General features: G+C 38.1%; 13 protein-coding genes, 1 non-coding gene and 1 pseudogene across 27 annotated transcripts in view; 8 read left to right on the forward strand and 7 right to left on the reverse strand.

The window, feature by feature from the left end:
- The first annotated feature begins 702 nt into the window (after window positions 1–702).
- On the forward strand, window positions 703–3954 carry LOC122656270 (glycosyl hydrolase 5 family protein-like). Its single transcript, XM_043850750.1, has 4 exons — window positions 703–1153; window positions 1270–1517; window positions 2462–2982; window positions 3479–3954. Exons 1-4 carry the CDS (start codon window positions 740–742, stop codon window positions 3952–3954), a joined length of 1659 nt encoding a protein of 552 aa, XP_043706685.1. The 5' UTR covers window positions 703–739.
- A 9277-nt stretch (window positions 3955–13231) lies between these two features.
- Window positions 13232–13305, reverse strand: TRNAT-AGU. Its single transcript has one exon. It is a non-coding gene; the product is annotated as a tRNA-Thr (tRNA).
- Window positions 13306–13354: 49 nt separating this feature from the next.
- Window positions 13355–15185, reverse strand: LOC122654033 (annotated as a pseudogene).
- A 1123-nt stretch (window positions 15186–16308) lies between these two features.
- Window positions 16309–24144, reverse strand: LOC122656040 (E3 ubiquitin-protein ligase RGLG2-like). 3 transcript variants are annotated; one of them, XM_043850468.1, is made up of 12 exons: window positions 23995–24144; window positions 23523–23859; window positions 20773–20857; window positions 20548–20688; window positions 20341–20454; window positions 20163–20260; window positions 18032–18111; window positions 17836–17941; window positions 17528–17655; window positions 17158–17380; window positions 16677–16733; window positions 16309–16584 (listed from the first exon to the last, which is right to left on the reverse strand). In XM_043850468.1, exons 2-12 carry the CDS (start codon window positions 23781–23783, stop codon window positions 16504–16506), a joined length of 1374 nt encoding a protein of 457 aa, XP_043706403.1. In that variant the 5' UTR covers window positions 23784–23859; window positions 23995–24144; the 3' UTR covers window positions 16309–16503. The 3 variants fall into 3 exon arrangements, with proteins under 3 accessions (XP_043706403.1, XP_043706402.1, XP_043706401.1); XM_043850467.1 differs by having other exon boundaries at window positions 23523–23877; XM_043850466.1 differs by having other exon boundaries at window positions 23523–24144.
- A 13913-nt stretch (window positions 24145–38057) lies between these two features.
- LOC122655893 (paramyosin-like) lies at window positions 38058–44551 on the forward strand. Of its 2 annotated transcripts, none has more exons than XM_043850271.1 (5): window positions 38058–39524; window positions 39631–39707; window positions 39920–40031; window positions 40181–40297; window positions 44130–44551. In XM_043850271.1, the coding sequence occupies exons 1-5, from the start codon at window positions 38115–38117 to the stop codon at window positions 44478–44480; spliced, it is 2067 nt and encodes a 688-aa protein (XP_043706206.1). In that variant the 5' UTR covers window positions 38058–38114; the 3' UTR covers window positions 44481–44551. The 2 variants fall into 2 exon arrangements, with proteins under 2 accessions (XP_043706206.1, XP_043706207.1); XM_043850272.1 differs by having other exon boundaries at window positions 40181–40292; window positions 44125–44551.
- A 12558-nt stretch (window positions 44552–57109) lies between these two features.
- LOC122655852 (ultraviolet-B receptor UVR8-like) lies at window positions 57110–59815 on the forward strand. Its single transcript, XM_043850221.1, has 6 exons — window positions 57110–57276; window positions 57377–57824; window positions 57918–58267; window positions 58397–58798; window positions 58911–59295; window positions 59466–59815. Exons 2-6 carry the CDS (start codon window positions 57600–57602, stop codon window positions 59700–59702), a joined length of 1599 nt encoding a protein of 532 aa, XP_043706156.1. The 5' UTR covers window positions 57110–57276; window positions 57377–57599; the 3' UTR covers window positions 59703–59815.
- Window positions 59816–66581: 6766 nt separating this feature from the next.
- On the forward strand, window positions 66582–71072 carry LOC122655819 (serine/threonine-protein kinase AFC2-like). 4 transcript variants are annotated; one of them, XM_043850169.1, is made up of 12 exons: window positions 66582–66874; window positions 67933–68122; window positions 68762–68788; window positions 68951–69104; window positions 69226–69274; window positions 69372–69486; window positions 69746–69837; window positions 70042–70198; window positions 70327–70391; window positions 70488–70585; window positions 70709–70811; window positions 70916–71072. In XM_043850169.1, exons 1-12 carry the CDS (start codon window positions 66776–66778, stop codon window positions 71063–71065), a joined length of 1299 nt encoding a protein of 432 aa, XP_043706104.1. In that variant the 5' UTR covers window positions 66582–66775; the 3' UTR covers window positions 71066–71072. The 4 variants fall into 4 exon arrangements, with proteins under 4 accessions (XP_043706104.1, XP_043706105.1, XP_043706106.1 ...); XM_043850170.1 differs by lacking the exon at window positions 67933–68122 and having other exon boundaries at window positions 66583–66874; XM_043850172.1 differs by lacking the exons at window positions 66582–66874; window positions 67933–68122; window positions 68762–68788; window positions 69372–69486 and having other exon boundaries at window positions 69039–69104.
- A 1864-nt stretch (window positions 71073–72936) lies between these two features.
- Window positions 72937–74498, reverse strand: LOC122654034 (protein SIEVE ELEMENT OCCLUSION A-like). Its single transcript, XM_043848005.1, has 2 exons — window positions 73869–74498; window positions 72937–73716 (listed from the first exon to the last, which is right to left on the reverse strand). Exons 1-2 carry the CDS (start codon window positions 74496–74498, stop codon window positions 72937–72939), a joined length of 1410 nt encoding a protein of 469 aa, XP_043703940.1.
- A 1548-nt stretch (window positions 74499–76046) lies between these two features.
- LOC122654036 (protein SIEVE ELEMENT OCCLUSION B-like) lies at window positions 76047–77209 on the reverse strand. The gene is made up of 3 exons (XM_043848007.1): window positions 77009–77209; window positions 76780–76890; window positions 76047–76640 (listed from the first exon to the last, which is right to left on the reverse strand). Exons 1-3 carry the CDS (start codon window positions 77207–77209, stop codon window positions 76047–76049), a joined length of 906 nt encoding a protein of 301 aa, XP_043703942.1.
- A 4147-nt stretch (window positions 77210–81356) lies between these two features.
- LOC122654037 (uncharacterized protein At1g08160-like) lies at window positions 81357–82341 on the reverse strand. Its single transcript, XM_043848008.1, has one exon. The coding sequence runs from the start codon at window positions 82339–82341 to the stop codon at window positions 81568–81570; it is 774 nt and encodes a 257-aa protein (XP_043703943.1). The 3' UTR covers window positions 81357–81567.
- Window positions 82342–90923: 8582 nt separating this feature from the next.
- LOC122654642 (protein-tyrosine-phosphatase MKP1-like) lies at window positions 90924–96627 on the forward strand. 6 transcript variants are annotated; one of them, XR_006331944.1, is made up of 3 exons: window positions 90924–93251; window positions 93361–93500; window positions 96234–96627. XR_006331944.1 is itself a non-coding variant. In XM_043848834.1 (3 exons), exons 1-3 carry the CDS (start codon window positions 91056–91058, stop codon window positions 96316–96318), a joined length of 2454 nt encoding a protein of 817 aa, XP_043704769.1. In that variant the 5' UTR covers window positions 90924–91055; the 3' UTR covers window positions 96319–96627. The 6 variants fall into 6 exon arrangements, 4 of the variants coding, with proteins under 4 accessions (XP_043704769.1, XP_043704770.1, XP_043704768.1 ...); XR_006331943.1 differs by having other exon boundaries at window positions 96241–96627; XM_043848834.1 differs by having other exon boundaries at window positions 90924–92451; window positions 92521–93500; window positions 96241–96627.
- Window positions 93858–117693, forward strand: LOC122654645 (alpha-galactosidase 6-like). Of its 2 annotated transcripts, XM_043848839.1 has the most exons (15): window positions 93858–93862; window positions 111604–111658; window positions 112589–112748; window positions 112913–113170; window positions 113441–113615; window positions 113831–113892; window positions 114027–114190; window positions 114331–114428; window positions 114765–114823; window positions 114904–115038; window positions 115202–115455; window positions 115564–115723; window positions 116712–116787; window positions 117168–117218; window positions 117421–117693. In XM_043848839.1, exons 2-15 carry the CDS (start codon window positions 111609–111611, stop codon window positions 117648–117650), a joined length of 1932 nt encoding a protein of 643 aa, XP_043704774.1. In that variant the 5' UTR covers window positions 93858–93862; window positions 111604–111608; the 3' UTR covers window positions 117651–117693. The 2 variants fall into 2 exon arrangements, with proteins under 2 accessions (XP_043704774.1, XP_043704773.1); XM_043848838.1 differs by lacking the exon at window positions 93858–93862 and having other exon boundaries at window positions 111533–111658.
- Window positions 98211–106943, reverse strand: LOC122654646 (probable methyltransferase PMT9). 2 transcript variants are annotated; one of them, XM_043848841.1, is made up of 7 exons: window positions 106537–106943; window positions 106274–106438; window positions 105994–106176; window positions 105287–105881; window positions 102428–102540; window positions 102098–102318; window positions 98211–98607 (listed from the first exon to the last, which is right to left on the reverse strand). In XM_043848841.1, exons 1-7 carry the CDS (start codon window positions 106792–106794, stop codon window positions 98292–98294), a joined length of 1851 nt encoding a protein of 616 aa, XP_043704776.1. In that variant the 5' UTR covers window positions 106795–106943; the 3' UTR covers window positions 98211–98291. The 2 variants fall into 2 exon arrangements, with proteins under 2 accessions (XP_043704776.1, XP_043704777.1); XM_043848842.1 differs by lacking the exon at window positions 105994–106176.
- A 2436-nt stretch (window positions 117694–120129) lies between the features above and the next one.
- On the forward strand, window positions 120130–134738 carry LOC122654647 (uridine kinase-like protein 5). The gene is made up of 14 exons (XM_043848843.1): window positions 120130–120254; window positions 121536–121627; window positions 123764–123833; window positions 124667–124785; window positions 125283–125379; window positions 128482–128561; window positions 130418–130612; window positions 130816–130899; window positions 131000–131060; window positions 131718–131778; window positions 133843–133936; window positions 134055–134127; window positions 134193–134275; window positions 134373–134738. Exons 1-14 carry the CDS (start codon window positions 120167–120169, stop codon window positions 134514–134516), a joined length of 1341 nt encoding a protein of 446 aa, XP_043704778.1. The 5' UTR covers window positions 120130–120166; the 3' UTR covers window positions 134517–134738.
- A 5467-nt stretch (window positions 134739–140205) lies between these two features.
- LOC122654644 (quinolinate synthase, chloroplastic-like) overlaps window positions 140206–141644 on the forward strand; it is a 10306-nt gene continuing 8867 nt past the window's right edge. Inside the window, exon 1 of the mRNA XM_043848837.1 lies at window positions 140206–141051. Within this exon, the coding sequence (XP_043704772.1) occupies window positions 140254–141051 (798 nt within the window). The 5' untranslated portion in view covers window positions 140206–140253. The remainder of the gene's footprint in view (window positions 141052–141644) is intronic.

A 141644-nucleotide genomic window follows, 5' to 3' on the forward strand; every position in this document is an offset into this window, starting at 1 on the left:
TTTCCTTTCTCTCTTCTTCATATCCGATTACATATCGGCCTCGGGGATTCGATAAATATCAATATGATCCAAAACTCCAATGTTGATATGCTACTCTCTCTGTACAATATTGATACCAATCCAATGCAATATCGATCAACGTACTAATTTTGATAGTTTGATATCGAAACCAATACCATGACTAATATCGATTTGTGCATATCCAAAAAAGAAGAAAAAAAAAAATCCTCAATAAAATCACAATAGTATCAAATCATCGTCATGATATCATATCGCTAAATTGAAGTTATGATTTTATATCACCAAAGTAATAATTCATTGCATCACCAAATCGTCTTTATAACATCATATCGTGAAATGATACTTATCGGCTTTGGATCGGTATCAACCCCCTCCCCCTCACTTTTTTTAATAAATGTATTATCCCAAACAAAGAACGGTTGAAAGGGTTCTTCCGGTAGTCGATTATATATAGGGCGGCTATTGAAAATCCACGCGTCCTTATAGAGATACAAGGATTTGATCCGGAACTCATCAAGGTACCACCAATACCATGCGTGTCTTGCAACCACAAAAAGTTTTTGAACTTGTCTTCTAAGTAAACGATGCTTCCATATATTATGTCTTTTAAATTAATTAGCTTCTAAAATGTAAAACTTCTTAGTCCAAACTTTTATATATGCCAAGCAAGCTTACATCTTCCAAGTTCACAACCAAAAAAAAGTTCTAATATTTCAACATGGATAAGCCATTTTCCTTACTAATTTTGGTGTTTCTGGTACTCTCTCCTAATCTTCTCTTTCTACTGCAACGGCCTGTGACGGCCCTGCCTCTCTCCACCAACTCTCGTTGGATTGTCGATGAAAGTGGGCGAAGAGTGAAACTGGCATGTGTGAACTGGGCTTCACACCTTGAGCCCATGGTGGCCGAGGGTCTCAATAAGCAGCCTTTGGATGTGATTTCAAAGCAAATCATATCGATGGGATTTAATTGTGTTCGGCTTACCTGGCCACTCTTTATGCTCACCAACCATTCCTTAGCTTCCGTCACCGTCCGGCAGTCTTTCCAAAGCCTTGGCCTCCTCGAGTCCATCGCCGGCATCCAAGTAAACAACCCATCTCTGCTTGATCTTACCCTCATCCAAGCTTATCAGGTAAACTGTCATCTTTCATTAGTTGGTTGGTGCCAAAGAATCTATACCTAGCTTGCTGAGTGTCTTGTCTCTTTTGTTTCAAGTGTGTATAATTTAATTTGTGAATGAAAACTTAGGTGGTGGTATCTAATCTTGCGGACAACAACGTGATGGTGATACTGGACAACCATATTAGCAAGCCTGGTTGGTGTTGTAGTAACTTCGACGACAATGGCTTCTTTGGTGATCGATACTTCAACCCTGACCTATGGCTTCAGGGGTTAAGAGCAATTGCAACCATGTTCAATGGCACCGCCAATGTTGTTGCCCTGAGTCTAAGGAATGAGCTCCGGGGATCCAAGCAAAACGCAACAGCTTGGTACAGGTAACACACACATATTTAACAAAAGTTCCACCGTGCAGTATTAGAGTGAGTTTGAGATTGTCTGACTGAATGACACCTCTATAAATGCTTTTAGAACTTAACACGTCCTTGTCTTATTTCTAAAAATATTTACTTTTAGTTTTTTAAAAAAATAAATAAAAATAGTCAAACCCGGGTGTCAAAACCTAATCAAACAGATCAAATTGGTCTGATTGACCCGAACCGATCCCTTATTGACTCAGCTTCAGTTTATGTTACTATTCGGTTTAGACTTGATTTGGGCTAAATCGATAACCCCCGATTAACCCAATCGATAGGACCAAACCTGAAACTGAAACCGACACCGAACCTTGAGAACACTACCTCCATATCCAAAACAGGCCATACCCGATTTTCAAACTGAACCATAAACCGTTTTGAAGCCAATAACACAAACCAAAATCGACACGAATCCAACCCCAACCGAAGCCAAAATCGAAAAGTCCTTTACCTGATTGACACACATATATATCTTATCTCAACTAAATGGGATCAACTACGTGGATCCTTGCTTTCAAATCAGCTTTTTGATACAAGGTCTAAGCCTAAACGTGTCTTTTCTCACCACTTGTTTTATGATTATTTTAAGCCTATCCCAGTCTCTTTTGGTTCCTTAATTTGAATCAAGTCACTTATTCATACCGGGACATCCCAAGGTCTCTGTTAGACATGATCATGTCATCTCAAACAACTCTTTCTTTCATCTAATGTTGTATTTTCAATGAGGGTAATCTGTCATTTCACATAGGAACTATGTTAAATATTGCTATTTTTAATTTTTTGAAAACTCCTTTAGTACTGAATTAAATATCTTTTAGATAAAATAAGAGATAAAAAAAATAAGATTACAAATCTATTGAATACGAAAATTCCATTAGAGTTATTGATTCTTCAACCCTTAATAGGTACATGCAAAAAGGAGCTGAGACTGTGCACGCTGCAAACCCTAATGTTCTTGTTATACTCTCTGGGTTAAATTATGACAAGGATTTTACATTCCTTCTCAAGCAACCAGTGAACTTAACCTTTACTGGGAAGCTAGTATTTGAGGTGCATTGGTATTCATTCTCGGATGGCGAGGCTTGGAAGAATGGAAACTCGAATCAGGTCTGTGGAAGTGTGGTGAATAATTTGATGCGAAAGGCTGGGTTTCTGCTGGATCAAGGGTGGCCACTATTTGTGAGCGAGTTTGGGTTGGATCAAAGGGGTACCAACGTGAATGACAATAGGTTCTTGAATTGCTTCTTTGGTGTTTCAGCGGAATTGGATTGGGACTGGGCTTTGTGGACACTAGCTGGGAGTTACTATCTCAGGGAAGGGGTGATGGGGATGGAAGAGACTTATGGTTTGTTAAATTATGGTTGGTCTGACATTCGGAATTCAAGCTTCTTACAAAGACTTTCTTCTCTTCAAACTCCTTTTCAAGGTATGCCAAACCTCCACCTTCTTGTCTAGATTCCATGCATGTTGAGCATTCTAAGATGTTGGGAGCATGGTTCAAGAACTGGGTCGAAACTAGATATCTCGGTTTTTCAAGAAATAAAGATGAAACTTTGTATAAGTTAGGTTTCGATCATATTTTGCATATTTCGGTAGTTTCGATCAGCTTCAATCAATTTTGACCAGCATAGTTTTGACCAGTTTCAGCAGTTTTGATGGTACATGACATGTCGAGATTGATTTACCCAGAAAATACTAGCTAGTTTTCAACCGAAACTTGATCGAAACCTAGGAAATCTCAGTTTCTTGGCTGATCGAAACCGGCCTCTACACTGAGATTTAGAACTTTAATTGAAAATTTTAGATATATGGTCTCATATCGGTTATTTGGGACTTTGGATGTGTCTTCATATATCATTAGACTACAGTTTTTAATAAAGTTGTGACTCCTAGTGATCAGAGTTTTGATTTGTCGAATGCAGGACCAGAAATATCTAATGTTAGGCCACACAAAATAATTGTCCATCCATCAACGGGACTTTGTGTTCAGAGAAACTCACTAGGAGAGCCACTAAGTTTAGGTTCTTGCGAGGAGTCTGAAGCTTGGAGTTATACACCACAGAAGACTATAGTAGTGAAAGGTACATATTTATGCTTACAAGCTGATGGATGGGGTAAGTCAGCAAAGCTTGGAATCTTTTGCAACGATGGTAACTCCAAATGGGAGGCAATATCGGACTCTAAAATGCACTTGTCATCGAATCTACGCAACGGAAGCACAGTGTGTTTGGATATTGACTCTAACAATGCTGTTGTCACTAATCCATGCAAATGCTTAAGTAGAGACCACATGTGTGATCCTGGAGGCCAATGGTTCAAGATCGTTAATAGCACGAGGACAATGACATCAACCACTACTACCAGACTGTCTCTTCCAAATTTATATGTGAAGGATTAACTTCATATATATTCTAAAATGCACTTCTCATAGCAAGCTAGGCAAGATTGTTCCCTTTACTTCAGATGCTTGAAAAGGGCTAATCGGGGGAGAAAAATTGATGGTATCAAGCTGGCACGTACTGGCATCCACTATCTTAGCCCATTCATAGGCTTGTGGTTTTCTATAATTTCTGCATTGTTTTTTTTTTTTTTTTTTTTTTGTTTTTTAATTATTTTGATTTATTAAGGATTATGTATACTAATTGTATTTTTACCAAAAAAAAAAATGTATACTAATTGTATTTAAAACTTATCGATTTAATCCCAAAAACTCTAGAATCGATTGATCCCAAACTCTTGAAGTCTAGATTAATCACGACTGATTCCAATAATCCAATTTTGGCCAAGATCCGATTTTTTTTAAAACAATGAGTCACATTAGGGGTGTCAACGGGCCGTTTTCGGTTCGGGCTTTTCGGTTTCGGTGTGACTTTTATAGAAACCGAAACCAAACCATTAAGAAATGTTCGGTTTCGGTGCGGTTTGGTTTCGTGTCGGTTTTGGTGCGGTTTAACGGGTTGATATCGGTTTGGATTCGGTTTGGTACCGGTTTTATATAACTAGTAAGGTCCGGTTAGTGTTAATTTTTCTTCTCTTTCTCTTATAAGTACATAAAATATTTCAAATACAATGCATTTTTGTATCCTATGTCCTATGACCTATGGATACAATTGGTCGGGTAATCACTAACAAAGGATATGAGATAAAGTGAGAAACTATCACAACACATTTAGGGGGCAATGGGGCATTAGGCATTTACTAATTTACTCATTTATCGGGTTAGGTCGGTTCGGGCCTAACGGTGCACCGTCGGGCTAACCCAAACCAAACCAAACCATTTGCCTCACTGGATCCACAAACCGAACCGAACCATTAAGAGTTCGGTCCGGTGTGGTCCGGGCTCGTTCGGGCTGGTTCGGGCCGGTTTCATCAGTTCGGATTGGGTATTGACACCCCTAAGCCACACCCTTAAAAATTCCTCAGTTTCAACTCATGCCCCCAAGAGGATAGAGACTACAACCGAGATCTTCTACGGTGCGTTGCCTGGAGCGGCCTGTGCGGTGTAGATTGGGCCGTACGTGCAATGACCATTTTACCCCCTACCTAGCGCCTTGCCCGAGCGGGGTAAGATGGTCATTGCACGCACAACTCAGTCTACGCCGCACAGGCCGCTGCTACGGGCAGGTGCACCGTAGAAGATCTGGATCCTAGAGACTACCCTCAGTGGAATATGGTTGAGTTATGTTCTACACCGTAAGACTACCCCTTGCCCAAACCTTAATTGTACTAATTAACGATGGACATTTGGGATTTGTTAAAAGCAAATTAAGGTTGGTCGTCTGCAAATGAAAACCAAAATTACGATGACTTCTGTTCGCAACATTGTTAATGGATTATTTTTTCAAACAGTTTTTGTGAATTATTTCCTCAGCTCCCAGGAATAAGGCTTCTACCACTATGAACTTGGTGCTTGGCAAGTGTGCAGTGTTAATGGCTAAAACCCATCTGCTGGTTCACACCTTCCCTTCCCCAAGACCTGAAAAAAAAACAAAAAAAAAAAAAAAACAACAACAACAACAACGCCATGGATGATCTAAATTATTGTCCTTTAATTTAGAATTTTGGTTTAGATATTTGAAGAAACAGGGGAATTTATGAACCACAGACCAAAATCGATTATCCTTTATAATCCTCAGTTCCTCATAATCAACAACCAAACGAATTGTTGTATACCAAGATGAATTCTTCTCTCTGGCTTCTTCTTCATCTCCTTCTCATCATTTTCTCTGCAACAGCAGCAGATGTCGGTGACATAATGATGAAATTTTACACACTGATGGTCAATCCGTGAACTTCAATGGCTACTTTCCCTTTCCCTCTTCTTCAATCCTATCTCTGCTCCTCCCTAATCAAACTCTCACACTAGATCCAACTCTTTCACCTCCTGTGCAACTTCTCCTCTATGTCACAGAGAGACTTGGCTCCTCCAACATCTATCTTTTTTTTTAATGAAACTCCAACATCTATCTTGATGGCTATTACAAGGATGACTCCATCGACTTCAACCCAACAACAAGAAGATCAACTATTGAAAGCCCATCTCGAATTCAAATTCCTCTGTAATACCCAAAACAAAGTGATGGCAAGATCTAGATGAAGGATCGACCTTCTGTTGCAGGGGAGCTTATTATCTATGTATCTACCCATGAAAATCCTGGAGTTCCCTAAAAATCTGGGCTGCTGTGTACTCAAACAATTTAATAACAGGTGAGACTCGCCGATTTCAGCCCTTCTGTGTCTCCTTCTAGGGTTTGGACGGCTGTGGCGTCATATGGTGAGAAGGCTTGGGACGGGGAAGTTGAAGAACTCAACACGGATATTTATATTTTCAGGACTCGACATGGATCTGAGAGGATTAAATTGGTTGATCATGGAGGTTGGCCTTGTTGGGCAGATGATTTCACTCTGTATTTCCATCGCAGAAACGAAGATGGATGATGGAGCGTTTACAAGGCGAGTCTGCCTCGGATGACGGAAGAAGAAGAACGCAGAGGGGTTTCGGCGGTGGTGGTGGTGCTAGCGGTGGAAGAGGATCGGAGGCGGAAGTGGTGGCGATGATGGTGGTGCTGGCCGAAGAAAAGAAGAAGAAGAAAGAAACGCAGAGGAAGAGGAAGAAGAGGAAATAGGAGAAGAAAACGCAAAAGGAAAATCAGGGGAGGGCAAAACTGAAATATAATAATATTAAGGATATTTTGGGGTTTTGTAAATTTTATACATACCTTGTAATTTTGTGAAGGGCATTTGGCGTCAACTAGGCCTATTCCACCTCTTTACATCCCCTGATGTTGTGTCCGGTATTCTTGCAGCGCTGAACATCCCTCATCAGTGTAACCGGGACAATCGACTTCAAGTTTCACTCTTCTGTGGTCTTTTATGGCACATTTGGCTGGCGTATTGGGATCTGTTATATAGAAATATTCAGTTCAACCCGGCGGCTGTAATTCTCAGAGTTATAGCATCGTCCAAAGATCAAGTTCAGGCCTTCTCACCACCTTGTTCGACAGAAGCAAGATTAGTACGTTGGATTCCTCCCCACTATCCCTTCTTAAAATTCAACGTCGATGGAGCTAATCGAGGAAACCCAACCTTGGCGGGCATTGGTGGAGTGTGCAGGTCTTCCACTGCTCCTTTATCTATGGATTCTTGATCGGGGTTGGATGGAATTTTGCTCTTGTTGCTGAAGCTCTCGCAGTTAGAGAAGCCCTTCACTTGACCCTCTCCAAGGGTGTTTCCCACCTCATAGTTGAAAGCGATAATTTACTTATGGTTAATTCTCTCACATATCACAACTTGGAAACTCCTTCGAAGGTGTCTGCTATTATACAAGACTGCAAACTTCTAGCAACTAACTTTGGTCACATCAACTTTGTGCATGCTTTCCGCATGTTTTCCGCGAAGCCAATTCTGTCGTAGATCAATTAGCCTCCCTAGGCGCCACGTCCCAGTCTTGTACTTTTTGGTTAAACCCCCCTCCCCCTGATTGTATTATCCTTCAACTGTTCTCTGGCTCTTCTGGAACGTTGTTCCAGCGCTAAGAAACTATCTTTATCAAAAAAAAAAAAAAAAATTCCCCTTATTAAAAATAATTGTTTCGTTTTCTTATGCATATGGTTTTATGGCGAATGCGGTCCCACATGGGCCAGGTAGACAAGTTAGTCAAGGCGCGTGTTTGACGGGAAACAAAAGACTATAAATCCATATGGTTTTATGAAATCTCAAAATCTCTCTTTTTAATATTCATGTAATTTAATTAATTAAGATGGGTTTACCAAAAAAATTAATTAATTAAGAAGGAGTTCAATATTATTTCATCTAGTGGTCTTGGTCTCCAATTTCATTTATTTTTATTTTAAGATGAAAAACAAATTTGTCATCAATTTCATAAAAGACAACCTCTTCTCGGCAAAGAGAACATTAATAAATAAATAGGAGAATGTTCTTTGTGCCAAAGTGTAGGGAGCGTCCAGGCACATGGGTAATCTGTGTAGTGGGCAGGGGGTCATTGCACTCACCCCCATGTGCCTGGGCGCAGTCTGCACTGCGGTACAGAGAACAACACCCCTAAATAAATATGGGTGCGTTTCTCTTTCTTTCTCCTTAGCATTGACGAGGAAGAGGAACCATTCATTCTTTCAGTATATGTTTGAAATTTTAAATTTGAAAGAGTCTTCGATGGTGCACATCAGCATTGAGGAAAAGTCACTTCCCAACGAAATTTTGTTGAAAATTGTTTATGTCATTTATGTCAAAATTGGACTACAACGTACCAACATCTGCCTAGCACAGTTCGTGAGCTATGGTGTGCTTCATGCCCATGCTCTCTAGGAGATCTCGAGTTCGAATCTCTTGACTGACCGATACCATGAACTAAAACCTACTATTACTACAATAGTTTTTCATTAATATAAAACTAGAAAGTAAATAATTACCCTATATGAATGTATAAATTACTTAAATTTTATACCATATTTAATAATGATACATTTTACATGTAATTTTATTCTATTTTTTAAATCAAAGTGAAATTTAATAACCAAATATGAAATGATTTAGAGTAAATGATATAGTCACATGGGATAACGATTATAAAAATTTCATATTTAAATTTAAAAATTTTATTTCTTTTTTCTTTAATTTCCCTTGCAACCAAACGGACCCTAAGTGGTGTCTCTCTTCATAACATTTAAATTTGATTGGTTGGTGAAATGTCAAATTCAAAGGTTGGATGGGATCACCGTGCAATATCATTCGCTCAACTAATTACTCCATCGATTTCTTTGTCTTAATTGGACACATTATATGTGAAGTCATTGGTCTATTGACTTTTATATTGATTTTAATTAATAATTACTCTTCAATTCCTCTGAACGTACGTACAGGTGAACCGTACCCCTGAGAGGTTACCACATGTTATATTTTTACCATTTAAAGGGAAAGAGGGGTATTTATGAAAACAAAAGGGACACGTGGTTATCTCTCAGGTGTACATTCACCTATACATACATGCAGATGATCCATTCTCGGAATATTTAAGGGTGTGGATCACTATTTCATCTCGTGATTAATTTCGATTTCAATAGTTTTAGATCAATTGATTCTAGAATTTTTAGGACTAGATCGTTGGATTTTCAAATATGACGAATCAATTTTAACATTTCAAATCTTTAGAAACCAATTTGACCCCGATTCCAAATTAAAAATCCTTGATGTGGGTCTTCTATGAGTTCGGTTCCTCTGCACGCACCAATAGGTGAACGTACATGTGAGAGCCAACCATCTATCCTATTTTTGCCATTTACAAGGGGAGGAGGGGTTTTTATAGAAATAAAATTAAAATGTGATTGGCTCTCACATGTACATTCACCTGTTGATACGTGCAGTTGATCCATTCTCGTCTTCTATACCTCGTTCCTTTAGAAAGAGAGAGGAGGGGGGGTTAACGTTCAAACTAGTCTACTACCAATTCTTATCCACACCTTCCTTCCAAATATTCTCTTAAACAAATTTGGATATAGATCTATGCATAATTAAAGTAAAGATCATATAACATCCCTAAGGAAAGATAATATGGTAGTTGAGTGTTTAAGCATTTCTTTGGCAAATGGTTTTTTTTTTTTTGGGGGGTGGGGGGTGGGGGGTGGGGGGAGAGGATGGTGGAGGGAATTTAGCTCGTCTCCAGGGAGCCCAGCATGCCCAGGGTGCTGCCAGTCGTTGGGTTGTGCCGTACACATCCCTAGGTGTGCATCGAGATGTGTGCAGCACAGCTCAACCGTTGGATGCCCCCTGACAGCACCCTGGGCGCTGAGCTCCCTAGAGACAACCCTGATCTAGGTGGAGGACGTAGGAAGACCAAAGCAACACGTGACACAAATGATGGCATCGCACAATCCATTGTTTGAAAAAAAAAAAAAAACATTAACATGGTTCATATGCGTGGCATTGGAAAATGGTTTTAATTGACCGGGACGATTCTGACCGACCCCAATTCCTTGTAAGTGTGTCAATTGGTTCAATTCCTATTTTTATGGTTCAGTTCAGGATATAATATATACACATTGAAATCGAATAATTTTCATCCCCTTAAAAACCGAAATGGAACTGATTTGATTCAATTTTATTCCGTTTCATTTGATTCGTCATTCATACACAATCTTGATAATTCGGTTCAAATTCTGTTTAAATGGAAATAACCTGCTAAAACAAATAAAGTTGGTAAAAAAAATTACAATTTCATGAAGATGCAATCCCAGTATCCCACCATGCCAAATTCTTACTAAAACTTTGGTTAAAACCCTCCAAAAAAATATAGAGGAAAAATCCAAATGGTATTCTTTTTGGTCCAACCAAATCAATTGGCATAAATAGGTCAACAGCTAGTCTACGAGGATTGATTATATAACCAGAATGTCAACAATCGAGAATATCAAATCGTCCTAGAATGCGTTCTAAGAATATATATCAAACACAACCTTAGTCTTATTCAATTAAAGAAGAATACAATACCTCCACATCAAACAGAACCACTCTTCACCTAAATCAATTCTCAGTGATCAATGTTGCTTATGAGCTCCAATTGTTAGTTAGTTATAAGAAATAAATAGCATTTCATCCAGGGTCAATATATGACATCCCATAGTCTTTAGGTATATTTAATGATTCAATTTATCAATTGTACTAATATTCGAAATGACAAATTTGGATTAGGAAGGAAATTTATATTAATTAAGAGACCTTCGTAGAAGACTAAGGAGACCTACCAATATCTTATCCAAACCTTCCTTCTAAACATGAAATTTATACTCTTTTAAGAGACCGGTCTTCTTTATACCACAAAAACCAAATACCCACATAGGACTTCATTGATACTCCGCATAAACTAAAATTATTAAGAATTAATCAGTTCTTAGCACTTCTCATCACATGGCATATCACTAACATGATAGAACAAATTAGAATGATAACTATGCTTATGAAATTAAACAAATGGCATTTACAATTGTTAATGCAAAAGACAAATGCCAGCTCTAGGCAGGGCTAATCAAGTGAGATCAGATCTGTAATCCATTTTATACTAGTTGCATTTAGATCTGTAATGGATATTAGATTCCTTGTACTTGTATACCAATTATCCTAATTAGTTCCTTTACATTAACCAAAAGACAGCATCAAAGAATAGTGAGAATTGAGAAAACATTTGATCATATAATAACCTTCCATAGAATTACAAATTATCTAAAAACATAGACCAAAGGAAGGAAGAGAAAAAAAAACATAGTATATCAACAGAGGACTTCATTGACAACTAAGCAATCTTCCCAAGAGAGGTCTTTGAAGTATAGCCATGAAGGCCAAGACCCATGTAGGACTTATCAGTACACTTCAAAGGAGATGGAGTGACCTGCATGAACAAATAATTCCCAGCAAAGAGATCACCCATATAGGGTCTACCCTCCTTCAATCTCCTAAAAAACTTACTCCATGAAACCCTAACAGCAGAGATCACCGTAGCTTTTCTCCTCAAGAACCTTCTTAATCCTGGAATTCGAATCTTTGGCCTCTTCTTACCAGCACCCTTTCTGATCCTGGACCATTTCTTCACCCTCCAATTAACACTCCCCTCCTCTGCTTTTTCTTCTTTCTCTTCATCATCATCATCATCACAAACAGGGCCACCTTCATTTTTCAATCTCTTATAAGAAAGCTTGATGGTTGAAGCCATTTCAATTCCAGACATAATAATTGCTTTATGGAGGAAAAGGAAGGAGAACCCAAATGAGATTTAGAATAGGAAAGTGGATAGAAAAGGAGAGAACAAGAGAAAGAGAATAGTTGCAGAAGCTGTTGTGGTTGGCTATAAAATGCACTTAGTAAAAGAGAAGTTAATAGAGGAGCTGGAATGAGTTGGTAATGGTAGTTGGTTCAGTGGTCACTGTTTGATGGGTCGAGCCATATTTAATGATTTTTCAGAAACAACAAGAACTTATGTAACTCTTACAGAGCCACGATTGTACAAGAATTGCAATCAACGTCATATTTATTGCTTCAGTTTTACTTGCTGAGTTGCTATGGAAAGTAGAAACAGAGGCTCAATGCGAGCCCTTGATTTGTGGGCCATAGGTTAGTGATGTTGGAAAATGAGATAAATCTTGATTCTTTGATGCCCATCTAAGACATGTCTCACCAACTCTCTCTTATGTCACTTGTTATTCACCTCTCAATGTGTGTTAATGGTGTTGTGGGACGAACTGAAGTGGATCAGGATGAGCTGCTGAAGTGCTTTAGTTACTTGTGGGCCACAAAGTGATGGTATAATATTAATTTTCTTGGGCAAGAGTCATGAATCGTTATCCTCTCTTGTTATAATACGGTGCTGTAACGCATCGTGTGGCATTACAGAGGCTATGTGGCACAGTAGACCCCATATGGTGCACATGGCCTTTGCAGCCGCCACACAATGCGTACCAGCACCATGCTGTAACAGGAGGGTCATAATCCATTTGGTGAATCCCTCCTAGTTTTTATAAATATGATCAGATGATTCCAACCCTTTGATCATCTGACTGTAAGCTAGATGGGTCAGATCATACAACCACTTAGGTGGAACTGTGGTCTGATCAGGTGTAGAGCTTTTATAATGATTTTCTTCTCTTGGGCAGGAATCATACCCCTTTTTTCTTCTTTTTTACTTTTTAGGGTGGGTTGGAGGAATGTAAATAGAATCATAACTCATATGGTGAATCCCTCACAGATGGATATATAATTTGGGGAGAATGTTCTCTCTGCCGGGTGCGTAGGCTGCACCTACACACATGGGGTGGGTGCAATGATCACTCTGCCCCCCTGAGTGGTAGGTCCATGTGTCTGGGCATAGCCTGCACTACGGCATAGAGAAAATGATCCCTATAATTTGAAATAAATATGGTGCAACATGTCACCAAAGTGATGAATTAAGAAGTTATAACTTTCTATTAATTTCTCCTTGTCTTGATCCTAAATGTTATTTAATACAAGGACAAAAAAAAGTTTTCAAAAAATTGAAATTTATTTAATGTGGTATATGAAATAATAAGATTTACCTTCAAAAATAAAAATGTAAGATATAGGATCTAGTTTATTCAATGAAAAGGCAAAATAAAAATGTAATAATGACAAATCTCCACAATTTAAAAAAGCTTTGCTTTCATTGAGAGTTGAACTCAAGACCTCCCGCTTACTAAACGGGTGCTCTAACCAACTGAGCTATGAAAGCTGTTGGGATTTATATACTGTATTAAATAATCTGTCAAATCTGTAAGTTTCTAGTCCTTACTTTGTTCACCATGTACAAATCTAACCCACTCTGATATACTTGGGATTCCGCCATTAACGACAGTGAGAAGGTAGTAACCAGATGGCGCAACGTTAGGCGATGGGGGAGCTTCAACAATCGCTCTCACCCAACCATCTTTCTCTCTCTCCATCCTCTCACACCACAGCCTCAGCATCCTCTGATTCATCGCGAACGCATGGGTCGCAAATGGTGGCGCATACACACTAAACTTCAAATCCCTTCCGTTCTCCCAGGGAACCTGAACTGTACCCTAAACTCTTCCCCGTACCTCACACCCTCCTGGCCATGACCGTAGCTTATCGACACGTTGCTCGGCCGTCTATGGTGGAAGGAATGATCCATGTAATAAGGCACGAAAGCCTGCAACCTCAACTCAGTAGGGAAAGCCACGTCCCTAAAGCTGTATCTCTCGTTAGGGTTTCCACCGGCGACTAATACCCTACCGTCGGGGAAAAGAACTGCCGACGAGTGATACATTCTGGCAATCTTGGTAGAGTGGAGGACTGTGAACCTTCTTCCCAGAGGTCTCTTTGGATTGTAGAGGTAAGGCTTTAAAGCTGGCCGTGTAGCTCTGTGCCATCCTGCACAACCATGTGTGGCACCGTTGATGATTAGGATCTGACCGGTGGGGAGTAAGATCATGTCATTCAAGAGACGTGGGCCCGGCATCTCCTCCATGACCTACTTGTGTTTCCTCCCTGTTACCACAGAGTGTCCTTCCTTTGCAGCACAATAGGCTCCTGATGCAGCACCGCCACACACCATGACTTCCACCTTGGAGGGAGAACATGTTTTCATGGTCTAAAGGAAGCAGTACCAAAGAATCAGAGCTTGGGTAGTTCCTGGACCCACCACCGGGCATCCTAGGGTAGGCCTTGATCACTCTGTTCCTATTGTAATTAAAGAGAATGGAATCTCTGTTGGCGAAGATGAAAAGATTCCCATCTGACGATAAGTACAGGAAAGGATACAGATTGTTCCCTCCTTCGTCCTTGTCATTAGTGTGGTGCAGGAAAGGAAGATCGAAAGACTTGTGAGACGATTTGGATTTGGGAACGATCTCTGACCCTCCATGGGGCGTGGGTCCCACACCCTAAAGGAGGGCCTCACACCTCATGGAGGATTCAGATCTATCCCCACCCGTTCCCATGTGGGTAGCAGATCTGAACTCGGTGATGAAGACCCCTTTGCCTCCCACCACAATGGTTTGATCCTTATGATAGAGTATCTGATCCGAAGAATACCACCTGTCATCCCATAACAAAACCCTAGACTCCCTCCACCCGCAGCTTCTGTGATCGTCAACATCGGCGGAGCAAGACTTGAAGTATCGGATTCTCTGGTAACCATCGCCGTGGCCGCCGGTTTGGAGAAGGGATCCATTGCTTAAAAAGGCACCGGAGGAGCACCAGGTGTCGGTTTGGAGGTCCAGAGGTCGAAGTGAATTGTGGGCAATGTGGTACTCAACGGAATGAGCCCAGCAGGAAGAGTCTTGGGGAAGGGGTTTTGGGTCGTTGGAGATGGTAGAGGATAGGCGGCATCGTCGCCTATGGAGGAGGTAATTGGAGGGACCAGCTTGGGTTTGGTCGAAGATGAGGACTGCGTTGTGATGGGTTAATTAAGACCATGTGCATGGCTACTACTCCTGTGTTGTTTGAGAGTAGCTGCCATGTTCCTTTCCTCTCTATGATGGCACTGCCAACAAGTTGAAGTAATACTAGCGGTAGAAGCATAAGGAAGGGTTTAAATTTGGGTTTGAAGCTAAGAGCAGGAAAGAAGAATTTATTGATCACTTCCATAGCTAGGGAGGGCTGTGCATGAAAAGAGAGAGGGAGTAAAGTAGCACAGATCCGTCTTTTATATTGGATTTACTTTGGTGGGACTTCCCTCTTTATTAGGCGTTCATGCGTTTGGAACTGTGGGGGAAAGCTTTGGATGTTCTTACCATCTTGGTGAGAGAGTATTTGCGATATTTGTATGTTGGAGTTCATGCAAACGCATCCCTAATCAAATAGAAAACAATCCCTTGAAACCATTCAAATGAAGAAGGTATCCAAAATTCTACAAATATGACGTACTTATTTGTAAGATATATTAAATTTTTTTTTGGTAGATACGTATTATACAAAATGATGAGAGCGATCTATGAGCAACTGCATCAATAAGCTTGAACTGTGGTGAACTATTTCATTAGAGGGCAGCAAGGTCATTTCATGTAAAGAGAGAGAACGTGCGAATCATACTCTCTCCCAGTGGCTTAGAGAACCTCTTCCTATAAAATGATAAAAAAAATGGACTTAACTCCTCTCAGGTTCCTGTCCGATCAGGTTCATAGGTTCCTCTCATAGGAGACCGGAAATGACAACCTCACCCCCTGCCCAAACACACTACCCGAGTGGGATGAGGTCGTCATTTCCGCCCTCCCTATTTGAGGAACCTACGAACCTGACCGGGCAGGAAACTTGAGAGGAGAAAAATTCATAAAAAAATAGGAAAAACTAATACTACTTGGTCGTGCGGTTCTTGCAATCAAACACAAAAACATTGCAAAAATACCACCCTACCCTTATGAAATCAAAATCACACCATGTGGATGCCCTTGGATACACTCTAATTGGCCCTCATGCTGATGCAAACGCGAAAGGATCAAACTTCTCTTATTTCTTTTACTGTCATAGCCTCTATCAAATCCATGTAACCGACCTCATTTAGTTGGGATAAAATTACGATTGTTGTTGTATAAAGTATAAACACCCACCAATGCCAATATAAAGGGATAGGGTGTCGATCCCTCTCCTAAAAATAAAATAAAATAAACAAAAATATAAAACCGATACAAAGCTCACATGAAAGAGTTAATAACTCTGTAACCATCTTTAATAAAAGGGAATTAAACAAACAGATTTCAAACCAACTAGAGTAATGTACAAGAGGGACAATCAGATCTCCTTAGATTCATGCCGTCCACCCAAGCTATGGACATCATCCTGCCATGAAATTCAACTAACACATAAAGGTCATTCCCCTGAGTCAAAAGAATTTACAAAAAAGTTGCCAATACTAATTGCAGGTGGTGCACAAATCATGCATAGGGGAGGAACTGTTCGTTGAAGTCATTCAGTAGAGCTTAATTCTAGTATGTATGGAACTCCGGCAGATAGGGCAGAACTCAAGGTCTTGTCCACACTCACAGCAGGTCTGCACAAGACAATTAAGACATGTCAACCTTCGCTCATGCCCTCAAATCTCACCAAGCAAGTAAACAAGTACATTTATGGAATTGGAATTACCTGATGTCCGCAACCAAAAGCCATATCTTTAGGATTAGTAAGGCAGATAGGGCAGACCTGTCCAAGGTCCCAAAAAAAATAATAACTAATGCTATTTAAAGGATTCAGGTCAAACGACACCAATATGTTAAATTTACCAGATAGCTATATAAAAAGTTCAAAAAAAAATTGTCTAAACTATTGCCAAAGTTTTTCTTCACTCATTGTGAAAAGATTCCCTCCCTCCCTTTCCCCCTCCCCCCACACTAATTTAGGGAAATCCAAAATACCCTTTCCACTACCAGGGGTCTCATCCATACGTCAAAACCCTTGAGTTGAGAGATCTCTCTTCACCGTGGGTGAAGAAAAACTCGGTCCTAATCAAAGCATGTTCCAAAGAAAATGGAGGACCCTTTTCCATCAGAATTTTCATGAGAAATGGGCCTCTTCTGGGGAAAAAAATACTCAGTTCCAGAATCCAAATGGATGACCATGAGAATACCTGGTTATCATAAGCAGAACTTGCAGGTGGAGCAGTACTGTAAGTCTTCTCATTTTCATAATAAGGAGGTTCTCTTTGCTGGAAACTACTTTGTCTCTGCTGGAAACTACTTTGCCTCTGCTGGAAACTACTTGAACGAGAAGAAGGTTTTGAGTTGCCAGAAGCTTGACCATATACAGGCGTGGGGAGAGGAACCCTGTCTGGAGCCTCCCCTCTACGGCGACTGCTTGAACACATGAGAAAATCAGAGCAGTTATATTGAGTTTTAAGCACCAGATACATGTTTTCATGCCAAAGAATGAGAGATGAAAAAGTGAATAAGAGGTGAACATAAGAGCTTCAAAATCCAACAGGTAGAATGCAGCATTACCCCAGTATGTTGAGCTCTATTGTCGCCTTATACTGAGAAGGTATTTCCATCAAGGCTGCAAGAGCAAACTCTGTTTCTTTCCTGGAAACTGGTACATTCTTCAACAGAATCTCTGTAAAATTCACAAACTGAAAAGCACAGGATAGCCATTTCCTATTCAGCATTTACTGACAATACCAAACAACCAAAGAACTAAAGGAAGATAGAACTTCAGTGTCCCCTATTTACAACAACATCCAAGCCTTATCCCAACTTAATGGGGTCGGCTACATGGATCCAATAGAATTTCAGTGTCACCTATTTGTTACCTGAAAATTATCAAAGGCTCGAGCAGGTATATTGTCATCAAATTCCCTCATCATATCCCAAGGTCCATCTCCAACTCCGACTAAAATAATTGACAAAGGGTACGCACTGCAGGAGAAATGAGCATATTAAAATAAGAATGTGGGTTTCTTTAATTTTATTTTTTGCTCAAGGGCCATGAATGAAACAATGTACCACCTTGCTTTCACGATTGATTCAACAGTTTTTTGCTCCTGTGGACTTAGCTGGCCATTCTCCGTATCGACACTTCTTGTTACCTGTGTAACCCATGGTTTGTGTGTTAAAACAAACACCCAAGAAACACGAATAGAAAACAAAACAGAGCAACATGACAGAGATTTAACGTGGTTCATACACCAATATGGTGTGCTACGTCCACGAGCGAAGCTGAAGATGATTCACTATGTAATGGAAGAAGATACAATGTGGAGATCTCTCAAGAACACCCAAAACAATAGCAAGAACTCTCACCCAAAACCCTAGCTCAAAAAATCCCCCTTTCTCGCGCCTTTCACTTACTTACACAACAAGACACGCGAACATAAATATTCATATTAACCTGAAGATGATTCACTATGTAATGGAAGAAGCTACAATGTGGAGATCTCTCAAGAACACCCAAAACAACAGCAAGAACTCTCACCCAAAACCCTAGCTCAAAAAATCCACCTTTCTAGGGCCTTTCACTTACACAACAAGACACGAAAACATAAATACTCCTATCGACCCAAACCCTCTGCTACCATCACAAACCTCAGAAAAAATCCCATTCGGAACGCCACCAAAATATGTCGGAGCGGGTCAATCTTCGAAACAGGTACAAGAATTCGAGACACACATAACAAAATGAGATAACCCTTGCACCAGCTGGAAAGTACAATAGCCTAGTACATCACGGATAGGCAATCCACCCATACTTAAGCGTTTTTCTATTGAAAATTAAAAATTCATTGTTACATTTATTTGATGTTCCCTACATTTTTAGTGGACATTCACATTTTTCCACTACCAACCATAGTTGTCAAGGCATCACCTAGGTAGGCAACTAGGTGCCCACACTATTTTTTTTTTTTAAGTCTAAAAAAGAACAAATTAAGGGGGGGGGGGAATTGTTTTTTAAACAAGAATCAGAATATAAAATGGCACGTCCTCAAATAAGGTGTTGCCTTAGCCTTGCCTAGGCATTGCTAGGTACCCAGGCGCCTCACAACCATCATGCCATGCCTAGCGCTATGAAACCTATGCTATCAACTGATAATAATTGAAACAAGTTATGACCTGATCTGAGCACATATATGAAAAAGCTACCCCCAAGATACACTACATTGTACATGCTACATATGAAAGAAGTAATCCATCTTATTCTCTCACAAAAACAGAGCATATGGTGAGTAAATTTAGTAACAATAGAACTGAAAGTGGGGTAATAAAAATTTGATGATGGAGATCTACTGTAAAGTGATAATTTAAGTACCCAGTTTCAATCATAAATAAAGAACAAGAAATAGAGGATGGCACTGCACACAAAAAAATAGAACAAGATGGATGAAATGGAGAGGTGCATTCAAAGTGTTGTGTGAATGAAAATTTTATAGGACAACTATACGACCAACAAGGATGTATGGAGTTGAATATTGGACAGTAAGAAACAACATATAAACAAATTAGTGTAGCTATGAGGATGTTTAGATGGACGAGTAATAAAACTACAAAAGATAACATAAGGAATTAGAAAATTAGGGTTAATTTTGGGAGTAGCTCTGATACATGACAAGTTGGGAGAATGTTGTTTACGGAGGCACAGACATAAACAATGGAGGTCTTCGAATGCTCCAATAAGAAGCAGTGATATGATGCAGATTAGGGGAGCTAAAAGAACCCAAGGAGAAGTGGTGAGGAAAAACATGCATAACTTAAGGTTAATAGCAAGTATGTCTTTGAATAGAGCCAATCGGAGGAAGAAGACCCATGTAGCCAACCCCATTTAGTTAGGAGAAGGCTGAGTTGAATCGAGTTACAGAGGAAACAAATTCAAACTCAAATTTGAACTACTAAAACTAACCAATATATCAAGTGACAAACCCATGGCTTGCCCAATAACTGAAACGTGGAAAAATAAAGGGAAGTAAAATCCAGTATCTCATCAAACAACCTTACAATGTAGTGTCACAACCAACATATGGCATGGTAGCTTACGACCACCATGCAATATACTTGCTGTCAAAGTTGAAGCTAAAATAAGCATTCTACAAAAGAACGGTTGTTCATTAAACTAAAAATAGAAACTTGAACCCAAAAAAAAGGGTACCTGCCCATCAGCTATTATCAATAAAACATGGTACTGGCCACCACTTTGCTCGACAATAGTCATAGCCATTTCAATAATAGGGGCAAATGATGTTGGTCCTGTCATAAGGAAACAGAAAAAAATGAATCAGATTGCTCATTTCTCCAAAACAATAACAATGCAATGGAGAAAGTCAAACCTGCCAATCGTAAATTCGGGACTATTTCTTTGTATCGAGCCAATGCTTCCTCAAACCCATCACAAGGTCTCTCATCAGGATAGAAACTAAAGACATCTTGATCATGTGTTGATGCTGAGAAAATGTAGAAGAGAGTACATCACTAATCTACAATCAATATAAAGTTAGCTACAAAATCCATCAAAGCATGTGATCATAAGAAACTACCATCTCCAAATCCAAAACAGGGTATCAAATTATCCTCATCAAAAGCAGTTAATGTTCTTCCAATGATAGATATTGCTTGCTCGTAGGGATTTAGAGTGTCTCCAATGTGATGCAAGCTTCGTCGATTGAATGACCTAGCACCTAATATAAAAGCAATGTCAAACTTGTTGCAATACCACTCATCAAAGAACTGAAGAGGTTTTAAAGCAGATAAATGAGTCAAACCTGTCCACTCATTGCTTTTAGTGAAGTCAATACCAACAATGAGATTAGAAGATTCGAGACCAGCATGTGCAAGAGCCTCCGTAACCTGTTTGGCAGATGAATTGTTGATCATGATTAGTTTTAGAATAATCATAATTAAACTGTGTCATACCAATGGCATTCAAAGTGAGAACTTCATATAATAAATTTAAGCTATATGTTAAATTACACCCCCTCCCCCATGAAAAATCCATATAACAATTGCACCAACAAACCAGAAAGATAAATTATAGATGAAATCAAAAAGAAGAAAATAGTATCAGTTTACTACAATGTTTCCAATCTCAGACCAACCAGGATGGCCAAACTGGTTGACCTGGGATCTAGATGCTTCCTTGCATTGGCCTTGAGAATTACCTCAAAGTGACATAACTCATAAGACTGAAGAGTGGTAGGACAAGGAAAATCACTTCAAACCACCATCCATGAGTTCAAGAACCAAAAATTAATCTAGTGTAAATAACTCCTACAAAAGGAATTATTTAAATTTTTTTAAAATAAAATTGGATGTGTCCATGGGTGTTGGGTGGGGGGTATGTGTGTGTGTGTGTGTGTGGGAGAGAGAGGGAGACAGCACAGAGAGCCAGAACAGACAATTAACATCACTGCTATCATTCAATTACCAAAACGGACAATTAACATCACTGCTATCATTCAATTACCAAAAATTTTAGCTAATAATTTATTTATTAGCCCATCCAACAAAAATAATTCATGCTGGCCACATTTTAAAGGAATTCCACGGCAGGAGACCTAAATGGTTCAAAACCAATCATTAGAGATAGTATTACTTGCTATTTTTTTATAAATGATCAAAGAATACGAAGATAGTACAAAACAACTCAAGTACTCAACCCAACACAACTACGCATTATCCCACTTAAATGGGTTTGGAACACTGAACCTGTTTCACCATTCAACTCCACTCAAACTCATTAAAAAAAAAAAAAAAAAAAATTTAAAATTTGCTCGACCAAATTTAAAACCTATAAAATAATAGTATCCTAACACATAATGTTTTTATTGTTCATAACCACAGAATTATAAAGTGTGGATAATCAACGCTGCAGTTTCAGCCATAGGCACAACCGAGAGATTACCGTCTTAGTCAACCAAAACAAGAGGCATATAGCTACACAAGCAGTTAATAGAAGTGAGGCAAAACTTCTTCCTTATTATATAGAAAAATAATAATAAAATACTTAATAAAGTATTAAAAAAACATAATATAACACTTAAATATCTAACCATATATATCGAATATACTCCAAACCCTTATTTTTCTTGAGCAAACCAAAATCCACATTTCTTTTCACTAAATTCATGATTCATTTCTAAGGTCTCTTCACAAATACATTTGATATATATATATAAAAGAGGCCTCAAAAACTCCTTATGGCAAGTGCACTGCAACCTTAGTTGCCAAATTGAGAACTGAAAAGAAGAAACAAGAAGTGAGAAGTAATAGCTTCTCTCCTAGTACAAAGATTATTTTCTACTCCAATATTGCATGTAAGCGAATTATAGCGCTTGACAAATAAAGATTTTTTAACCATAGTAAGCTGTTTTTCGTATACATGTTCTTTTTTGTCAAAAAGAACCAAAGAATGGATCATCATCATCATCGCCACCTTAGTTTATGAATGGCATCCAATCATTAGCTCTATGTTTTCATTCAGTCATTTCCTCTAGTAAGCAATAGTATGAAAAGATTATATTACCCATTCAACCCCTTCCTAATGTAGAAAATCATGTAGTTAATTATTGCATTGGCTGTCATCAAAATGTCCCCAACTTGAAATTCTAAGTTGGGCCTTAATTTGTGGAACATCAATTGTTCAGATTTTCAGTAATTCCACTGTTAGAACTCAGAGAGCTTGCAGAAGATCAGGACTTTGATGACATTGTCTGGACATCAAAAATCCCTTATGTCTATCTCTGAATCTTATCTATTGTATGTGCTTGATTGTTGTGGTATAGCAATTTCTTCCAGAAAGCATGCCTTGTAACATTATCAGGGAAAGCCCATGAGATGTAAACTCAACTCATATGGGCAATGTTCTCCCTCATTCCAACAACTCCACTTTAACTTCAAATGTCGTATTAAAAAGAATATCCAGTCAGGCAATAATGACCCACCGAAATAGTCACATGTAGTTATACAAGCCTGATTCCAAAACTTTGCCATGGTAAGGTGAAAACTAGCACCAAAATTCTCCACAAGCAATGCATCCTTAGCCAACATGACTGTCAAACTCTAAAATCCCTTAGCCTAATCACCGAGAGGGAACCCTGTCAGATTCCAAAGAACTACAACAGAAGATACAGACTTGAGGATCAGGAACAGCAGAATATTATGCCCCAGAATACACAGGTCCTCCTAACTTCCCCCCTTTTCATTTGGTAGAAAGGATCCTAATAACACTTGCCCAATGAAAAAAAGCTCCTAGGTCATCACAAGAAGAGGCTGGTTATAGTTCTCAATGCAAGTAGCCATAACAGCATTAGCAAGTCTTATGTATCTGAATACTTCAGCTGTACACGAGTCCCTCGATTCTGTTATAATCCCTTTCATTTAAGTAATTTTTGCATGATCTAGTACCATAGTTAGACATCAGATGAAACACAATAAAGGAAACAATTGAGATCCTACACAGGGCACCCGAAGAAAAAAGAAAGAACTGTGTACCATACAGAGTACATGGCCTAACCTGTTCCAAGGAATTGTAGTTATCAGCTATCCTGGAATACTTCCTCTCCAACTTCTTTCTTGGATTGCCCCGATTACCATATGGTGAAGGTGAAGAAGGCGCATACTGCGGCTGAGGCGCATACTGATGCTGGGGCGCATAGGATGGGGGTTGTTGAGTATATGGCGATTGCGGATAGCCATGATGATTAAAGGAAGAACTCGACCCATACGACGAATTGTATCTCGAACTGGAACTCTCCCTTGAACTTTTACCCCCCATCAAACTCTGTAATCTACTGAAACAGTCTGATATGCTAAAAATCTGACCTCTCACCTCCGCAACAAAAGCCCTAAAACTGGCAGAAGTAATCAAACCCACCACCAACAAAGCAACCAGCCACCATAAGGAACCTAACAAAAGCTGGAAGAGGAACATGCAACTTCGAACTTGTAAGTTGCAACAGCATAAAACTAATTCTTATTCAAATTACCAGCTAACAAGAAAGTGGAAAAGGTAATGCAGAAATTTCCACCGATGAGATACAAAAGAACGAATCTCTATACAGAAGACTCAGCGGCTTTCTTCCCCTCCCTCAGGCTATGTACACAATTTGCTCAAGCAAAAGCAAGTTCCAGGAAAGAACAGCATTATCCTTCGAAATCTGAAACAAATACCAAAAAGGCCGCTATCGACAAACATTAGAACGGAGAACCGACATTAGGAAAATATTTTCTCAACTCTTCCGTCCAAATTCTTCCCAACCTAATAAATCAAAAGAAAAATAAAGCCTAATGGATTCTGAATCAACACGCTTACTCTTACAAGAAAACAAAATTAAAAGAAAAAATAAAAACCTGCAACTGTAACTAAATTTATTTAAACAGATTGCATTCCTTCAGAAAGTAGGAAAATAAAAGACCGTAGAGTCCAAAACGCAACTTCATCTTTAAGGAAACAGTAAAAGTGGGTCAACTAATGACTCTTCCCAATTTGACTTTAATTCTATGTGGAATCAAATACGAATCTTTAAAACAAGGCTTAAATCCTGCCGTAATTAATTCCAAATCTAAAATGTAGCCATAAGAAAACCTTAATCCCCCGAATTCGGCATTAGAAATCACGACTTAGCGGCAAAATTTTCGAGAGATAACAGATCCTTACGTCGATAAAAGCAATTCAGCCTCTGCAGATTCAGCACTTCCATGGCTGTCATCCACATGACCACATACCTGCTACTTTTCGCTCGTGAAGTCGTGAGGGAGAGAGACGCAGTGAGAGAAAGAGAGAGAGAATAAACAATGGGAAATTGGGAACAGGTTATATGGATAGACGCCCTATCGACAGACATGCCACGTGGCAGGTGAGATATGAAAAAATTTAGGAACATGCGAACGTGTAAGTTTCAGTAAAAAGGAATTTGACACGTGGAAAAAACAAAACAATGTATATAATAGAGACGTACTTTAGGAAGAAGCCAAGAAGGTATGCGAGGATTAATAGTGGTATTTAAATTTAAAAGTTGACATGTAGCGAACCACAATCATTTCCTACTTGAATTTACCATACCACCCTTCTATAGAGGCGATCCCGGGAGAAGGGCTTTTTCGTAAATGTATAAAAAGCGGAGTTGCTTTATCTGATCGAAAAGCTTTAACAGCTTTGGACCTTTGGTGGTTATAAATCAAACCGGTGGAAGTTTCCTAGAAGGTCCAATTTCCATCCACATTTACCCGGCAAAAAGCATTTGCACTGAGATTTGCTGACTGCGCCAATCAATTTCAAGGAGCGACGATTCCTTGTTTCTAGAGTACGATAAAATTGTAAGACACGCCACGTCCACTTGTATTTTGTCAAAAAAATTTGTAGTTTGGTTGCAAGTTCTCAGCCGTTTGTTTGGCTTTGTTCAACGTTGATTACGAATCCATGACCTCGTAAAGACGATGACGACTAGAATGGACTTTTTTATTACTCTCCAAATCAACGATCGTCTTGTAATTTTGACTTCTGACTTTTTTATTTTGATATCGTTCATTCTGTACAATTGTTGCGAAACTCGCCGTTGGATTTCGAAGCTGTATTCGTCAATCGGACGGTGCAGGTTCGTAGGAATAATTTTTAAGGTTTCCCTTGTAATTGCGGCTTGTGCCAAATTGTCATCTCGGACTCTTCGCCCCAACAACATACACCGACCGAGTCGGTGAGTCAGAGTCATTGACGGCTTTTTACCGACGGTGACAACTAATTCTGACCGACACGGTGAGGGGGCTACCGGGTCTGGCGATAACCGGCCAGGCTCGGAAGTAAGACTGAAGTCTCTAGGGCACATACCTGCCACGCGGCAGTACATCTGGAATATATATTTTTGAGAAAAATATCTAACAATCAACGCTTTTTTATCAGTCTTCTCTCTGTTTTGTAAAGAAAACAGAATATCATATTGTAACCAAAATCGTGTCGCCTTTTTTCAAATCCTGGTGTTTCAGACGAATCATTTTTTAATTTATTCTTTTTCGGATTGGAGCAATGACCGTCTTATGATGAGAAAAATAAAAGGGGACTAATAGACCAACAATTGCTTAGCTCAATTGGTGAGCCGTGGTGCGCTTCATGACCATGCTCATCAAGAGGTATCAAGTTTGAGTCTCTTGGTTGGTATCGTATCCCCTCCCTGTTTGATCTCCCCTTCCCCCTTCTATCAACTAGATATGTAAAAGCTCCCAATTAATTTTGCCCAAGTTTCATGTATTTTTAGTAGGATGACTTGCCCTAGTTTGCTAATTATGCTTTTAAGATAATTTACTTTTTTTCTACAATAGTAAAATCTTATCATTTTACATTATTTAATTTTTTAAAAAAAACATCTTTTTTTATTCCTACATTAAATAAGGACTAAGCAAGAGGCCACTAACCTTGTAAAGCTTCAAACCGCTACTAAGAAAAATTGATCAAACTTAAGCTGAAAGATGCAATATATTGAACGAAATACCAATATGGACTATGGATTCGTTCTTAGTGTAGCAAAGAGAGTGCGAAGTAGAGAATGAAATAGTTATAGTGAAAGAGATAAATAGAGAGTCGGTAGAGGAAGTTAACGTATCAAATTATTCATAGTATGGGTTTGTGGGAGATATGTTACAAGTAGGAGATAAGATTTGGAGTTAAAATTAAATTAGGAAACTATTTAGGAAATTTCTTCCTTAAAAATTAAAACCCTTCCTCTATCTTGACCTTTCTCTTCTTTACTCGCCACATCTTTTTTTTTTAATCCCTATTGTATGTCTTCTAAGGTTTTACGGAAGTACAATTATATTATTAGTAACGTGGAAGAAGAGGCTTTGAGAGAAATTTTAGAGATGGTAAATACGGGGGAAAATATATTCTAATTGGGGATAAGATTTGAAAAGCCCTTAAAAATTAACTTAAGAAATAATTATTAAAATTTTTCCTTAAACCCCTCATTTTTCTCCACGTTTCACTACCTATTCTTGAATCTTGATCTTTTTTTTAAGATTATATTTAATGCTCTCTCTCCTTCTGGGTTTGTTTGTTGTTGTTACCTAAATTCAATATATGGCTCCATTTGTTTTGGGTGTAAAATTTACCTGAAAATTTTCATTTCAAAAATTTTAGATGTCAAATTTTAAATGTTGGAAAGTGTTCAAATGTTTGTTTATTTATGAAAACAAACATTAGAAAATTTTTCAATACGTAAAATTTTACATTTATGAAGTAAAATTTGCCGCGTATTTTACCTGAAAAATTTTACGCCTAAACAAATGGAGCCTATAATGGGAAAAAGAACTTTGTATGGGAGTGTGGCTTACGTCAGCACTTCCATGAGTCTATCTCTCTCCTCTCCATATGAAAAGACACATTTACCCCTTGTTTTGAAGAGAAGAAAGATAAATACTTGGGAGTACTAACGTAGTCCACACTCCCACAGGTAAAATTACTACGCATTCAATATATATATATATTACCAAATTTTTTTTTCTTTTTTTTTTTGCCTTTTTTGAATCACTGTCAACTTCTACCTACCTAAAACTAAACTATAACGTAAATGTTTGCGTGAAAGAGTAGATGAGATTTTGATTATGATGTATTCAATGATGTACTCTATAGACAAATATATCTCTAAGGAATGAAGATGAGATGAATATTGTATTTACGTCCTTTTTCTTACTTAGAAATTGATAGAAAAGAAAATTGAATTTTTCATATGGTTAAGAATATTTGTGAGGATAGAAGGTTGACTAAGAAAATTAGACAAAACGATTGTAAAGTTGTCAAGAACATCTTTTTTTTCCCCACACCTCAATATTTAAAAGACCTCTTCAACAAATCTATATGTAAATATATATATATATATATATAAAGGAGCTCAAAATTTTACGGACAAATTGTTCTTATAATCATCTAATTAATCATGTGTTGGTTTTCACTCCAGTCTATCATTATCATTCACAAAATTCTGTAAAACCTCGTGCAATTTTATTTTCAACATGTCTTTCTCTATCCTATAAAAAATGACAATATCTTGATGAATCATACAATTAAAAGTCTTTCTCCCTCTTTCATTTATATCCAGTTATGCTCATATGACACATATTAGTCCATTTAAAAAGAGAGAGGGAGAGAGAGAGAGAGATAAGAATGGCAAAAAAAGTTTTAATTTGATACATGAAATAGATAGAGCCTATAGTTTCCATCCATTGTTCTTCTACCCAAAGAAATGGCTGACTAGTTTATTAGAATTTGGTGATGAAAACTTTCATTTTTGGGATGTAAGGGTTGGTTAAGTTGGTTTTACTCTAAGAAAACTCTTGACACTGGACACAAAGTTTCAAGAATTGAAATCAGATTAGTCGAATTAACCGAACCCAATCTTGATTCTAACCGATTCAAAGTAACGATCAATACCAAGTTTCTAGGGTTTAAATCGATTCCAACTGAATTGAAACTGAAATCGAAATTGACTAGCCCCGATCTAGTCCCAATTCTAAATTTAATAATCTTAATTGGACACGAAATATTGCACATTGGGTGGTAGGCTATTGCGTGCTTTTCACTTTGTATAAATAAAAGGATCACATGGGAGGATTCCATGTGAACACGATTGAAAATGAGAAGAAAAGTCAGGATAATGTCTCAAGTGATTGGTCAGGAGTCAATTCACATATTATTGTCGTGTAAACAAAGTCTCAATCAATCACTCTGGTGGAACTTCTTTTATTTACTTATTAAGGTTGCTTTGGTAAGTGGAGATTCATTTTTAGTCATAAATATATAAAACACCCTCAGAAGTGACCCATACTGGTTGATACTAATGTGTGATGTTGTTATCATAAGAAAGCTAAAACAGAGGACACAATTAAGTCTCAGATACCACCTTCCAAATAACACACACAAACCCACCCTAGTTTTAAAACCAGGCCGAACGGGAAACTGCTTTCTTTTTTTTATTTTTATTTTTTTATTGTCAGATATACCTACTAAGGATTGTTATTTCCAAGAATCGAATAAAATATTCTTTGTGCAGTAGTACAGACTGCGTCCAAACACATGGGCTGCTTAATCAAAAGGGTAAGGTGATCATTTCACCCTCTCATGTGTTTGGGTACAATCTACACCACAGCACAGAGAACATTTGACCAAAATATTATTTTCATAAAGATCTATTATTTTTTAAAATATTAAAAAATATTATTCTATCACATAGATAACTGATGTATCCATTTCAATCATTAGATAGAGAGACCGTGATACAGATTAACCATGAAAATGGACGGTTTGGATCTATCTTGTGATTTCCAAAAATATTATAGGCCCTTTTAACACCAATAACTACCCTTTAAAAAAAATCATCTGTTTTTTTTTGGTCATCCGATTTGATTGAGCAGTTTTCATTATTATTATCCCTATAAATTTTAGAACCTGACGGTTTTCGATTCCTCTTCAATCCATTTGAATTTTCAAAGCAACGCACAACGCCAGCAGATGCTTTGCTCCTCTCTTCTTTTTATTTTCTTTTCTCTTATTGGTTCGTAGGTAAAATATTTGATCCCTGCCTTTATGGATAAGATTCCACCTTCAATCTTTGACTATTAAAATCAAAGCAACTCACTCATCTTCATTCTTTCTACCTAAGAATCTCAATGATTTAAGAAGCATGTCGGAAATGAGATTATTTTTTGAATTTGAATGATCCATATAAAAAGGGCGAGGGTTCCTTATGTTGCTAGAGTGGGAAGACATCTACTTACCAGTTTCCACATCAATGAGTGTCCTAAAAAAGGTATCATTCTAAACAGGTGAGAAAAAATAAAATATATATATATGTGAAAGGAAAACTACACACTGACGGTGTGACAATCTCTTTCCAACAACAAATAATCAACCAATCTTCTGAGAAATTAAGAATACAACAAAATTTGCTTACTTGTTACAATCTAACTAGTTCCATTGTCGATCAAGGGCTTGCCCTGTTGGTTCGTTGCTCCTTTGGAGAAATAGCGTCAGGAGCTTGATCAATGGTTCAAGTCTCCTCAGCGACACCTAGTCCACATTTAATTGTTTTCCAAGAAGTGGAACCTGTTGGTACCATATTTGACCCCCCTTGTGGGTCCCCTCTTTGCCTCCTCTCAAAGTAGGAATGGCAAGGAATCATGCTTAGTGCTTATATGGCTGTCTACATATTACTTAGGGTTTAAAATTTTATTTGACAAACCCATGCCTTGTTTAAAAAAAAATGGTATCTCCACCCAATAGTGGCACCAACCTTTATGAACTCCTACTGAAATTATACCTCATTAAATCTAAAGAAGCCCATTGTAGTTCATTTTTATTTTCTTTGGACCCAGTTTCTCTTTTTTTTGTGGGGGACAAAGCAAACTTATTTATTGATAAAATGTGTCCAATACAAGGAGTCTGAATTACAACGGTCAGAAATCCAAAGAGTGGGAATGGGCCAGGAAGTCTCACACGTTAGAGACAACGCCCTCCGACCCAGTTTCTCTTAACCCATGGTGAAGAAAGAGACTAAAAATTTGGTGCCAAATGTGGGCTCACATTATCATAACCTCTTATTTTATTTGTAATCAAAGATTATGTCTATATTTTTTAAAAATTGGATCAAAACAAACTTTTCTGCCTAGTACATCTGACTTAATTTGGAAGTTAAGATCCATACGTTACCTTGATTCCAAAAGAAAGGAAGAACTCTCTTTATAGGTGCCTGGTGCATTCACATTACAAATGCCAAATGGGGTGGTTTATTAAGCGTACGGACCACTCTCACCATTAAATTGACACTTTATTTTTTTTAAATGTGAAAGTAAAATAAATAAATTTTAAAGCTCACCTAATGTGGGGGCTATGATCGTTGGATGGAATGGATAGGCCATGTTTGGATTGTCTATTTGTCAGAGTTTAGAACTAATGAATACAATCAGATATTCTTCTGGGTATTAACATTTTCTCTTGTATTTTTAGTAGTTGTTTGTTATCAATCATTTCACAAAATATTCATTTCTTAGTTGATTTCTAAAGCTTTGTTTCGAGACATAGTTAATTTTATTTGGGTGAAAATTTGATATATGAATAAGGGACATTGTGCCCTACCTACTAACAAAATTTGGTTATCATTTCCTTATGTTTTATAATTTTGTAATCTATAAAAGATAGAGATGAAATAGGTATAAGAGAAGTACCCTTTATTTACTGTATCATTTATCATTTTGTTCTTAGATCCCTTTTATAGTTTTTAGCTTTTTAAATTATCATAGATTTCTTTTTGCATTTATATTTTAAAGGTATATATATATATATACTTATTGAACCTGCATAAGAAACAGAAACCCATAAGCAAGGGAGGAGGCAGCTTTTCAGCAAGAGAGATTCTAAATGCATGCTTCTTATTAGATCTACTTTTGGAGCTCCTAAGGTGATGAGAAGGAGAAGGACTACAAGCTTAGTCAAACATGCAATAAGAGTAAGTATATTCAATAAAAATATTTTTATTGAGATTAGGTGGGAGTGATTTCACTTGTTTATTTCCTTAACACTGGGCTAATAGGGATGACCCAAACTATGAAACTATTTTTGTACTAAAATATTAGTTTCGAACAATTAGTAGATCCGGCACTATCAATCTGCAAAAAATTCGGGTTTTTTAGATTGGGTAAATTACACTTCACCACTGGTTTTCAAACGAAACTCAAATCAGCCCATAGTTTTTGAAAATACTCAGTTGTCCCCCTCTACAGTAACGATGTTAGTCAATCGTTAGTTATTAGTGTGAAATGACTATTTTACCTTTGTACTAAAACATTAGAATTAAATTTACAGTACTACCCTTCAAGACCTATGTTTGAATGTCAAGGGTAGTTTAAGGATTTAAATTTATTTAACTGGCTGACATCATCACTTAACAACATAAAACTAACAGTAGGGATTAATTTGTCATATTAGGATCTAATACAGGGGGTGATTTGAGTTTCATTTCAAGACCAGAGGGTGACGTGTAGTTTACCCTTTTAGATTTGCTAAAACATGGATATCCATTAGCATCCGAATTGAGCTGGATAAAGAGATGAAAGGCTCATTTCACTCGTCACGAAAATGATAAAGATTATTATAGCGTAAAAAAAATTAGAGGTGAATGATAGATCATTTTTTTCTACTTTGGACCAGTTTTTCTTAACCCATGGTGGAGAAGATTATGAAAATTTGGTCTCTTCGTGGGTTCATACTAGCGGAAACCCTTATTTTATTTGAACTCAAAGATGATGTTGTTGTTGTCTATATTGTTCTGCAATTGGATCAAAACAAATTCGTTTGGCTAGTTCAATCTAACATTGAGATTGTGTTAAAGTTAGGATCCATACGTAACCTTGATTACAAAAGAAAGTAGGACCTCTTTATAAATAAGGTAGTTTACGGAGCATATGAACAACCCTTTGACCCTAGCTTTTAAAAATGGGAAAAAATGAATAAAAATTACAAATCCCACTATTGTGGCGGCTATGGTCGTTGGATTTATTATATATTCTTTCATGTATTGACATTTTCTCTTGTAATTTTAGTTATTGTTTGTTATCAATCATTTCATAAAATATTAATTTTTTTAATGGATTTACAAAGCTTTATTTTGCCAAATAACCAAATTTATTTGAGTGGAAAATTGACCTTGTATAAGGAAACATTGGGCCTTACCTACCAACAGAGTTTGGTTCTCTTTTTCCTTATGTTTTATAATTTTGCAATCTTTTAAAGTTGGAGATGAAGATGGTACAAGAGTAATACCAACTTCGATGTATTAGTATTATTATTATTATTGTTTCTCATAATGTTTTGGTGAATGAAAATTCATTCATTGTGGAGTTTCAGATATGCACGAGAGGGTATTTTGAAAAACATATTAAAAATCCAATAGAAATTTGTAACCCTAGGATGATATGATGAATTTTTACGACGTGATAAAGAAAAACTTTCTCCATATTTCTTTACACATTAATATGCGTGATATTTCGTTTTCTTTTATAGGTAGATACTCTAAAGCTAATGAAACTTTCGGCTAGAGATTTATTTGAAAACTTTAAGAGTATGTTTGGCTAAGTTTATGGCAACCTGCATAAGAAGCAAAAATCCATAAACTTTTAAGTAAAAGAGATTCTAAATGCATGCTTCTTATTAGATCCGCTTTTTGAAGCTCCTAAGATGATGAGAAACAGATTACCTACAAGCTTAGTCAAACATGCAATGAGAGTAATGATATACTATAGATATTTAACCGATTATTAGGTGATAGTGATTTAAATTGTTTATTTTCTTTATATTGGGGTAATAAGGATGAGCCAAACTATGAAACTATTTTTTATAAAATATTAATTTTGAAACAATTAGGAGATCCGAGTGTTACGGTGAAGTTTCCTTTCAAAATATCATCCACTCCCACGTCACTTCCTGATGTAATATTAACATTGTTGTTTAAACATTTTTAGTGTCACGATATTCTGTGATGCATAGGCTTCATGATAGTATTGATTGATTATAGAGGAAGTGTTTCCTGTATGGGGACTAGACATGTGCATGGTTAATGAGAGCGTGTGTGGAAGCATTAGATAGATAGTTATTTCGTCTCTCTCCCTTTGTGTTTGGGTGTGGGCGATATATTCTCTCTCAAAAAACATTTCTCCTTTGTTATATAACTTTAGGGGTGCTGTTCTCTATGCCGCAGCACAGCCTGTACCCAAGCACATGGGGATCCTGCACAGGCTGCCCATGTGCTTGGGCGCAGACTATGCTGCGGCGGCATAGAGTACATTCTCCCATAACTTTAGGGCTAACGTTTTTCTTCATTATGGGTGAAGAGAATCTAGCCATTAAGTATCATTATTCCCTTTGTCGCCTAAAGTACAAAGCCTAAAGCTTGAATTGGTTGAACAGTCTTTAGGCATACAATACGGAGTCCAAGAGTCAAGACCCAGCTTTTAAGTTAAATATGCCTAGTCACAAATACGTAAGCCCATTAACGAGCGTAAAAAAGGAGCCCAATTTTGACTCACTATGGGATGGATTGCAAGCCCAATAGGGGTGTGAGAGAGAGAGAGAGAGAGTATTAATAGAGGAAAATTCACATTTTCTTTTACTGTAACTTTACTTCATAGATATAGAGATATCCTATGGTTGTATTCTAATGTGAGGTCCAAGGGTCATAATCTCATTATGAAAGCTACATGGTAGTGCAAGAATTTGGGGGTTCATACTCTATACGCTTGATTGGTAAGCTTGCTTTCTGTTCTACTATTAATCATTTATGGATGAAAAGAAATTCCAGGATGTTTCATATCGAAACTAGAAGAACCAAACCATTGATTGTGCGAGACAATAATTAAAGTCGACACTATACTTTTATTTGGTGTGGAAAATGGGCAGAACAAATTTCTTGTGGAGAAATGGGAAGTGCCGGTCTTGTGGATTCATCAAATTCCAAGAACTTAAGAACTTGTTCATGGGTAAATTCCATTGGATGGTATTGTTGCCCTTCATTGTGATGGTTCCCTTAACGAAGATACAGTATTTTATGGTGGAATTATGAGATATGGTGATGATTCTTCAATTTTCGCTTTTGTGGGAGAAGTAGAAGATATGTTCGTTCATTCTATGGAACTTCTTGCTATTTCTTGAGGATTGCTTCTTTGTGCAAAGCGGGGTCTCAAGAAAAGGACAAAGTTTTTCTCCACCCATGGAGGATGGTTCACCCACCATCCTAGGGTTCACAAAATACCCTCCCGATATCCATTCCTGCCCTCTCCTGCCCCTCAGTGAATGGGACCATGGGTCGGGGGAAACTTGATCTTCAAGAAAATTTCAATTCTATCTAATTCAAAGGAGGCGATTGATATTCTCTTCTTCCTACGCGGTTTGGTGCTACCTTCTATCAAAATAATTGGTTGCGAAGGTCTCCCCACGAGCTAGTAAACAACAAGTTTTGAATTAAATCTCCCTACATGGCTCAATATATTATGATTTTTATCCTTGGTTTTTAAGTGAATCCAAAGCTACTAAAGTGGGAACATAATCAATTTTTATACCTTCCTCTCTATAGTGTTTAGTAACTTTCAAAATTAATAGATGATAATGTGAACAATATGTCTATAAAAATTATACATCATGAAACTGCCACGTGGCATATATTTGTTCTGTGTTGCTCTTTTCACACGGGACCATGTGAGTGATTTTTTTTCTACAAATTTAAAATGGGTCCTGAACATCGACCAAAAATACTTGAAAATGAATTCACAAAATACTAAGAAAAAAAATCCGGGAAGCTATTTGTTCAGGTTATTTGTATGGGCCTCAGTTGGGCCATATTAATCTAATCAGATAATCGTCACCATCACTAATTATGGAGGCCCAAACATTAAAAGGCTAGTCCACTAGGAGAGCTCTTTGGACGTTCTAAATGGGCCGCAGCCCAGCCTTTGGCACAATGCCGTCTATAATTCTCTACATGGAGGTTCACGAGGGTTTTTTTTCTATTTGGAGAGGGGGGTTATAATGGAGAGCTTCAGCCACTCTTATTTTCTTGGATAGACCGGATAAACCCGTGTTATATAAAATGGAATAGCCCATGAAATACAACTTGAAGGTTCAACCCAAAAACTTAAACTATTAGGTAGAGATAGTCCAATGGTATATGAAGTACATCAATGGTACCAAATAACAATGTGGGATTACAATTTTATAAGGCTGAACATCCTCAACACCTCGGATTAAGGGTGCAACTGGATTGGGATGAGTCATGTTTTTTAAAACATATCCCAACCTGACCCTGTCCCAGCCAGTGAGCTCCAAACTTGCTCTCCTACCTTGGATCCATGTAAGACCTCGCTGCAACCACGTGAATTAAGAAAAACTGAGACCCATGAGAATCATGAAGCCATTTTCATGGGGGTGGGGCGGGTGCCCCTGAGGGGGATGATGTAGGGTAGTTGAACTCATGACCTCTGGCTTTCTTAGGCATGATGATCCTTTACCAACAGAGTGACCCGTTTGGTTGGGGTCCACAAGAGTGCATGTGCATGTTTCACGACACTGGAGGTCACGGAGTGGAAGCTTTGCCGACTAATTTAGATATTTTTTTTTTTTTAAACAGGCGGTAATTCGTCATGAATTACTTCATTGAGATCAGGAAGGTTGCGAATCGTGTGTTAGAGAAAAGGGTCTGTTTGGCATATTTCATGTCCATCTCCAAGCATGAAATATGCTTCTGATAAAATCTGAATTACAAACCAGAATTAGATAGAAAATGATGAAGGCCCACATTACTTTGTTTTTAGTTAAAGAAGCCAAGTGAAAGCGCCTCCCCTGCATTAAAATTAGGATTTTGCTTCATTTGGAAAAACTTTTATTCCTTTCCTTTGAATAGACATTGGACAACAAACATTATCATATGGAAACAAGAAATGATTTATGGTAAAATGTCAATTTGTATTCCATTTAAAAGTTATTTAAACAAAGAGATATTATTTCAGGATCCTTTAAGATATATATCTTTATGTTAATTTCACTTTAAGAAATTTCCTTTTCTATGATTTTTATCAGGAAAGAAACTAAAACGAAAGAATCATTAGTATACTGGAAAATGATTTAAAGGATCGATCCATAAATGTATCTTAATATTTTCTCAAAAATAGCCAGATGAGTGGTGTCAAGTGTCAACAATTAATTCTTCTAAAATTTACTTGAGTTTGGAGTCAAAGCAAGGTGGCCTAGCTTAGCCCATTTAAGTTATCACCATAAATAAGTACATGGGGGTAGATGGTGAGCCCATCCCAACATTGGGCATCTGTCATCCTTGAAGGAATCGGTACCAGAATCGGAAACGGCTGATCTGGATTCAGATTCTTAGTAATTCGAATTATTTATACCATATTTTTAGGGTTTAGGCCGACCAATTTCAGATCAGTTCTAGTTGAATCAGAATCAAAATTGACAGGGGCAATCCCTTTACTGATTCTGATAGAATCAGATCGGAATCGATTAGTTCTGATTCAAATTTTAGCTAATTCAAATCGTTTGTACTAGTTTTCTAGGGTTCAGACCAATCCCAATAGTGATTCTTGTAAAATCAGATCAATTGGCTGATTCTGATTCTGATTCTAACTAACTCATATTGGGTTTCGGGGGTTTTGACTGGCTTCAAGCTAATTCTAAGTAAGTAGGAATCAAAATTGAGATTGGAATTGATCGATATCGATGCTGTTACCGATTTTGATGGAATCAGATCAGAATCGGATAATCCTACTTCAGATTCTAACTAACCCGTAACAGCTTATTCGTATTGGACTTTTAGGGTTCAGGGCAGAAACAGAATCGACATAGGCTGATTCGTTATCGATTCCACTTGGTTGAACCATGACTGGATCTGAACCAGTGAATCGGACCGAATTGACACACTTTCGGCTTCTTGGCTGCAAATGTATGTGTACAGCCGTACATAGTGTAGTGATCCCGTGATTTCGTCTGAGACCCGCACAAATTAGAATTCAGATAATCCAAGAAGGAAGGCAGGAAGCGGGAGGTTGACAGTTGACTGTGAAAGAAAAAAAAAAAGGAAATTATTAAATTAAAATATGGAGAAAATTAAAAATAAATTTATAAGGAAGAAGAAGAAGAAGAAACTCTAACTAGCAGGGAAGAGAGAGAGGAAGACTGGTTGGTAGCTGTTGTTCATCTTCAGCTTTCGCTCTCTTCCGCTGGAAGCGGAGAATTTGCGTAAGGCAAGCGTTCATCCCACATTATTGTCAATTCAAATTTTGCTCTTATTTTCATTCTTCGGTTTGTGACTTGCAATTGGTGTATAGCTGATCGAATTTGTCTCATTCCGATTACCTTCTGTTGATGATTTCTCTATTGGAATTACAAATTATTGTCAATTCAAATTTTGCTCTTATTTTCGTTCTGACTGTTTCGACGAAGAAATTGATACGGAGATAAGCGAATTACCGGATATTTCGATCCTTTGTTAATCAAAAAGTTGTTTATCCCCTTAACGGAATGGTGGATGGTTTGATCGATCCAGAAATAGTGATCATTTAATCCAAAATGGCGAGCGCTGGCGATGAAGATGCCGATGTTGTTCTCAGCGATGTGGAGGGGGAGGATTCCGTCCCCGAAGTCCTCAAAATTCCGTCTCAAGAAGATATTTCTGTGGAGAAATTTAGAGAGATTCTTGCAGAGCTTGAACGTGAGCGACAAGCTAGGGAGGCTGCGGAGAGTGCCAAATCCGAGATGCAGGTGTCTTTTAATCGCTTGAAAGTGCTTGCTCATGAGGCGATAAAGAAGCGTGACGAGATCACGAAGCTGAGGAATGAGGCATTACGGGAAAAGGAAGAAGCGTTGAGATCGAATGAGAAGTTATCAGGGGAACTAGCGGAGGCTCTGAAGCTGAAAGATGAAATTTCGAAACACCAGGAGGATAGGGCTCGGCAGCTTGATGAAGCTGTGAAAGCAAGGGACTTCTCGCGTTCGGAAATTGAAGGCACTGCCCATATGCTTGTGAGTGGTATCGAGAAGATCTCTGGAAAGATTAGTAACTTCAAGAATTTTTCTGGGTCTGGGCTTCCTAGATCTCAGAAGTACAGCGGATTACGGGCTGTTGCTTATGGAATTATCAAGAGAACAAACGAAATTGTTGAAGAACTTATTAGGCAGATTGACGTGGCAACTAAGTCCAGAAATGAAGCTCGTGAGCAGATGGAACAAAGAAATTATGAAATAGCTATTGAAGTTTCTCAACTTGAAGCCACGATTAGTGGGTTGAGGGAGGAGGTGGTGAAGAAAGCATCTAAAGCTGAGAATCTGGAGAAGTCAATTGCTGATAAAGATGTGAAGATATCTGAGATAGATAGACAGATGTCAGAGAAGCTGGACGCGGTGGAGAAGGAGGCAACGGGGTTAAGGGAGCTGGTTAATGATTATGATCATAAATTGAAGAATTTGGAATTAAACCTCGAATCACAAAGGCCCTTACTTGTTGAGCAGTTAAATTATATATCAAAAATACATGACCGAGTATATCACGTAATTAGGGTGGTTGATGTTAATAAATCAGATCAGTCGGACTTTTCCGAGTCCTTGTTCCTTCCACAAGGTATGGACATGGATGAGAACCTACGCGCTTCTCTGGCCGGTATGGAATCTATCTATTCACTGGTCAATATTGCTGCGCAGAAGGTAAGCGATGCAATGGAAGAGAGGACCAGTGAAACGAAAGGTCTAAATGAGACTCTTGCTCAATTGGTGAAGGATAAACAACAGATTGGATCCCTACTTAGAAGTGCTTTGTCAAGAAGGATGTCATCAGATTCATTATCCAAAACAAATGAGGTCCTACATTCCGCCGAAAATGGTTTCAGAGAGGCAGGGATATACTTCAGATTCAGTAATCTGCAGCATGGTGACAATGATAAATCAGGTGCTGTGGATATAGAGAAGGATGAAGTCTTTACTCTGGTAAGTGTTTCTGTCAGCAGCCGTGCCTTACTATTTCTTAAGGAATTTACTTTAAACTGATCAGGTGTTTCTGAAAGCTGAAGTATGCTTTATGTATCATATGTAGGCTGGCGCTCTGGAGAACAGTGTTAAGGAATATCAGCTGGAGATCATTGATCTTCAAAATTCTGTGGGAGAACTTAGGTACCTTGCATACTGTTTTTTATTTGATTTTAGAATTACATTTTCAGATGTTACAAACTCAATGGAAAATAAAGGAACTGGTCTGTGAGAATTGAGTACCATTACGTAATGATTTTGCAATTATGGTTAAATATATAAGTCATTGATTGAAAATGCTACTTCGCCTCAATTGACCATTTTTGTTGTTTTATATATTGTGTTACTGGATTAAGGGCAGAGTTGTGTATACTTAAGGCCAATGTGGAGGCTCAAGCCACGGAACTAAGTCAAAGAAAGCATCGGATAGAGGAACTTGAAGAGAAGGAAAGAGTAGCCAATGAAAATGTAATCAGCCTATTCAACTGGTTTTTATATATAGAATATATAAACTTTTTTCTTCCCCTCCTCCCATTGTCCTATTGATTATGGTTGGTTCATCAATGCATATGACTTTATTGATGTCAAGTACTGAGTGCAGTTATGAACTTTTAAAGGTTGAAGGGCTTATGATGGACATAGCAGCTGCTGAAGAAGAAATTTCAAGATGGAAAGTGGCAGCAGAACAAGAGGCTGCAGCAGGCAGAGCCATTGAACAAGAGTATTTGGCACAGGTACACTTAAAAGTTAAAAGTTGTCTTGTGACTGTTTTACACATTATTTTTCTCAGCGTATTTGGTTGTTTATGATTTATTATCCTTTAATGTCAAAGATATGTTTCACATTTTTTTTATATTGAATTTGTTGGATAATGAGACCATACATGTCAATATCATCAGTTGATTATTTTATTTCTGTTGCCATGTTTAATTACAAGCCATAGAGCATGTATGGTTTGAAGAAATATAAGTCGTTGGAGAAATTTAAAAATACCAACATGCTTTGGAATTGACACGTACAGTGTCGGTATTGAAATAATTCAAAATTTACAACTGAAATATGGAATCCTTTACGTATTACACATAAATTATGTTTTTCTTTTTGCTGGCTACTATTACTTCATATTTCTGCAAAATTTTAAGTGATTGTATTCTAAACTTAAACAACTAGGTTTGATAAGATTTATTTTGTGTGGGTTCTTCTAAATGGATGAAGTTCCCATTTTGTGCTTGTGTCAGATTCCAATGCTTTACAGATTATGGTGCAATAGCTGTGGGGATATATCTAAATTTCCTCCCCCTGCACCCTGTACTCCTTATTTGCATGGCAAATTGTTATTGACCAGAGTTCATGAATGCTTTTAGGTGGCCCCTCATGAAGAAATTTATTTTATTATTTATGACAACATTGGGCAGATGTAACTTGTACATTGTTTTCGCCTTTTTATTGGGGCTCCAAATCCCCTCTTTGTTTTTTATTTTAAACAAGTAAAAAAGATTTTGTAGATAAGAAGAAAAGGAACAAAATATAGTATATAAGCTACAAGAAGGAAGGCCAAGGTCTACACATAAAAGAAAGAAGAAAAGAGCTGTGTCATGTCAAAGGTAGCTGCCCCAAGTAAAGGACTCCCTTAGAGCACCCCCCAGGTGATGTATCTGCTGTAGAATTAGCTGATCTCTTTCTCCACGGTAAAGAAAATTTTCATTGAGGCAGTAAGAGATCTAGCTTTCTGGATCTGTTAATATGTACTTAATACAATTCATAAGAGATCCATTCATTCAATGCCATATAGATCTTAATACTCTAGTAAACCCAGATACCATGTAGCAGAATTGTTTTGAACCAGCATTTCTTGTCCTTCTGTCATAAAAGGACTATCAATGCAACTTAAGTTTGACTTAATGTGATATTACTATTTATGGTTGTGATTAATCTCAACAGAGGGCGGACCTCGGCGTATCGGTAAGGTTGCTCCATTGCGACCTAGTGGTCGCGGGTTCAAGTTAGGAAACAACCTCTCTACAAAGCGGGGGTAAGGCTGCATATATTATGACTTTCCCCAGACCCCGTAGTGGCAGGAGCCTAGTGCACTGTGTTCGCCTTTTTTATTAATCTCCATATCAAAGTGGGATATGTTGGCGAGCAAACACTTTGGCATTCTTGGCAATAGGATGCTTGGGCATCCCTTGCTTGGCTTGGTTTTGGCCTTCAAGGATTCAATTGGACCCAAAAAACCGGGGCACAAGCTTGGCTCACCCTTTTTTTCAGGCTTGGGATGAGATTTCAGCCCATTGGCCAGACTAGGGTTGAGAAATCCTAGACCAAGGTTGGGCCTGGCTAGGTTAGGATTGAGGCCTTGACCTCAGCACAGACTAGCCTGAGCCTGTCTTACGTGCATGTATAATGTAGTTATCTGCATGTATAAGGTTAAAAATGCTCATAAAATGCTTGTGTGTTGTGATGGTTACTTCTACAGGTTCCTTCCATAGGTTTGAGTTTGAATCCCACTTTGAGATCAGGCCGGACCAGGCTTGGGCTGGGCTTAAGCGATATCGAGCAGGGCATGGGTTTTCAATAACCAGGCTCAGCATGCCCAAGTCACATCCCTAGCTTGTTCCAGAATACCAAAAGGATGAGTGATAGCAAATCCTAAGGTAAGGGATCCACATCCCTTATAGATTAGGGTCTGTTTCGCAAAACACACACACTTTAAAAATAAGGGAGAGGGCACAGAGCTCCTTCACCATTCTCTATAGGATCCAAGGGCTTGGAGAGACCCCCCCCCCCCCCCCCCCCCCAATATATATATATATATATATATCTCCTACCATGTGTGAGTAAGGGGGGGATTGTGTCACGTATTTGCAGCGTCGAACTCCCTTTTTTCCATGACTCAAATACCCGTACAGAAACTCTCAACTTTAAAGAAAATTGTAAGGAATACAAAATCTTCAGAAACTGACATTCTGCCAATATTTTGGTCCCAAATCATAATAAATAGGCAAGATTTTGAACCATCAAAGAGGTAACTGAATAATCTTGTAGGTGACATGAAAATAAAGCCCCACTCAAAAAGTTTTATGCATTAAAATTTAGGCTTTAATAAAAGTAACGCAAATACAAATGCATTTCTTGAAATTATTTAGCTTAATCTCTGAAACTAACTCTAATTAATTCTATGCTGCAAAAGGTTAAAATTTTGTGAGTGGTATAGACTCCAAAGTACCCTTCTCCCATGTCAGGTTTCAGCCCAAACAGAGTTAACCATGTGGCAGTATAGAGCTTTGAAAATCCCTTGGAATAATGAATTTTTCTGAAAAATGATTGAAAATGCCAATACATGAGAGGGTATATGATTGAATTTGAGTCTGAAACTTGACAAGTGGCCACCTGACCCTTCTTTAGATATCCAATGGTTGGAATTGCAACACACACAAAAAAAAGTCGGAATTGCCACATCACCCGTCCCATGGCACAACTGTGTGAACCGTCATGGATATTCCTTCCTATAGGGGTGGAATTTGGGCTCCCCCACGAGGAGAAAGAATTTCCTTTCGAATTCCCCTTTTAGATTTTTTTTTAACCCCATATATACATATGTTGAATGTTTTATAATTTAATATTTCATATTGTAATCATATACGCATCAATTAAAGTGAAAGATCAAATTCCAAATTGGGGGGCATGAAGGACATCTGATAGCTTGTCCTCACCCCTAACCACCCACATAGTTGATGTGGTTGGCCTCCGTATGCTTATAATTAGATCTATGATTTCTGTGAAGTTCTCTTTGTTTACTAGAAACTAAAATTAATCTGACCGAGCAACATTGTGTACCATATTCTTAAGAACATTGAGTATATGATGGATTTTATCCTGAAAGGAGTTTGGAGTCCATCTGATTAACTTATTTAATGTGGAAGGTAAAATCTAGTCTCTTTGTCACTAAGCTTCTTTTCATTCGAATGTATAGAGTTTTTGTGATCCATAGAGAGCATAACTTCGTTGGTTTGAGAGAGTTGCTTAGCTAAACAAGGAAAGCATTTAAACATCGAATTAGTCTTCATTAATGCTAGCCATGATTTAGGACTTGGTCCCACCAGAGGGATTTAACTGTCACTAAGGAAGCCAAGTGACCTGTCTAGGCCATGATTTTGATTGAGATAGGCATCTGGAATTAGACTCTTTACCAACTGTGAAGACATTTTAATGAGTTTATAAAAATCTTCACCAAGGAAGCCAAGGGACCTATCTAAGCCATATTTTGATTGAAATAGGCATCTGGAATTAGACCCTTTTACCAACTGTGGAGACATTTTAATGAGTTTACAAGAATCTCCAGCAGAATCATATGGATACAACTTGCTGTTTAAATTATCGACACTGTGGCATCAATTATTGGTGCGACCCCTTCCTCTTGACAATTTATTATCATTTTCACTATATTGAGTATCATCTATGGAGGGCTTCATTTTCTTTTAGAATGAAGACAACTTAGCTGATGCTTCTATTTAAGTTGTGATTGCATCATCTCAACTTTTAATGGTTTTGATTGCAATACTGCAGTTGTCAGCCGTTAGGCAGGAACTGGATGATGCAAAGCAAGCCATGATGGAATCAGAGAAAAAGCTCAAATTCAAAGAAGAGACTGCTGAAGCAGCCATGGCTGCAAGAGATGCCGCTGATAAGTCTTTGAAGCTTGCAGACTTGAGGGCTTCAAGATTGAGGGATAGGATGGAGGAGCTTTCCCATCAGCTTGAGGAGTCTGATATCCGAGAAGATTCAAGGATCCGGAACAGGCCAAGATATATATGCTGGCCCTGGGAATGGCTGGGGCTGAACTTTGTAGGATATCACCTGTCTGAGACACAACAGCAGAATTCAAATGAAATGGAGCTTTCAGAACCGTTATTATAAGTGAAAAGTTGTCCTGTATAATTTCTTGTAATCTTACAAAATGAAATAGGAAGTCAAGGATTGTGCTTGCATCACATCATTTCTCAAAGCTTTCTTGTTCGTGTTCGTGGACGTTTTTATTCATTTCGACAGATATTTGCAGTACAGTTACAAGTAAAAGAGGGGATTTTCTGTGGATTGTGAGCCCAACTGCTTCTGTCATGTCCAAGTCTGCAGCTTCCAAGCCACTAGGCAATTCCCAGTCAAAACAGTGGAGAATATTGGTGAGTGTATGCTCAATCAGCACTACAGCGAAGCACATCTCTAGGCAACACCTCTGGCCTGCACCAATCGATAATAGTTGAAAGTTGTCCTTTGAAGTCGACAGAGTTACGGAGGGTTGTCTACTTGCAAGTAAAAGGCAGGGAAGTGAAATCAGTTTTTTTTTTTTTTTGGTGGAAAGGGAAAAAAAAAAAAAAAAAATTCTGTAATCACGATCGTGTATCCTACCTTAAACTCTTGTCATATCTGATAATTATACTTTCAAATGTAAAATTTTTTTTTCATTTCAAATCAAACAAATTTGATTGCAAAGTGAAATTTAATAACCAAAATTGGAATGTTTTGTAGTGAGTTACATAATTTTGTGAGGTAATGATTAAATAAGTTTCTATTTTATTAAAATAAATTCTACTTAAACATTGATTTGATTTCACTTCTCTTTCTTTTATTTCCCTTGTAAATATAGTAGCTAAGAATCTCTCGAGATGAAATCTTGTGGCTCTGGGTGCTAATGAGAAGGAAAGTGAAATCAGTTTTGAAAAGAAAAAAAATAGTTTTGTAATTGTGATTGTATTATCTAACCAAATTTTTGTAATATATTTTTTAGATGTCAATATTTTTAATTTACTTTTTAAATCAGAGGTTTTTATTGTAAAATAAACTAAAATTTAATAACTATTTAGAATGACTTGGAAGTAGTTAGACAAATCATGTGGGTAATGATCATATAAGTTTTGGGGAAGTAGTTTTCTGTCCGAGAGTATGGCCTATGCTAGCACTCCCATGAGTCTATCTCTCTCCTCTTCAAAACAATGGGGCAGAGGTATCTTTTCATATGGGATGGACTGAGATAGATTAAAATCCTCTGCAGTTCGGGCATCTTGCGGTGTCTTGCAATTCAGGCCTGAGAGCTCGACACGTGGAAGATGTTTCATCCTATGGTGCCAAATTCAAGAAGAAAGGGGAAAAAAAAAACTGGGTCAATCGAGCTCAACACTGTTGGATGAAGCATCCTCCACGTGTCGAGCTCTCAGGCCCGAACTGCAAGGCACCGCAAGATGCCTGAACTGCAGAAGTTTTTTTTTTTTCTAGAGAGAGATAGATTCATGGTAAGCAACACTCTCGAACAGAGTTCTTTTGCCCGTAAGTTATTTATTTGATTTCATTTACTTCTCTTCTCATAATTTCCTGCCTCTGGGTTTATCCCAATGCTTAGTGTCAGCTGCAAGTGATCTTGCATTAATAAAAGACCCTAATTTCAAGTCGTCAAGTTTAGGAAGGCCATTTCCGCATCAACCTCTACGGCACAACCCAGCCCTTGGATGCCCACCTTTCTCCCACCCCCACTCTGTGGGCGTTGGGCTCCCTAGAGAGGAGCCGGATGCCCATTTTCCTCCACCACCAGTTTCCTGCCAGTTCTTGTGTTTTTCTCATTACGTTTGGGTGTCAGATGGGTTTCCTTCACTCTTGTACAAAGTCCAAAATGCCCTTGATATTATTCTAAAAGTCCGATCCAACCATCCGAACAGTAGATTAAGAGATTCTCCCTTAACAATGGGTAAAGGGAAACTCGGTCTTCATTTAACAAGCTCTTTATTCTTCTGAACAAGTAACCTGTATACCAACGCTCCTTATAATAAAATTTTGGTTCACATACCCTTATTAGAAGAAAGTTAATAGTCGGCTCAAAATAAGGTGATCTCAGTTTTTTATCCACTCCTAGTTAATTTAATAGGAAAAGTCTTATACGTAAAGAAACATATGGATTTGAAGAATCAATGATTAAATCAGTTAAATCTGGCTGAACGATCTGGATCTTTATGAGATTGAGTGTTGGATTTGTATAGGTGAAGCATCATATGAGCATCTCCAAACAAAAGCGTACTGGATATTAAGATTTGAGTTACTTTGGCGTCAAGGAATGTGGTATTAGTGGTATTAAAATGGTAATCCCCAATAGACATGACTGGTTGACTCCTATGATGAGGGAATCCAAATTTTGATCAATAAAAGTAAAATGGGTTGTACCAAAGGGCCAAACAGGTAAAAGGAAATTATATGAATTTTGTGAGTTGCCTTGTTCTGCATCAACGTTTTAAAAATCGGATTCGGATCGATCGAATTGAACGATTTAGATCCCAATCGGCCACGATTGATCTCGGCTTCAGTTGGTCGATTCTAGAGTTTTTGGGATCGGATTGTTGGATTTCATATCTGAGAGACCGATTAATCTAGGGTTTTTGAGACCAATTATGACCGATTCTATTCCAGAGATGGGGACCGATTCAATCCTTGATTCAGAATTTAAAATCCTTAAGCTACACGACTTTTATGAGAAAGTTTTTCCTCATCCATAGTGATGGAATCACTGACAAATCTCTTACTTACCTCCTATTTGTTGGAGGTCTGAAATGCCTTTCATTGTTCCCATACACTCATCCATACTAGCTTTTAAACCATATGGTATAACTTGGTGTCTAAGTCTAGGAAATCCCTTGTCTACATTTTGTGATGAGCCTAAAGGTAAAGAAAGGTATGGTCAAGGAAATCTCTTATAGAGAAAGCATTGATGTCATACAAGGCAAAGTATTTCTCCAAGTGAATATAGCGTATAGAGACTGATCAAAAAGCAATCCTTGAGGGTTCAAAAAAAATTTTTGGGAAGTTCTCGTCACCAAATTTCTGGATTAGGAAAGCATCTTCTGTGAAGATGGGATCTGATCCCAAGATCGTTGGGATCTATCTATTACCGGCTACGCCCTTATCATCATCATTGAAGCATTATAGCCATGGTTTGAGATATGAGATCAGATTGGTCAAAATTTGTCAGATTGGATCAGCGTTGATCCAGACTGATCTCGATGAATGATCGATTCGGCCAAGTATTAGTGGATCGTTCCCTAGATCGGCCTACTCAGTTGGATTGCCCAATCCAATCCGATACATGTGGCTTTTTTAGGTTTTTTAACTCTTTTGGGGGGGGGGAGTTGATCCATTTTTTGAAATTTTTCCTGTTTTTATTAATTTTTTTAATATTTTTTACGGATCCTTATCGATTTGTTAATATTTTTTACTGATATTGCAAAACCTGATTTTGATTGATCCTGATCGATATCGGATTGGTATCAGCCTTGACCGACCATGGATTACAAACCATGATTCTGGTACAATCAATCAATCAACTTTGGGTTTTTTTTTTATTATTGTTTTTTTCTTTGTTGAATGGACTAATGAGGAAAAGAAAACATAGAATACATGGTGAGTTGTATGATTGAGCTTGGCTTGACATACAAGTAGGTAATCTATGGGGTCACGTCTCTATCTATTAGCACAAGGGAGGGTAAAATGGTCCAAAAACCAAAGTATTGGTATTTTGGAGGACAAAAGGGTCTGATCCAACTCCATACGATCGATCAATATTAGTACTGTTATGGTATCAACCAATATGATCATCGATACTGATAACGAAAACCTTGTGCCACACTAACTTCCCGGTAATTTATAAATTGAAAGTACAGGGGAAAAAAAAAAACACCCTAACGATGGTGGACAATATTGCTAAACTTGGTCATGAAATTTGACCCATGAACAACTAAAGGGTGCTCTATCTATCTGAAAGTCAGGTTTGACTACATCAAACTTTGACATCACATAACCATTACAATATTATTATAGGGAAAAAGATCTCTACTTGGTGGTGTTTCCTATTCTCTCTCACAAGGCATCGTGAAATGACACCTCTGCCTCTTGGGTAGACACCCAGATGTGTTCACCCATTGGCCCAGACACTTGTGCAGAGACCATGCGGCCAAGTAGAGAATTATTTTTTGAAAATAACCATACAATAATTACAAAAACTATCCTTATTCACTAAGCTATGAAGATAAGATTGCCTAAAATTCCACCAGGTGACCTACATGGAGGCCCAGCTACCTATCAAATAGGTTGCATACTCTTTGGATTAGTGACATCAAGTCTTCGATACTATTTCAGCCATATGGGTTACCATATATTTTTAAACTCTCACCCATTTTTTTTTTATCAATAGGTCAAACAAATTGCCAAGATTGACCTTTTAATTAGTTTCTAAAGTTTTATATTATCACATGGTAAACAAGTTTAGACTGATATACTATGTTCATTTCAAATGTCTCAATGTTAACAAATTAATTTTTAATATAAAATCAAAATAATCATTCACAATTTTCTTTTATTATCATGCATATTTTTCGATTATACATATGAAATGACATTATTGTCCTCATTGAAATAATTTTATACTTATAACAAAAAGACAAAAAAATAAGGTTACAAATTATTTACCTTGAGACCTTGAGGGATATCCATAAGAAAATTCGTTGGTAATAGATATGTTTTACTATGGATATTTTGGTATTTTCTTCTTGTTTTTTTTTTTTTTTAATATTTTGGCAAAGGATCTTTCCATTTTAGGTAATCCGGCAAATTTCCCAATCTTATTCAATATATGCTGATTGGGATACGACATTGATCCCATGGAATCTCTACCCTCAAGAAGTTGGAAACAAGAAAGGAAATCACACAACGAAGCCACATAATAAAAAAACCATAGGAACTTGGTGACATTTGGTTTTGTCATGAATTCATGTTTGCTTGTCACATTGCCCAGAACAAGCGTGAGATAGAGTTTCATACAATAAATTATTATTAATAATAATTTAGAATTTTTTGGACTAAAGTTTTCTACATGAGCATCATCTTTTGCCACATGGCAACGATTGAATGGATCCAATTTTTTGGATAGGTAAACTTTTACATCCTTTGTTCGTATGTCAGGTTTAAGCTGAAACGGAATTTGCCAAGTGGTAGAAAGAAGCATTGAAAAATTAAAGACCACTAAGATGGTTTGTGGATCATCGGGGGATGCAAAGATATACATGCAAAGGGGTAAATGATTGAATATGAGTTGACAGAGAGATGCTAGTGTACGCTACGTAATGGGACAAGAAACTTAGGACATCTTTGGTATAATTTTTATTTTTGAGTTTTGCCTTAAAAAACGTTTTTGATTATGTTTGGTATCATTTATGGAATTTGTTTCTATTTAAAAAATATTGAAAAAAACTAAAAATAAAAAATAGATCAAAAGCTGTTTATGATTTTTTTGGAGAAAATTGTTTCCACTTGTTTTTGCAGACACATTAATGAGCACATGCTCATAAACCTCAAAATTGAAGGGTAAAATAGTAACTTGATTTTATTTAAAAAAAAAGGCATGCCACTACCCACTACCTAGGGATGTAAATGGATATTCGTAAATTCGTATTTGATCTGCGTTTGTATCCGTTTAAGAGAATTCGAATCCGTCCAATACTAATCGAATATGAATATGATAATCTCCCTTATCCGATCGATTATTATCCGATTCGTTTAACAGTCTGACGGTAATAAAATATCTGAAATATAACTCTGTGTTTGTCTATCCTTCTAAGTTATCTTATTGAATTTTGTTATTTTATTTTTATAATTTATAAATTTATAAATTAAGATAATGTGATTCTTTTTTTAGATTTGCTATTGGTTTATATTTATATATTTATATATACATATATATATATATATATATATATATATATAATATTTATGCAATGTGATACATGGAAATACATATCTATTAAAAAATCAAAAATACTCTCTTTCATTAGGGCTTTTCGCTCTGTCGCCTTCTCCCCCTCTCTCGGAAACCCTTTCTCTGGTTCCTCGCCCCAAACTATTTTACCCTTCAATCGAAACCGCAACCGTCGATTATCTCTCTTTCAACCGTCTTCGGCGGCTTCTGCTTCGACTGCATCGCTTCAGCAACTGCTGATCGAGTAAAGATGAGATGGGTTAGAGTAGAGGAGAGTTGGGATTTGGGTACTGAGAGTGAAAAAGAGGTCTTTGATTTTGATGCTGCGTCGGCGGCCAACGATTTCAAGCATTTGGAGTCCCCTTCGTTTGAAGTGAAGGTACTGGAAGAGCTTCCGGAGTAGTGGAGAAGATCGAGGTTGGCTTGGCTGTATAAGGAATTGTCGTCGCATAAACCAGCAACTCTCATTCGGATACCTAATTAGAAGCGGAAATGGATGACTCAGGAAGATGCTACTTATGTTGTTGTTCATTCACTTCATTGTATGAGGATTCCTGAGAATGAGGCCAGATTTCTCTGTTGCGGTTTTGTGAAGGAATGGAGATGGAAGATGGTTGAAGGGGGAATCCCTTCACCCATTATAAAAATTATTTACACTTACACGTAGTTACCAAATGGTTTTTTCACTCCATACTCTATTATAACTAATGGTTACCAAATGAATTTTATATTTTGATAAAAAATGGTTTTTATTAATGATTTTTAGTAAATAGGTAAAAATCAAACATAAAAATGCTACCAAAGATAGCCTTAATCCCATAATGTTATTTCCAATGTGATATACTCTTATGGTAATTGTGTAGGTGTTTATTGTTTTTTGTTTTTTGTTTTTTGCTTTTTGGGTGGGGGAAGAGGTTCTCTATCTGGCAGCGTGGATCCAACGCTAGCACTGGGGCCAATCATAGCATGCATGAGAGCATCAACAAGAACAAGATTTTTGCATTTCACAAGGGGCACAACGGTTATTCTGCTATGAGATATGTCTAAGCATGGAAGCCACACTGCCAGACACTGTCCTTTTCCCCTTAGTTTTTTTGTTTTTTCAATTTCAATCAATTCAATGTGATAATCTTTTGGTAATTGTGTAGTTTTTCTTTGGATCGAGTTTTCCTCTACCCACGGTTATCCATTCGCCAGGGGAGCATCGGAAGGGCATTTTTTTTTTTTTAAATTTTTTATGAAAGTGTAATCACACAAATCACAAACCAATCCCAAAAGATTAACCGGTTTTCAGGACCATGAAATGGTGGATATACACATACTAAAACCCTATAAGGTACGCTTTCTTGGCTTCTTATATGACCTCAGGTATTTCCATGATAGCAAGTCGAGGATGCAGATTTTGTGGGTAAAAGTGTTCTTTCACCCACAGCGAAGAATTCCATTTCCACTGGTGACTGGTGATGACCATTGATTGGACTTTGGGTTTATTGTTGACTCCCACACCCTATAGTTCAGAGTCACAAATATCATTCCTATGTTTAATCAAAGGGTTTAGATCCGTATGGTGACCATAGTGATCCAGATCCGGATCTGAAGTCATGTAAGATCAAGCTTGCATGATCCATATCTGATCTGTTTCCAGCATGTACTAAAGCTCTTGGTCGACGACGAAGACCAGACCTAAGTTTTTAATGGCTTAAGAGAAAAATGCCAATATACGACAACAACACACATGAAACGATTTCGCTATCTTCCAATATACGATATTGTTTTGCTGCAATTCATTGGTGGGTTCTTCTCTATACCGCTTGTTCAGAGAATCCTCGCTTTATTTGGCTTCACTGCCCATTGTGATTTTATTATTATTTCCTCTATTGGTAAAAGTCTGAAATACCCTTAGCATTTTTCTAAGAGTCTCATAAAAAAGGTGGGTGAATGAAAATTGTGATCATTATCTTTACTGAAAAAAGATCCCTACACCAATAATGTGGAGATTCTTTCCCATACCCTCTCACATAATACAGATTCTCTGTCTCCTACTAGGGGTGTCAATAAAGACTGGTTGGCCCGAACCCATCCGAACCTGTCCTGAGCCCGGCCCGGACCCGACCCTGATTTTTCAACCTTGAGGGCGGGTTTGGGTTTAGTTATAGTCTGACCCTGGTAGGGTCGGGTCGGGTCAGGGTTTAGATCTCGGCCGGGCTGACCCTGTATTAATTATAAGTATATAATATTGCATATATATATATTTGGTTTAATATTTATTTATATATATAACCTAATAAAAAAATTAAAAAGCAAAAGAAAAAAAAAGCCCTAAAGGCACATGGGATTACAGACAAAATCAAGGTCAGGGTCAGGGTCAAGATAGGGTCAATCAGGGCCAACCTAACCCTGCCCAACCCTATCAGGGTCAATCAGGACCGGGTCGGGTCAGAAAAAACCCTGGCAAGGTCGGGACTAGGTTGAGGGTTTCTTGGCCCTGGCAGGGTCGGGTCGAGTCAGGGTTTAGGTCAAGGCCTCTAGGGTTGGGTTAGGGTTTAGGGTAGGCCCGGCCCAACCCGACCCATTGACACCCCTATCTCCTACCTTGCGGAGCCTTATTGACAAACCAATTCCTACTTACTGATTGGTGTGGTGTGAGAGATTCTCCCTTGCCGACAAACATAACACTTGCTCTCCCCCTACTTTTGTGGACCCTTACTGACAAAACCAATTCCTATTTGCTGATGATGTGGTATGGGAGATTCCCCCACACTGACAACAACATAGGGAATTCATGCTCTTCTTCTTTAGGGAAAAGGTTATCTGAGCTGCGAGAGGAGGGTATGCTAGAATGTCTCCCTCTGTCTCTCTCCTCCTGCTTAGTGAGCTCCTCTATGTTGTTTCCTCAATGAACCCTCTATATTCTTTGTATATGCAAAGTCTTTATATAAATTTTGAGACTGAATTTCCTTTCACCCACGGTAAAAGAGGAATGTCCTTCATTGTAGCCATTTGTATCGTTGGATTGCATTAGGGAAAGGGTAATTTCATAAATAGAAAATAGGGGATACACACAAAACTCTAATCTAAGGGTGTCAAAACCTAGATCGAACCGTTAAGATCGATCGAAAAAACTCGGACCGAACCTAACCGATTCTTATTGGATTGGTTTTGGGCTGGGGTATTGCAAGACCGGCTGAAAATCGAACCGATCGATAACAAACCGAAAACCAAACCGAATGAAACTGATAAAAAAAACATAGAGTATAAGGTTATGAATATGTGGATTGATTACCCATTGATTTCAATATTACTGAGCAATTTTCTGATTGTAAGGGGAATTGTTACAAATCAATGAGCATGAGGTTGAAAAAAAGGAAATTGATTTGTAACCATGCTTCTTCCATTGATCTCCTTGTTTATTATACAAAATTAGTTGGTTATCCAAAATGATTTGATAGTAGGGTTCTTTTTGTGATTTCAATATTAATTATCTTCTCAGTGATTATTCATTGATTTCAATTTTAATTACCTTCTTCTTAAAATTAATGATAAATAACTATATGATTTCACTACAAACTCTATTTATCAATTGGTTTGAATATTAATTATCTTATATTCTTCCCCATATAATTTATTTTTCTTTGTTTGAATTACAACATGAACTGATGAACATATCAAACCATTTTTCTTATTTTTGGTTGTATATGTATTTTTTTAAACTTGGAAAGGTGAATTGAAGTGTTTTTATTGAATCTTTCCTCACTACAAATTATGAATTTAAGATTTCATTGTGGCTTAAACCCGAAAGCAAACCTATCTAAACCGATATTAACCCGATATTGAAAGCCCAAAATAAATCGAAATCACACCGGACCGAAATTGAAATTGATCGAAAACCGAAATTTCTTAATGATTTGGTTTTGGTCTCACCATTCTAAGACCGAAACCCGATTCAGTCCGACCGAAACTGAGCCAAACCGACCCGACCGTTTGACACCCCTACTCCAATCATTGAGTCACATCACTTTATGGGTGAAGGAAAACTTAACCCTAGACTTTTAATAGATAGTTTGGGGCACTTAGGCATACTTGAACTTATCGTTCTAAGTATCAATCGTATCGGGCCAATGAGTATTAGTATTGTCGGAGCTCTATACCGATATACCTTCTATATGGATTGGCCCATACAACTAAGAAGTGGAATTTTTTATTATAAAAAAGTAACCTCTATTTATCTCGAATTGGATCGATACGGAACGATTCAATCGATACATATCATCAGTATCAGTATCAGTATCGGCTGAGTTCAACCTGGGTAGTGGGTACACCGTACACGACACCAATAAACCTTGCTTGAGCAGCAACCGTGATGGTTTTCAATAGTCACAAGCTATTGTGACACGTATCATTATCCACAATAATTGACAAATTCGACACGAAAGCAAGTTCAACCGTAGTTAAGAAAAGTTTAATGCTAATTGGGAAAGGATCAATGCAAATGCGGCTCCATAATCGGGTGTTTATTTTGATAATAGATATAGGGTAGACTTGTAAATAAATAATTTTTTTGGGGGGGTGTTATAACCTTATAGGCCTATTTCCTGTCCTGAGTCTCCTGTCCTGACTCCTGAGTGTGCTTTTCTTTCTGTGCTTTTGAAAACGTTTGGAAATTTGCAGAGTTAACGAAAGACTATAAAAAAGATGAAGAAAAAAACCAGCATTATACCTTAGATCCTTGGCCATCAAAGATAAAAGATTAAAGTTTGGGGAATCGACGAAGACTACAATCTGAACCGCTGTAGAGAATTTTAGATTTAGAAGGAATTTAATTTATTTTATGGGCGAAAAAAATCCACGTTTTCGTGTTCTCCTGCTACCTGGTTGCGTTTATTTTTTATCATCCAGATTGAGTGCTTGAGGGAATTTCTTCACATCTTACAGATATAAGCGTCATAGTGACAGACACACGCTAATCTCAAGACATCCCTCAAGCACCAAAGGTAGATATCTTTCTCTTTCTCTATTTTTTCTCTGCCATAATCTAACCATTTCTCCTCTTCTTCATAGCTCCGATCTTGTGGGTTTTCTTCTCTTTTTAGGTTAGTTAATAATTCGATGGAGTTCCGCTCCTTCCTGTGTTTTTATTTTGTTCTATTTTGGTTTTTCCTTTCTGGGTCATCTATCTTACTTTTATTTCTTTAAATTGCCTTATCTTACTCTTATTTGCGTTCGGATTAGCTTTGAAAGTTTTGTCGTCAAATATTTCGTTCAAAATAGGAGTGCTACGGTCTACCAGTGACTTCTGTGTTTGGTTGGAACTATTTATCTTTTCATGTACACAATAATCCGATCAATAGACTTCTCTTTGGATACTTTTGCAGATCACTCTGGCTCCGTGAAGTTTTAATCATTTACTCTTGCCATAACTTGTGAATGGAATTTGATATTCTTGTTTCAAATTCATTTTCTTTTCCTTGAGGCGGGATTTGTTTTATGGCTGAATTACTGGATTGCAATTTTGCCTCTAAATGTTTTGGCCATTTTTTTTAGTTGTAGTTGTGCTCTGGGTCTATATTACGTTCCTGCAGGGATTTTTTTATTTTTTTTAGAAATTCGTTATGGATTTTTAGCTAGTTATATCACTTGACAAACCATGGTTGCAATATCGAGCTTTTTTTTTTAGAGAGAGAGTTGAGCCCAATAAATTCATTTCAAATGGACACCCAATGTGAGGAGAGAGTTGAAGGCAAAGGATTTGATGCACTTGGTAAAGTGGTGGAGAGAGCCTAAGGCTTGACCTGAAGCACATTGGAAGTTGGTGACTGAAAGAAGTTCTTCTTGGTCTAGCTTTAGTACTGAATAAAGAAAATCTTGTACACCTTGGATAAGATATCCATTTGGGGTCATGGTTAATATCCTTGTAATTGGATTAAAAAAAGAAGGGGGGGAGGGGAGGGGGAAAATACAGACCAAAGGAGCTCACAATCACAACAACCAGTTTATCCTGCTAAGAGGGATAAATCATATTGGATTTTTCTCATCATATTGAGGGGTTCAAGGAACAATAAGGGACAATGCACCCCTCCAATCATTTATCTTGATATCATCAACACCAATTGTACTTCTCAGCAGAATTTCTTAATAATATTTTCACATCGATCTTTGTTTCTTCACAATTTCCATTCTTCATCAGCCTCTCATGGCCAAATGGTCTTCAGTGAATTTTAGATTTTGTTATTTTTATTCCTTTTCATTCTTTTTCCTTTTCTTTGTTTTTTTCGGGGGGTGGGGGGTCTAATTATTTCATCTTCTTTGTTGGTCTTGACAAGTTATTCAGTAATAATATTTTGCTTCTGTTTATTGCATTTGCACTTATGTTTTGTAGTTATAACTGAAATGGTAATGAAAATGTAAATGGAGTCATTCTCATTTCTATCATTGTATGGTGACTTCAAATTTCAGGCAATAAAGATCATAAACTAATTATTTCTGCCACAGATGTCTACCATTGTGGGCTTTATATCATGTCAAATTCCATAAGAATGGGCCTGTGGCCCTGGCTATAAATCCTATGGCTACCGTGTTTCTATTTTCACAAACCTTTCAACTGACCGACCTTTCAATTTAGCTGCAAACCATGGTTAAATCCATTACACAAGTTACTGCCAATGTAGCCTCGTATTTGAGATAATTTTATTCTTTTCCTTTTTTCAGGTCATCAACCTGTTGCTTCTACTGACTGCGATCTTTGTTCATCCCTTTTAAAAAGTCTCTACAGGTTGCGATAGTTGATCCTTTTGTTGACCCCAGTGCTTTTGATCTGGTTCTGGGCTTTCCTCGTTATTGGCTGGTATTGAAATAGCTGGAACACTGTTCCCAAAGTGCGTTACTTAGAACCGATGATGAAAATCTACACAATGTCAAATGCTTAACTGAGTATTTATCTGATGTTCACAATCTAACTGGAGAACTGGGAATTATTCCTTGTTGCACAAAGCGTGAAGTTGGTGTGTTTGTTGCTCATTTTGCTCTGAAGGGAATGAGAATGGAAAAATAGGTGATCAATTGTAATAGAGCTTTTGGATTCTTCTGGAGAAGTTAATCAAGTGAAAAAGGAAATAAGGAACTGTAGAGTGTAGATGGTTTTCAAGAGTTTGGAGACACTGGAAAGAGAATAATAGTACCTGGTTTGGTAATACAGAACAACCCAGATCTCTTATACCCATCTAGCTTGGGCACTGCAAGTTCTGGCAGTGCCCATGGTTGCAACAGGGGGTGGAACCCCATCCCTACAATGCGATGACATTGTCGAACAACCTGTCAGCTCTATTGTTGCCCCTTCTTTACCTGCATTTCAGCGCCAACAACGTCATTGCTTTGGAGAATCTATCCCTGGAGAATTCCCCTTGGCTGCCAACCCTTCTATCTTTCTCCATGTTCTTACAGGTTGTAATATGGACCCTCGAGATCTTGCAAAACTTGAGGCAAGTTGCTCTGCTTGTATTCTATTTGAGCGCAAAACACTCATTCTGCATTAGAATTGATAATGCTGCTGATTATTGTGGATGTTATTGCAGGCAACATGTTCTTTCTTCAGGAACCCTGCAAATTTTGACCCTGATTTTGGCCTGTCCATATCAGAGTTGGCTGCTCTGGATATGTGCCACAAGAGAGCCATATTTAAGCCAATGACAACTGAAGAAAGAGATCTTCTGAGGCAGAGGTGTGGGGGTTCTTGGAAGCTGGTCTTACGGTTTCTGCTGGCTGGAGAAGTATGTAGCAGGAGGGAGAAATCACATGCGATAGCAGGCCCAGGTCATAGCATCGCTGTGACATCAAAAGGGGCAGTCTATTCATTTGGCTCTAACAGCACAGGCCAGCTTGGGCATGGCACATTGGAAGAGGAATGGCGGCCTCGGCAAATCAGGTTCATGAATTCCTTCATACTTCTATAATCAAGTATATCAGAAAAATGAGAAAACTATATAAATAAGTAAATGAAGAGAAGACATAGCAGGGAACACTGATTGAACAGAATCTCATTGGTGCTCTACAGATCTTTGCAAGGAATTCGGATTATTCAAGCAGCCGTTGGGGTTGGTAGGACAATGTTGATAAGTGATGTTGGGAGAGTGTATGCATTTGGAAAGGACTCCTTTGGCGAAACTGAATTACCTGGTGAAGGAACTAGATGTGTTACAACACCACAACCTGTTGAGTCCTTAAAGGACATATTTGTCGTTCAGGCTGCAATCGCGCATTTCTTTACAGCTGTTCTATCTAGAGAGGGCAGGGTCTATACAATATCTTGGGGCAATGACACCAAGCTTTGTCATCAGACTGAACCAAATGACCAAGAGCCGCGTCCCCTGTTAGGTTCTCTGGAGAACATACCTGTGGTGCAAATCGCGGCTGGGTATTGTTACCTCCTAGCCCTGGCTTGTCAACCTAGTGGCATGTAAGTATCCCTGTACTAACTAATTACTTGCCGCCTGCGAACTAAACTTAACTCATTGCTCTGCATTCTCAGATTGTTGTTTGATAATTATCTCATTTCCATGCCTTATTAGGTCTGTGTACTCTGTGGGGTGCGGTTTAGGGGGAAAGCTTGGTCATGGTTCAAAGACAGACGAGAGATACCCTCGATTGATTGAACAATTCCAGGCTCTTAATCTTCAGCCGGTGGTGGTTGCAGCTGGTGCTTGGCATGCTGCTGTAGTGGGGGAAGATGGACGAGTCTGCACTTGGGGTTGGGGGCGTTATGGATGTTTGGGTCATGGCGACGAAGAATGTGAATTGGTGCCAAAAGTAGTGACAGGCTTAAGTGAGGTCAAAGCTGTCCATGTTGCCACCGGGGACTATACGACTTTTGTAGTGTGTGAAAGTGGTGATGTGTATTCATTTGGATGTGGAGAATCATCTAATCTTGGACACAATATTGAGCCTGATGGACAGGTTTGAATTCTTCTACTCTATTGATTATGGTGGTTTAATTTGTCTGTGTCTTATGAGCCAGTGTAGGGCTTTCATATTTTGACTGGAATGCTGAATGGGGATATTCTACTTAGTTATATAATCTGAGTTGATGAATCATGTTTTGGTTGTGTTTTGATTCTGATTAATAGGGAAACAGGCCTACACATGTTTATTCCCCACAGCTGGTGGCGTCGCTAAAGCAGGTGAAGGAGCGTGTTGTACAAATCAGCCTCACCAATGCCGTTTATTGGAATGCCCATACTTTTGCACTCACAGAGACAGGAAAGTTGTATGCATTTGGTTCAGGTAACAAAGGCCAACTAGGTGTGGAACTTGACCAGAACGAGAGGGGGAATCCAGACCTTGTTGACATTGATCTCAGTTAACCATAAATTGCTTCCAGTCTGCTGCATTCTCTACTCCACCTCCCAAGTAGTTTCTTTGTGATTCATTGTTGACATCATCATTGATACAACTGCTTTAGTGTTCAGATTTTCTTTGGGTGCACCTTGGTGTTCAGATTAACATTGTTTATAATTGTATATAGAAAGAAATAAACGATATTTATGCTTACTTTTGTATATAGAAGGAAAACTCTCTTTAATATATATGCTTGGTCTAGATCTCTTCTTTCATGTCTCTCCCCTTTTCAGATCAATTCTCTCTTCTAAAACCCATGGTTTTTGGTATCGGGATGGGATCAGCTGGGGCTGACACTGATACCTGAACGGTACCATGTTGGTGATATTGGAAAAGGGTAAAACAAAATGGTCCAAAAAACCCAGTACCTATATTTTGAGGGGTAACACGGTCTGATCTAGCCCAACAGCTGATAACGTATCGGTATTGGTATGGGCGGCAACTGATACCGTGCACTAAAACCCTTATTAAACCATCCACAGCCCTAAACCAAGTATTGAAGAATGAAGATTTTCATAGTTGTCAAGGCAGCGCCAAGGCATGCGCGCGCCATGGGCAACTATGGTTCGCATCAAGATTAATTAGTTCTAAACATAGCCAAATAGCAAGTCTCATTATTGCATTTTTATCTAAAAAACTGTTGGACTATCATTGACTTCAATGAAATAAAATTAGAGTGAAGATCAAATAGAGAAGAGAAAGCTCCCACCGCAGTCGGTGTCCGGCCCAAGCCAGCATGGTTTTAGATTTTTAGCCTTTTGGTATCAGAACTTATCGGTAATATGTACCGGTATTGTTAGTATCCAATATTGATATAGTAGTTGTGGTATCAGAAGTCAGAACAGGGCAGCGGAGGCTAAAATGGTCCAAAATTTCAAGGTATTGGTACTTTGAGGGGCAAAACGGTCTGGTGTGGCCCTATACGGTCGTTCCGTATTGGTGTTAGCCGAGATTGATGTGTGTGTTCATATTGATACCAAAGACCTTGAGCATTAGATTGCCTATTTCCTTTGTAGAAATGGAAACTCATACACGATGTAAAAAATACAACGAAACAATCGCAACTACGACAAGGATATATATACATGGTTCATTAAGATGCCTACATCTACGATGAGATGAGAGTATTCTTCACTAGCAATGAAAAAAAGGTTACAAGCTCTTTTCCTCACCTCTCTTTATTTATAATGAATTCTTCATAATCCTATTAATCTTTCATTGCTATTGATTTAAGGAAAAACAAAAAGATACAAATTTTTCATAAGGAAAAAAAAAACTGTTTACGCCAACACTCCCATGAGTCTATCTCTTTTCTTCCCGTATGAAAAGAAACATCTGCCGCTTTGGCCTAAGCCACACTCCTGACTCAACAACCCTTGCAATCAGTGTCTTACAAATCGGGATTGGATCTGATTGGAAAATTCCAGCCAATCCAACTCAACTAATCCCTATACAAAAACTAGGGTGAAGGCATTTTTGGGCTAATGTTAGCCATCCACCATAACCAATCCAGATCTCTATTCCGGTTTTTTAAACCCGACTTGCAGCTGGTCGACTAGCATCATGCTCATTAATTGAACATACAGTGATCACCTCATTTAGTTGGCTGATTTGTCATCCCAATATTTCTAAAGAAATCGAACCATTTAACACCCTTATAAACAAAACCAATTCTAGAGAAAATAAAAAGTAAACAAAGATGAGATTGTATCAAACAACCGTTGGAAATCAGATTAACCTCCTCTCTCTATATAAAGTAGAGAAAGAGAAACTATACATAGATTTTTTTTTTGCTAATGGTCAGCAAAGTATGTATTAATGATGAAAAATATACAAAACTACAATAAACCACAGCATTATGCTGCAATGCAAAACAGTCCAAACAAAAGACTTAGCAGAATTTGTAAAGTGGCCTACCCAGTGCTTCCCAATTTACTGCATTAACTATGAAGCTCGGGGAAGCATTCCAGGCTTGAGTAGACTTTGTTCTTGCAGCATGGTTTGCGAGTGAATCCTCCGGGGCATTACCTTCTCTGAAGCAATGGGTAATGCGCCATTGGATGGAGTCTAGGAATTTTTGTGCCATCCACCATTCCTGAATAAATCTCCATGGAAGCTTTGCTCGAGAGTATAGATGACACCACTGATGCAGAGTCGCTCTCCACCCAAAGCTTGTTTGCATATAGTGCTTGGGCTTCCTTGATGCCTATAAAAAAGGCCGCCAATTCAGCATTGTAGTTGGTTCCAACTCCTTGATAAGCAGCAAATGCCCTGATCACCACACCAAGATGATTACGAATGAGGCCCCCCGGCCCCTGAAGACCTCAGGTTCTCCAGCGATGAGCCATCAACATTGAGCTTCCACCACCCTAAAGGAGGCTGCCTCCATATAACTTCCACAACTCATTTGATTGGTGATCTGGTGATTTTTAATCGAAGTGATCTCGCCAATACCAGCTCCTGAATCGATTTAATGTGGATAGTAGATAATTTTGTGCAATCCGTGATTGCTCTGAGGCATTTCATCACTACTTGCTTTGGATTACTTTCCTGATTGTCAAATCTTCGTTTGTTATGCTCCAACCAGATTTGTTGGCAGGTGATTGTTAAAAGTAACTTCCAAATGCTAGGTAGTGGTACCACTTTGGACTTCCTCCGCCACCAAGAGAAAAGAAGTTCCATTGAGGGGAATCCACTCCAGTTTTCATTTAATAGAGAGAGGATTTCATTCCATATAATGCAAGAGAAGCTGTAGCTTAAGAAGATGTGCTGCCCAGATTCATTATTTGAGTGACATAATTCGCATCTAGAGGCTAAGGGGACTGATCAACGGCAAACCTTATCATCTGTGGGTGGAGCCTTGTGCATCATCCGCCTGCCAAAGAGAGAGTTGCGAGGGTGTAAACCTTGCTGCCAAACTGCCCAGAGCCACGATGGAGGGGCTACCTTAATCCTCAACTCGTCCCAAGCAAATTTAATTGTAAAAACCCCGGTGTTGGTGTAAGCCCACTTGCGAGCATCTCTTCTATTTGTTAGAGCAATCCCCATGTTTTGAACTTCTGAAAGCACTTCTTGGAGAGCTCGATCATGTACCTGAGGAAAATTCCACCCATCTTCATCTAAAAAATCCGAGACCGTGGCTGTTAAGCCTTTTGGGATCCGGTTAGGCAGTAGCAGATCTTCAATGGATTGATTCCCAATCCATTTGTCATACCAGAAACGAATCTTTGTTCCATCCCGTACCACCCATCTTTCTGTTGATTGAACAAACTCCCACACCTTACGGAGCCCTGGTAGTATAGACGATGAGCCCACTGCCCTTCTTAATGTCCCTTCCTTGTTCACAAATCTTCCATTTAAGAACCCTGCAAGGTCTGAATTTGCAGCAAACTATACATAGATTGTCTCCAAAAGACATGTCCAAACACCATTTCCTTTTTTTGTAGTTATAGGAACCCACCCCCATAGACTCATGTAATAGGAGATCGTGGAAACTCAATCTGAGGACCTCATGACATTGCATTGCGTCCTTTACCAGCCGAGCTAACCCCAGGGGGTAATATTGGTACCGTATTTATTAGGCTCAAAACTAACAAGTGGACTAATACACACCAATACGATAGATTCAAAACGATATCAATATCGATGGTGATCGATACCGATAATTAAAACTCTGGTTGAAGGTGTCCTACAAGGTTTGGTAAACATCAGAGCGAATGGTATTATTTAGTTGCCATCCTGTTAGTAAGTTGGGCAGCCTTCATACAATAAAAGGATTGACTTGGTTGAGCACTGGTTTAGAGTCTACATCAACACCTGTCAAGATTGGAAAAAACTCCTTACAAAAGGCAATGGTAAGGAGCTACCATGTGGTAGGTTTGTTGGATAGTTGTCTTTGGGCGTTCCTAGTGCACATGGTTTCCACTACTTTGATGTAAGGATAAGGGTGTCAAAATCATAACTGTAAAATGGTTCAATTATGGTTTTAAAATTGAGACAATTTAGGATGTCTTTGGTAGAGTTTTTGATTTTCATTTTTGTCTTCAAAAAACATTTTTTGTTGCATTTGGTATCGTTTATGGAACCTATTTTTATTTAAAATTTTTTTTTAAAAAACGCCAAAAACCAAAAATAGATCAAAAGCCATTTATGGTTTTTGGCCAAAAATCACTTTTAACTATTTATGCGGTGACTGTAATGACCATGTGCTCATAGGTCTCAAAATCAAAGAGTAAGAGCGTCATTTCCTTGTTTAAGTAGAAATATGACCCTCATCCTCCAAGTTCTTCTTCTTCGTCTTCCTTCTGCGAGGCTGCGACTCGATCTGCCACTTCCCATTTTTTTTATTTTTCTTGCAACTCCATTCGCCCTCTCTTCTTCTTCTTCTTCTTCCTGCGACCCTTATCTTCTTATTTTCCTGCAACTACTCTTTCACCAAAAACAAAAAACATAATTTGAAACTACTCTCCCTCTGCAATCTCCAGCAACCTGACGATACCAATGCCCGGATGAAGAATTCATTCTTCGCCATAGATGAAGGGAAACTCAATCCTTATTTTCTTTTGTTTTGTTTTTTTTTTTTTTTGGTCCTGGAGCAATTTGTGCCTGTAATGATGAAATCCAAATGACACCTTATCCCAATTTGCAAGATCGGTTTCTCTCATTAAAAAAAGAAGGAAATTTCCTCTCTTCAGGGCTTCAAGTTGGGAATTAGAACACTAAGGTAATACAGAGAACACTCAGAAATCAGAATAGTAATTTAATGTTGAGGTTGCAGATAAAAATACTAACCAAATAGCCTCGGAAAGAAGATTGAATCTTAACAGTGGCCCACTCCTCTTGCTTGCCGACATTTCCGTGGGTCAAAGGGCAGCGGCCACTAGTGCTGGTTAACTTGACTACAGGGGCAGCCGCTTGAGCCGCCACCACCGCAGCCTCGGCCACTGCAGCGGTGGCCGCAACAACCGCAATGGCATACTTATTCTGCTATTCAACTGATCCAGCGTTGTAGGAACAGGGATACGACGACGATTCCTCTTTGTCAGATCCCCTCCTGGTCTAAGGTTATCGCACACACATACACTTATTTGCTGCAACCGTGGGTTGTAAAGAAAGGATCTACTTTAACCCTTAACAAGATATATGAGTCAAACTTGACAATTAGATTTGCCATGGAGGTAGTTTTCCTTTATCATGAAGAGTTCTAATTCAATTTTGATTTGCAAAAACCTTTCGGATCTGGTTCTTAGGGGATTAAATTGCACATGGATGGGTGATCTAAACCCAAAATCCCAAAATGAACTAAGGAAAATCCAAAGAGATTGATACCCAATAGCTCGGTTCTGAGTTTATGCTTTGGAAAGGAAGATGGGTAAAGATGGCATTTCTCCACCCACCCACTTCAAAAAACTATTATGCAGATAGGTATGCCAAACATATTTCTTTGTCTACAATCTATTCTGTTTAATGATTACCAAACAATTTTTATGTTTTGATCAAAAATGGTTTTCACAAATGGTTTTTGTTAAATAGGCAAAAATCAAAAATAAAAAGCATACCAAAGAGAACCTTAATCAAACGATTTAAACTAAGGCAGACTATTTAATTGAATCGTTTATACACTCTTAGATGTACATAATTGTATCAAAATCAAACAAAAAAAGTTTACCCAAACCAAAGCGAATCGTTTAAATCGAAACCGTGAAACCGTTTAATAAATGGTAGGTTATGGTTTGAAATTGAGACCATGTAATTTAATGGTTTAACTGAAACTAGAATGTTTAACACCCGATTTGCAAACAGACTGTTTCTCACTTTGACCCCCGATTAGGATATAATTTTTACATGAAATTATTACTTTACCCATCATATTAACCATGTGCTCATTAAAGAGCAAGATAAAATTCAAATGAAATAGAAATTATGAAATAGGTCATTTGATTTCTATTTCACTAAAATAGAGTGTAAAAATAAAACCAAACAACTTCTGAAATAGAAAAGATCCCTTGAAATTGAAATAGAAATCATACCAAATCAGGCTTAAAGTGTGGACTGAAACTTAAAATCATCCTAGTCGTTTGGTTTTCAATTTAATTGAGTGTTATTCTAAAATTGATTCAATATGAAGAAAACCAGACCATACCGATCGATGGACGAATAATTATCACCTCCAATTCTTTCAATTTCTCTAATAGGGGGAGTGAACCCCACCTGGACCCTACCTTGGACAGTGTGTTCGGGCTGGGGGTCAGGTGATCATTCCCACCCCTCATGTGAGAAATTGAAAAAATTAGAGATGACAGCGAATTGGAGGGGATAACGATTCCCGATTGACACCCTAACTCATGCACAACACTCATGCACTCATGCACTCATGCCTACCGGCTAATACATGAATTACGGGATCTGATGTGGATCTGGAAAATCATTCTCACCAAAAAAAAAAAAAAAAAATCTGGAAAACCATTATATTGTGAGGGTAATTAAGTAATTTCATAAAAATATCAATAGAATTTATTATGATGGCCAACAGCTGGATAAAGTCGTGCCACGTTTTGTTTAAGTATGGACAAAGCAAATCATTTTTTCACCTTATGGAAGGTCAGATATTCCCAAAAATGCTGTAGTTAAAGTCAGATTGGAATATTTATACTGGTAGGTCCCATAAAATTACTTTCATCTGTTCAGAAGGTGCTGGCCTCACGTAGAATTGGTCCCATAGGATCATCACCCGAAAAAAAAAAAAAAAAGGCTAACACAACCATGGTTAGAAAGGTTAACTAGGGTTATCGAAAACTTAAAATTTAGGAGTGGTCAACAATCTAGTAGGTCTAGAAAACGAATCGCGATACAAATTGGGAATTGGAATTGCAATCTCAACCCGTCACGCTTCAGCAAGGGTTAGCGACTTTCGGGACTAGGGTTGAGTATTAGGGTTTCGTGATTCTTCTGCGGAAGAACAAAGCTTTCTCTAGTCAGGACGTTCTCCGATTTCGTTCCTCCTACATATCGATCTATTTGATAGCGTCTCTGCTCAACCATGGAGATGGAGTGTTTGACGGAGTTTCCTCATACACACATGGATCGGCGTCCCAGAAAGAGGCCGAGGCTTGCTTGGGATGTCGTGCAGGCACCGAAGGTAGATCTTGTTTTACTCTGATATTTTATATCTGTTGTTTCTATGTTTTCTCCAGCTAGATCTTGTGGGGTTCATTGTCCTCTGTTTGGTCTGGTAAGGTTCTGTTCTCTGTTAGATCTGTAGTTTCTCTGTTTTCTCCTGCTAGAACTTGTGAGGGTTTGTTTTCCTCTGTTTGGTCTTGCAAGGTGGCGCTCTCTTTTGTTTTAATCCCCTACCCCGCAACATTAGTTGATGATTCGAATTTTTTCCCCTTTGATTTGTAAGATCTGAAAGTTAATTTGTGGAATTTGGCCCTTCACTTCGTCTCTTCCCACCTCCTTTCTAGGTCGGTTGTATTTTTTTCTTATTTGCCCTCGCTACGACTTTAACATGCCATACTTCAGATTATTTTTTGTATTTTTTAATTTCCCAATTTTTCTTCAATGTATATGTTTCAGTTTTGACCAATTTTGTTTTCAGTTCTGTTATATTCGCTGATTTAGGTGATCGTCTGTATATACAATATTTTCCGTCGTGTTTGATCAATATTTGAACCTTGATAGGTTCTCGTCATGATTCCGTGTTTCCTGCCGATTTATGGCTAGGATATCGTTTTCTTATTCCTAAAAAAGATCTTTGGACAGGTTTCCTCGGTAGGCCAATTTTTTGAATAGATAGGCTACCTTTGTATTCCGATTTTTTGTATTTGAGTTGATCGTAGATCTTTTGATATGGTACTGGTTTTAGTTTCTAATTTGTTTATTATTAGATTAATGGGTTTTTCTTTATGATTAAATTCCTTTGAGACTTCTTAATACCTGCTATAAACAGTCTGATGTTTTTATTTCGCTTTTATTTTTGCAAAATTATGCATTATTTTCTAGTTTCTGACTTCCTTTGCTTGTTGCAAAGATACTATGTTATGTGATAAGCTTTCTGTATTTTCTTCTGTAAGGTTATTTCTTTATCCTTTATGATATGTTAACAATAACGTAAGTGATATTGGAAGAGAATAATGAAAGTGAGGGTGAAGTTTTTAATTATGTTTGTGTGGAATATGAATGGATGGCTGTGTGTAGGCCCAGCCAGGAATATTTTGTGGCCAAGAGGTTGGAAATCTGACAAGCTATGCACCTTCGAGGGCACCCTCGGACCTTACTAGTTCTCTGTTTGTAAAGGGAGTTGCTCGAAATGGTTCTCCCCCATGGCGAGATGATGACAAAGATGGACATTACATTTTTGCGCTTGGAGAAAATTTAACTTCTCGCTGTAATTACACTTGATCACCATTAAAACAATATTTTTATTTATGTTTGTGTGGATTGATCATCTGGAGACTGACGTTCGAAACTTAAATATAATTTTCATATATTTTTTAATTTAATCTTTCTTGTTCTTTAATGCTTCAAAATTTTTTCAGTAGTAATAAGTTAATCCCAGTCACAACAGTTTCTTTTGATGGATTTCTGCATTGAATAGTTGAATTTCAGCTAAATAAACGTATTTGAAAGATTTCCAAATCTACAAGATGTACAAATATTTTTTGTTACATTGAATTCAAGGGTGTTAGTTTTGTCTTTTCATTTGCCAGTGTTACAAATAAGAATAACTTTTTTTTTTTGCTTTTACCTATACCCGAATTTGTAGGGTTGCGTTTGCATATGTTCTCATGCATGCATAAATTACATGGACTGGTTGAACATTTTATGTGGAGCTTTTTGAAATCGACCAACGAGAGTTTTGTACATCAATTACTTGTCCTGTCCATGTTTCATCTGACAAGTTTTTACCATGGTGAAATCCATGTGAAATTTACCTTTTTGCAAAAAGTGTTTGGAACTCTTGTCAACTATTTGTCATTAATTCTTTCTGACATGTTTTCTTTGTTTCTGTTTTCTGTACGAGCAGATCGGATCCACGGCAAAATGGGTGAAGGTAAGTTTCAGTTGATACTTATTGTTCCCCTCCTTCTGTGAACCTGATATCCATAGGCATTTTTTTGTTTTATTTTCAGTCTGCCCATGATATTTTGATCATTAACATGCAGGGTTATACTACTCTAAAGTACTCATTTGAAATTTGTACTCTCTTTTCCAGGGACCTTTGGTCAGGTCTTAGAATGCTGGGATAGGGAGAGGAAGGAAATGGTTGCCATCAAAATTGTCCGCGGTATAAAGAAATACCGGGAAGCAGCCATGATAGAAATTGAAGTCCTTCAACAGCTCGGTAAACATGATAAAGGGGGCAGTCGGTGAGTTTTTTATGTTGATGGTACTGCGTTCTTTGTTGATGCTTTCCTGCTGATGATTGGCACAATGGTAGATTTAAGGTAGATTTTTCTGCAAGTGGTTAAGTGGGTTTATTCTTTGCAGTTGTGTGCAAATACGGAACTGGTTTGACTATCGTAACCATATCTGTATTGTAAGTATATGATTGATTTGTGATGGCTTGTTTTCCCCAATTTCACAAATTTTTTGGGGGTTAAGACTTTGTGGGTGGATTTAAATGGTTTTAACAGGTCTTTGAGAAGCTTGGACCAAGCTTATACGATTTTCTACGGAAAAACAATTATCGCTCATTTCCCATTGATCTAGTCCGTGAGCTTGGCAGACAACTATTGGAATGTGTAGCATGTGTGTAGACATTACTTTTTCCCGCTTCTTCTATCATTTTCAAGTTGGATAACACTACTTGCTACTGTTATATAGTCTCTTTTCTTGAACTAATTATTGAATTCAGGAGGTGTTCCCCTAGATGCTTTGGTTTAATTTATATCTGGCAGGCGATGTAATTTTTGTTCATTTTTAGCTTTGAATATTTCTTTAATTAATTATCAGATAGTTTGTTTATTCTAGTTTCGGAATGTGCTCATTGCTTTCTTAATATTTGCAGTCATGCATGATTTGCGGCTCATACATACTGACTTGAAGCCGGAGAACATACTACTTGTTTCTTCAGATTACGTTAAAGTGCCAGATTACAAGGTATTGCAATTTTTTTTTGAGAATTTGCTCCATCCATTATTTTTCCATTGTCATGCTCCTGTGGTTCTTATTGCAGTCCTTCATCAAGAAATTTGGTCCTTTTTTCTATTGTTCCGCTGTCAACCCCCCCTATTTCTCGCCTTATGTTTTATTTAGTTACCAATGGTATTGAATCATCACCATTCTGTGTTTTCCTTGTTGCAGGTTTCATCTCGGTCACCCAAAGATGGTTCTTATTTTAAAAGGTTGCCGAAGTCGAGCGCCATAAAGGTGATTGATTTTGGCAGCACAACATATGAACACCAAGATCATAGCTACATTGTGTCAACGAGACATTACCGTGCACCTGAGGTTATTCTTGGTATGCTCTGTTTTAGGCTTTTCTCTAAGATTAGGTGTGTCTTCTTTACAAGTCTGATATGCATGGGAATATAGTCGATGGGGAGTAATGTGATCTCTTGTTTGCGTTACATTTGTGTTTGTTTTCAGGCCTTGGTTGGAGTTACCCATGTGATATTTGGAGTGTGGGTTGTATATTGGTAGAACTCTGCTCAGTAAGTCTTCCCCTCTTAATACCCTCCCTGTTTATGTTTTTGTTATGTCCGTGGTTTTGATTTGTCATAGTTTGGCACCTTTCATTGTTTTGGCAGGGTGAGGCCCTTTTTCAAACGCATGAAAACTTGGAGCACCTTGCAATGATGGAGAGGGTATTAGGTCCGATTCCACAGCACATGTTGAAAAGAGTAGAGTGCGTGTCCTCTCATCACTGTCTTAATATTTAAGATTTTTTTTTTCCATTATTGTTGGTAGGAAGTTCTAATTTAAAGTTCCGATTTTTGACTTTCATGAATTTGTGATTTGTTATGGTTAGTCGGCATGCGGAGAAGTATGTTAGAAGAGGTAGATTAGATTGGCCTGAAGGTGCGACCTCAAGAGAGAGCATTAAAGCCGTTTTGAAGCTTCCTCGACTCCAGGTAACTGTTTTTCGAAGATTAAAACAGTTGACTACTTGTAGTGGTTCAAGGTTTTCTGAATCTCATCGAGCTGGTGTTTTACCTGTTCCTTCCTGTTTTGGCAGAACCTAGTAATGCAGCATGTAGACCATTCAGCAGGTGAAGTCATAGATCTGTTGCAAGGTCTCCTTCGGTATGATCCTGTGGATCGATTGACTGCTCATGAGGCTCTCAAGCATCCTTTCTTCACGAGGGACCATCACAGGAGGTCTTGAATTTTGTGTTCTACTTGTAATACTTAATGGCCGATAGGTGGGTGGGCGCCGATCATTTGTTGATAGAAGATATTAGAGGGTTCCCATCTGCAAATGAGTGGAGAAGTGGGTGGTGTGGGGGGGGGGGGGGGGGAAGTCAGTCCATTATTGTCCTGAACCGTTCACGAAATCTCCCGATAGTGATAATGCAAAGGAGGCATTCTCTCTTCCATTACTCTAATGTACAATACAAGCAACTTGTTAATTTATAGTGATCTCCCTTTTCTTTTTGACTCGTCCAATTTAAGGTGCTTAGAAAATTCTGAATCTTATTTATTTTTTGGAAAAAAGAAAGCACAGATTGTTTACGTGCCCCTAACACCAAGACACCCTTCCTGGAAAATTATCACCTCCAGTTTGCTGACCTGCCCAGTTCCCCAGTTCCTCTAATAGGGGGATGGTGGATCCCACCCGGGTAGGGTGTTTGGGCATGGGTAGAGAGGTCATTTCAGTCCCTCTTTGTTAGAGGAACTGGGGAACTGGGCCGGTCAGCAAACTGGAGGTGATAAAGATCCCACCCTTCCTGCGGTTCCGTTGCCGTGCACAGGGTAGACTTGACCACGCACAATTCACTCCAAATTTTTTTTTCCGAAGTAGTCGAAGAATCTTCCGTCTCCCCGAAGAGCAAGTGTTAAGTTATCACGTAGCATCTTCATTATTGTGAAGTCTTCCTAGGAAATATAAAGTAAACAGTTTGTATTAATATACTTTGTAGGGAATCCAACAATTAAACTGTCAAGAGTAAAAAATATAGGAGTGGAGGGAAAGAAAATGATGGTGTTGTTTAGTGTAATTATATTGGATCAATGACCATGTTGTTCTGTAGTAGGTTAGAATTATTCTTACTGTTTGATGGTTATTATAAGTTTAATATTTTTCTACCATGGGTGAGGGTGGCACGTTAGCAAAGCATCAAGCAAGCTAGTTGTATGTGCAACACCAAAGCAGAGCTCAGCTGTTAAGAGGTTAAGATAGGTGCAACATTATTCCATCTGTCTCTTTTAATGGTTGATGAAACCCCTATGAAAGAGAGAACCGGCAACCAGAGTGTTATCGGTGGGAGAAAAGGAGGCCCTCTAAAATCTTGGACCCCTGACTTCTGAACCTAAAACTCTGTTTCTTCACCCCTAAATACTAGATTCGACAGAAACCCTGTCTCTGAAATCTGTAATTAATTAGCATTATGAACACGCCAACCAAACCTGCTGTGATTTCTACAATCTTCTTATTGTTGATATCAGTGTAAATTAACTAATTTCACTTGGAATCATTAAACTCGGAATTAATCGAAGACTCCTTGTTGATTTCGATCTGATTGGGTCTGAATCGATATTGGTCAGAATCGATCCCAAAAACCCTAGAATTGTCTTTCAGATCTGGAAACGATCAATCTCAATACCCATTAATTAGTTGTTCTCGAAATGGCTGAATCGAGATTGGTCAGTATAGATTTTAGATCTGAATGCGGGCTGACTAGATCAAGAATTTTAAATTTAGAATCAGAGTTCGAATCGAATCAAATCTAGAATTCCAAATAAATTTGAGATTTACTTATTTAACCACAAGCCCAAGCCCAAGGAGAGGAACATTCACATTCAATTCTCTCAAGTAAATTCTTGTTTCATATACCCTAAAGTATTGAATCTCATTAGTAACTCTACCGGTAGGTATACTCAAACGGTGACACGCACGGAGGGTTTGCTTACACAACACTCATGTTGTAGACTTGTAGGGTATAGCGGGCATAGTAGCACGCACACAGTATCCACTAATTAATCCCAATCTAGTATCGGTTGGAGAAGAGTAACGGGGGGAGAGATGAGGCAGACCCTCTAGTACCACTCGAGTGAGTAAGCCGGTTGGGGTCTGAGCAGTTGGGCAGTAGAGGATGCAAGCCGGAGAGATGAGGCAGAACTAATCGTAGTTGCAGGATTGCAGCAGCTGTACATGACGGACACGGACACAGACTTTTCCATAGGGCGGCCACAGTCGATACAGACCATCGTCTCAGGGAGAATTCTTCCGTCGGTCCTCGGCAGGATGAGGCGAGTGCAGTGATGCGGGGTGCGCACCTGTTCCAAGTGATCATTGAGTGCTTGAATGAAACCCTTATTAGCATGAACGCTGTGCTTCCGCATATCGTACTCATTGAAGCACTTCAAGATCAATTCCCCGTTGGCTTCGGCCATGGTTCCGAGTTCGTTACCTATCAATGCCCATCCTTGTTCGCTGCCGTCGAAGATGAGCATTTTCGTGATCTCCTTCATTATGGGATCCTTCTCGATGGGGTTTCTTCCATGCTGCATTAGGGAGTACCACATGCTCTCCAGCCGGATCCAGAAGTACCAGATGAGTGTGGGGTCTTCCCAGCAATAGCTCAGCTTCTCGGTGTTGATGATGTCGATGTTCCTCTTCACTCGCTCCTTAGAGTTTCTCTTCCCCACGTAAATCATCTTCTCGAGTGTGATACCTGCTGCCTGTGCCACCTTTGTTGTCGTCGTTGTGAATTTCCTTATCCAATCTATGTCTTCTCCTCCATACAGGCAAATGTATGTATTGCTCCACGGAGTCTGTATGTACGGAGGCTGTATGTATGTATTGCTCCACGGACTCTGTTACGTACATCAAGCTAGCATTGCTCAATTAATATGGAACCCAATTAATTGAGTAATATAATAATAATAATACTAATAAGAAGAAGAAGAAGAAGATGCTTGTTATTGATTAATTATTAGGTCCGTCTGGTACGGTGGAGGTTTTTTACCAATTGGGAGTAGTTGGAAATGTTGACTTCATGCTCAGTGTCATTAACCAACCATCTAGCAAAATTTGTTGTTATTCCATTTTGTTTGGGTAGAGAGTACTTTCGATACTCCATCTCCCAGAGTGTTTCCTCCCTGCTGCTGGTGAAAGGGTAGGCTACTGTTATTCCCCAGATCCATATCATGTGGAGGGCATTGGCGTTTACGACCATGCCCTGTCGGTCCAAAACAACAATGATTGGCTTTCCGTTGAAGTGCCACATGTCCTTGATGTACTTAATCACTGGTGGATGGATGAAGGAAGGGTGGTGCACCGAGTACCATGGCATATTCGACTGCACTCTCTCAAACTCTCTCTGCCTGCCTTCGCTCCATGGGATACTACGATTCCTGTCCTCCACCACAGGGACCCACAACAATTTTATTTCCTGCCCGTAAGACCCGAACGCTGTCCATGGAGGTGATCTAGATCTTCTATTGTCGAGCTGTCTGGTAGAACCGTGCTGTTCAAATATGGTGTTGTGCGCAAAGATCGATTTATCCCCACTTGAACAAGGCATTTGGGCAAGGGAAAAGCCGCCAAATTCCCAGGGAGGTGAAGGTTGTGGATGTGGATCCGTCCAAGGAGTCATTTTTCCGAATCGTTTCAATGTCACGATTTCATCTTGGGAGATATGCAAGTCCGATATCAGGAGCAATACATGGTTGCCTCTCAGTACTTCAACGCCAACCTACACTTGTCAAAAATACGTACATATATTTACATTACATTACATGTAGATCGTGCAAACACAGAACGATAACTGGAGTCGTTGATTGATTGATCCTTTGCATGTGAACGTACACTTCACGACATCTGTCTTTTAGGTTTTTTGAACAAGAGGTATCCGATCCTCCAGGGCTCGTGCACGACCCCAACAACATCATGAGTCGGAAGATAATGGGCCCCCATGTTCTCCAAGGGATTTTCTCTCAGGCGGGGTTCCCACAATATTCTCTTAGGTTTTAGTATTTTCTAAACTACCATTTAAGATCCCATTTCCTTGGCTGCCAGCTGTCTTATGTGTAGCAGCAAAATTTCGTCCCCCAAGGAGAGAGGCGGAGGCAAAGTTGAACTCGATCAGGACCTTCAGCTTCCTTAAGCGTCGTCCTTTGCCAACTGCACTGTTCCTTGGTTTTTTTTTTTTATTATTATTATTTTCTCATAAATACACCTTTTAAATTATAGTAAATGGAACCTAACTTTTTTCAAAAAAAGATCTTATGTAGCCGTGGCGGGAGCTACACATGTGCAACACCGCTAAAACGACAGCAAAAACAGGGGTAATATTGTCATTTCATAGGTGGGTCCCACCTGCGCCCCACATGTGAAATGACCACCTCCCCCTTGTACTTTGGGTGGTTTTCGTGCTGTACTTGTGCAGCTCCCGCTACGGCTGCACCAGAGCCAAGTCCCAAGTTTAGCACTTGAGAATGAAATCTTGCTGCTACAATAGTAGCAGGAACATAGGCTGGCAGCCAAGGAAATGGGATCTTAAGGGATATTTTAGAAAATACTAAAACCCAAGAGGGTATTTATGAACCCAAAGGGGATGTGAATTATTCTATTTCCTTGGCTGCTAGTCTTGTAGCAGGAACATTCTTGTTATGGGTGTTTGTATTTTCTAAAATACTCTTTAAGATCCCATTTCCTTGGCTGCCAGCCTTAAGTGTACGTACGTGCAAAGATCTCAACTCAGCTATAGACGAAAAAAAAAGAGAGCTAGAGAAGGAGAGGAGAGTTAGAACCCTTTTCCCAGTAGAGCCATCAAGAAGCGGCAGCAAATCATCCTTGGTATAAAACAATGCCTTGAGAGTCTTGGTGTTGTCAACATGGATCGTTTTAAAGACTTGCATCAGCGAGTTATAAGCTTCGACCTGTTTCTTCTCATCTGCACCAACAATAAAGCCAAGTATCGAAAAATGAAAGATTAGAGGAAGTATTTGGCTAGCTAGCAAGCATCAATTCAATCATAAACTGATCTTGTTGTTGGTTCATTAATTTCTAGCTAGGCTAGGCTAGGCTAGGCTAGGTTGGGCTTACTCATAATTCATTATTCACTCACCAATATACTGATTGCAAAGATCGAGTTGCTTGATAAGGTGTTTACGTATGTTCTTGACCTTGTCAGCTAATTTGTTCAGATCCCAATCTTCTTCTTCTTCTTTTTCATCAGTGGTCGATGGAATAGATCTGCAATTTTGTAGTGGTCATAGCAGAGGGGAATGGACAATAGAGAAGGGAGGGAGAGATATATGGAAATGATATACTTGTGACGATCCAAGCCAATAAACCCAATGATCTGGAATGTGCAGGCGACGACGGTCCTGATGGTCCAGTAAACAGCAGTGGGGATGTGGGCGGTGGCCACTGACAAGGGTGATTGGTCGTCGTCGGGGGAGATGTACTGAGGTGGCAGCTCGTGTAACTGGACGATGCACTTGGTCACGTCGAGCATGCCTTTGATAGGACCCCAGAGCACTGAAAACCTGGGCCTCATCAGCTTCTCGGATTGTTGTTCAAATATGTGGGGTAATTGCTTTAGCAGAGCTACGGAGTTGGCCAATGGATGAGTCGCGTAGAGTTCCTCCACCAGCCAGAACTCCCCATAGATGATGGCAAAGGCGGCCAAGGCCACCACCACCTTCGCATCCCAGGAGAATTTTGATAAGGTAGTGAACAGTGCCACCGTTGTGGAGTGCGCATCCTCACCCCTAGAGCACTCGCACGATATCTACTACATGCCATGGTAATTAAATTAAACAAGAAGGAGGATATATAAGAAGAACAGAACACGTTTTTCCATTTCCTAAATTTCGATGTGACCATTTTGACATAATACTTAATTTGCTCTATCTATCTATCTATCTAACCTCGCAGGAGATCTTGTGTATAATGTAAGCCAATGCTTCAAGCATAATTTGGGAGTCGACCTTTTGGAACTTCTCGTCCAAGCTTTTCATGTGTGAAGAAACTTTTGGTTCCTATGCACAATTTTTTATAATAATAATAATAATAATACAAAGGTGAAAGCATAACCAAGAATCAATGAAATAAGAAGATTAACAAAAACAAAATATAAAATAAAAAAGATGATAATACATGAATATTGGTGCGTTTGAGAGTGGTGGAGTGCCGGAGGATTTCCTCGATGAGTTGGAGATGCGGGTTGACGTCGACCTTGTTGTAATAATTGTGATGATCAGCATGGGTGGCCAGGATCTCCTTCATCATCTCATTGTCGTCGTCTGAGGTGGTGAAATGATCGTGACCCTCACTCTGTTGCTGCTGTTGTTGTGGCATCTTTGAAATGGTAGTACTACTTTCCGTCCTCCTCCTCCTCCTCCTCAACTTGTTTCTTTTTTGGGGCTCTTGGTGTATCCAAGTCCAAGAAAAATTTGAGGATGAGTTGTTCGATACAAAGCCCCAGTCAAGTACCTCAGCGGATTCTTTTGTTTTGGGTTTTTTAACAACCCCAGTCAGTCCCCAGCAGCTTTTTTTATATATATATATAGCCATTATAACGAAGGAAATGTTTGGTTTCGTGCATCTCGTGCTTGCGTATCTAGGAAGCAAATTTTGGAACAAAGCAAAATTGAATCTACTTTTCTTTGCTTCTATATAGGGTTAGGTATTGGTCCCCAGTCCCCACAAAAAGATCGCACAATCAATCTCCAATGGATCTATCAAGATCCTTCACTGCCGAGCTGTCCGGCAGGAGGACCGTGCTGCTCAGATACGGTGCTGCGTGCAAAGATCACCTTATTTTCATTTGGGCAAGGCGTTTGGGTAGGAATAAGGCGAACATTACATGCAACACCGTGTCTAAGCACCACGGTCCTGCCTGGCAGCTCGACAGTAGAGAATCCAAATTGTCTTCTTTACTGGGTACATTTTCTTTAAGATGACATATCATGTTACTTAGCTTATGTTTATGTTTAATTATGACATGTCTGACATGTTAAATCAAAGAGGAGAACCATGCCAAGATAGTTCTTGATCGAGCTAGCTGTACAAAAGAACTTGGAAATATTTCCGTTGTGGTACTTCATACACATCTCTTCCATTAGGATTATTCTCATTCTGATTTCTATCTTCTCATCGCATCGCATCTTCCTTTCTCTGTTATGCTCTTGCTTCCACAATTGTGTAAATATATAGTTACTATACATATTGTACGTAGCTCCTTAATATGTGGTAAATTTAACACTTAATTTGTTTGTTCTTATTTGTTTCATTATAGGCATTAAATCAAATTATAATTCCACTGTAAGATTATTGATTAAACCAGTGCTTTAATCTTAAAACCCCCCATCTTTTAACACTTCCGTATAGACGTACTCTTCCACCAGTACTGCCACATCTATTTTCTTAAAAGTTTTGAGTATATGATTGCTATTTGGGCTTGTACATGTCGATCTCTTTGAACTCTTGTCAGAGTATGCTGTAAAATCTCATGTCATGTACGTGTTACTCTATTTTATAGAAATGGGAATTTGACTCAAAATTGTGTGAGAAAAACGAAGTCTTACGTTATGAGTTTTAAACGGTAAAACATTACAAATAGACGGTCAAATAAAATAGAAAACGGACGTTACGGGTGTTAAACATTTATATTTAAAAAGAAACAGAACCAAAAAAACGGCACTATTCATATATGATTCAATGAATTTTTATTTGAAATATATGTTTATAATTTCGATATCCATGCATTGACCTTGTGTTGAAGGTGATATCATGAAAATTGAGCTTTTCAAGTCATCTTTACGTTAGTGAAAGAATCGGGCTGATCAGAATTCGGGAGAGAAAGATATGATCACTTAAGTCCAAGGTCTTAAAAACCGTCAAAAAACGGAAACGTGTTTTAAACGCGATTAAAATGAGAGTGCTTGCCATTTGCCATTTTTCCTCGTATGTTTTGAGAAATATACGAGAACGCGTTTAAAATGGAAAAGACTGGGAACACGTTTAAAACGGAGTTTTAAATTCACTTCCTATAGACTTGGGTTGTGTTTGTATGCATTTTAAGAATAGATTTTTGGATTAGAACTCATTTTGAAGCAACAAAACGGTAACGAATCAAGTTTCAGAATGCATTTTAGACCCAGAATCTATACCTAGAGTCCTAGAAAATGTCGTTTGTGTCATCTTCATTTGGTGAACACCCAGATTGCTTGATGCTGATACATCAACTAAGGGCAACTAAAGGGGTGTTAATTTTGGATCAGAATTGGTAACCGGACCGAAACTGTCCCGCTAGGAATCGAATCCGACCCACCCAATAGTTTATTGGTCTAGATCTGGTCTTAGTGATAGGTTATTGGTCTGGATTTGGTCTGGTCCCCGGAACCATCAAGGAACCGTTGGAACCGAAAGAAATGCATACACTTGAACTTGTCTTGCACCATTTTTTCTGTTTTAAAATGTTAAAAGATGATCTTTGCTATTTTAACATATAGTTAAAGTGACTTTTCTTATACAGTTATTGTCCAGTTGCTATTAGAACATGACCCAAGACTAAGCAAGACACTTGGCCCCTCAAATTCTAGTATTCTACCCCTTTCATATTTGTTGCACATAGAGGATACACACCAGTAATTAATGAATTGCTTTTGAAAGATTCTAGCTTGATTGAGATTTCTAATTCCAATGGGAAAAATGTTTTACATTTGGCTACTCAACAAGGGCATGTTTGGACCTGATTAGGAATCAGAATCGGACCACCCATTAGTTAATGGTCTTGGATCTCAGATTTGGAACCGCTGAGCTTATTGGCCCAGATCTAGTCTTGACACCTAGAGTCGAAACCATTAAAGAACCAGACCGATAGCCCAAAACTGGACCAGTTGACACCCCTAGGCAACTTATCTATAAGCGGCAAAGTTCACTCATATCTCTGTTTTACCAAAGTCGTTTAGATACAAACACTTCTCGAATGACAAAATGGATTTGTAAAGAGTATAAAATGACCGCAAAAAAGATGGATATATATACTCTCAATTCCCAACTATACCTTTTCGTCATGGATCTGTTCAAGTCATGTACGTGTTACTCTATTTTATAGTAATGGGAATTTGACTCAAAATTGTGTGAGTCAGGCCAATAGTTTAGCAAAAACGGGAAAAGGTCAAAAAGCGGAGTCTTACGTTATGGGTTTTAAATGGTAAAACATTACAAACAGACGATCAAATAAACAAAGAACAATAAAAAACGAAAAACGAACGTCACAAGTTTTAAACGTTTATATTTAAAAAAAACAGCACTATTCATATGTGAATCGATGAATTTTTATTTGAAATACATGTTTCTAATTTTGGTATTCGTGCATTGATCTTGTGTTGAAAGTGATATCATGAAAAATGTAGTCCTTCAAGTCATCTTTACGTTAGTGAAAGAATCGGGCCGATTAGAATTCGGGAGAGAAAGATATGGTCAGTTAAGTCCAAGGTCTTAAAAATTGGAAACGTGTTTTAAACATGTTTAAAATGAGAGTGCTTGCCGTTTGCCCTTTTTTCCCGTATGTTTGAGAAATATACGAAAACACGTTTAAAACGGAAAAGAACGGGAACGCATTTAAAACGAATTTTAAATTCACTTCCTATAGACTTGGGTTGTGTTTGTATGCATTTTAAGAATAGATTTTAGGATTAGAACTCATTTTGAAGCAACAAAACATAAATGAATCAAGTTTCAGAATGCATTTTAGACCCAGAATCTACACCTGGAGTCCTAGAAAATGTCGTTTGTGTCATCTTCATTTGGTGAACACCCAGATTGTTTGATGCCGATACATCAACTAAGGGCAACTAAAGGGGTGTTAATTTTGGACCAGAATCGGTAACCGGATCAAAACTGTCCCGTTAGGAACCGAAATCGACACACCGAATAGTTTATTAGTCCGGATCTGGTTTAATCCCCAGAATTGTTAAGGAACCGTTGGAACCAAAAGAAATGCATACACTTGAACTTGTCTTGCACCATTTTCTCTGTTTTAAAATGTTAAAAGAAGATCTTTGCTATTTTAACATACTATTAAAGTGACTTTTATTATACAGTTGTTGTCCAGTTGCTATTAGAACATGACCCAAGACTAAGCAAGACACTTGGCCCCTCAAATTCTAATATTCTACCCCTCTCATATCTGTTGCACATAGAGGACACACACCAGTAGTTAATGAATTGTTTTTGAAAGATTCTAGTTTGCTTGAGATTTCTAATTCCAATGGGAAAAATGTTTTACATTTGGCTATTCAACAAGGGCATGTTTGGTCCCGATTAGGAACCGGAATCGGAATCGGACCACCCATTAGTTAATGATTCTGGATCTCAGATTTGAGACCGATGAGATTATTGGTCCGAATCTGATCTTGACATCCTAGAGCCGAAATCACTAGAGAATCGAACCGATAACCCAGAACCGGACCAGTTGACACCCCTAGGCAACTTATCTATTAGAGGCAAAGTTCACTCATCTCTCTGTTTTACCAAAGTCGTTTAAATACAAACACTTCTCCAATAACAAAATGGATTTGTAAAGAGTATAAAATGACCGTAAAAAAGATGGATATATACTCTCAATTCCCAATTATAACTTTCCTGATGGATCTGTTCTGCAACATAATCAACAATTGATGATTTTGTTGGGTTGGGTTTCATCGATCTCAACGCTTCGTTCTGCATTTGTGTGCTATCAAGATTCCACTAGGAGGACTAGTCGTAACAATGGTGCATTTGCTATACAACCAGTACGAATAATGGAAGAAACTCCCAAAATTAGATCGAGTTCGAAATGAGCCCTGGAGGTTGAAAACGACTCCATTTCCACCCATCTGCTTCCTCAGTGTCTCTGAGACATCTATGGGGAGAGAAACTTGGCTGGAGATCATCTCCACAGAGCGAAACCTCGTCTCCATGCTTGAGACGGAAAAAGGATCGATGGCTCGGGTTGCGATTAGGGTATCTTCGTAGAAGAGCTGAAGGACCATGAAACTGAAATCCACGCTCACCCTCTTGTTTGGATTGGTGAAATTGGTGAGGATAGTGAGGTCGGCATTGAGCAGAGATCCTGTATCTATGTAAGCCGCATCGAGGGTAACGCTTGAGACTTCGAAGCGTGGGCTTCGAGGCTTGAATGTGAGGTAGACAATAAGGATCGCTAAACCCGCGAGTATGACGATGATCCAGAATATGGCGCAGCAGATTACACCTAACCAGGTGGTGAACCAGGTGATGGGCTTTGTCTTCCGAATGTGGTGAATCTTAAGAGGACCTGATACTCCTCCACGGCGAGGTAGGTATGGTTGTTGTGCTTGCGGAGACTGAGTCGACAGGAACGGTGGTTGCTGATGCTGCTCTTGCTGCTGTGGCCGCCTTGGGGGAAATTGTGGATTGAGCTCAATGTGATCATGGGACATGGGAATTGGAGATGAAGACATGGATTTGGGTGAGATTTGTATCTTTGAATGAGGAACAAAAAAATAGGGAAATTAAAACAGAGGGTGGGTTATCAGTGAACATTTGGCAGTCCAGTATGACGAAGTAGAAGCTTTTCATGGCGATTGGGGTAAAGGAAAACTGAAGGGAAAGTAAAGAATCGAACTTCCTGGTTTTAATTGCGAGGCAAGTTTAGCATAGCAAGCTAAACATCAAAAAACAAAAAAACAAAAAAGGCATTACCCTAATTAGAGTTTGGATTCCAATCTCCTTTAAAATTAGTTTCCTTGTTTTCACTTTTCCTCCTTTATGAGGTTTTAATCCTTCTTCCTTCTCAGATCCTGAATGATCTCTCGAGTCCTGTATAGTTTCTACCTGCTTCTTTAAGCCATCCCTCTACACTATACTGTGGTGTCAAACAAGTGTAAAGCCTTCATGCACCTTTAATTATGCTTATTCAAACTTTAAACTAATCGAATGGAAGGGGAACATAACAGAGGCTAATAAAGGCATTGGTAGCTTTCTATTGTTCAGTAAGATCTACTGATTCTCTGTGGGAAACACCAGAAATGGTGGGATTTTGACTTGAAAATGCAAATCTCATATACTCTGATGTAATCAAATCCCATATAATATGTTCATATGAGCTAACTGTGAGGCTTTCCTGAGTCCCAGAAATGTTTAATTTTTGTTTCAAGCTCATAGGATTTGACCCTTTTTATTGACCATGGAAGACAGAAAGCTATTCGTGATTGACACAATTCTTGCACGGAGCTTATTGCTTACTACAACATCTAATTTAGTTCACTGACTGTTACCCAGTGATATCAACTCTTAATAAAGCTATGCCCGCCCCCCCCCCCCCCTTGTACTGGCCGTTGCTTGGTCCAGAGTTGAAGACATCAATATTCTGGTTTCCTACTTTGTATCTGTTTCTTTTCCCTTTGTTTCTCGGACCTTCAATAAAGAGGCTCATTTTCTTGCCTTAGGAGCTCTAAGTTAAAGATGTCTCCGGTGTGGTGGGTTGAACCACCTATTTTTCTTGTAATTTATGATGCAAGTGGAGATTCTCTCTGACCTTCTTTTGAATATAATTAATCCGTTTTATGACAACAACCAAAAAAAAAAAAAAGGGACCGAGTTTTCCTTCAACCACGATCCCATTCATTGAGGGGCGAGTATGGGTTTCGGGAGGTTATTTTGGAACATACTAAAATCTTAGGATGGTAGGTGAACTGTCGGTGGAGGAAAACTTTGTCAAACAAAAAAAAAAAAGTAGAATGAATACTCTTCATGTACTTGCACCTTGTGAGAGATAACCACATGTTCCTTTTGTTTTCATAATTAAATACCCCTTTTCACCTTGTAAATGGTAATAATAGGATACGTGCACTTGTATGTACGCGTAGAGAAACTGAACTCAAAAACAAAAAGTGGGGGAATAGGCCTCAGCATTGTCATTTATGCTACATTTGGTTGTAAGAAAAATGGGAAAAGGGAAGCGAAGGGAAGTGAAGTGAGGAGAAATATTTGCATTTTCTGTAAAATATATTTCAGTTCTTAATAAAATAGAATGACAATAAAGATGAATACAAAGGGGGGGGGGGCATTCCCGCCTAACCCCAAACCCAATTGATAACAAAAGATAACAAGACAAAAAAACACTCGATCAGCCATGAATGCAATTCTAGGTTAAAAGGTATGCTTTCTTCAATGACTGCTGGTTATTATCAGAATTTATTAGTAAGGCATCGGATTAAGGGGATAAGCCACTTAGGGCCAACCTAACAATCTATGAAGTATGATGACCCATTTACCTGAAAGTTGGATAAGGATCTCGATAGGCAAGCACCAGTGAAGAAGGATGAGAGCATTTCCTGTCTCAACTTAAATGAGATTTGATAACTGAACGATCCTAGCAAAGCCATTGGGACATCCAATGGATTTTGCTAGGAGGGAATAGAAGGAAGTAGAGATTCCATTTTTAGGCAACTCCTCTCAATTGAGGACACACGCAATCCCAACAATTCCTCTCAATTGAGGATAGAAGAACCCACCTTAGAAGTTCTCTATTAAAGTCTTCACATTAAGCTACTCACATCGGACGTGAGATCATTGTTTTCGTTCAAAAAAATAACAATGGAAATGAGTACATGTGAGAATGGAGATCTTTTTCAAAGAATTTTATCTATCATTTGTCATGCCTGACCCTAGTACCACCTTAGGACTCAATAAAACTCACCCTTAAATACTGGCCATTAAGAAAAAGAATGTTTAAATCAGTGTAAACCTTCACATCGCTACTCGGTTTTGTTTTGGCCCGAAACCCCAACACTTTTGAGTATTACAAAATCTTAGATTTTGGAGTTACTCTTGGGCCCTTGAATCAGTCCTCGAGAAGCAATTATGCTCTTTGACCCATAATCCTTATCCGAATTGATCGATATTTTACCCGAAACAAACCATAGATGAAAAAGGCAATAGTGAGCCACACGGGGGAAAACTCTAGTGGTGCATGATCTTGGCATATAACCTAATTATCTTAGTTCTTCCAAGAGGATCCCACAATCTAATTGCGTACAAAGTTGCGTTGCATTTGTCATGGATAAAACTACTGTCTTCTACCCAAAAAAAAAAAAGATAAAACTACTGTCTATGTGGTTTTGCTTCGAGTTCATCAAACCGGTGGCCACGGCGGCCGAGATCGCCGGTAGAACAAAAAAAAGGAGTAAGGAAGTAAGGAGGCTATGGTGATTGTCATTGCTGTGCCGGCCATTTTCAGGGACTCTTGAGGTTGAGGAAGCTTTGGAGATTAAAGATAGGTCCTTCGTCCCTGAGTCTGAAGCTGATCAGATGGGTTTGGACATAGGAGAGGGATTTATTTATATAATTTTTTTTTTGGGGGGGGGGGGGGAATATAGGAACACCCCCTCAAATAATGGCCTGTTTTCATGTACAGTCCTTAATCTTTAAAGCCTTCTGAGTCAGTTAACTCACTGTTACGTAACTAACAGGAAACATATAGTTACTAAAATATCCTCTATACTTTAATACATTAAAATAAAAATATGAAATTACCCTAAATCCTCCTACTCCTACTACAGGTACCCCCATTTCCCAAGTCTCAACATGAAAATTTCAGAGTCAAACAAAAAAAGAACAACTAGATTTAGAGAAATGTCAAATAACCTATTCAAGACATATTGAAAGAATCGGAAACTCTGTTCAGGGTCTATTCAAGAGGTAGAATAGGTCTCCAAAACATGATCCAGATCTGACAGTTCGATCTCAATTTATGGGGGTATTTCCATAGTTAGTAATTTCGCATAATAATTGTCATATTTGATCGTATAATTCAAATTCTCGACTCTTATTGTACATTATTCTATGGGATAGCTTAATTCTATAAGCGACTATTATAAACAGCCATATTAATTATCGTATTAAATACCATATTAATTGCGGGTGGGTGGGTGGGTGGGTGGGTGGGTCGATTCGATTCCCGTTTTGCCGTATTAATCTCAATCTCTCTCTCTCTCACAGTGTGACTATATGAAACTTCACCATAAGTGATCTTCAATTCCAATATGGTCCTTATCCGAAAGGCTACAAGGTTGATAAATGGCGACGTGCAGTGATATTGACCTTGTTGTCCCATCGTGCACTTCAATGAAGATTATTAGTTGGACTACTAGCTAGATAGGAAGGGAGAAATTGTTCTCTGGTGAGAAGGTGATGGGTTCCTTCGTTCAAGCCCACTTTCCTTGACTTTAGTTTGTTCTTAGTCGGTACAAGTATACTACCCCAATAGCCAACCTCTTCTTAGTCGGTACAAGTATACTACACCAATAGCCAACCTCATCCTATCTCATTTTTTTTATATCCATGCGGACCATGCCCATGCCCATGCCCATGACCACGCAATAGCAACTCTCCCTACCTTAATTATATGTTCTCTTGTTTCGGATGAATTTGTAGTTACACAGATTTAATAATTAGTTGCATATAGAGCTTAATGAGATCTACCCTGTTATTATTAGTTCTTACAGAACTCCATTCTTTAATCAGCTTATTCTCATGGGTTTAAAAATAATTATGAAAAATTAGAGAGATAGACACGTTGTTCATTCATATTGACATCATATACGTTTAGAAGAAAAAAGAAATTATTTATTCACTTCATTATGGTTCAAACTATTAGTTATTATGGAACCGTTTTCCTTCATTGCACGTCAAATATGTGAAATCCATGGATAGCACAAATTAATATCAATCATTTGGAGGTCAAATGGAAATGAAATTTTGACGAAGTAACAAAAAAGCTTTGTAAACCCCAGTGGAAGTTGAAACTTATTGAAAGATTAAAAAATACAAGTAGAATATGTCAATACATTAGAGAGTATATTATTGGATAAGAGTTTAAAATTTCGCATAAGGCCAATGTGGACCATTTGCTATGTATCTAGTGTTTGATTTTCTACATCACCCTTCCAGTTGGCCCCAGTTAGATGTGCAATCAAGAGATACCCTCTTGACTGAGTAGTCAAGAAAGACTTTTGCCTAACATTGTTGGAATAACTCACTAAATTTATCATACAACCTAGAAATCATGCAATGTTTCATTTGACTACCTTGATGAAATATAAAGAATTATTTATACAAATGATTAGATTTTATAATTTCTTATTTAACATTATTGATTCTAGAGATGTGGAATGACAAACATTTGACTAATTCCAGGGATGTGGTCCCAAACGTAGGTTGTATTTGGTATGTATTATTGGAATAGATTATGCGTCTAGAACATGTTCTCAAGCAAAAAAAAAGGGAGAATAAAAGAAAATTAAAGTTTCTTGAATCATTCTAGAATTAGAATCTATTATGAGAATGCATACGAAACACAAACTTAATGTTCCAAAAGAAATAAGAGCAGGTTTTTTTTATCCTAAAATCCACTAATTACATTTCAAGTTTTAAATCAATTGGAGTTAGTGAAGTGGCAAACTAAAGCTTTCAAAAATCCAAGCCTTCCAAGCAGGTGTATGACAATTGTTAGGTACTGTAACTATTTTTATCATCTTGGAATGCATAATCAATCAAGAATATATTCCAAAAATATACACCACAAGCAGCCAAAAGGAAAAACAGATTAAAGAATACATTCTAGACTCCAAATCTATTTAAAAATGCAAACCAAACACAGCCCCGAGTCTTTGATTCTTAATTGGTCTCGCTAGCGTTTCTTTTGCAGGTGCGAACAGTGCAACTTGTAGGCGTCGGAGAAAAGACAGACCCAATTGGCCTATTGGGTGATGTGATGTGTAAACCGGTCAATGGTCATTCATCACATGACATGTGGTTAGAGCATGCACATGAGCTTTAGGCCCTCCTGAACATGATGCATGCATGGAGCATCCCAGGATGACATGGCATTGACCAAGTAAGAGTAAGCTTCCCCAGGGAAAGGACCGATCGCTCGGGCAGGGGTAAGGCAGTACATTTCGTCTTACTTGTGTGTGAGACGCACATGGCAATAAGGGCAAGCGATAGTGGAGGAGTCGAACTGATCTTATTATAATCTAATGGGACACAAAGTACGTAGTTTAAGTTCTAAAGTAAACTGGACCTTTATTAGTTTTTACTTCATGAACCCCTCCTCTCTCTATGAAGTCCCAACTCCCACCCACCACAAAACGGGAATCGTATCGGTGAATCGTCATAATTGATCGCGATTTCGATTGATCCGATTCGGTGGACTCATGCCAAGAAACCCTAGAATCTCTAAGTTTTTATAGCTGAGGGTCGATTCTAAGATTCTTAAGAATCAGATCAGAATCGGCTGGGACTGATTCAATCCCTGATTAGATGTTTTGAGACACTTGCCCGAACTGGTTGGACCTTATGAAACTTACTGATTCAACCCAAATCAAATAAAAAATACTTATTGGTTCAGTTTCGATTTGAGTTTTTTAGAAACAATATAAATCAAAACTGATCAAACAAGCCAAATAGGCCAATTGAATATCAAATCATACCGACAATAGCAAAAGATTTTTTTTTTTTTTAACTGATATCAGACCAATACAAACATGTTTAGAAACTCAAAACAGAACCGGAATCGAAACCAATTTTTTTTTATCAATTTGGCTTCAACTTGGACCAATACCGGACCAAAATTGATTCAAACCAACCAAATCGGCTGATTGACACCCATAAGAGAGGTGGGGTATGCAATTTTACTAAAAGTCGCTAATAAGATGGATCTTTCTCTTTGCCATATTGCCACACTAGTTAAATGTTGAAATAAGATCAATCGAATCATCTATCATGATCAATCTCGATTTTAGATATTTCGATTCGAAGCAGCCAATTCTAGAGTTTTTGGAATCGGATAGCTGAGGATATCAGATTTGAGGAGCTGATTCTAGGATTTTTGGGTCCAATTTTCAATTCCAAGTTTGAAATCTTTGTTTTGCGATAAAAAGAGAGACGGGTGCGTGGGTGTGTTGGAACGTTGAGGATGGATGCGTATATGCGATTCGGGATTTCAAAAGCTAGGCCGAAACGGTAAAACCTACTGAAATTGATCAAAAAAGCTTGGATCGAATCGAAACGATCCTTATCAAATTGATTTTGGGCTGGGGTATGACGGGACCGATTGAAAATCAGACCATACTAAATCGATCGATATCCAAACCGAATAAGACCAATAACAAAACCATTGAATATGAGATTATGAATAGATGAATTGATTTCAATATTAAATTATGTTTGTTAAGAGTTTTTTTACAAGAGCCCCCCAAACCCCCTAAAGGGGAGAGGAAGGGGGAAAATGACTAAATGAGAGTTGTTATAAATCAATGAATATGAGATTATGAATACAAAAAATTGATATGTAACAATCCTTCCATTGATCTCATTGTTCACTATCCAAAATTTGTTGGACCTTCAAATGAATGATTTGATAGTAAAGTTCATTTTGTGATTTCAATATTAGTTATCATTACAAATTTGATATATCCATTGACTTCAATATTTGTTATCTTCCCTTTGCAATTCATTCCTTATAGGTTAAGATTTTATTATGGTTTAAGCACGAAAACAAATCGATCTAAATCGGTATTAATCTGATACTAAAAAATAAAAATAAAAACCAAAACACCGAAGTTCCTTAACGGTTTGGCTTTGGTCTCACCCATTCCCAAATCGAAACCGATTAAACCCGATTGAAGCCAAACCGAACTGACTATTTGACACCCCTACATGAGATGGAGAGAAGGATTTCCAGTTTGATTGTGTGTATATCCATCCTCACTGTCTGAACGACAACTCAGCCATGTGTCAACCTCTGGGATGTGTCAGATATCGTCCAGCTCGGGATGTGTCGGAGAGAAACACTCTTTCTAGGGAAAGGATTTTGTCCAGCCATGGCGGGAGTTGGAGCGTCCAACCTCACTTAACGACAACAAAAACAGGGGTGGGGTGGTAGCTGGATAGGAGCCAAGTCCCTACTTCGGCCCCATCTATGAAATGACCACCCCACCCCTATTTTTTATGTTGTTTAGCAGGGTTGGACGCTCCTGCTCCCGCCACGATTGAATGGGAGCCATGTCCTTCTTTCTATGGATCTTTATCCTCTCCTGTCCCTTCCCAATACAGTTCGTATGGTTCATCTCATAGGGAGTGAAAATGACCACCTTATCCTTACCCAAACACACTGCCCAGCTGGGATCCACCCCCTCTTAAATTTTTTTTGTTGGTAGAACACTCCCATCTTATTGGAGGCAATAGGGAACTGTAACTGACAGAAGACTTGAGGGGATAATTTTCCTCTTGCTATGGGATTATTAAGAGATTCTTATTATCATCATTTTATTTATGAGATTTATTTGTGTGGACTATGGAGAGTTTGATTTCTGAATCGTACCTTTCACGATCAGTGACGAAACATGACGATTTCTTCTCTTCTAACGCCCGTAACCAATCAAATAAATTTCGAAGCGTCGCTCAAGAGTCAAGGCCTTAGCAGTTAGCAGCTCCTCTACTCTTTCTCTGTCTCCCGCTTCTTCTTCTTCTTGGAAACTTTAATGAAAGCAAGCAGTAGTAACTGGTAAGTCGCTTCAACAAATCCAAAGTAATAAACAAGAAGATTTAGAAATTAAAAAACAAAAGAAGGAGAGAAAGTCTTTTTCTTTCTTTATAATTTCTTTCAGTTCACATTCGGACTGTTGCTGTTGCTGTTGTTGAATCCATGTTTCCATATTCCACCAAAGGCTGGTCACGGTTTGACTCAGTCGTAGTTTTCTTTGATTTTTCTTTTCGTCTCGGAAACCAGAAAGATTGAAAGAGATAGGCAGACTGTGTGAGGGAGGGAGAGCGCTATGATTCATGATAAGACTTTTTTTTTTTTTTTTTTTCTTTTTTTTAATTTTAATAAAGATGAGATTATGAGGGAGAGAGAGAAAGAGAGAGAGAAAGAGAGAAACACAGAGATCCCAATGAAGCAACTTTCTAGGATCAGTTATTATCAGCGGCGCTATAATTTCCTTGTCTGAAACTGAAAGGATAAAGAAAATCCCCTCCTCCCTCCCGCTTTTGGTGCAGGAGTGCAATTTCCTAATGGGTCGTCTCCATCATCGAAATCCAATTGCTCCTACTTGTGCGGCTCTACAGCCTCAGCCACCATTCCAGTTCCGACGGTAAGTGAAAACAGAGGATGTTAGAACATCATAAAGATACTGGTGCCGCCGGCAGTGGATCTCGGAAGACCTACCAACGTTCCGTTTCATGGTCAGCCGCCGACCGATCTCCCTCTAACCCTAGTTCTAGTTTTACTTCTAACCATCCCAGGCCCCAACAGAAGCCATTCAGCTTCAAGTCCCGGTCCTCCCTCCCTCCCTTGCAACCCCTTTGCATCTCTCGCCGCCCTGTCGAAGAGTGGCCCAGGCCCGGCTCCGACGACCTCGGCGAATGGCCTCAGCCCCCTACTCCTAGCGCCACCCATGGCCGTCCATCACCATTATCCATCAAACCCCTTGATGGCTTCGATTCCCCCAAGGATTTCCAGCTCTGCAAGGACAGGCTTGCCTTCTTCGACAAGGAATGCTCCAGGATCACCGACCATATCTACTTGGGAAGCGATGCTGTCGCCAGAAGCCGTGAGATTCTCCGTCAGAATGGTATCACTCACGTCCTCAACTGTGTTGGGTTTGTGTGTCCCGAGTACTTCAAGAACGATCTTGTTTACAAGACCTTGTGGCTACATGACAGCCCCTCCGAGGACATCACTAGTATCCTCTACGACGTCTTCGATTACTTCGAAGATGTGCGCGAGCATGGAGGGCGTGTCCTTGTCCACTGCTGCAAGGGGGTTTCTCGCTCCACCGCCTTGGTTATCGCCTACCTCATGTGGAGAAACGGCCAGAGCTTCGAAGATGCGTTCCAATACGTGAAGGCTGCTCGCGGTGTCACTAACCCAAACATGGGCTTCGCTTGCCAGCTTCTGCAGTGCCAGAAGAGGGTTCACGCAGTGCCGGCGAGCCCCAATTCCGTGCTTACGATGTACCGGATGGCCCCTCACTCCCCCTACGATCCCCTTCACCTGGTTCCCAAAATGCTGAATCGTCCTGGCCCGCTCAGCCTCGATTCTCGTGGGACTTTCATTGTTCACTTACCTTCGGCTATATATATCTGGGTCGGAAAGAATTGCACCCAGGTGATGTTGAATCACGCCAAGGCGGCTGCCTCTCAGGTCGTGCGTTACGAGAGAGCTCAAGGAAACATTCAAAGCATCGACGAGGGCGAAGAGCCTTCGGAGTTCTGGGATGCCCTCGCTAATGGCCCTCTCCTTGCCGACGAGTTTGATAGAGCGGGGAAGGTCAAGGAAGTAGAAGGAAAGGATCAGGTTGCAGCGGCTATCAGCCTTGGGATCGGTAACAAGAAAGTGGATGAATACGATGTTGACTACGAAATTTTCCTTAAGGCTCTTTCCGGTGGTGTGGTTCCGCCCTTTCCTTTCCCGGTGGCGGGATCAGAGACTCGTCTTCCTGCTAGAGAAAGTGGTTGGAGCAGACTCAGAAGAAAAATTTCTTGTGGTGTAGTGAAAGAACTAGTGACATCATCCAAGTCTTTGTTGACATCTGACAAGGCTCATATCGGTGACAAACCAGATACGATTGTCATGGATTCATGTAACAACGATACGGAAGAACACCCTCGCTCTCCCACTGATTCTTGGTTGTCACCATCCCCTCCATGTGGTTCCCCGGATTCCTTCTCCTGTTATTCCAATACAAGCCCAACGTACAATTTCAAATCTCCTTTACCTTCGCCATCAGATTCTTCTAGTTTGTTTACATTTTCGCCTGCATCTTCTCATCTTTCCGACCTGTCATTCTCGTCTTCTCAGCCCTCACCTACATCTTCAGAATTTACAGAGGTAATTGCTTATAAGGGCCCGTCCCAAGTGGAGAAGACTTGTTTGCCATGTACAGGGACTTTCTCGTCTCTTGCAGAGCCGTTTGCTGCTGCAAATGCTTTGAGAGTGGAGAATGCCTGTGTGCCATGTAAGGGGTCTTCTCCCTCTCTTGCAGCACGAAGAGGAAGCAATCCTCCATCATTGGTATTGGCACCATCAGTGAACAACCGATCACATTCGAAAGCCTCCAGGAGCATAGTAAGGTCATTGTCGTTTTCTCTCCCTGACTTGGAAGAAGATATGATGCTTGATATTGGATCCATTCCATCCGACTGCAAAGGTTGTGATGAATCGATGTTCGATACTGACCTTTTCAGTGTTGTCAATGAAGTACAAGAGGAGCATGACAAAGAATTTTGTGATCTGCCATCAAATTGTTCAACTGATAGAGAAGTAACACAATTAGTTCTGTACCGGTGGCCAACAATGGAAAAGGTTGAAATGCTTTCCTCTGGGATCCTTGATTCTAGATCAGTTTTCCTTTTGCTAGTTCAAGATGTGAAATTAGGCAACAAGAAGCCTAAAATTTTGTATGTGTGGGTAGGGTGTGATGTTCCATTTGAGGAGGGGCAATATCAGTTGATCAGCAATAATTCTACAGATAAACATAGTCCTGCATATTGGGAGAAGGTTGCTTGCATCTTTCTCAACCGTTTGGGCTTGCCTATGGATGTACCTATTCAGGTATTTATGGAACCTTTATGATGAAATATGTCTCCATTTTATTCTACTTAAGTTCATTGTTTTAAACTTTTAGTACTTCTAAATTGCCATGGTATTTTTGGTATCAATTGTTGCTATGGTATGTTGATTTCTGAAAAAAGTAAATTTTATTTAACAAGATCACTGGCGGCAGACCCACATTCCTGCCGTTAAAATGTTTGCTATTGAAGAAATTACTCACTAGCATATAAAGGTTATACACCAGTCGAGAATTATATATAAGAAAGAAAGATGGTGCTGTAGTTATTGATTAAACCTCTCGACATGCTCCACTCATGGATAGGGGGATCAATGGGTCTTCTTAAGAAAAAACATTAAAAAAGGTGAGAGCATTTTGAGCTCCAGTTCACAAAGTAAGCATTTGGATAATTATTCATGGTGAGATGGATAAAAAATTAGATTGTCCTCCTTATGATGCATACATGTTGAACTTTAATTAGTGAACTGGGGTTGATATACATATTACAAACTGAAAGCAAGGACAGAAATCTAGCACTATGACAAGAAGTAAGGTCAGAGAGTGGTTGGAATGGATCCTAATGGTTCAACTTATTAAGATAACTTTGGCACGGGGATTTCTCTTTTTGTGAGGAGTTACCATGTTAGCGATGCTACCATCTGAATTAGCGTAAGGAGGGGGTTCCAGCAGAATATTGAGAAAGTACATTTAGGATTTTTGAGAATTTACAAAGTCCTAGACTGGAGGCATAAAGAGAAGCTTACCTACCAGAGACCAATGAGATCCTTGGCAATGCTACCATCTGAATTAGTGTGTGGGTGTAGGGTTTCCAGCAGAATATTGAGAAACTACATTTAGGATTTTTGTGAATTTATAAATTCCTAGACTGGAGGCATAAAGAGAAGCTCACCTACCAGAGACCAATCAGATTCTTGGCAATGCTACCATCTGAATTAGTGTGTTTGTGTAGCATTGCCAAGAATCTGAATTAGTCTAAGAAGGGGGGGGGGGGGACCTTGAGATCGGTAATTGCCAGATTTGGAACTTTTGTCACTTTTGATTGATGAGGGAAAAACTGCTGTGTTACCCTCCAGATTTAAGAATGTCTGGTGAAGGCTGTCTGGTTGGAAATGGATGTAAACTGATGTAATATAACACATTGTAAGACAAAAATTTGAATAATAATAATAGAAAACAGTAATGTTCTATGTTGTAGTTGAAAAATGAAGTTAATATTTCCTTTGTCATCCTTTTTCTTCCAAAATATAAGAAATTTAGTTGTAAATTTTGGTTGCCAAATTTTTAGCAAGTTTTTGAGTCTGTTATAATCGTTGTTGGTATTATCATTTTGTTTTGTTTCAACTTTACATTAGTTTGCATCCAACATGCAGAGCATTAAATGAGTCTTTGAGGTTTCTTAGCTTAGAAGGGGGCTGTTGAAAATATTGAAAGAGGGGCAAATTATACTTGAAAAACCTCTCTCACTGACAGATAACAAGGTTTTTTTTTGCTGCCAGGGGGAGGGGGAAAAATACAACGCATATAGTGCAATAACAATAGTGCCACAGAGAGACTGCCCCCCCCCCCCCCCCCCACATACACACACAAAAAAAAACCCCGATCTGGTGAGTCTTTTGCCCAAGGAATTGGCCATTGTCTTCCTCCAATGAAAGGAAAAAGTCCCTCTATCATACAAGGAGTAGCTGAAATCTCTTACTGAACTCAGCAGGTCCATGTGAAAACATTCGATACTTGTTGATCCCTTGTTTCTAAGAGTTCTAAGGCATTGAACCATAACATTTTTCATTTAGGAATTAGAACTGTCCCACTCTCTGACCCACACACATGTAATTCCTACCAGTGAATGCAATGATTTGCTAGGATGGATGACCTGGGAATTCCTCACATTTAACTACTTGTATATCGAAAAAAATAATAATAGATTCATTTGACACATGTTTGTTACTTATCCCCCCTCCCCCTGAATAACATGCCACATGTCAAACTTTTTGGCCAAGCATGTATTGGGGCTTTTTCACTTGTAATGGTAAAAGGTGACATTAACAACATGTTTACAAATTTTGAACATTAGCAGAAAACATCCTATTAATTAAAGAGAGCTCAGGTAATTGTGTTGTTTTCACTTTATAATTTGAAATATGGAACGTACATGTATAGACAGCACTGAAGAAGTGAAGATAACGAAGACAATGACAATATAGACTCAAGACGAATAAACCCAGGTGGAGCTTCGACTGCAGATCTTAGTATTTGTCATATATAAACTCAGAGGAATTTGTTCTCCTGCTTGGGTTAGTCATGCACAGTTAAAAGACTTTTTAGTTACATTATCGGATCTGTTTTTTGAGTGTCTAGTTGGCATTGGTTCCTGATTTTCTTTTCAAGTTAGTCTTGATTGAAATTGCACAGTTTTTTTCCCCATAGATTCTGCAAAGAATTTCTCCTTGTGTTTTTTTTAGGGGGGGGGGGGAGATATTCTCCATGAAACCATGCTTGGTTACACCAAGCCTCAACCCCTAACGTGTCACATATAAGTCAATACTAGACAAAAGATCATCATGAGGCTGACATTTTCATTACAAAAAATGCCCTCTATTGTATGAATAGACTTGTGGTTATACCAAGTAAAACCTATTCTTTTATGGTACATTTGTTTGTTGGTTAAGAACTGATTTTATGTAAATAGATGTTTCATCTTGAAAAGTAATCTTCAATGAACAGGTAGTGACAAATGGTGAGGCACCTGAACAACTAATAGATGGTATCAGCAGTTTTTCATTTCAGCAAATGGAAAACTAGTACCTCAACTGAGAATCTGAAGGACAAGGAGGCCGGTGCCAAGCACTGACATTGGATTTATTAGAAAGAGTTGCTTCAGAGTCCTTCTGAAGTGATTTGGCATCCCAAGTGGTATAAGCTAATCTAACTGCTTGTGTGATGGTTCTCAGTATCTGATAAAAGCATGTACAGAATACAAGTTCTTGTACTTTATAGATGTACTTTAACAGCCTTTACAAGTAGTTTTTTAACTCAGTTAGCTTTCCTGCTGTGACCAGCATCAAAGGTGTTGATTTTCAATTGAAATAAAGATGGGAGTAATTTGTCCAAGAATTTGAACATCGGATCTTTGGTCTTGTGATCGGATGTACAAATCATGCTTGAAGCACTTCACTCAAATTTTCAGATGACAATGGTGATACATATTGAGCTGGCCTTGACACATTCCTGTGTGTGGCATTGCACAGCAGATTAGCCTGGTGAAGAGGGAGGAAAGGCCTCTTCACGTGGGGATCGAACCTGAACTGTAATAGCTCAAGGATCAGTCAGTCTCTTTCGGTCATGAGTTCAATTGTGCATTATTTTCAAGTGAACGATTCTCAATTCGTGCAGGTGTCTCCGATAATTGGAACTTGAACAATTAAACTCCAACCCTATGATCCAGTTGATTGGTTATCGAAAGTCTTCACTGGAAGAAACAGGGACTGCTATTTGCCCATAATTGGCAATAAATGGCCAATGGCTGCTAGGGAAGATTGTAAGGCATCTAGTTACTGCTCTTTCTTTTGATTAAAAAGGTCCAATCCAAAAGGGGAAAAGAAAGGAAAGGAAGTGATTTTAATAAGTTATGGATTGCGTTTTCTTTCTCCTACAGTTCTTTCTTCACTCGTGGGTTCTCCGTTTTTGGATGGGACTCTGGAACAGTATCAAAGTCATCGTAGATATTCGTATATAAAGACAGGTTATTGTGGATTCTCGATGGTATGATTCTCTTCACCAACGTTGAAGAAAAACTTTGGCCCTCTAATAATCTGTAGGAATCTGGTTCCCTGTTTATATTTTTTTTATTATCCTGTGCATCTGGTTCCTTAAATTGCCTATAGTAAGTAATTTTAGTAGCAAAGTCTTATTATCAAATGGTATAACATGCCACTAAAGTCCGCATGACTAATACTGTCTTCTGTGTGGGGCAGATACTCGCATCTTTGGATAGAATTCATTCACAAAGAGTCAAGTTATTAGCATCATTTTTCTTTTTCTTCTTTTTGATGGGAACTTATTAATCAAAGAACGAATAGTAACCAGTATGAGTACTAAATCAAAGCAAAAGGAATGAAGGGGCATCCTATGTAAACCCTCTTGTGCTGTAAGGTGAAAAATCAAGAAATTTGGGACGTCAGTCTCACACAACAAATCTAAGATTCTTTGTCGGATTCACCTCCTCTCCTTGGAGGGCATCGCCCAATGAGGCATCTGATGGCTAGGCTGTGCCGCACACATCCCGATGACTTAACATAGCGAATGATAGAGTAAAGGCCATCCTAGTCCAACACTCCAACCAACCAAAGAGTTTTAGACTTTTAAGGATGTTAATTATCGGATTTTTTTTCTCTTAAATTGATCACCTAATAATTGAAATTTAGGAGAGGGTCTAGAGAAAGCGGCATAGGGGAATGCACCAATAAGGAATGACGGAATAGTTTCATGCGATTTGGAGCTAAATCCAATGACATGTTGCAGTCTGAAAGTCATGGGCGGAGGAGAGGAGAATTTGCAGGCTATCGGCTTGATCAGGGCGGTCAATTCCAATTCCAATTTCTTTAACCATGGTCCCAACCACAAACTTCTAACCGTTATATACAAAAATTAAAACGTATAGCTCATGAAGAAGATTTAAAGGCATGAACACAAGCTTGAGCACCATGACCTAAATTTCTAGTTGGGGAAAAAGTAATGCTAGAAACTCACCTAGTTTCATGAATCAAATCTAAAATTTACATTGTTGCAGCACTCTCTTCCCACAACTTCTTTCTTGCAATCAAAACTCTTTCTTCCCGTGAGGAAAGAGCATCGACCCTTGGTTCGACTTCTGATAACCAGCCATCCCATCGTAAGGTAGTTAAGAACTTGCGCACATAATTTATAATAGAGGGTCTGTCCCTGATGATAACAAATCCATCAGGCCGCAGAATCCTGTCCATTTCAATGAGCAGATCCTCCACACTACAACCATGCTTCTCCATCTCTGAGAATATGGTCCAAGCATGAAGCAGATCAAAGGTGCGAGGATAGGTAGAAAATGATTGACACCTGTGATTATAAGATATAAACCAATGGTTAACAAAAGCTTGAACAGGAAACAAGCAACAGATTTAGAAATACTAAACTTCTGGTAGGTAGAGAAATGAAACTGCTCTACCATTCGAGCGTAATTTGCCTACAATTTTTAATGCAACAAAATTTCTAGCAAAAAGACCATGTTCCTGCTTGGACTGGTAGATCACTGATTCATCTGAATGCAAATGCTTAACTTGGGTGATGTACATGATTTTATAAGACAAAAGAGCAGTCCTTTAGGTCTTCTATCCACAGAACTGTAGCCAAGCTATTCAGAGTGTCAGCTGCTAGCCTAGACGATCTCAACTGAGGTATCACCCCTCGACCATTCTCAGGCTGGAAACTATTCTTATAGCCCAGATGAATTCTGGATGGTTTAACTTAGGTAATTTGAACCTCTAACTGAAATGGAAGATGGAATTAAGGTTGGAAGTGGGAAGGAAGACGAAGTCTTGACTTCTAGTAGAGGAAAAAGAAACTTTTCCACTGTGAAAATTGTTTTCTGTATCATAAAAGCATGGGTTTATAATATTTAGGGAGTGGGATTCTGCCATGCCATTACCCTTAATCCCTGCAACCACAGAGCAGAGGGATGCTGGGGAAAAAAAACCGTGAAATTACCTAGATAATATAAATAATGAAAACTTAAACCATGAAATTTTCAATCGTGAAACCTAAAACCATAGACCATTAAAACCCATGAAATATGAAACTATAACTCCTTGAAATCACATCGAACTCTACCGTGAAATAGGAACTGTCAAAAATCCAGGGGAGAAAGCCCCATACAAGGCACCAAATTTGATAGGCAGCCTATTCAGGTAAATCCCATCTATCCAACTATTAGATTTCCAAATAATCAGTCCATGTGACTGGAGACAGGGCATGATGGAAAATGCTTCCAAGCAAAGGCATGGTGCCAGAACAATCAAGGAGCAGATTATACATGGCATTTCTACTTGAGGTCCCCATAAGGAAACCAATACAGGGGAGGGAGACGTAATACAACAGTTTGTTCTCTGCAGTTAATAAGCCAGCATATCTGCTCCCAAGCCCATGAATCCATTGCCTCATGGGGCACCTCATGGAGAAAGACTAGAGATGATCCTGCACTAAATGATCTGGCCTCCAGGCCAAGAATATTTCCAGAAGGCCACCTTAGTAGTTTTTTCATCAATGCCTCTCGGAAAATTTTAAGTTACTTGGTGAAGCAAAGCATAGCCTGAAGCCAGAATAGATTGGACAACTGCAGTCAATTCCCTAACTGCAAATATATATTCAATAAAGTATGCACGCAAACCCATATTAGATATAAGGAGAGGACTGAGAATTACGAAGCTTAAAATGAGTTCATTTTTACATCAATGAAATGAAATAATATATATACCTTCAAGAAGGAAAATAATGAAACTTCACAATGAAAAAGGTCATTGATGATCCATTGAAGTGTTATATCATATCTTAAATCAAAGCATGTTCATGTAATTCATGTCATGAAATATAATCTCTGATGATTCCAGGAAATTATATATGATTTTTATATTCAGTGTAGCCACACAATGTAACTTGTTGTAACCCTTAGTGAAAATAAACTGCATGCTATCAACATCGGATTAGTTATTTTAATTATGTACTGTTTCCAAAACCTTTGGTTGACTCTGTAGAAGTGAAGTCATCAGATGCTCAACTTTATAGTTTCTGCCAACAAAGCCACCTTCTGACTGCACAATGGTTCCCACAAGGCCTCCCATCTTCTGATTGCACAACAGCTCCACAAAGCATTATTGCTCTCATAGTAGTCTTAATAAAATTTGCTATAAGGCCTTAATGAAATGCATTACTGCACAGTACTCCAGAAGCCCCCCTTCACTTCATCGGCCCAGCTCTAATTCAATGGGCAAGGACCTCTTTAAACTGTTCCTCCCTATTGATTATTGAACCCAGATGATGAAATTGTCACTCTAATATTACCCCATCACAAATCTTAAACACTCCATTTCAATCCTGTTTTTTATAAAATTGCACTCTATGTATTCCTTTTATCTGTTTATCTATTAACCTGTTGATTATAGAGCATCCCTCGATAATCTTAACATCGCATGTACCCTCTGTAGTCTGTTCCTCTCCCCTCCCCCCCTCCTTCCGTAATCATAACTTGGCATTTACACACACATGCACACACTCTCACTCTCTCTCTCCTCACCACCCCCCCCCTATAATTTTTTTTTTCAAAACTACTAAACAGCACAGATCATGGGATTCCATCCTGCATATGTCTAGTCAAACCATGAGAGAAGTTTATGAGTCCATACCTTCCTCAGACCATCATAATCTTTACCAGTTCCCCTTTTGACCTTTATCATACTGAGCATGTGCTAAGAGCATTTGATCACTTTACAAGATTAATGGATCCTATTGGTGCCTCCATTATGCAATAATCTCTACATATACCAACAAAGTCATTATAAAATCATATTTGACCTCCATCACAGAACTGATATTGCCAGGGCATTTTGATCATTTGCAGGTCAATGACCTACCAACGTGTCTAGTACATTGCTGAACCCATCCTAGACAAACACAATCTTTGGTGGATTCCATTTAGACCCCAATCACACCATTGGCATGCCAAGATCATTTCTGGCCACTCCTCCAATCACTGAGGGCCTTGGATTTTAAATAACACCCTCTTCAAAATACACCAAACCTTTGTTTTTGGCACATGGAATCAATTCAACCACATCATCCCAAATCTGAATCGGTTATTAAATGGGCTTCTCCAGTGACATATGAAGGAGCTCATTCCAAATCTCACCCCTAGGGAAAAAAATACAAATGCAAATGAAGCAGCAGATATTGTAAAAATTTGATCCTCCTCAGGGACTCTTCTAACATCAGATTGGAACTCAATTTAAACTGAATGAATATTATCTAAACAGAAGGAATCCCATTAACACCAGCTTGATGGGAAAGCGCACCCCCTCATGAGAGAGGCCACCCACTGACCCTGACCCTTTCTGGAATACTAATTGCGAGGGGAGGCAGAGATTGACTTCAGAACTAAAAAGGAGTAATCTTTGAGAAGAGGGAGAAATCAAGGGGAACATTACATACCACCTCATACAACAAGCTAGAAAAGGAGATCAGTGGCGTGAGCCTACAAGGTGAAAAATTAGGATCAAAACAGCCCCCCCCCCCCCCCAAAAAAAAAAGAAAGATGGAAGGAACAGAGAGAGAAAACAGAGTGTCCCTTTTACCATATATAATAATAAATTGCATTCTACACATTAATGAAGCATATATTTGACATTATTGAAGGTTTTCTCTTTTACGATCGTCATCAACAGTGGATCAGCTCTGCAGTCATTTACTTTGTTCTAGATGATAAAATGTCCAGATCCAGATAACCAATAAGATTCAAAAAATTCATAAACACATAAAAGAAACCAGTCAAAATGCATACCAGTCATGGACAGTTCCAATTAAGCCTCGATCATAAATAATCTTCAATTTGCTAGAGTCATTTAAAGGAGCAACATTCATCACCCATACATCTTTCTCTTTAAGGGCAGCTGCAAATCCACCAAGATTTGACTTCATATCCATAACGTTTCTAAAAGAATTCTTCTGTATTACAGATTTCATCTGCTTCCAGTAGTCAGTTACTCTCAAATTCCAAATTTCCTGCGGGATATGAGTCACTGAAGTTACTAAAACTTTATAGAGAGGAGTGATAACAAGAAAAAAAGGAAACATGTAAGAAATAGATGCAATGCAGGAATTTTTAACTCACTGTGTCTTCCTGATATTCCTTAGAAATAACACCAAGCTCTTCCAGACGATGAGGTGCTGCAGTAAGCCTTTGGGGCCACAGTAACAGCCCACTGCCACTTTCCCTATGCATATCTGGTTTCCCAAGTAAGATTTAGAAATGAAATATGTGGGAAAAGAAAAACCTGAATATCACTACATTTTCGATTTAAAATGAGATAAGAATGGGGATTACATAAACAGGGTAAACTATTTAGTTAAAAAAAAAAAGATGATTCCAAATATAGGATTTTTACCCCCCAAAATATATCAATTCAAAGTAAATTTTGCATTAGTGGTTCTGACCTCTTGAGGGTTAAATTTTGCATTAGTGGTTCTGACCTCTTGAGGGACATATTCCTCATGTATAGTAAAAAAATAGTCACAAAAAAATAAGAGATTAAAAGCAAAAAAGTCATTATAATGCAAGATGGAACAGATGGACAAACAATCCCTACTCCCTATTAAACCATTAAAAAAATTGAAGCTTTTAGAAATCAGGAAAAGAATCTTCTGAAACAATTAGATCTCAAAATAATAACTGATATGAAAGAAAACAAACAAAAAAAATTAAATGAAACTAAAAATGAATCATCAAAACCCTAGAAAACCTTGACTACAAGACAAGATATGGACATGATAGCAGTTCATGAATAGAGAGTTGAATGATAAGCTCATCAAAAAACATATCTTATAGGTAGAACTCAAGTTGATCAATAAGCATCCCAAAGAAACATAAGAATATTCCTTCTTAATATTTGCTTCTAACCCCCTCCCACAAAAGAAGGCCCTAAAATCATCAAAGCCTTATCGTAGCTTGATTTGTGATTGTAGATTAAACGAAATATAGTATTCCAAGAATAAAACAGATCAATCAGTTGCAGATTTTTCTGAGGGTGGGCCTTGGTGCAATGGTAAGGTTGCTCCATTGTGACCACACGGGTTCGAGTCTGGAAATAGCCTCTTCACGAAAGCAGGGGTAAGGCTGCGTACAATATGACCCTCCCCAGACCCCGCAGTGGCGGGAGCCTCGTGCACTAGATACGCCCTTTGTTTGATCAGTTGCAGATTTTTCTCTACAACCATGATCTCAGATCGAAGGACAATAGTTCTTTGCATGCATCTCCATGATTCTTTGTCAATTTTTATTGATTGAATAGACCTTGTCATGAACCTTGAATTAATTAAAAAAAGATGTTAAATGGAAAAATATAATAAACTTGAAGGAGGAAAATGGAGGGTCTAGGGTTATGACAGGAGATCCACAGATCTAAAAATAGTCGAATACAATTTATTCATGCCTAAAATCTTATAATTCAGGTTGGAACTTAATCCCAAAACTTAATTCTAAGTCTTTGTCTTGTTATGACAATGAAAGAGAAAACAAAAAAATCATGAAAAGTTCAGATGTCCAATTGATTTACATTTTATCCCTCTTAGATCTATATTTAAAAGAGACTTTTTTGCCGGTGCAATTTTGACAGGTCGTACTAAATCATCAGAGAGTTGAGAGGGGGGGGGGGGAGGAGAAAAATAAATAAAAATATAGGTCTTGGTCATAGATTAAGTCAATAGATAGAAGTCCCATAAAGCATCTACAAGGGGCGTTTATGAATCTGATCATTTATGTAGGTAGCAAAGGTCATTTCAGGTTGAAAGATGTGGAGATAAGATCTTCAAACAAACACAACCTTCAAAAAAAAAAGAACTCATTCAACACAGTTCTATCAAATATTTGATTGCATCGGAGTGAATATTTTTCCTATCAGATCATTACACCTGATACAGCTGATAATTATCAATAATTAGATATGATATAGATTTTTAGGGATCTCGAGTACCATCATAACAGTAGGTCCAAATTGATAGATATTCAGACTGCATCCATTGATACTATATCAATATTTAACCTCTAGTGCACATTAACCAATAGAACCTAAATTAATAAAGCTGAATATCTACATAGGAGGCCACGATTTACATATCTTTCTCATTGATGTAATGAGACTCAATTTATTGATAATATAGAGTTCTAGATGTAAATTTCAGTGTTTAAAAAATGAGACAAGACATTGTGATTATGTCCTCTATTCAAGTCACTTTACATCCTTTAGTGTATCAAGGGGAACTGCTGTGATACACTCCACATCTTCGCTTCTTCCGTAGCTTAAGAGACAAAACTTGTAGTTGACTGCTAACCCTACTCATCCACCCTTCAGACCAATTAACAGCCATAGAAGAGCCTCCCAGTGCACGAGGCTCCTGCTACTGCAGGGTCTGGGAGGAGCAAATGTACCAATAACAAGCATATGATCAAATTATTTATTAAAGCTAATTTTCTGTAAAAACTAAATGGTGGTACATAATCTTTGAGGGCGTGTTATTGTGCATCATTCATAATCTTTTCCAAGAGCTAAATGTTTGGTGGATTCAGACCAGTTCCAATGATAGGAAATATGTGTCATCAGCATGGACTTAATAGTGCTTTGCAGTAATACTCACAATGATACCAAATCCATATATTGGCTTACATGAGCTTTGAGTAAAACTAGGTTCCTATTGAGCAAGTCACAAGCTGGACCTTTAATCTGTAACCTCCTATGCAATTATTTCTGTGAGTTCATATTTAACAATCAAAGGGGCGGGGATTCTTCCCAAAATAAAATGAGGAACAGTCCAATAAAAGCAACAGAACCTCTCTATCCTGACAATAACAAAATTCAATACTTCACTAGCTACATTTAGTAGTAACAGAATGCAACAGTAAAGCACCACAGGAATAGAGTATTTTCAAATCATACTTCCCATAAGGAGCTATCTGTGAACAATTAATGGTACTTACTTGCCGAATAGGGTGTCATGCATGCCTTCATAGTTATATTCCAAGATGCATCTGGGTCATCTTTAGAGCTACACAGAGGAGGTCGAGTCTGAGGATCTCTCTTCAAGTAGCAGTTGTTATTCAATGGCTTAGCCCATATAACAGTCTGGTCTCTTTTTGAAACAATTCTCCAGCACATCCTTCTAAGGAGATCACTCATAGCACTCCAGATTCTTCGGTTGACCTCATCATGGGCATAGGCTTCGGGAGAAGAGTACACAAAATAGCCTCCAGGTCTTAGCAATCTATCCAGTTCTAATAAGAGAATCCCGTCTCTCTGAAGCCAATCTATCCTACATCGAGAACAATGAGCCAGTTCAAACGAACGACTTGGATAGGGAAGTCTTTTTGTCCCCAACACAGCGAGGGTTGAAGGGATTCCCCTCTCCAGTGCAAACTGTATTTGATTCTCATGAACATCATTCGGTGCAATCGACATGGCTATGATGTTGTGTGAAAGAAGGTAGGCTCCAAAACTGGCCACACCACAACCAACGTCCAATACATTTCTTATGTTTCCACCATTGTTGAGTTTGTCACCAGGGAACTTAAGCATCTACTTCAACAAGAAAAAGAAAGCCTGTCACGGCTTTAAAAAACACAAAAAAAAAAAAGGAAAACGAAACAATGTGAACCATAACACAAGGAAACAGAGAACTCCTATATACCCTGGCAAGTGCAGCGATGTACTTATTCGCCCCATCATGAAAATGAGTTCCTCCACCAGGGAAATTTATCTTGTCCCCATTCACCACCATCCAATTTTGATCTGATTTCTCTTGAGCGAGTTGCGTATGTGGTATGTTTGCCTTCCATAGTTCATCTCTGCTCGCCGGCCATCTAATAGGGATCTGAAACTCTAATAACAACAGAATTGAAATCGAAACCAACCAAAACCAATCTAAATCAAAATATGTTCTCTTTTGTATCCAGAAAGCGAGTACCAACCTTGTACCCAACTGGGGGAGGAATGAGGCAATTATAACGGCGTTCAGGTGGTGGACAGTGCCGTTCATAGTGTTCCATAAAGGTCAAGTTTATCTTCAATTTCAGTTGGTAGATAAGATTTCTGTCCAAGCAAGGAATTAAGTCCGACAATTTCATATCACAGACCTGTTAAGATTCAAATAATAATATGTAACAAGGGAAATAACAGGAAATTTGAAAGAAAAAAAAACGAAATCAGGCAAAACCAAACTGGGTACACATACAGGAATGCTTTTGGGGACATCCAGATTGAGGTGTTGATCTTCAAATAGATTATCAAAGTCGTCGTCATCCCTTTGGAGAGGCCTGCCAAACAGAGGATCAGTTCCATCTTCGCCACCGCCTTCGTGGTTGGAGCGGGGTAGGGCGTGATCAAGCGAGGAAACATAGTAGACACAAAGTAGTCCAAGAGAAACAATGAGAGCGATTAGAACATAGGAGAAGAGCTTTCTACTACAAAGAATCTCAGTCATGTGCTTCATCTCCAGATCTTCCAGTGAGATGTTGAAGCGAAGAGTCAACAACAAACCCTCGGAAGCACAGAATGTGAGACTGCTTCTTCGTAGACTCTTCTTCCCCACTCTCTAAAAGCTATTGGGTTTTGGCGGGTTTCAATTCATTCAGGAGGAACAGTTCCTCCATTCCTAATTCCTTCCTTGGTTATGGGGTTAACTGGGAAACTGAGGAGTGATGAGTTGGAACTTGAATCTTTTGATTGTTACAGTGCTTTATGGAAAATTATCGCCCCAGTACTGGGGGCGGTGCTGTGCGCATCGTGCGGCGCAGCACCTCCCATGTGGGAACAGTAGACCCCACCGTGCACACGTGGGCGATGCTGCACCGCACGATGCGCACAGCACCCCCAGTACTTTACAGTAATTTCTGATTATAGTTACGTGGTTTCTTGATTTTCGCATTAATGGATTTATTAAACTGAAAATTATGTCACTACTCTTGTGATCTTGTCACTGTCGTAAATGGATCATATAACCAAAATGGTCATAGCTAATTGATTCAAAATATTTCTACCAAAAATAATTTTTTGATTCAAAATATCATGTGAAACTGATATGGTACTTATTTGATTTTGATGTATTTGATCCAATTCTGTTCTTATACGGTTTTGATATTCCATTCAACTGATCTAGTTCTTATACAATTTGGGGTTCGATTTATTTGGTTTGTATTCATTTTATTTTGCTTGAATTCGAGTTCAATTTAATTTGATTAGGCTCAATTCAGATTGATTGTTTAAACTCTTTTATCGAATCAAATTAAATTTCATTTTCCAAACCATAGTAAGTTTTTGTATTAATTTCTATATTAATACGTGTATTTGATCGTATAAATCAATAAGCCGACTATCATCGTATTTTATCAAGTAATTTAATTTTGTACGCGACTTTGAAGAAACACAATATTATATGCATATTAATTGTCATATTAATCGTGTATTAATACAGATTTATGAGCTTTAATTAAACAAAATAAAAAAACTAAAACCGAAAAGCCCAAAAGCCGGTGAGAAAACCCCCAAACCTGAAACCCACAGACTCTAGGTTTAGCAAACCATCTACTCTCATAGTCAGAGAAAGCACTTTGGTTCTCTGATCAACCTCAAAGACTAGTTCTTGTTCATATCCATCAAATCTAGGTATCTTTCATCTTTCATCTCTCTCTCTCCCTCCCTCAAGCCTAGTTTTCTAATAGAATCAAACTCCTTCATTTCTTTCTCAATTTGGTATTATTTAAGAGTGTATCATCCAGAGGAATCGTAGAGTTTGTTCCAAATCTATACTAGAGAATATTGAGAGTCCAACAAGGTTTGGACTCCCACCATCGTACATAACAAAGAATCCAATCCACTTGATCTCGGGTTCTACTGTAGTCAGATTAGAATTTTAAAACCAAACATGGAGTCACTGTGAGAGAGAGCATAAGTTGTTAGGCCGTTCAAGTGCTAGCTCTAACTTTCTAGATTCTTTTACCCCTAAAAAAACCTATGGATTCTAACCCTAGTGCCTGATCCATGATAATGGTGGATATTTACTGGGTGGCACCAATGCCTACCTTGGCTCTTCCAAGTCGCGTCAGTTTGCAATCAATTGTTTGGTTATGTAGTATAGTCAATATGAAATGGATTGGTTCTTGACTTGCAAAAATGAATGCAGTCTATTTAACTCTAGCAAAGGTTTTAGATCTCCAAAATCCCTTACTTACCCTATCAAGTATCAGTTGATCTCCAATTCAAAAAAAAAAAAGAACATACCCAATGCACTAGGTTCCCACTATTGTAGGAGTTTTATTAGTCGGAAGCTCCTCTTCTTGTTCCAAAATAATGAAAAATGATTTCAAATTGGAAAGCCATATTGGTTTTAAGTGTTCATGAAGGCATTAGAAATTAGAATATAGTTGCAAAAAAATTAGTTTGCTCCTTGATTTTTATTAGGATAAACCCATACTTTTACTCCCGGACTTTTACAGAGCAACCATATTAAAACATGTATTAAACACATGTCGTATCATTATCATACCCGTTTTATTGCGCTAGATTTTTTAAAATATATTATTGTCGTACCCAAACTTACTCACTACGTCCAAAACCAAAATCAAACTAATTATACGATGAGATTCAGTTCGGATTCTAAATTGACATCCTTGACCCCAACCTAGGGGTGTCAATTCCAGGCCCAAACTGGCAAAGCCGACTGAGCCCGTCCAACTAAGCACGTTTACTAACTGGGCGTCCTGGTGTAGGGTCCTAGCCCGTCGGGCGCTCAACCGAACCGACCAATAACTTTGCTATGGGCATGGGCGGGCCTGGGCCCTATTTGATTTGTTGGCCCAAATCTGTTTATCACATTAACTTTTTGTTGGATTGGCCTGATGTACTGGGTATATTTTTATGACAATAATGTTATGTTGGGCTAGGCCTGATATATTGGGTATATTTTTATGATATTTTTTAACCTTAAATTTATATCATGGGACATGGGCCAGCATAAGTTGCACTATTTCAGCCTATTTTTAATGAATCGACCATGTTCAAACAGTTGAAATATTCAATTTTAATGGGAGAGGACAAAAAAGAGATGGCAAGATGGTACACTTGTTTGTAAAATTAAAATATTCAGTTTGAATGGGTTGCACCGTTTAGAGTCTATTTATATTTAAACAGGGACATAGTCCGATTATATTACCCGGTTATAGCCCGAAGGTAGACCAGGCCAGGCTCGAATACTTAAACGGGTGGTCACAGTGCAGGCTTTAAGCACCGTGAGGCCTGGCTAGGCCCTGGCCCCAACCGGTTGATACCCCTATCCTAACCACTTACGTATTAGCCATTCTAGAAATCGTCGCATGTACTCACATGACCTAACATTGTAAGGGTGTCTAACATGTGTCATTCTCTCACCTTCCTCTTTGGAAAAGACTTTCTTGTCCTCTTGTGTACAGCTCTGTGATTGATGCAAGCCACTAGCTTATCGAAAGTTGACGATATACTCAACCATCTCTCGTTTGGTAGTTATACTTTTCTTTCAGATTAGTCATCAATCTCTTTTTTTTTTTTTTTTTTTTTCTTTTAAATCAAATGAACTTGGTTGTAAAATAAAGTAAGATTTCATAACCAAATTTATAATATATTGGAGTAGTTATGCAGACATGTTAGTTGCTTATTACAAAGTTTTCATTTTAATACGTATTTGACCCTGTTTCTCTAAGAATGGATCATCTACACGAATCAACGGATGAACATACATGTGAGAGCCAACCACCTGTCCTATTTTTACCGTTTATAAGAGGAGGGGTTTTTATGAAAACAAAATTACAATGTGATTGACTCTCACATGTACGTTCATCTGTTGGTACGTGCAGAGGAACCGAACTCGTTTCTCTTCCTTTTATTATCCATTGCAACCGGAAGGAGCCTTATTGTTTCGATTTTCTGACCAACTATATAATATTTTAAATATATCATATTACTTATAACTTCATATATATATATTTGTTTTTTTTTTTTTCTTAAAAAAAGAAATCTACATTTACTCCTTAAGCATCTTTACACTTTACAGCCTAATTACTATGACAACGGTGAACAATAATAAACATGAGCCCATTCTACCAAAATCCATATTTGGCCATGGTTGGAGGTGTTAGATATTGCATGAACTTTTCTTTTTAATGGTGAAACCTGATGGTCAACACTTCCCTCGTTTTAACACACCCCCCCCCCCCCCCAAAAAAAAAAAAAAAAAAAAAAAAAACCCTTCTCCATTTAATGGGTGCATAAGAATAGGGCATTCCTTTGAAAAAAAAACGAAAGAGAGAGAGAATAGGGTATTCGTATTTTTTTTGGTAAACGAATACCCTATGTATGAAAATATTGTTCATTCAAGACACATGACTATGTATGAAAATCGATATCATATTTTTTATTAATTTAATTAAAAGAAAAAAAGAACATTGCATAATCACATGAATCCTATAGACACAAGAGCGCGCACAATTACTAACTCATTCTCGTGAAATAAAACAAATCTTGTTTAGATGTCTTTACGCGTGCCCTCATTGGCCCTGTGCTAGTGCAGGAGTTGCACAACTAGGCAGCGTGACCTCTTGTGCACTAACTAATTTGACTTCACTTAGAGCTTGGATGGGTAGGGGATTTAGGCTCCTCTAGCGTGGCACTAGAGCTCGCTACAAGATTTGTAGCACTCGATAGTTAGTACAGTGTTTTTTGATCAAGGAATATCTGAAAAGAACGTATTCAATGCACCCTTGCTTTTACAAAGAAGCTGTTTCCACACTTGAATCCGTGACCACTTGATCACAATGGAGCAACATTAACATTACACCAAAGCCTGCCCTCATTTTTTGGTAAACTGATAAACATACATGTGAGAGTCAATTACATTTTATTTTTGTTTCAATAAAAACCCCTCTTCTTCTTGTAAATAACAAAAATAAGACGGATGGTTGGCTCTCATATGTACGTACACCTGTTGCTATATGCAGCGGAACCGAACTCGGTCAATAATATGTCGATTCCAATTGATTTAAATCGATTTTTAGTTACAACGATTTATCGTTTCTTTTTGGGGTGCAAACTATTTTTTTTGGGTAAAAGGGTGCAAACTATTTATGGATACTGTTTATCCATTCATCCTTTAAACGGTTGGATTTGGATTCTGTACGCAAAAATTTTCCTGCAAACTCTCTCAAACACACTCACAGTCCCACACTCCCACCGTCTCTTTTATGGGTCTCTGAGAACAACTGATCAATAGGAGTAACCATGACGAGATTCTCCTTCTTATTCTTAACCGGTCTTATTATCCTTCAAAGGTATTTCTATTATTCTCCATCATTTTCTTATTTCTATGATGATCGAGAGAGTATTCAAGTGGGAGTTCTTAGATTGTATTTTGCATAATCTTTTAGTAGTTTAATACCTCCGTTTTCTGCAATTAACGAAGACCAAGTAGCACCTCACGGAAAAAGCATTTGTAACATTTGTGTATGTTTATTTCTAAATTTTAGCCTGGTTCAAGAGGGTTTTATGAGCGGAATTCATGTCTTCTGTGCAATCAATCTTGGGAATTATTTGAATATTTTATTTTATTTTACTGTGTATGAGGAATTGTGAATTTGTTTATCATTTCATTACTTTCATTTGATGAATGTATGTATCTGTTTCATGAAATCGCAGGGGATTAACTAAACGAGGTTAATAATTAAACCGTTATCATTTTTCATTATTACTTGCTCGCATCCTTCCAAATTCCACAGAGTTCTGAAGGAGTTAGGAGTTGAAGCTATCATTTTTATGAAAATTGTTCTGAAGGAGTTAGGAGTGGAAGCTATCATTCTCATCCATGCATTCATCCTTCTTTACTTTCTTTTCTGTGCTTTTAGCTAAAACCTTTAAATACTGGTCCTGAAAACTTACTATCTATGGAACCACCGAACAGATTTCATGTAGCAGAATCCAAGTAATTGGGATAAGGCTTAGTTTATTTGAGTTTAGTTCTTATGTTTCCTATGGCAATTCATTTCTATATTTAAGTAATGTTTATACTACTAGCAAGAGTAACAGTGGCCCAACTTCTGGGTTCATGGTATGATAAATAAACAAAGACCCATTTTTATGTACTATTTTTTCTTATTAACCTTCTTTTATTTATTTATGATTTTTTGTGGTATAGGTTCCTAGAAAAATTAATAGTATTGACTTTATTAAGTTAAGGAGATGAATGACAGATCGACCCATTACAGGGAATTATCTGAAGTTTTGTCTGAGAGACAGGAGCAGCAGGCTGACCTCCCTCCGAGAGGTTGGAATTCATATGATTCCTTTTCATGGATCATCTCAGAGACTGAGTTCCTAGAGAATGCTGAAATCGTTTCTAAGAGGCTACTCCCTTATGGATATAAGGTCAGAAATTTCAACTCATACCTGTGTTTCAGTTATAGATGCAATTATTATTTTAATCTCCACATTGCCATATGAGAGAGAAGGTAGAAACTGTTTTTATTTCATTTTACTGATTTTCTGTTTTCTTCTTTCTCTTCTCCTCTCACTCTCTTCGAATGTTGTAGTATATTGTGGTGGATTACCTCTGGTATAGGAGGAAGGTGAAGGGTGCTTATACAGATTCACTCGGATTCGATGTGATAGATAAATGGGGGAGGGTGATCCCTGATCCAGGGAGATGGCCCTCTTCTAGCGATGGTAGAGGATTTTCTGAATTAGCCAAGAAAGTTCATGACATGGGTTTAAAATTTGGGATTCATGTTATGAGGGGAATAAGCACACAAGCAGTCAATGCAAACACCCTGATCTTGGACACCATAAAGGTCTTGCTCTTCCTTCCCATCATAAATTTTAATCCCTTTGTTATTTCCTTTTGGTACTAAGCAAGGCCAAATGCATTAAAATTTTTTAACCAAATGCATTAAAATTAATATTTTCACTAATAAAAAATCTAACTGTACAATTTCTATTGGTAGGATCAACTCCTAATCTCTTGAACAACAGAAGGAAAAGGAAAATCTGAACTAATTGAACTCAGCATTAATGCTTGACCTCAGTTGCAATTGCTTGATCCTTCATTTGTGTCCTGTTAGGGTGGTGCCTATGAGGAGTCTGGTCGACAGTGGCGGGCAAAAGATATAGGATTGACAGAGAGGGCTTGTGCTTGGATGCCACATGGTTTCATGAGTGTCAATACCAAAACAGGAGCTGGAAGAGCCTTCTTGAGATCATTGTATCACCAGTATGCCGAATGGGGTGTTGATTTTGGTAATTTGTTTGTTCCATTTCCATCTGAACTTATATTTCTTAGGGTAGGATGTATTCATTGGTGGACATAGTATTTTATGCTGCTACATACTGAACATAAAAGGATATACTCTGCTACATGTTTCTAAATGGTGTTAGTTGATTTAGCTAATCTGGTTTTAGTGGGTAAAAAATTCTGTGTGTGGCTGCTTCTTGATTTTTTTTCCTCTTCACAGTGAAGCATGACTGCATCTTTGGTGATGACCTGGATGTAAATGAGATACAGATCGTGTCAGAGGTAAACTATGACAACCCTGTAACACTACTGTAGTGGTAGTTATTCGTCAGTTTAGGATATTCCATTTTGAAGTTAGTTGAATTACTCATTGGGTGGGGGCTGCAGAGGATGGTAAATGATAAATGAATATGCAGGTCTTGAAGGAGCTTAACCATCCCATATTATACTCCCTCTCTCCTGGGACCAGTGTGACCCCTGCCATGGCAAAGGATGTAAGTGGTCTTGTGAACATGTACAGGATAACAGGAGATGATTGGGATAACTGGGGAGATGTGGCTGCTCATTTTAATGTAGCAAGGTACACTGTGTTCTACAAATTCAATTTGAAAATTCTTAATTCATATCACTGTGTCTATATAAATCCACGTCCAAGGTACACTCCCATCTCCACCTGGCACACATGTAATTTATAATGCCTTATATTTACTTTTGTGCCAGGGACTTCGCTGCTGCTAATATGGTAGGAGCTACTGGTTTGCAGGGGAAGTCGTGGCCTGATTTGGACATGCTTCCACTGGGTTTGCTTACTGATCCAGGTGATTGACATGGCATACTGACATGTGGGTCATATTTTATTATCACCTAGTTCGGGTCTGTTGTGTTCACAAGCCTGTTCAGACATTGACCAAGTGGTTCATGAACCATAGGACAAAGCATAATGACCTATTTGCATTATCAGATGAGAGAGCTTTTTTTTTTTTTCGTTTCATTTTTGTTTCTTGGTATATGATATATTGTTGCCTCCAGAAAATCTCACCAAGTATACAGGCTAAGCTTGAAATATTTGGCCTTTGGTATGTGAAGTTTTGTTAAATTACCTTAAAATAGCATCTGCTACAATTGAATTAACATGGAAAATTTATTAACTCTAGGTTCAAATGAAGGGCCACACAGAAAATGTAATCTCAGTCCTGATGAGCAAAGAATTCAGGTATATAGATATACTCTTGAATTATCTAATTCTTGATATCCTTAAACTGTCTTGCAAGAACTGAACTTTCATTGCAACAGATGACGCTATGGTCCATGGTCAAGTCACCTCTCATGTTCGGAGGAGATCTGAGGACACTTGATGAAAGCACATATGATCTTATCACGAATCCTGTGCTACTGGAAATAAATTCTTTTAGCACAAATAACAAGGAGGTATTCTACGCATCCTTTATCAGATTGGCCCTTTCCAGAAGAACTCAGCCCGAAGTGCGAAATGGCATTCTAGTGACTAAGAACAGATTAAGAAATTAAACTGGAGTGTAAAGGAAGAATCAGTTAAAAATTTACGATGACTTGTTTACGTCTTGTATTTCAGTTTCCTTACGCAACCAGTAGAAAAAATATCAAGAGTGATAAATGCTTTCAGCAATGGAAATCTAGAAATTTGAAGTATGAAAGTGCATCAGATACACATGTTTTGGGTCTCAGTAGCTGCAAGGATCAGAAGGCAAAAGGTTGGGCGGTAGAAGCTATTGATGAAGATATTGAGAAGATCTGCTGGAAAGACAACATTGGAAGCAAACACAAGCCTCCACTTTGCTTGTACAAGAAAAAACCTTTGCTGACATTGTATGGAAGCTTTCTTCAAAATTACCATGATCCATCTTTAGAATTCCATTGTTATTATTACCATTGCTTATATAATTGTTTGGATTTTATGGTATCATGATGATGTAGAGGTGAAGAGGTAATCTACAAGAAGCAGTATCAAGGAAACTTCCATTTGTTAACAACAGACACAATGGATTTTTGCTTGGACGCTTCTCCAACCCAGAAGCTTACTTCACAAGAGTTGCAGACCAGTTCGTCGTCCCGTTGCAGATGGAACTCCAATCAGGTACATGTCCAGTTTTATATAAGATCCCAATCTTTTCAATTTTAGATATTCCTTTGGGTTATAATTTACTGAAGTGTCCAGTAGCTTTAAGTGATGCTTTTGTTCCAAATAGTTCACACAGAGAACAGAAGTCTTGTCAAAAAAATTCCACTTGCACCACTTCAAGATCAATGTGAACAACTGATAGCAAACTCTGCATGGACCATTTGGCTGCCCACATTCTAGTATCACTTGTTTATTTATTATCGATACTGTAAACTGAGTTTGGTAGTTTGGTTTTTGTTTATCAATTCACGTCAACTGGGACTATATTGGATTCATCCATTTTGGTGTAGAAATGAGGGACAGCATTTCCACTTGCCAAGTAGATGTCTCAGAGGCCCAATCATTTACTATATAAGGCAAAAGATGAAGTGAAGCCTGGATAGTAAAACATAGGTTTCATTTATAAAATAAAGCATTTCAATGAAAAGAGTAGCATATAAAAGTACCAAATCCATGAAATAATCAAAGATCCTAAAATAGTAATAAGAGCAGAAAAAGAATTGATGAAAAACATATATTCTGTTATAGGAATAGATAAAATCATCTTTTTAGGACAAGGGGGAAGAAAGAATGAAAGCACAAAAGAAACAAAAAGGTAATTACATTTACCTATAAATGGAAAGAAATAACTGTCTGTCCTTTGAAAGATTAATTTGAGAGTATTGATCTATCTAATTTCTGAGGTGGAGGACCCTGCCTCAAGGTGTAACTCTTAAAAGTGTTATGGAACTAGGAATTCAGTTACATAGATGACTTTGAATGCATTTTGGTGGCAGTGGTTACTTCTTATGGTTGGTTATACAACTCCACTAGTTCTATTTATTTATATATATTTTTAATTTCAGTATCATGCACTCTACAACCATGGTTTCCTCTTGCTTCATTTAAGTTCAAGTTTTTTTTCTTAATTCTGAAATGGACCTAACGCACTTAAGCTTAACAGATGTGGGAGCTGAACCTTAATGGAACACTGATGAACAGCTATTCTGGACAATGTGCAGCAGTGAAGATGGCCAAAGGTGACCTTCTGTTACAAAATAATAATCCACTTTCGGCTTTTTGAGTGTTCCAAAAATAATTGTCCACTTCAAATATTTAATGCATTAAGTTTCATTGCTTGTCCATTTTACCCTTTCACACACTAATTATTAATGCATTAATTTTCATCACTATCCCATTTTACAACCCACATTTTGAACAAGGGTAAATTTGTTATTCAAGTTGTAGCTGAAGGGTAAACTTGGAAAATAAACTATGCAAAGTTAGAAGTTATAGCATTGATTATCATTTGTTAAATGAATTTTTCAGAGTGGACTATTATTTGGAAACAGAGGGAGTAACAATTAACAAATGCATGAAAGATAGTAATTCCAAAGTAACAAATTGATTATTCATGCAGCTAATTTCATATCTGGTGGAATTCGCTCCTGGATTGCAACTGGAAGACGAGGTTTGATTAGTTAAAATCCCTTTTGTTAATTCATGGGGTTTGCAATCACTTATTTTTTATGATCATACTTATCATTACTGCATCTTACTAAGAACTGATGAACTCAATACTTATCTTTGGGGGATTCCATACATGTCAAGTTTCTTTTCTTCATTTCAAATTCTGTCTTCCATATCTTATGTTTTGTTTCTTGATATTATAGGAGAGATATATCTTTCCTTTTTCAATCTAAGCCCTGACAGAATGGTAATATCTGCAAATATGCTGGATCTGGATAAGGTGCTTCCTGGCAGAGACTTGAGCAAAGCTTCATGTAGGTACAGTGAATTGTTTAGTGGAAAAGACTATGGGGTAGCAAAACAAGCAATATCAATAGAGGTTGAGATGCATGCTAGTGCTTTGTTCATCTTGAATTGTATTAGTTTGGGATGAGCCTAACCTGCATTTGATGGTAGATTTCTGTGGGTGTTTCCTAACATGAACTTTTGTTCAAAGACAATTCTTTTATTAAACTTCTAGGGAACAGGGTATGAATCACTGAGTTGCATGGGGAAGTGTGTATTGACTTTGCCATTGTTTCCTCGACTCTTAACTAATCTTTCACAACTATTTGAGGTTGGCTACCACAAATCATATTTTGCCAGTCAACTCTATTTAGAGTCAGAGTTTTGGGGTACCATTGTTCTCCCTCACTACTTAGGGTTGGCAATTGGCAGCGTGAAAGTACTTGTGTGCAAAAGCATTGGGCAGGAATTGCAGTGTTGCCTCCCACAAGAATAAGAGCATAGCATCTTGTGGTCCTGGCCCTTGGTGTTGAAGGTCCAGAATACTCTTCTCAGGATCAATCAAACGTCAAATCATGTGGTTGAAGAGATTCACTTTTCAACATGGGTTAAGGGATATTTGATCCTCATTTTATTGGGCCCTTGCAGGAGGGAGGCTTCTTAAAATTTGTACTTTAGGTTGCTTTGACTTCGCTCTTCCATGCAGGGTCCTTGGAATTTTGGAGAGGTGTTTTCGTAGAAAGGCTATTTTCTGACTCGAATCCGTAACCTTACCGTTGCACAAGGCCCATCCTCTACGTATAAGTGATATAACACATCTATTGAAACTAAAAATACAAATGACTCAATTTTTATCCAACCGTGGTGAAGATAGAATCCATCTGATCCTCTGATTGGATTAGACCGGACCATTAACAATAAGCTGCGGGGGTTAATGATTAAACAATAATCCTATTATAATGTTACATCAACATTGACGAAGAGATCTGGTGGGTGAATAAAAACTTAAATCCAAAACCAAAAGAGTCCACCTTTTTTTTTCCTTTTTAATTAAATGAAACATTGCATATGTTATGGCAAAAAAAGCTTTTATCAGTCATGGAATTAACCTTTAATTTGTTCACCCCAATCAATACTTGTTGAACCATAAAAATTTCAACCTAATATCAGATATACAATTTTTTTGGGTCCAAGTTCTTCGTTGGAGCGTGCCCTTGCGTGTATATAGGGCCAATAAGAGCACAAAAGTTAACAACATGAGATTGAATTTCCAAAGGTAGGACGGCCATTTCGTCATCCCTTAAGACTTGGCGTGCACTCCCCTACCCCCAATAGATCTACAGTCACAATCTGAAAAAGATATTATAAAAAATATAAAAAAAAAGAGAATCTGAAAAAGGTAAGAAAGAGTTGGGAAGTAGTAGTCTTGTAACGGACCTTTATCCGCTCCTGTATGGCAGCTGTTGCCGTAGGCAGCGTGCAGTATAGCAACGGCTATATCAATACAGTGGGATTCATTGTGCACACATGGCCGCTTCGGCACTGGATGATACCTATAGTAGCACTGCTTGTCAACAACGGATAAAAATTCGTTTTGCCACCGTCCATGATAAAAAATTATCCTCTCAAATTTCTTGTCTAGTACAGTTCCCATGTGCATTCTTATAAGAGGGGGGATGATCTCCAAAGGGGATAAGATGGTCATTTTCATTTTATGAGAGAAACCATAGAAACTGTACGGGCAGAGAACATTAGAGGATAAAGATCCGCCATGACCCATAATTTATCTGTGAATATAGTAATATACTGACAGTGACAGATCCTACTTATTTACGTCAATGCCCCAGGATAACTTTTCCTTGACCGATAGATCCGGTGATAAAAAAAGTACTTTTCAACTTTCGGGTCTTGAACATTCAGAAATCAAGAGCCGTGGGGCCGTGGGGCCCCCACCATCTGTACGAAGAGTTCCCAAACGCGTGGGAGTATCGGTGTTGGCTCGCCGCGTATCTCGATTCTCGAACGGAAGCACGATCTCCTCTCTACATTCATATGAGCTTTTTAATGGGCTGATTTTTCTACTTGAACGACAAAGTCAGATCCCCTGAAAAGGCATTTTGCATTTTGTTTTCTTCCTCAAGAAGGTACTCCGGAAATCACGCTTTCGCCGCTGCTGAAGGTTGACACCGTAACCTTACATTGAATCTCTTTAAGAAGTGAAGTACATGAGATTACGATATCTTTCATTCCTTCTTCGTTCTTCGTCATTATTTGATTTTTTCTGTGTGCTAAAAGTCGCTAGTAATATTTCCATTAATTTTGAGATCTCGTTGGAAATCTCTAGTTTTTGCAAGTGAGTGTGTGGAAACAATGCCATAAAGAGCAGTTATTATGCACGCAATATATAAATGAGGATTCAGCGGTTATAGAAGACAATGCATACTAACTGTTTGAAGTTTTTATATTTCATTCAATACCTATCGATTAGATCAAAAAAAAAAAAAAAAACCAATCGTATATCGATTCGAAGTTTTTTTTTTTTGTGGTAAACTCGATTAGAATATCTTTACTGAATTGGTTGTGACGACTCGTATTTATATTGTTCTCTCTTGACAATGTATGGCTTCTGCTTTACTTTTCTGATGCTATATAGCACCAAAACTGATGGATCCTTCGTTGAGCAATCACATTCATGCGCTTCAATCAAATGGATCGGAAGTTCAAGTCCGACATAAGCAACCTTTTGTGATTGGTAACGTTTTTTTTATTGTTCAATGTTTTTTTTTTCCTTGGAAGCTGGAATTTTTCCTTCTAAAACTAGGTTTTTTTTTTGAAGCTATACCTTCGGTCTCCCCCCCCCCCCCCCCTTTTTTTTTTCTTCCCTGTGGAAGTCGGCATCTTCTACTTTAGTATATTAACTTTTTTCTCGTGGTTGGATCATCTGAGTTTGAATGGAATGAAAAAGGGAAAGAAAGGATGGTTTTGTTATACCGTATTTAACGTTTAGTGAATTGCATTTTCACCGGCGATAGGAACGGAGCGAGCTTTATTTGACTTAAACGTCAAGGGAAGAGTTTCAATGGCAGTTCAAATGCTAGTCATTCAGCCTGATTAAATAATTATCAGTGGTAGGCATTCAGTCTGTTCTTGAGTAACTTCTTGTTAGGAGGTTGTCATTAGAACTGAAGCCTGTTGTGTGAGATGGCTCGAAGTGGAGACTTGTTCAGTCTGCTTATTGCCACTGAGGCCGAGAGATGTAGTTATGATTTGGATCAATTCGTCTAGAGTAGCAGGTGGGTTATGGTGGAAATGTCATCCCCTCAAGAACCCAATTCCCTTTTTTTTTTTAAAATAAATTCATGCTAGAGCATTTTGAAAGTATGGAATGTAGACAATTAAGGAGGCAAACTACCAGCCTACTGACTTTCTTTCGAAGTTTATAATGCTGAAGTTACTTCTTAAATGGCTCAAGGCATGGCATCTTAGGCCATGATGCTACAGGTTGTATATTATTTGCTTTTTCATTAGGACAGAGGAGAACACCTGAAATGTGAAAAAGACTACCCAAAAAGCAAGTGAAACTGAGCTTAAAAATGTGTGGTGAAAGAATAAATAGATCGGAATGGCCAAAAGCAACTAATGAAAATAGAATTATAGCTCTTAGCAAATAAAGAAAGTAGAGTTATTGCAGGAATCTAAGAGTACTGCTTCTGCAGTGGTTGGGGGGGGGGGGGGAGGACAGTACATCCCACCATGTATCACATAATTTCTATCTTTTTTCATCTATCCACAATTAGAACATATGGCAGGATTTATGTGGGTCCAAAATTATCAAATGAACAGGGGATGCAATATTAGGGCCTCAACATACCTCCACCTGGCAGAAAATCACGTCTCTATTACTTTGGAAAGAAACTCCGCAGAGCTGCATCCACCTTCCCATACTTTTATTTGGCTATTACAACGATTCATGGCACCGTAAATCCAATATGTTTTTACTATCTCGTTGTTAATTTTTTAAATCTATTTACAGGTGTTGCTGGTGGTACTGCATCAGGCAAGACAACTGTATGTGATATGATTATTGCTCAGCTCCGTGATCAAAGAGTTGTTCTTGTGAGTCAAGTAAGTTGCTTGCTTCCTTCTTCTGTTTCATTTGCTTGTGCTGGAACCCATGCCAAATCTTTGATAAGTTGCTCCGTGAATGGCCTTACAATTTCCTACTATGAAAGGTTTAGGAAATAGAAAAGTAATTTCAGGCAGAAACAAGGTCGTTCAGTTATGGAAGAGCATGTCACAACTACTTACCATTAAGCACAGTAACAAGTATTGCAATGCCTTGTCCTTGCTGTGTATTCTTCTCCAATTACATGCATATTATTCTGAGCTTTTTTCTCCTTTTTCTTATTTTTTCTGCTATTAAATATTATTAGTCAATATTAAACATTATTAGTCAATCTACCTGTTGACCTTTTGGTGGGGGTGTAAGTAGGAACAACTCTAAACCCTCCAAATAGGATCCCAGGTAAAACTCCCACTCAGATAGAAACCCGAAAATTAGTTGAGAATTCAAAATTCTTGGAAACACACCAAACTAAAGGAAACAATAGATAATTATGAAGGATAAGAACCCTTCAAAAGATGGTAATGATCTGATAAATGGCTTGGGAGTTTTTTTGAAAAAAATAACAGCCATCTCACGGGCAGAGATCCCTGGGATGGAAATACTGAAATTAAATTCAATCCAACCATCAGATTGATCTGAAATTTGGATCAGACCTCCATCTCAATAGATCAAATCAAAGTCCTAAGATCCAAAAGATGGTTTAAAAGTAATTTTGAAAACTCCAATTCTGAAGTAAAGAGAACTGGGAAAAAGAGAAACTTTGGTAACTCAAAATCCAGCAGGCAGAAGGACCATGAACAGTGGCCAAGTACTGTTCATGGGCAGTACTTTGAGTTCCAAAAATTTTATGGAAAACAGATCTAAGGTTTGGATTTTATGGCCCAAACAATATATGCTGAAAATACACAGAAAACAGAGTATGCTGCAGGTTGATATAAACTGAACTTAAATTCTGTTTAGGTCTTACCTGATATGAAGGATTGAATATAGGATGAAGGAACAATCAACTCTCTGGAAATCAGGTATCAAGCACTAGCAGCAACTATATATTAAACTCAGAATGCAGAAACAACCAGTAGTTGGAGGTAGAACAGAACAAAGGAAGAAGAACACCTGTCTCAGGTCTAGGATATCCCACCCACTCTGTCTCTCACAGATTCTTAAGGCGAAAGAGCACTAAATAACTTCAATTCAATTCAATCGTATCTGGTCTTGTGAAGACTTAAAACATTGTATTTATAGACTGAAAAATAAACTCCCTAATCAAACTATAGAAACTTAAAACATATTCCTACAGTCCTACTATGAATAGGAGAGCTACTAAGGTTTCATAATGTGGTTGAAATAAAAGACAACTAATAAATAAGTATTCCTACTTGAACTAGGAGCAGAAATAAACTAAGAACACTACTGCTAAGCCAAATCCCTTTGCCTACTTTTGTACCCCCATTTTAGGCCCATTAAAGTGGCCAATTACAAAGAAAACCCATGGGATCAATGGCCCAACACATACATAACCCAACCCAAAGCTTATTTCCAACAAAATAAGCCCGTTAGATGACTTATCAGCATCACCTTTTACTTCAAGATTCTTGACTTTTCAATTATTAATATTTTCTTTAGCTATCCATCCTACATCATGCTAACTTGAGGGACTATTCTCTTCAGAAAAGATAAAACAAGAATAATAATTTGATTTTTCTTTTCAGAAAAGATAAATTAATAATAATAATTTGTTTTACTTAATAAATTCCTAATGGAACATATCTGTAGGGCCTAACTTCTGTTCTTTATATGTAAGATCATAAAAATGAAAAATATAGGGGGGAGGGGGGAATGTATAAACAAGGTTAGCCGGGTCCAACCCAGTATTAAATTCAGAAAAATAGTCTGAACCTTGACAAAATCTATGTTGGACTGGGTGATCACACAGGTCAGACACAGTAGAAAAAGGAAAACAAAGGGCCACTTCTAGGCTTCTATTATTTTTAATATTTTCTTAAAACATGGCCATCTTTTTTTAGGTTTATTTCCATTTCTATTATAAAACTTCAGATGCTTTCTTTTATTAGCAGCAAATAATATGTGATTTCTAACCTGTCTTCATTGATCTTTATATTTGTGATATTTTGTAGGATTCATTTTACCATGTGCTGGATGAGGAAAAACAGAAACAAGTTAATGAATATAACTTTGACCATCCTAGTAAGAAATTCATGTCAACCCTTATGTTGTGAGCCTTAGATTTCCAACTAAACTGTTATCATCAGATTCATAATCTGCACCATATCATTTTGTTTTTACACATCTTAATCTTGTTTGTATCTTCATTATGACATTAGGCTGTGTGAAAAGTGTTCAGGCTGTTCATGACATAATGTATGTTACAGCAACACATTTCATGTTATACCATATGCTTGTGCTAAGTTTATGAAGTACATGTTGTTTACCTTTATGCTTTTATTATGTTAGTAATTGGACATCTCTATTGTCACTGGTATTTGACAGAAAAGGAAATTTCCCCCCTTGGTGGAGTAGAGGTTCAATTAACGGGCAACGAATTTATTTTTTGTTGTATCCCAAAATAGCTCAAGACATCAAAAGTGGGATAGGTTGCAAAGGCTTTGAATAGAGTTGAATGGCAGAACAGGATCCATGTAGTTGGGATAGGTCTTGGTTCAGTTGAGTTGAATTGACTTGTAACTATATCATATTCTAATTATCAAGGCTTATAGATGTTATTCGTATCAACTGGAGACTTTGGGAGGCTGAGTGCTGGTCTTATAACTATTGCATTGGGCTCATAGCACATTAAGTATGCAAGGCATGGTTTCTTTGTTTGTTTAGCACCGCATTACACAGACCCCATCCCATGCCCTTATGCCGGTGAATTTGCATAGTTCTGTTCTACTGGATGATCTTTGTAACTAGTTTTCTACTTCAATTTCTTGTAATTCCTTGTGACACTATTTCCCAAGTGCTTCTTGACGTGCATATTGGAATCATAGAGATATTAAACAGGTTTCTTGTCCCTGCAGATGCTTTCGACACAGAACTTCTGCTCTCTTGCATGGAAAAAATGAAATGCGGACAGGCAGTTAATATACCAATCTATGACTACAAGAGTCACAAGAACGATATGGCTTCAGGACGCCAGGTACTAATGCATTTTGGGGATTGAGTTTCTTAGTGCAACACATTTAGGATAACTATTTTTCACTGTTTCATTTGTTTTCTTTCAATCGCTTTGTGGATGATTCACTTATTAGGAACATGAAGCTAAACATTTAACAGATCAATGTCGATCTATGATTTTCTTTTTAAGGGGGTTAAAATCTTAGTTCCTCTGATATTTTCTAGCATTAGGCTCGGAAAATTCAACTTCTAATTTGTTATTCTAGGGGCAGCTTGATTGGTTGTTTGGATAATCCAAAATAGGTGATATAGGCATGTTCGATTTTTAATTATTTATTCTACAATGCTACCTATGGCAAGCTTGTCAATGTCATTATACCCATGTAAGACCTGAAACTATTCTCAATACGATGGTTAGTGCATGCCAATGATAAATTTACATCCCAAGTTGCCTCAGTTTGTAAACTGTTTTATGTTGCTGGCACGGGAACTGACAATGTTCTTCTTTCAAATATACAGGTGAACCCCTCAGACGTCATTATATTAGAAGGAATTTTAGTTCTTCATGATCCTCGAGTTCGGAATCTTATGAATATGAAGATCTTCGTGGATACAGGTTCTTTTCTCTCAATTCTTTTTTATTGGATCAATCCAAAAGGTCTATAGCTCCAGGAGTTTATGCAACATACCATAAAGGAGTGTAATGAAGGTTATCTATTTTATTTTTTTAAGATGGGGATTTAGGATCCATTTGTTGCAACAATGGTTGAAATGAATTGAATTGATCTTGTCTTCAGAAATTATAAGTGTTGAAGCCTCATGTCATTATGATCAAAGATTCAAAGTTGGCACTGAGCCACTTCACCATGATGCTGTGGACTACTTTCAGTTTTATTTATTTTCTTTATTTGATCTGAAACAAAAAAAGAAAAAAAATAATCTCATTATTAAGATTATGAGTATAGGTTACAAGAAGGGATGAGTATTCCATACAGATTAAGAAAGATGCAAGCATACGCCATTCTGTACATTTTAAATAGGACTTCTAAGTAGAATTGAAAGGCGGATGAGGATCAGTGTACCTAAGCCCATTTAGTTGCTAAAAGCTTAATTGAGTAGAGTTGCGCACACCCTTTATGAATTCTACTCATTATCCCAAAGGATGGACAATCAACTTCCAGTAAAACTCATCCAAATGGTATCAACAAACTCCTCTAGCAGTACATGAGCAACCATAACAAAAGAATTCAATATCCCACATAACTTTTGTAAAACCTCAGTATTTTGTGGAGGGAACTAACTTCCTATCTTAATGTAGTTATTAAATAGAATTTTGGGCCTTGATAGGAATAAACAATGCGCATCTCATGGTGCCATCCAAGCTGTTTCAAGAAGGTTCATCGAATACTACTATATAATGAGACACCTACCACTACAATAGATATAGTCTTTTGCTACAGAAATAAATGTGCTGCCTTCTACCTTTCTTACATAAGGCACACCAATTGGTTTTATGAAATCCTCTTTCTTTTATGTGATCAATCATTGCCCATTAGAAGCTTCTACCTTGGTGGAATAAGTCTTTCCCAAGGGGAATAAGAGATATCTGAGTTTTATGGGAGCGAATAAAAGTGACAATATCCGGACAGATATCTCAATTTATTATAGAATAGAAAGTGCCATTAAATAGGACTTTAAGTAGAATTTGTGCAACGGTAAGGTTGCTCCATTGCGACCTAGTGGTCGTAGGTTTGAGTCATGAAACAGCCTCTCTGCGAAGCGGGGGTAAGGCTGCGTACATTATGACCCTCCCCAGACCCCGCATTGGCGGGAGCCTCATGCACTGGGTATGCCCTTGTAGGAAGTGCCATTATATCTTCTATATATCATAACATCTCTACCAAAAGTTGCAGTTACTTGTGAAACAGGCATTCTAAAATAAAGCTTAATTTACTAAAACAAGTTATTTACATTTCAACGATAACGACCTTCAAGCTGTAATTACTGATGTAATTTCATGTGGCGTAAAACATAATTTGAACTAAACCAAAGATATTAATTAAAAATATTATTAATATGAATGTACAAATGCTATTTCTATTTCTAAGTTCTATACTCAACTCAACTCAGCCTTATCCTAACTAAATGAGTTTTGGCTACATGGATCTTCTTTCTCCAATCAGATCTGTTCAAAGACATACATTTTTTTTGATAGATAATGTCACTTTATTGCAAAGATAGGGAAAAGAGAAAGGGGGAGGGATATACCAACTCAGACAAAGACATACATGTTACTAGGCCTTTCCTCACTACTTCTCCTATGGTAATTGTGGGCCTGCCCCTGGCTCTTTTAGCTCCTCTAATATGAATCATATCACTGCTTCTTACTAGAGCATTCAAATGTTTCTATTGTACATGTTTGTGCCACCTCAAACGGCAGTCTCTCAACTTATCATGTATCAAAGCTACTTCTAAATTAGACCTAATTTGTTCATTCCTTATTTTATCTTTTCTAATTTTACCACTCGTCCATCTCAACATCCTCATTTCAGCAATACTAAGTTATTTTATATGTTGTGTCCTCAGTGCCTAAAATTCAGATCCATACATCGTTGTTGGTTATATAATTTCCATATAGAATTTTTCTTTGAGTTTTGAAAGAATACGTTGATCACACAGCACTTCAAACACACCTCTCCACTTCATTCACCCTGCTCTAATTCTTTGTGCAACAGCATCCTCTAGTTATCTTTTATTTATGATTGAACCTAAGTTCTTAAAATTATCACTTTGTGCTATCTCCCTATCATCAATTTTCACTACTCCACTTTCATTCTGATTGTTACTAAAGTTACTTACCATATACTTTGTCTTTGTTCTACTTATTTATTCCTAGGTTCTATGGGAGAATATAAAAGTTTTTAACTTCTTGATACTCCTTTTTATCTTTTGCAGAAAAGTAATATTAAATGCATCTAAATTTCCATTTGTCACTTGGCAAGGTGGGGCAGGGTAGAAGATATCTTCTGCTGTTATGTGCATATTTATTTTGAGCGTCTTGATTAATTCTTGTTTGAGAGGATGCAAGATCTCAGATTGAAACCATGCTCATTTTCTAAAGAAGATCTACCATCTATAAGATGAAGTGTTTAGAAAGTTTCTGCACTTACATGTGTAATAGTAAAATTTGCATGTTTTGGTTTCTTGTGCAATGGTGGAACTTAAAAGATCAGTAAATATATGTTATTTTTTAGGACATTGAATAATGCAGGTAAAAAAAATACTTTGATGATGGTCCATGCACTAATGATAGTAGGTAATACATAATCTATTGCTATTTTTTTTTTAGTTTGTTTATTTTCTGAAACTGCGCCAATTTTTTAAGTGTTGAAACCTGACCACCCTTTCAGTTTATCAACTCAAACCCTTTTTTTCATCCGCATAAAATACTGTTAATAAACTTCCAATGCTTAGCTATTGACGACTTTAAACAATTGTTTAACCTTCTTTGTCTGTCACACTGTAGAATTAATAAGGATGTTTCTAATTTCTTAAAAGTCTAGAATGACTAATCTCACGGAATTTCTTAAAAGCTATGGTTTTTCCTTAGTTCTTTGTAAAATATGAAAATGTTCACCCAATGTTTTATAGCTGGGCCTCCTCCTTTTATTATTGTTCTGGTACCTGATGATCGCTATAAAAAATTCTACCAGTGCAGATTCGGATGTGCGGTTGGCAAGGAGAATACAGCGTGATACTGTTGAGAGAGGCAGAGACATTCAGTCTGTTCTTGACCAAGTACGTAGATTACCAAATTTTAAGGATTGCTGATATCAGATACTTTTGTGTATGTGCATTACCATTTTGGCTGAGTACAAAAATATTATTCTTCTTAATGATAAATTTATGGCCTTAAATTTCTTTCACATGAAGAATTCAGCATACTATAATTGCATACCAAATACATGGATGAGAACACCTCTTGAATGTTGACACTTTGTTTTATGGGCCTCTGATAGAGAACCGGTTGCTGAAACAATGAAAATAATATTGGGAGGAACATAAAAACAAGAGTCTGTTATGGAAAACTTTTTTGCATTGTTGTTCCACCCATGCCACAACGTGGAAAAGCCACATACTTCAACATCCCTCTAATGGTTAAGCTCCTATGTCAAGTATGTGTTTCGACAGAACACCAATCTGAGCTCCTAAAGTACTATGACATAGACCTGGCTGTCCCATGCACAACTCATCTTGAAAAATAATACCTGTGGCAATGTGGCGTTCAATAAGGTGCTCAGGGTCTCTTTATTTAGCCTTCTACATAGAATAGCACAGAACAAAACTAGTATTCTGTTTTCTGAAATAAGGTCCCAAGATCACTTGTAAGCTTTTAGAAATGATAAATTCATCTTTTCCTAAATTTTGCAACTAATGACATTCATGGATCTGAGGGCAGACCTCGGCGCAACAATAAGGTTGCTCCATTGTGACAGTGGTCGCGGGTTCGAGTTGGGAAACAGCCTCTCCGGTAAGTGGCGGTAAGGCTGCTTACATTATGACCCTCCCCAGAGCCCGCAGTGGCGGGACCCTTGTGCACTGGGTACGCCGATCTAGCCAAACAACTTATTGAGGAAAAGAGTACTGAGAATAAAAAGATCTGCAAATTATTGAATTGACTTATCCGAGGTAAGAAGATTACGATTTATATCTATCGGGAAAAACACTGTATTATTGAGTATAATAAGAATATTTTTCCGCAAGACAAGATTCATGGGGGGCTTGATTGTCATCTGTTGTTGTTTGTTTAGTTGTGCTTTTTCTATTTATTCATTGACCAGTTTATTCAGATTTTCTTCTTTTCTCACAATAATTTTATGTTGTGCTTCACTGTTTAATCATCATAAGTATTTGTATCATTTGATGGGTTTACTTCTAGTTGCTCCCTGACCATTTTATGTTTGAAATTTTTTAAGTTTTTTGGACCTGTTAGAAATTTTATTAATGTGATGGGGAAGGATCCCTTATCGGAAGCCAAAGTATATATCAATGGTCCTTCTATCTCTATGAAATTGCCTGTGCCAGGTAGTAATCTATAAGAACTCTTGACAGATTATTGCCCTAAATATTACCAGCCCTCTACCAAATACTTCCTGTAGTTAGGGATTTATTCTGCCACTTAAATTTCCTATGTTACACTTATAAAGAGAAGTAACAATGCAATAACTGGTGGGAGACAGATTCAGCAGCTCTTATACAATGATAGAAGGCATTAGGAATAGGCAGACACCTTGAGATAATGTGGTTCAGAGTTAGAATTCTTCTCAAAGGATGCAGACCAACCAAACCCAGCACCTTAGAACACCATTAACCCACTTTTTTCAGAGTGTATTTTCTGTGCTTAAACCCACCTTTCTCTCTTTATCTCTCTGGTTCTGCATTAGCATTATCTTGTTATGACATGGTAAGCTTTCTTAATGGCAGCAATAAAAAAAAAAAATTCAAGCATGAATAAAGACGTGGAAGAAGTTATTTCCTGATGTTTTCCCTCAGCAATGATTTTTATAATTTTAGTTAATTGCTAACCATATCAAATATATTCCCATTATTAAGTCACAAGATTGTTTCACCAAACAATTTATATGGTTTTGCAGTATGCCAAATTTGTGAAGCCTGGTTTTGATGACTTTATACTTCCATCAAAGAAACATGCAGATATCATCATTCCTCGAGGAGGAGAAAATGATGTTGCGGTTGACTTGATTGTGCAACACATCCGTACAAAACTTGGTCAACATGATCTATGTAAAATATACCCCAATGTTTTTGTTATTCATTCAACATTCCAGGTAGCATTTCAGCTTCAATATTTAATGATATGTATAAATATATATTTTATTTTATTTTTTTTTCTCAGACTTAATTAAGTCTACCTCTTTGACTGAAGTCATTTAATTGTGTAGTGTGACTAATGTCAACCTGCAATTTTTCAGTCTATTTACTTTCTAAGGGTTTCTTGTATGCAATCATGATGTGTTCGACTTTGTTTCAGATACGTGGAATGCATACACTTATACGTGACGTTCAAACAAGAAAACATGACTTTGTATTTTATGCAGACCGCCTGATACGCTTGGTATATTAACTCAGAACAAGAAGAAATAGTATCAAGTAACTGTTGAATCTCTTAAATAGTCCTGATGTGGTTATTTGACAGTCTTAAATGGTCGCTTTAGGTTGTGGAGCATGGGCTAGGTTACCTTCCATTTAAAGAAAAACAGATCACCACTCCAACAGGTAAATGTACTAATCTTATTTGATTTCATTAATTATCTATTTAATATTCACAGACAGAACACTGATGAAGAGTTACCAATTACCTTGTACTACTCTACATCAATGATTTAAAGGTAAGTATTACACCATGGATCATTCCTGGGTGATACGGACCTCATCAATAATGGATTGGTTAATCAACATCCTGTTTCACAAGCCAGAAGATGATACATCTTATTGGTAATGTAGGAATATTCCTAATTCTTCATGTCAAATCTTAGTTGTCTTTCTGGTCTCATGGTTCAGAAAGATTAAAATCTATCGATTGTTCATTCATTAAAGTGGTTTCCTTTCAGTTTCTATTTAAAATCTGACTTACTATCCATGGTCTCCATAGAAAACTCTAACTACATCTCTCTCTCTCTCTCTCAATCATTGTATTCCAATCCTTGTGACATCTATCCATCCAAGAAAATTTTCTTATAGAGTCCACATTATTTTGGCTTTGCCATAAAACCATGACTTTTATATATATCAATATTCTATCATGACAGCATCTCATCTTTAAGAATAAAATTATCATCTATCTTAACAAAACAAGAACAATAACAATATGGACTTAGATGTATGAAATAAGTCAAATAACCATAAGAAGACATTCTTTTTTACTTTTTGCAGGGTTTATCTATACCGGAGTCACATTTTGTAAAAGTCTATGTGGGGTCTCAGTAATTAGAAGGTACATTTTTTAGTGCTTCAGTGTGCAGTATGAAATAAGCTGGAATGAATATTGAAAGGGGGAAATATGTGCTTTTGTCTCTCTCTCTCTCTCTTTCTTTCTCTCTCTCCCCCCCCCCCCTTCCCCTTGCTAATTATCATCTCCACTTGACACTTAAGTAGATGTGGGTGGGTCCATGTGATAGGATTCGAACCACATCATTGATCATTCGGTCCCAAAAAAGAAGGGTTAGTGACTCTAAATTAAGTCATATGCGACAAAAAGAGTTGCAGAAATATTACCAAATTCTGGCTTCTGTTTCCTTCTTGGCCTGTGAAGGTAATGCTCCCTACATTGTCCAAATGCCTGCCACTTAGCATCTTAGTTAGAGCTCAAAGTTTATGGACGTGTCGACATGTCGTCCAAGTCACAATTATTCATGTGTTAAATATGAGCTCAAGAGCATTTTCTCGAGAAAAATGGTTGATAAGTCAAATTCGGATAATTTGGTTTAATGGATGATTATACAAGGTTAAAGTTCAATACAAATGGTTGAGATGGAACTCAAAACTTGACATGTGGCTAATCCAAAGGGTATGCTATCCTTTTAACAGTCGATTTGGCCAGATCATCCTTCCATAATACTCAAAATTACAGACCATAAAAGCAAGTGTTCCTTCACAGGGCCTTTTGGAAGATATTTTCCCACTTATATGGACTTATAGACAGTCTTAAGTCAGTCACCCTTGGGATAAGATTCTTCTGTCTTACCATTATGTGTAATAAAGAATGAATAAGACTATTAAAAAATCAAAAAGAGAAAAAGAATCTTAATGTGCATAAACAGGTGAAATAACAAGTATCCATCATCATTTGCACCCTTAAATTCACACATCATACATGGGATGGCAAGACAGCTGGTAGGTTGAACACAGGTTTTGGGTAAAGCAAACCCAAGCCATGAACAGGGCTGGGTGCAGTATCTGATAACAAGGAAAATTTAGAGAAGAAAGTAAGAACAGAAAATAATAATTTAGACACAGATTATAAATAATTTTAACTGTCAATAAAGCCCTTATTGTTGTAAGCATTGAACCGAATGTATACAAATTTGATCAAAATCAATGAAATCTTCAGTTTCAATGGAGACTTAAAATTGAAATATTTCTGTGATTTTGGTCAAACTTGAAGATCTCCTATGTATCTATCAATAATAATAATAATAAATATAAATGAATAAAATTAGATGATAGAAATATTACAGTGATGGGCATGACCTAAAAATCAAGACTTAAATCAAAATATTATTCCTTGCCTTTATGATGCATACAATAGATATAGCGCTATTGCCTAGATACTGTGAGTGGCAGTGGGATTCATCAGCCAATGATGAGTATTTGGATGAGGCTTTGTTAAGTTCTGCTGTATCCTAGGTAGGGAGAAGAAATGACATCTTTTGGCCTAAAAATTTGTCATTTGCAGTTCTCTAGGGTGGGGTGGGGTGGGGTGGGGTGGGGTGGGGTGGGTGAGGGGACATCATATCGTAACTATCATCTTAAGTATTAGTCCTGATCTGTTTTGCCAAAAGATGAATTACCCTATCAAGATCTCTTCCACTATTATCAATGGTATCTCCATGTACTGTTAAGTTGATTTACACTTGAGGGAACAATTTCGCAAATCATTTTAGTTTTTGAAACAGAGGGTGGACCTCGGCGCAACGGTAAGGTTGCTCCATTGCAACCTAGTGGTCATGAGTTTGAGTCAGGAAACAGCCTCTCCGTGAAGCGGGGGTAAGGCTGCATACATTATGACCCTCTCTAGACCCTGCAGTGGTGGAAGCCTCGTGCACTGGGTAGTGGGTACGCCCTTTTTTATTTTGGTTTTTGAAATCCAACTTCATGTTATCAGACTGTTATCCAATCCATAAAAGGTGAGTCATAACTGTACTTTAGGGTGTCTTTTGAAAGCTGTGCATGTGTTCCAGGGAAGTTGTGAAGTCCTCCAGTTTATAACACACACACACACATACATGACCTCCTCAATAAGTGGAATACTTGTTTTGACTATTGTTTTTTATGGCAGTGGGGAAAGTATGGAGAATGCATTGAGAGCATGTTGCAAGGGGATTAAAATCGGTAAAATCCTTATCCATAGAGAGCGGAACAGTGGCCGTCAGGTTTGTTGAGTGATACCATGTCTCATACATCATTCCTTTTGTTTAAGGGGAGGGGGGGGGGGGGGGGGGTTGAAACTTGCTTTCAAAAGGTTTCTGAAATTCACACAACACACTGCAGCTTATCTATGAGAAGCTACCAGAGGACATTTCAAGTCATCATGTTCTCTTGCTTGACCCAGTTCTGGCTTCAGGTTTGAAACACATGAACCCCATAATACTTTTCTCCATAATCATGACTAAAATCTACCATCATCAGGAAACTCTGCTGTCAAAGCTATTTCTCTTCTGATTAGCAAGGGTGTACCAGAGTCCAACATCATCTTTCTTAATCTTATAGCAGTAAGTCATCTTCATCTGGTGGTTTTGTTTCTTTAGTAATACAATTCCTGAGCATATCATCTTTTCTTGGCTTCAAAAATTTAATATCATGATGCAGTCTCCTGAAGGAATACATGTTGTTTGTAAGAAATTTCCTACGCTGAAGATTGTGACATCAGAGATTGACGTCTCACTTAACACAGATTTACGTGTGATTCCGGGTATGGGGGAATTTGGGGATCGTTACTTTGGGACTGATTAGAGCACCACCACCACCACCATGAAACATAGTATCATAAACAGTTAGAAACATGAGAAGCACCTATGACTCTTATTCCATATTAAGAGTAGATAAGTACCCACTATAAATTTTGGTCTGGCATCTAATAAGAGAGGCTTCATTTATGATGGACATTCCATGGAGAGATTTTATAGACCAACTCTATTGGAGTTGCACGTACTGGGAAAAGAGACAAGTTTTGAACATTGAAGGTGTGATCTAATTTACATCGACTGCAAAATAAGATCTTATGTGTTTGGAGAGATTTTTTATTTTATTTTATTTTTTGGCATGCAACAAATCAATTCATTCAATTATTTATTTCTTGGAACTTTTCTCAGAGCAAATGTATAAGCAAACACATTCCTTCTATCTATTTAGTTATTTATTCATTTATTTATTGTGTTTGTTGAACAAGGGTTTTTTGAAGAATCCATAAGTACATGTAAGAAAGGCAAACCTATAAAGTGATTACATGATAGCCCTGTACATATGGATCATATGATTTTACATATGTGATACCAAATTTAACATGTGATCCGTCTAGTGAACCCCATCAATGTGATGATCAGAATGAAAATAGGGAAATGATGTGGGCTGTGCTCTAAGGGAAGTTTGGTTTGTAAGAAAAAAATTAAAAATAACACAGGGAAAAATAATGTTGCCCGGCAGCATCCCTTTGCGTCCTCGCACATGGGGGCATTGAAATAACTACCCTGACCCTTTCCTTAGATGCATGTGATCCCCAATGGCTTCAGGCTGATGCAGGGGTCATGTCAGCTAGACAGCAAACCCCTTCGCATAAAAATAGAACGATAATAATGATAATGGATCATTAATGAAGTGGTTTGTGTAAGGTCAGCATTTGGAGTGGAGGTGACAGGGACGAGTTCCAGATCATGTTCCCATGTTGGAAATCAAGCTAAGATTTTGAAAGGGTTTGGTTAGGATCCTTTGCAGTACCAGTGGGGCGGTAGTGCATATCCAACAGCACAGCAGAGCTCACGTGGCACACATGGCCTCTGTGGTGCCGTTAGATGTGCATTGCTCCCCGTCGGGTACTGCAGAGGATTTTAATTCGTTAGTTAGGCCTGATGTTCTTGAAAAGGTTATTGTTTAGCCTATTTCTGATCCCTACTTGGCTACCTTGCATGTGGTAGACAGTGGGTGTGTAATCCGTCCTTCTTGAATATTATCTATCTATTCTTATACAAAAAAAAAAAAAGAAGTGATGGTTAGGGATCGTTATCCTCTGCTGTCCGCTGCCCGAACAGCACCTGCTGTCCCCTCGCATGGAGACGAAATGTCGACTCAACTTCCCTGCCCGAACACACTGCACGAGGAAGGTTAAGTCGTCATTTTGCGCCCCATGTGAGGGGACAGTACTGTGCTGTTCGGGCAGCGAACAACAGAGGATAAAAATTCATGGAACGTGAAACTAACACCAATAATTCGAGAGATGTTCAATTTCGTTGTGTTGTTGTTCTTGCATAGAAATCGAAATGTACCTAACTATTTGCATTAGTTGGGTTTCGTCACAATCAAAATTTCATGAAAAATATGGGTAGAAAATTAAAAATAATTAAAATTCATATTCAGTAATAGTAATGTACCAAAGATGTATGTTATAGAATTCCAATAGAATGTGGAGAAGGGGAAAGAGGAATTCTAGATAAAATTTGGTACGGTTTAGCCTCGGTTAGATTCAAATTCGATACGATATCAGTATATACCGACGGTTTTGTCTTAGAAATTAATACCATATCGTACCAAGAGAAATTCTATTTTTCATATTGAAATCTATCAAATTTATACCGGTATAGCTCGATACAGTTTTATATGATCGGTTTCTATTTCGATGTCCAATTTCAGTTCTAAATTGACACCCTTAGATCCCATGATCTAAAAAAATCAGGATTGGATCAGTCAAATCAGCTAATTTGGATCTAAACCGACTGTAATCTATCCTGATTTCAAATGTTCTGAAATAGTTGAGAACTTTAGATTTTTAGGGACCGGTTCACTACGTTCCAAATCTGAGGGACCATTCTAGGATTTTTGGAATGGGCGGGACCGGTTGGACCCTACTAGCCGCTTTGTTATTAATTTCTTGCTTTATGCTGACATGGGCTTAATGGAAGAATAAGCATGATAAAAGCAATATTGTCTATTCAGTCAAAGTCCACCCCCCCCCCTCTCCCATTCCCTTTCCATAACTTTTTTTTTTTGGTAAAAAGAATATCCAAATGTTTGTGAACCCTAAGATGGTAAAGTGAAGAAGAACTTTCTTCAAGTTAGAATATCCATATGTTTGTAAGGCGGCTCCGATCCAAGCTATGATTTTAGAACTTGGATTGGAATCGATTGGATTGAACTGATTCAGCTCGTAATTGATTGGGATTGTCGCGGTTCCAATTAAATCTAAGTCCACGCGTATGAAGTTCGATCGAGTAAAGTGAGTCAAGGTGTATAAGAGATAATAGTTCGCCATCCACTGATGGCATTGCCATATCGCTACTCCTACAACAAGAATCCTAATCCTCTACCAATCGTCTTATCTTCTTTCCATTGTCGTACTCCTCCAGATTTGATTTGCCAACACCATTAGTGGATACTCTTTTATCATAGTATTAGAGCCCCAGATTACGTTGAGATCTATCGTTGCTCCTACAACAAGGATCCTAATCCTCTCCCAATCGTCTTATCTTCTTTTCATTGTCGTACTCCTCCACATTTGATTTGCCAACACCCTCAGTGGATAATGTTTTATTACGATATCACAGCCGCAGGTTACGTTGAGATCTATCACTGCTCCTACAAGAAGGGTCCTAATCCTCTCTCAATCGTCTTATTTGGACTCCTCCACATTCGATTTGTCATGAACTCATGGTTGATACCGATTCAAGAAAGGGCGGCTAGGGGTGGGGGGTATTGGGGGAATTTTTATCTGTTGCTGTGCCATCGCATGGAAAAAAAAAAAAAAACGAAAATAACAAAATGTATACATCCGATAAGAGAAGAATCGAACATGCAACCTCTCCTTTGGACTTAAGGAAACGTTCTACGGCACTGGCAGCCACCACCAAGCCCACCCAAGTTGGGATGTCCCCACGTGCATTCACGTTGGGCCTTTGGCGTTATATGAACCATTTAGCGGGGCCTACCAGTCCATTATAAACTAATTTCTGAGGCTGCCTTTCTGGAAAACATCTCAATCTAAGCATCTTCAAAAAATAAAAATAAAAATAAAAAACCTCAATCTAGGCATGCAAGCGTGATTGGTTGGGATGTGGACTGGACAATCGCCACCAAAATGAAGTCAGCCCAACTTATTCGATTTTTTTTTTAATTTTTTTAGGTCTCAAGCCCATCTTAATCAATTTCTTTTTATTTTATCCCACCATAGAGGCATGGGTAGAAAGACATTTCTTTTAAAAAAACAAAAAAATCAATCGGTTCGGTTTTGTTTTTTTGATTTGGCTTAATATAAAACATGTAAAAACTGAAATTGAATAAGAACGTTTAAAAAAAAAAAAAAATTTGAACCGACACGGTTTATTTTGGTTCGGTTTTTTTTAAGCTCTTTATTTGATTACATATTCGGTCTTTGCCTCGATTTGTATTTGGTTTGGACCTGGGTTTTTGCGCTTTGTTTTTTACATCTTACATTAAAATATAATGAAATTTATCATATACATTAATTAAAATATTAAAAAAAATACAATTTATTTGATTTGAAAATGGGGTTAAGTTTAGCTATTTCAATAATGAAATTGAAATCAAACCAAATCAATGAAAGATTCTAGATTTTGAAACCAAAACCAAATTGATTATATTCGGTTCGTTTCAATTTGGTTTTAAAAGGCCGATTTGGATTTCAACTCTAAATTGACACCCTTCCATATAGGGGATGATCTCTAATGGTGTTCCCAACTATTGGACGGACCCTTCCCTTATTTATTCAACTTCCATCTCTACAAGTTTGTTTTGGGTCAACCGTAAGGGACAGAGACAGCTCAGTTGTCAAAGGGACCTACATTGGATCACCCGGTTTGAGAAACTGGAATTGGAATCGAAATCGGTTGAACCTTTAGTTTTTAAGATTCACGTTGATTCTGTGGATGATCAGAACTAGACTCTGCAGAAACTGATCCCGTTGCCAATTCTATCTACTTGAACCTTGGGATCACCCGCATGGGGTTCCATATTTTCATGGGTTTCATACTTTCATACCAGCATTTAAAGCTATAATCAGTATTGATCGGGTCCAGCCAAATTCTATTATAAATCGGCAACAATCAATATGAAAAATGTCGGAATTGATAAGGATTGGATGAAACCCCAAAAACAAAACTTGGGGAAAGTTCGATATGAAATGGCTTGAATTGGGATCTTTATCCGTTGTTGTAATTGAAGTGTTATTGTGGGCATCGTGAAGCGCAGCAACAGCCATGTGTGCATAGTGGAGCCTGTTGTACACATATGGCTTTTGCTGCGCCGCACGATGCGCATGGTAGCGCTCCAATTACAACAATGGATAAAAATTCATTGAATTGATAACTGACACGGCCAATTAGAGTCAAAAATCGACCAAATCATTAGATCCGATCCCCATTTTTTGAAAACCTTGTTTCAAAATCTTATGTTCCAAGATATTATATATATCCACAGCTTCAAAAATCGAATCAGATAAGAATCAATTGTGACCAGTCCAGATTGACTGATTCGATACAATTGATTCTAAGATTTCTATGTTTTTGCTACCGATTGACTCGGGCAATTTGATTAAGCGACGACCGAAATCTAAGGATTTTGATTGAAACGACCGATTTGATTGAAATTGGCAGGACCTATCCCGGTTTTACATGGTCTACCCAAAAGGTTGGCCCGCTCGTTATACGTTTCTATTTGCAAGAAATTAAAAAAAAAAAAAGAAAAAAAAGAGAGGTTTGGGTCACTCACATACACTGCATGACTCCATGATGATAACTACAACGATGGGAGGAGACGTCAACGCTGACGATAACGACGATACCGATGACGTCAAGTCTTATCCTTTATTTTTTTATTCCCTTGGTTCTTAGATCAAAAGATCACGAGAAAAAAGAGACATGGGAGTCGAGTTGAATGAGTGATGATGATGATGGTGCATTAGTGCATGCACCATCCCCATCTCCTGGTAATCGCACAATTTCAATAAATTAATTCATAAAAAGGGTTTCATCCATTCACAAAAAGTGTTTTTTATTTTTTTTTTATTTTAAATTTTAAGTATTTTCTGTTTTTTTTTATGAAATAAATATTTTCTGTTGTTTTCTTTCTTTCTTCTTTCATTCATTCATTCACACTTGCTCATTTTATTTCCACGTTTGTTGTTTCGTGGCTTTCTTTCGCAAGAATTGTTTTTTCGTGGCATTGTATCCCACCATGTATAAATTTAAGGTTCCTTGCTCTCTTCTATGTCTGCGTGGTTGCGCAGTTTAGGGATCACCACCTTTTCATTCTTCTTCTTCTTTCTTCTGTAACCGTTTCACCTTCTTCTATCTTCGTTTAAGAATAGAAACGAAACGACGAGGGTATAACCTTAACCACCATTTCTGTTTCTTCTGATTCTAATAATATTCTTTTTTTTCCTAAAAAAGTGTGCTGCTGCAAGCTTGGAATTTATATTATTGATTTCATTTTTTATTATTCTTCTTCTTCTTCTTTGGAAGTGGTAATGGACTCTGCAACCTTGGCGATGAGAGCTTCTTCGGCCTGCTTCACCACATTGTCGAACCCTAAATCTTATCCTTTGAGGACTTACGGTCATATAGAGGACAGGATATCATTGTCGCGCAGGTCCCTGCGGCTTAAATGTATCCACAATCCCAACCCCAGTCTCATTTCTTCTTCTTCTTCTTCATCATCATCGTCGTCGTCTCCTTTGAAATCCAATACCAATATCCAAAACCCTAGCTCTTCTGTCCCCTGTTCCGCTGTGGCCGAGGCTTCGTTGGGAACCACTGACCTTGCCATCTACAAGCTTCAACGTCTTGTTTCCGAGTTCCAATCGCTATCGGAACCCATTGATCGCGTTAAACGCCTATTACATTACGCCACCCATCTTCCTCCCTTTGATGAATCGCGGCGTGTCCCTTTGAATCGAGTCATGGGTTGCACCACCCAGGTATGGTTGGATGCCAGCTTGGATGATTATGGTCGGATGAGGTTTTTTGCCGATAGTGATTCAGAGATCACTAAAGGCTTCTGCTCCTGTTTGGTTTGGATTCTCGATGGGGCATTCCCGGACGAAGTACTGAGTGTGAAGACCGAAGACTTAGCCGCCCTCAATGTTGGATTGCTTGGTCGTGCTCATTCGAGGGTGAATACGTGGCATAACGTATTGATCAGCATGCAGAAGAGGACTAAAGCTCTTGTCGCCGAGAGGGTGGGTAAGCCTCCTCTTGATCCTTTCCCATCTCTGCTTATCACCGCGGACGGTATCCGGGCCAAAGGAAGCTATGCTGAAGCTCAGGTTGGTAACCATTTTGCTATGCTGAAATTTGAATTCTGTTCATCTTATCCAACGCTTCCTGACTTTTACATTAAGAAGGTTTTCAACTTTCAAGCATGGGGATGGTTCCTCCGTATTTGCCCTTCAATGGTATTTTTAAAACGGGATGAATAATCAATTGGAAACATTTAGAGAAACAGAGGAAATGGATTGTATTTTAAAATTTAACCTGCTGATTACTCGAATCTAGTAGGGACGTTAAAATGTTTGAATCGGCAAATTCCAGTTTTGATTTCAGTGGAGTTCATAGATCTATCTTCTTTTTGATGGTTCTACTACACTTCAGACTTTATTCCTGCATGTGAATTTTTCAGAAACTCTGTTGATATCTCTTTCTAGCTCACCAACGTGGCGTGGAAAACTCAAGAGGTGTTGTTGGATGCAAAAGAAATAATCCAGGCCATATACGTATGGACTCCGGTCATATTTCAAAGATTCAGCAACTATTAAGCATATACAGAGCTCAAAATGTTTGCAAAAGTAACCTTTTTTGTAGGACGCAGCACTAATCAACTAGATGATTAGTGATAGGTAATGTATGGGGATGCACTTCT

Source organism: Telopea speciosissima, chromosome 3 (genome assembly GCF_018873765.1).
Source record: "Telopea speciosissima isolate NSW1024214 ecotype Mountain lineage chromosome 3, Tspe_v1, whole genome shotgun sequence".
In the NCBI taxonomy this organism is placed as follows: Eukaryota; Viridiplantae; Streptophyta; class Magnoliopsida; order Proteales; family Proteaceae; genus Telopea; species Telopea speciosissima.

Excerpts from the sequence above, each read along its gene's own strand:
- LOC122656270 (XM_043850750.1), top strand. The coding sequence starts at position 740 with ATGGATAAGCCATTTTCCTTACTAATTTTGGTGTTTCTGGTACTCTCT. Across the intron at positions 1,154-1,269 it reads CCCTCATCCAAGCTTATCAG|GTGGTGGTATCTAATCTTGC; the intron begins GTAAACTGTCAT and ends ATGAAAACTTAG. Across the intron at positions 2,983-3,478 it reads TCTTCAAACTCCTTTTCAAG|GACCAGAAATATCTAATGTT; the intron begins GTATGCCAAACC and ends TGTCGAATGCAG.
- LOC122656040 (XM_043850466.1), bottom strand. The coding sequence starts at position 23,939 with ATGTTCCTCTTCCAGCTTTTGTTAGGTTCCTTATGGTGGCTGGTTGCT. Across the intron at positions 20,858-23,522 it reads ACTACAATTCCTTGGAACAG|GTTACGGAGGCTCTTGCACA; the intron begins GTTAGGCCATGT and ends TCTGCCAAACAG. Across the intron at positions 17,656-17,835 it reads GAGCCTTTGATAATTTTCAG|TTTGTGAATTTTACAGAGAT; the intron begins GTAACAAATAGG and ends TGTGCTTTTCAG.
- LOC122655893 (XM_043850271.1), top strand. The coding sequence starts at position 38,115 with ATGGCGAGCGCTGGCGATGAAGATGCCGATGTTGTTCTCAGCGATGTG. Across the intron at positions 39,708-39,919 it reads AATTCTGTGGGAGAACTTAG|GGCAGAGTTGTGTATACTTA; the intron begins GTACCTTGCATA and ends TACTGGATTAAG. Across the intron at positions 40,032-40,180 it reads AAAGAGTAGCCAATGAAAAT|GTTGAAGGGCTTATGATGGA; the intron begins GTAATCAGCCTA and ends GAACTTTTAAAG.
- LOC122655852 (XM_043850221.1), top strand. The coding sequence starts at position 57,600 with ATGGTTGCAACAGGGGGTGGAACCCCATCCCTACAATGCGATGACATT. Across the intron at positions 57,825-57,917 it reads GAGATCTTGCAAAACTTGAG|GCAACATGTTCTTTCTTCAG; the intron begins GCAAGTTGCTCT and ends ATGTTATTGCAG. Across the intron at positions 59,296-59,465 it reads ATATTGAGCCTGATGGACAG|GGAAACAGGCCTACACATGT; the intron begins GTTTGAATTCTT and ends TCTGATTAATAG.
- LOC122655819 (XM_043850169.1), top strand. The coding sequence starts at position 66,776 with ATGGAGATGGAGTGTTTGACGGAGTTTCCTCATACACACATGGATCGG. Across the intron at positions 66,875-67,932 it reads ATGTCGTGCAGGCACCGAAG|GCCCAGCCAGGAATATTTTG; the intron begins GTAGATCTTGTT and ends GGCTGTGTGTAG. Across the intron at positions 69,838-70,041 it reads TTAAAGTGCCAGATTACAAG|GTTTCATCTCGGTCACCCAA; the intron begins GTATTGCAATTT and ends TCCTTGTTGCAG.
- LOC122654034 (XM_043848005.1), bottom strand. The coding sequence starts at position 74,498 with ATGACTCCTTGGACGGATCCACATCCACAACCTTCACCTCCCTGGGAA. Across the intron at positions 73,717-73,868 it reads TTTCCAACTACTCCCAATTG|AGTCCGTGGAGCAATACATA; the intron begins GTAAAAAACCTC and ends TGTACGTAACAG.
- LOC122654036 (XM_043848007.1), bottom strand. The coding sequence starts at position 77,209 with ATGCCACAACAACAGCAGCAACAGAGTGAGGGTCACGATCATTTCACC. Across the intron at positions 76,891-77,008 it reads TCAAACGCACCAATATTCAT|GAACCAAAAGTTTCTTCACA; the intron begins GTATTATCATCT and ends AATTGTGCATAG. Across the intron at positions 76,641-76,779 it reads TACACAAGATCTCCTGCGAG|ATATCGTGCGAGTGCTCTAG; the intron begins GTTAGATAGATA and ends GGCATGTAGTAG.
- LOC122654037 (XM_043848008.1), bottom strand. The coding sequence starts at position 82,341 with ATGTCTTCATCTCCAATTCCCATGTCCCATGATCACATTGAGCTCAAT.
- LOC122654642 (XM_043848833.1), top strand. The coding sequence starts at position 91,056 with ATGTTAGAACATCATAAAGATACTGGTGCCGCCGGCAGTGGATCTCGG. Across the intron at positions 93,501-96,240 it reads CTATGGATGTACCTATTCAG|GTAGTGACAAATGGTGAGGC; the intron begins GTATTTATGGAA and ends TTCAATGAACAG.
- LOC122654646 (XM_043848841.1), bottom strand. The coding sequence starts at position 106,794 with ATGAAGCACATGACTGAGATTCTTTGTAGTAGAAAGCTCTTCTCCTAT. Across the intron at positions 106,439-106,536 it reads ATGTCCCCAAAAGCATTCCT|GTCTGTGATATGAAATTGTC; the intron begins GTATGTGTACCC and ends GAATCTTAACAG. Across the intron at positions 98,608-102,097 it reads ATTGGAACTGTCCATGACTG|GTGTCAATCATTTTCTACCT; the intron begins GTATGCATTTTG and ends TTATAATCACAG.
- LOC122654645 (XM_043848839.1), top strand. The coding sequence starts at position 111,609 with ATGACGAGATTCTCCTTCTTATTCTTAACCGGTCTTATTATCCTTCAA. Across the intron at positions 113,171-113,440 it reads TGATCTTGGACACCATAAAG|GGTGGTGCCTATGAGGAGTC; the intron begins GTCTTGCTCTTC and ends GTGTCCTGTTAG. Across the intron at positions 114,429-114,764 it reads GGGTTTGCTTACTGATCCAG|GTTCAAATGAAGGGCCACAC; the intron begins GTGATTGACATG and ends TATTAACTCTAG.
- LOC122654647 (XM_043848843.1), top strand. The coding sequence starts at position 120,167 with ATGGATCCTTCGTTGAGCAATCACATTCATGCGCTTCAATCAAATGGA. Across the intron at positions 124,786-125,282 it reads ATATGGCTTCAGGACGCCAG|GTGAACCCCTCAGACGTCAT; the intron begins GTACTAATGCAT and ends TCAAATATACAG. Across the intron at positions 125,380-128,481 it reads GAAGATCTTCGTGGATACAG|ATTCGGATGTGCGGTTGGCA; the intron begins GTTCTTTTCTCT and ends CTACCAGTGCAG.